At 40.0% G+C, this 101,630-nt stretch overlaps 2 protein-coding genes across 5 annotated transcripts; one reads left to right on the forward strand and one right to left on the reverse strand.

Moving 5' to 3' along the window:
* The first annotated feature begins 20,494 nt into the window (after nucleotides 1-20,494).
* On the forward strand, nucleotides 20,495-30,554 carry FGF16 (fibroblast growth factor 16). Its single transcript, XM_015860699.2, has 3 exons — nucleotides 20,495-21,059; nucleotides 26,336-26,439; nucleotides 29,522-30,554. Exons 1-3 carry the CDS (start codon nucleotides 20,786-20,788, stop codon nucleotides 29,765-29,767), a joined length of 624 nt encoding a protein of 207 aa, XP_015716185.1. The 5' UTR covers nucleotides 20,495-20,785; the 3' UTR covers nucleotides 29,768-30,554.
* A 3,546-nt stretch (nucleotides 30,555-34,100) lies between these two features.
* ATRX (ATRX chromatin remodeler) lies at nucleotides 34,101-101,338 on the reverse strand. 4 transcript variants are annotated; one of them, XM_015860437.2, is made up of 35 exons: nucleotides 101,115-101,337; nucleotides 94,583-94,695; nucleotides 91,006-91,061; nucleotides 90,230-90,282; nucleotides 88,474-88,598; nucleotides 87,083-87,202; nucleotides 83,656-83,765; nucleotides 81,472-81,539; nucleotides 77,718-80,608; nucleotides 75,738-75,816; nucleotides 69,119-69,249; nucleotides 68,434-68,616; nucleotides 66,882-66,975; nucleotides 66,407-66,515; nucleotides 65,655-65,834; nucleotides 65,335-65,476; nucleotides 64,383-64,492; nucleotides 59,512-59,658; nucleotides 59,128-59,305; nucleotides 54,668-54,805; nucleotides 53,787-53,962; nucleotides 52,135-52,252; nucleotides 49,850-49,980; nucleotides 49,466-49,554; nucleotides 49,124-49,296; nucleotides 48,062-48,215; nucleotides 47,703-47,806; nucleotides 46,394-46,502; nucleotides 45,957-46,134; nucleotides 44,462-44,656; nucleotides 39,873-40,022; nucleotides 39,115-39,240; nucleotides 38,457-38,552; nucleotides 37,769-37,897; nucleotides 34,101-36,974 (listed from the first exon to the last, which is right to left on the reverse strand). In XM_015860437.2, the coding sequence occupies exons 1-35, from the start codon at nucleotides 101,132-101,134 to the stop codon at nucleotides 36,696-36,698; spliced, it is 7,254 nt and encodes a 2,417-aa protein (XP_015715923.1). In that variant the 5' UTR covers nucleotides 101,135-101,337; the 3' UTR covers nucleotides 34,101-36,695. The 4 variants fall into 4 exon arrangements, with proteins under 4 accessions (XP_015715923.1, XP_015715924.1, XP_015715925.1 ...); XM_015860438.1 differs by lacking the exon at nucleotides 101,115-101,337 and adding an exon at nucleotides 95,228-95,259; XM_015860439.1 differs by lacking the exon at nucleotides 101,115-101,337 and adding an exon at nucleotides 92,284-92,419.
* Nucleotides 101,339-101,630: the final 292 nt, after the last annotated feature.

Below are 101,630 nucleotides of genomic sequence, written 5' to 3' on the forward strand. Positions count from 1 at the left end.
ATGCACTGGAGAGATTGTACTTCCAAATCTCCTTCTTTAAGTGTTATGATATTTATGCTTGCTGACTTCTTTCTTGAAAACTCAAGTAGTTCTGACTGCCAGTCTCTTTATTCACAATTCTATTCCATTCTAACAATCTGTGAGCACATTTAAAACCTGTTTTATTTCTGTCAAATCTACACAGGAGATAGTAGCACAAAGCAGCAGGCCTCCTGGCTGACTTCCCAAGAATGATGTGGATCCTCTGTTCTGGCACACCCAGCACCTGTTGAAGGATACAAACCTCACAGGGTCAGGGGTGACAGCCCAGCTCCTCCTGGCACTCCAGGAGACTGCCTATATACAGATCTGAAAGTCCTAGCAAGTCCAACGTTATTTCAACTTCCTCACAGAAACCTAGTACTTAAAAAAAAAAAAAAATTGGACAAGGAATGACAGTGTTCAGGTAACAACTGAGTTTGGTGATGGAAGTTAGAGCATATAGTAGTTTACTCTTTGTAGCAAAGCATCATCTCTGCCAGCTTTGCTGCATGCAAGATGAGATAACCATATATTAAACCAACATGCATGAGGGCTCTATTCTGCCTATATCCTTGATCAAGAATAACTGGCATGTATGAAAGAGCTGAGTATGTTTTGACTGTACAGCAGAAGACACACTATAGTCCTTTCTTGTCTAGTATTATGCCCTAAACCCAAAGTGAGCTCTGGGGGTGAATGCTTCCCAGAGTGGTCTGAAAGGAGTGGGACCCATAACACTGGTCCTTTCAGACTCAATTCTGACCCCAACTCTGTTGAGCTAAAAAGCATTGCCCTGGAGAAACTGAGCTCAGCATCCCCATCCTTCAAGTCCTCCCCTCCCCAATAAGAATGCCAATAAATGGGCTTACTGCAGTGGTACCTATAAGCTACAAAATAAATATTGCTCAAGAAACCCCTCTGAATCATCTCCTAGAAAACAGAGGCTCATCATTTCTTCTCAGCTTAGTCATTATAACGCATTGTTGTTGTTTTTGTTGTTTTTTCTTTTTAAACCAAGAGTTGGGATATAGGTTCACATGGGTGAAGACTCACTTTTACTAGATATTTCAAACTCCGGAGTGAATAAGGCCTTTTTCCTTTTGAATTTCTCTACAATGTATATGAGCTTTGACTCTCATACCACTAAAAGTGTAACTCAGTTTTATAGGAACCTATTTAAAATGAGAGATGAATGCACCAGAAATTCTACTCTGCTGTTGAAAGGCACATTGACCTTGAGGCTTGCAATAATGTCCAGAATTAGCTTGTCAGCAGCCTAAAGATCCAATCTCTGTTTTCATGGAACCGTTCCCAGAGCAGGTAGATAATGCCCAGTCTTCAAAGTAACTATGTCTCAAGTTTATCAAACAAGCAGGAAAAAAAAAAATAAAAATGACACACCAAAGGGCCTATTCACTAAACAGTGGCTTACATGGATCGGCCAAGCATGTGAAGATCTATTTTTCTTCCTTGGGTGACAGAAACATTGCACTACAAAGGGCATGAATACAACTTGTAGGTAGGTTAGCTGGGTTCAGCAGGGACAGAATGAATTATTTCAGCCTGATCACAAATCCACTTTGAACACCAGAATTCAGAATTTGAGTCTAGTATTTAAGTTCAATTTGATTAGCAGAGATCAAGGAAAAAAACAAACTTTAAAAAGCTAGTAAAAAAATGTAGACAATCTCAGCAGCTCAAAACAAAAGCATTCTCTTAAGCTGATTTAACACTTGCTGGAATTTCTATCTCAAAAATGTTTGAGATGCATTTAAACAAAACTCAAACTTTCTTGAAGAAAGAGAACGAAACTACAGTAAAGGCTTGAACTACAAAAAACAGGCTTAAAACCTGACAAAAATATGGTATAAAAAAAAAAACACAATCAAAAAACCAACCAAGCAACAACAACAACCCTAAACGCTCTTCTATGCAAAGAAAACTTTGTCTTTACTTCTGCTCGAGTGTGGATGAATTTGGAGCATAGAATAAATAACAGCCATGATCTTGACCAGGATGACTAAGACAGTGTTAGCATATAATTAGTGTCTGTATTCCTGAAGCAAGAAATGAGGACAAATCCCAATTCCTACCAACATACCAACAGAGGTGAGTCTAAGCCTCAATCCTCATTGCTCTTGCTACGTACATTTTATTCTCTGCTGCCTCTGTACATCACCACACAGGCAGATACACCTAGAAGTAAACATGGTTTTCAATTAATTTACTGCTTCTGAAGTCTTCGTGATGGATACTCTACTCCTCGCATTATTTTCCTCATCCCAAGGCATCAGTCAAGATGGGACTTCCAGCCCCAGAACCACTCCTAGACTACATTTACCCATCTGCCAGTCCTGGAATCTCACAGAATGGCCTGGATTAGAAGGGACCTCAAGGATCATGAATCTCCAGCCTCCCCTGCCACAGGTAGGGCCACCAACCTTCACACTTAATATTAGACCAGGCTGCCCAGAGCCCCATCCAACCTGGCCTTGAACACCTCGAGGGCATCCACAAGCTCTCTGCACATCTTGTTCCAGCACCTCACCACTCTGATAGAAAAGAGCTTCCTCCTGACATCAAACCTAATCCTTCCCTCCTTCAACTTAAAACCCTTTACCTTTGTCCTGCTGTTATCTGCTCTAAGAGTTGACTTCCCTCCTGTTTATAGATTCCCTTTAGGTGCTGAAAGGCTGCAATTATGTCACTCCACAGCCTTCTTTTCTCCTGGCTAAACAAGCCCATCTCCCTCAGCCCTCTGATAATCTCTGTGGCCCTCCTCTGGACCATCTCCAATAGCTCTCTATCTTTCTTGTATTGGGGGCTCCAGACACAGTAATCCAGATGGGGCCTCACAAGGGCAGAGAGGGACAATTACCTCCCTGACCCTGCTGGCCACCCTTCTTCTGACAGAGCCTAGAATACCACTTAATTTCCAAGCTGCAAGAGTGCACTGCTGGCTCATGTTAAGTTTTTCATCCACCAGGACCCCCCAGGTCCTGTCTTCTTCCTCTTCTCTTCCTGTTCTTAGCTACTCAGCACAAACAGCATCTCAGAGAAGACGACTGTCTTTCCCAGGGCTGAGTCAGCGGTAGCTGGCTTTTGCTTTGAAGTATCTTCATACCTGCAATCCCTCTTCAGATCACAAAAAGTGCACAGCAACACTAGCAATACCAGAACACAGAGTTATCAAAATTCTTGGGCACATTTATGTTTAGGGATAATATACTATTACTATGAAGGCATTACACTTTCTATCAGGGATAAGGGAGGGCAGCTGTACTGAGAGATGAAGCTTTGATTACATCAACAAGCAACACTCAAGTAATTGCCACAGCCCCTGCACCTGATACTAAATTGGCCAAAGCAATCCACTGAAATAAATTAAATAACATGAGTTTAAACTAAAATAAACAAAAGGTAAGATCCAGAGATCCTTCAGCCTTACTTCAGAGATTTGCCAGAAATATAGTGAGATTTCTAATACAATGTCTTCTTTTCAAATCTAACTTTATTTTGGTGCTAGGATAAAATAATCTGTCTAATAAAGCAAGAAAGTTGCAAGCACAATATCATAACATTAACTGAGATGGGGGAAGCTAGAGGGTACACAAAGTCTCTGGTGCTCAAAGCCAGAGGCTGAAGCCTTTCTGGAGGAGTCAGTCTGAAGTTTAAGTGGTGGGAGACATATTCTGAAGAAGTCCGTTCTTCTCATTCTTTCTCAAATGTTCTGAAATCTGATTGCTTCAAACAGCCTCACTACACACAAACACTTCACCTTACAAAGGGACTAAAAGCTCTGTTAAGCTGAGAGCAACCCAAAATGGCTCCATTAATCTTGAGCGATGGAGCAGCTGACCAAAAGTAGACAACCCATTTAAGACCCAAAATCTTGTTGCTGAGCATACCTCTGTTACAAATAAAATAAGGTTCTATTTCAGTTCCAAACTTTAAAAAGCCCAAGATTCAATCCAGATCTGGACAATCCGACCTTATGAAGAGGAAATACTTTTTCCTAAGAGTATATCAATACCCAGATAAAAGTTACCACATGCAAAGTAAATAAAGTGCTATATTATATGCAATAGGTTGATAACGATGATAATGTGAAAACAAAGACAGAGAAGATGCACATGGAGGACAAGGTGAAGAGACTAACATTATTTTAACTTCCCATATGTATGGGTACAATTATAATGTTGATGGATAAACAGAGGTTATGGAATAGAGAGAATAAATGATAAATGCTCACCAGTGTTGAGGCTCACTGCAAAACTCCACACAGGAACAACCTCCAGAAAAAGATTCTGCCTTAGTGGTGGTCAGCCCTTAAATGAAATCTAGGAGAAGTGGAGTCAAGCTCCACGCCTTCCAGGAGCACAGCTGAATTACCTTCACCTGTGCTCCCACAGCTGACTCATCACTTGCCTCAGATGGTTAATCAGAGGTTCAGGCTGTCATCAACAGTTTCCCATACACCATAGCTTACTAACTCATAGTGTGGCTGAAGATATGAATTCAAAGGGAGTGATTAGTATAAAAAACGAGTGGGAGAACAACAGCTGATAATACAGAAGCCAACTGGGAGAAGAAAGTAGAGGACATCTGACAAAAGGTAGCACAGGAAGTAAAATCAAGAGCTTAATGCATGTTACCCACACAAAATGTAATTTGTGCTTGGTCTCTCAAAGACCAATTTTTCTTTCTAAATCTTAACAGATTTTACATTCTAAAGGAAACAACACAAGGAAATAAATAATATGTATTATGTGTTTCTGTCTAATCTAAACTCTCAAAGATTACAATTCAATGAACAATACAGTGGAGATGAACAAATGAACTTGTGGTTTCATTAACATCAGAATATTCAGGGAAATTTTCTTACAACTTCAAAACTTAGAAACCTGACTTGCTTGAAGAGTTGGGGTCATGCTATTTCCTGTTGTTCTATGTTGGCACAATCACAAATACTGTTCCTGAGAGAAAAATATAAAAAGTACACAATCATGCTTGTACATACCAATGCAGAAAAGCAAAAAAACCAGACTGGGTCAAAACTGCAGCCTGAATGTATTTGTTTCTATCCATAATAATGATTAATATTATGGCAACACCCTGTATTGAGGATATAAAAACAAAATCCTCTCCCAAGAAATGACTCAATGTCCTCACTCTCAACTATCTGTGAGATTCCTTGGAAAGAATATGAAGTTCTTAATGCACAAGTCTTTCTCATCCAAAATAATAATAATAATACTGTCGGGCTATGCACAGCTGCATGGCAGTGAATGCATCATCACAGTCACACCTGTCTCTCTACCTCTTCATAGCTACTGCAGATTTGGAGCAGAGGAAACATTTTGCAGTTTGATACAAGGCTTCCAGTACATATAAACATTCCTTACTGAGAATGAAATAGAAATTTTATAACGTTTTAAAAGACAAATCAAATGAACCGTGATTATGAGCCAACGCCCACTGCAGACTATTGGAAAGCACTGCATTAACTTTCTTTTTTTTCATAGTTCAACTTTTCTCCACTCTTTTCCAGGATTATCTCACAAAACAGAGGAATAGGACTAAGTTCTACCATTTTTTCATCTTTTTTTTTTTTTTTTTTTTTTTTCCTTAAATAACTTCAGTTATGTTAACCAGAGCTTCCCATTTACACACGTTTTACAATAGAGGGTAGTATAGAAAAGGATACATGCCTTTCTTGTAACTCAATGAACTGCCTATAAAATTGAAAAACTATGACATATTCATTTCTTTCTTTGCAGCTAAGGTAGTCTAATGTCTTCCCAGTTTAGTTTTCAGACACCCTCTTAAATCAGATCTGCTGCTGGGTTTTCTGATAAAGAATTAGAGAGAAAACACATCAGAACCTGACTTTTCCTATGCTAAGGCCAAAAACCACTCTCTGCTAAATGTTTTCAAAAGCCTGAAAGAACTGCAAAGAATGCCCTGAAATCTACTGAAACAGTTGCCCAGAATAGGACCTATGTTCCAAATGTAGGGGTCATTTGAATAGTAAGTTCTTGGAATCTCTAGAAATAAGTTTTTCTTAATCTTGGCAGCACCTACAAAAGTTATATTTGCACAGACGTGAGGATCAAAGCATTGCTCCAATTGTGCTCAAACAGCCTCCATCAGTTGACCTTTACTTCATTTAGTTCATGGCACCTACTGCCCCACTGAAGAAATCTCACTGTAAATAGCATAAGAAAAAAGTCTGGCTCTCAATTTATGCTTAAAGTTCCGGAGCAAAATGAATTACACTGCATGTGCACAAAGCAAGTAGACTGAAAGTTTCACATGAGGTGGGTAGTTCAAAGTATACATTCATAGCAGCTGATGAACCTGCACTAGGTTGCAGGTCCAAGCTATGGCAGAAATCTAAAAGAAGACAGAAAAGAAGACAGCATTTGCAAAAGCATTCCACTTCTGAGGGCTTTTCTTTTTTCCCTTTCTTTTTCCTGAGCACAGCAGAAAATGCAGCAGGAGCATGAACTACATAGACTATGCTTGCGCATCAAAGAATGGAGAGGATATTGATACACTGAATGAGAAAGTAGGTAAGAAGAAAGTAACTGGATTTAGGGCAAACATAACATGAGTATTCAGGACTTCCTGTACAGTCTATTTCCTTATGAGTGGAGGGTCATCAGTGTCATTTTCCAAATGACATGGAGGGAATCAGTGCATTAGAACAGTTTAGACATTGTTGTTTGAATATCTCTTCCATTATTCCTTTTGGCCCAAAGCATTTGCATGGCTTTTGAATTTAACCTCAGGAAAAAAAACAAACAAACATATAATAAGCATGCCAGGCATCCACATGATTAGATCTGAGTAGATAAATACTTATATTTTTCCTTATTTTAGGGAGTACTTGGATGTTGACCTAAAACAAAAAGAATATTAATAAATCTACTGATTTTTTTCAGACACATCAGATTGGTCAGCTGTTTACACAGATGAGATCTATGCTCCAATAGAATCTTATCTGCCAGACTGATCATTTCAGTACACAGAGGAGCCAGCAGCGTATTGAGTAAATAATTAATCTAAGGTTTAATTCCAAGGTAGCAAGGTGAGTTCATTTTTTGAAAGAAACTGCTTTCAACGCAGAAGTGCACTTGGATACAAATTCAAAGCAAAATGAATTCCTTCAAAACACCCAGGAATAAAGAGCACCTAATATTCATTTGCCTAAGAAAAATGCCATCTGACTTCCAGATTTCAGAGTAAACATACCGCTGAACATACAAGAACTGCATCCTGGGTGCTTTACAAATAGCATTCCCATATCCCTCTAATGAAAGTACCCCAAACATCTGTCTCTCAGAACAGTCTTATGAACTTGGTTTATTCAAAAATACAATACCTTGAAGGTAGACAGTAATTTATATTATAGACTACATTGACTGCAGTGACTTTTCCTCTTACAGGTATCTATTTTCCCAGGTTCTGATATACATAAATTGTAAGTACTATGAAGTTGTGTTCAAGATTGCTAGCTCTTGAAATTCTTAGAATAAAATTCAGAAAGTCAAGGAGAAAACATCAGACAGAGTCATGCTTTTATCCATCCCCCAATTTTTTTATTTTTATTTTTATTTTTACTTAAATTCATACATAGGCCAAATTTTGTAAAGCATCTTTATAGCCAGTTCTTCAAATTACAGAGCCCTGTGTCAGTTGCAACAATTAAAAAACATAACCAAGAAAATAGCTACTTTAAGGCTGGACAAGTTGATATTTCACATTCTCTGTCAGAGTGATGAGATCATATTCAACTACCAATCTAATACTATAAACAAAATAAGTCCTTGTTTTAGAAGGGCCGTGACAGACACATTCCTTCCTCCTGCCTTCAAGGAACACTTCTACAGCAATCAAGTGTCTGATGTTTCAGATTTTGTCAGATATTTCAGAATCACATCTTCAGAGCCTAGAAAAAGAACATCCCCTTTACCACTATTTATTACAACAATAAATAGAAAAACAAGCTTATTTAATGACTGTAGTACTCCTTAGATCCCAGCTCAGATTTTAACTTGTGTATATTTAGCTGATTTCCACAGTGGCTCACACACAGCACTGCACACAGAAATGCCTCAATGTATGGAACAGGTTTTCTGAGTGCAGGCTACCTCACAGCCTTCCAGATGAAGCTCTTCAAAGGCAACCTCTGTAGAAATTGCTCTACAGGTCTTCATGCCTTCTTTTTGGATGCTCTGGCTAGATTCACTCAAGCATATTTAGTTTTCAATCTACAGAAAGGCAGACATGTTTGTAATTAACTGTTTTTTGTGGTTTTCTTTTTCTTTTTTTCTTTTTTTTTTCTTTTTTTTTAACTTTTCTGTATGTAAATCAGGAAAAGGGAAAGATACTGTTAAATGAAGACAGCTATCAAAGGAGCTATTTTGTTTCCAATTAGGTTCATAAGAAAAAAAGCCTTTTGAATGACTGGTTTCCGTTGTGTCTAACTAGATGCTCTCATTTGTTTTCCAGGGGCCGAAAGATTAGCCTTTCATTAGGGCAAAGTTTAGTGAAATGGCTAATTTAAAACTCATTCCCCTGCTCTCTAGATTTTTGTCTTCCTTTTAACTAAGATGATTTGCTAGTACGTCATTTATCTTCTCTGACAGGTGCTGCTGTTTAGCTTCTGATCACTTTGTAAAGCACATACACACTCAATAAATAAATAAACAGATTTCAAGGATATTTTATGACACGGAAACAAGATTAAGAAAAAGACAGTTTCAAAATGGTGTTGATTTTTCTAATGCACTTTACTACCTCAGCTGTTAGCTAGCTACGTTTTGTTTGATACAAACTTCTCTCTTTTTTTCCTGTTTCATACTTCAGACATAGGTCAGATCAAACAGCATAGTCAATATTTGATATGGAAGACAGACTTTCTGAAAGCTCTTAAGAAACTCCATGAAAACTCACACATGTTGACTTCACATATAACAAATTTTCCCTTCCAAAAGTATGTAAAAAAAACAACATTGCTAAAAGTATCCTTTTCAAGGACAAATACAAAACATAACTTTCACAGTTTCTTGCCCTTATTATAAACCTGTCTTACTTGGGAGAATATCTTCTGTGCAAACCATGTATCAAAAGGCTTCAACAAAGAAGAAAAAGCAACTACTTCCACGTTCATACATGAGAGAAGAGAAATGCTGCTCTGCCCAAATTGAATTGCACGGGAAGAATTACCACCCCTTCAGACCTGCCCCATTTCATTGGGGTTTCTAATTCACTTCCTAGCTTGAATAGCTAAAATCTAGGTGCATGGTAAAACATACATTAAATCTATAGAGGCAGTAGCAATACACAGGCAGTTACTATAAAGATCTTTCTTCAGGCTGTAAAGTTTGAAATTGTCATTCTAAGTAAATCACACCGTTACTCATGAGTACAGCCAGAATTACTCACTCATATCTACACAATGTAGCTCTCAACAGCATATAATCACATATTACTCCTCTTCTCTGAACTACCATACCAAGAGACTCCTTCACCCAAAGGAAAGCTGAGTAGAAACACACTGACGCTGTTTTGCAGCTCTATGCTATTTGATTAAATCCCCAATTGTTGTGTTCTTTCGCCACTCCTTTTCTCAAGGCTGTATCTATCACACAGCTGTTGCACATTGGGTTGGGGAATTCATTTGGAAACTCAGGAAAGCAATAGCTTGGCAATTGCAGTGCTGCAAAAGCAAAGCTGAAATGCCTTTATGTAGCACCTGCTGAGGAGACCCTTTACTGCTTTCATAATATGGAACAGGAGTTTGGCCCCAAGGGGAGGATCTCACTATACACATGCAAAACCCCAGGTTTTGCCTCATTATAGTTATTGGCCTACCAATTAACTTGGTTCCTGTGAGAGCTGAGAGGAAGGTATTTCGTTCATAGAGATATTCAGGCCTTACAGTTTGTGAAGTGGTTTACTTAAAGGACTGTGTATGTCCCTAATTAGCATTTATCACAAATCACTCAAAATAATTTTCCTGGGCCAGATACAATACAAAGCCTCACACCCCACTCTTTTACTAATGGGTAAACTGAGGCACAGGACATCTCACCACACTAATGCAAACACATTCACAGAACAGCTCAGTTCTCAAGACTCAAGGCACTGTGTGCAATCTGCCCCCACACAGCTTTTGTTTGCCCAGGTATCAAATAACTATTTGTGCATGGTTCTGAACAGGAGTGTCAAAAATAGTTTTTCCTGGAAATGTTCTGTTTGAGAATATTTCTGGGATACCCAGTCCTTTGTGAGTTTACTTCAGGTCATTTTAAAATGTTTTTCTGGTACATCATTCAGAATCATCCATTGGCAGTACCATCTGCAACAATAAGATATTCCATTTGTAATAAGAGTGGAAAAAATGCTAATAAATGTCCAAAATAAAAATTCTCTGCTGAATTAGCTGTGTAATGCTTGAAGACTAATATAAGCAGCATCTATGACACAGTACGGGCCTACACAGTGTTTAACTTTGCTATCATAGTAAAACTGTCAGTCTTATTTAAAAGCTGACTAACTGTGGGCTTCACTTTTGTTCACTGTTGTTATTAGTACGTCCCACATGGCTGTTCAAACTGGCCAGTGCTTCACTTTGCTTATATGCTATTTGGTCCCTGCTCCTGATATATCAGCCACAGACATAAACTTTGGGCTTACACTTTCTGAAAAACCAGGATTTATTCTTGAAGAGTCTCTCATGCAGTCAGATAAAAATAATCAGTCTCAAAAAATCCATATTAATGCCATAAACACATATCAGCATTGCAAGCAAGATGATGACGATTCATTGTGATAAAAGATGCAAATCACACCAGCGTGGCACTTGATATTAGCAGAGCCAACATTGCATGAGATATAGTTTCCAAGCCCACTTGTTCCTTCCTTGCCCATCACTTCTCTACAAGCTTTCTGAGCTCTGCCTGTGGCCCTATTCCATTCTTCACATCTGCAACTCCTATCTGAGCTGAAGTCCGGCCTATATTCAAAACAAGCGCCACTGAAAACAGGAATACTATCTAGTGAATCTCTGAACTGAAGTTTAATGCCTTCACAAGCATGACCAAAAGAATATTTACGAAATCTCTGTGTTTCTATTAACAGTTAACATGTATGAAGTACTATAGGCTAGATTCTGAGTTCATGGCCAGTAGTGGAAATGGAGAGTAAAATACTTTAATGGAATTACTCCAGAGTTTTTCTCCTCAAAAGCACTACAATAATTCTAAAGCTTAAGGGAAGCTTTTAACAAGGGCTATTTTAAACTAAAGTATGCTTGAAGATACACACAGGCTAGATTATCTTTGATGTGAACCTATAGCTGAGATTTATATTGCTTACCAGATTCATTTGTCTAACCAAAATTTTTAAAACCATTTTGCTTGCATCTAAGAAACGGAAAGATAAAAAGTTAATTTTCTATGAATGGGCCATTACTAACTGAAATTGCTCGTTGTTATCTACAGAGAAGTTCTTTGTGGTCTAGCAGTATTTGTTCTGCATAACGAACAGAATGCCAGTGGTTTCCATCCACATACAGTTCTTCACTCAGAGCACTTTACAGGTATAACTGACTACCTTTACTTGTTAAAAATTGAGTAACAAGAGGCAAAAAAAGCTTTAGTGGTCAAAACCACTTCTGTGGTATAGTCAGAAATAGAACTTAGAGCTTCTAAACAATTCCCAAAGGCTGTTTTAACCACTACATAGCATTGTGCTAGCAGAGTGCAACCACAGGTTGTTCTGCTCCAAAGTAAGAAACTGTTGTGCATACATGTGAGCTGTTGAGCATGTGCACATGCACATTTCCCTCCCAATCCCTCAAATCCCTATGCTTTTTCCCCCCCCCCCTCTCTCTTTTTTTTTAATGTGTCACAAGAAAATAAATGCCTGAGACATTATCTGCCCGTTCCAAGACTTCAGAGAATGTGTATGACATCATGGGCATGACTCTCCCACTAATCACATTATATGATATTTAACTTAGCAGTGCTAAGCTTTGTCTGATAACACTGTAAATATCTTTTTATTGTAAATTAGATTACACAAACCTTTTTGTTGTTGAAGTCAGTTCTTGTGTGAGGTCCTTATTTCCCCTTCTCTCTTACTCCAAACAGAATCTTTTTAGTCTCTCAGCTGGAGTATTTCTACAGGAGGAAACACAAGAAGAAATGAAGGCTAAGCCATTATAGCCATTATTGCAGTCTACAGTGCTGACTTATCTAAGTGGACAGAAGAATCTGTACATCTGTTCTTTTTCGCTTTCATTCCTCAGAATAAAATCAATAGCTTTTGTTTTTCCCTTGGAGCTGGCTGGATTTCATTACAATCTTCCTGTGAGGTAGCACATATTTGAGATCCATCATTTCCTTCTATCAAGCCTAAGCTGAATTATTCCAGTTGGAAGCCACCATATTCTTATCCAGGCTGGCCTTTACATATCTGATATGTTTGCAAAAGAAAGCTGTAGAAATGTTATTTGATTTTTATTTCTGCAGTTGATTCTGTCTTCTCTAATAAAAGAAGCAGATTCTAACCATGTTAAACCATAGCCTTCCCATCAGCAAGATCTTCAAAGTGATTACTACAATGATGCTTCCTTGTTTCTAAGAAGTATATTATTTAATTATATTAATTTTCACATTTTGACATTTTAAAAATTTTTTTAAATTTTTTTTTTTCTAAAAGAGATATGAAAAGCTTTTAGTCTTTTAGAAAATCCCAGCTATGGGATATCTCCAAATTTTTACACTAGTGCATGAGAAGATGCTCCTCAGCTGCCTTTCTGAACTTTGTCAAGGCCATAAATATCCTAAGCTACTAAAGTAGATGTCAAAGAACCCAGATTTCTGAGATCTATGTTTACCTGTATTCAGTTCTGTGTTTCTGTCCTCGCTAAGGTCAAGACTATCTCTTGGTGTGAACTTGACTTCTGCTTCCCATCCAAGCAAAACATGAGGCTCATCATGCTTCAGACAGAGCTATACCACACAGAAACGGAACCACCAGCTCCCAACACTGAAATAAGACCATGATTTTGGCTCATGTTAGAGCCTCCTGTAATAAAGGATTCAGACTAAGCCTTTGTGCCTTCATCACTTCCCATACTTGAGAAAAATAAATCTTATAAGTGCCACTTGAGAAAGAAGCCATAAGTGAGGCTTATCCTTTCTCAGCTCAAAAATAACATACGATGCAGGTGTATTTCATTTCCAGGATCCCTAGATCAATAAATGCTCCACAGCCAGGTCACTGCACTTGTTGGATATAAGCTGCATTAAGCCAGATGGGCTGGCCATGCATGCCCAGAAACTGCATTGCTCATGCAGTGCTTGCTGCTCAGGGCCCTACACAGACCTAGGACTTATGGTGCCAGAAGCTCTGAAAAAGAATGCATGCCAATCCAAGTGACTACTTGGACTAAGACAAAGCAATCTTAAGTGCGAGTAAGTCACCAGTTAACTAAAGCACTAAAGATGGACTCACTTCCATGCTTCAGCATCATCACAAAAGCTAAAACTGTGATCAATTAGCATATTTAGAGGGGAAAAAAATGTTATCTTTTCCCCTTTTCTGTCTCTCTGTTCACTTTTGACTGTCCCATATAAACTCTATTCACCCGCTTCTAGAATAATGCCCAGAACAGACTGCCCACCTTCACCTCACATACAAATACATTCCAGTTTTAGTTCTCCAGAGGGAGAACAAGCATCACTATCCTGAAAGACAGAGAAGTTCAGCTACTGCACCAAAGATCCCAAAGCAACCTGATCACAGACAAATACAAAACTCTGCTCCAACTGTAAATCTGCACTGCAGGCATGGCATGAAGTTCACAGGACCAAGAGTAGACTGAAATATCTAAAAAACTATCTAGGTGATAAGGCAATTGCAAGAAAGCTCAGTGAATTCTTGTACCTATATTTAATACAGAAAGCTACAGCCCTTTTACAAGGATAATGAACTCGAGGCACTAGCACAGATAAAAATAACAACCTGATATGAGGCATTAACTGATAAACCCTACAGTACCATATGGGAAATTGCCAGACTATTAGCTATAGTATGAAATCTATCTCACAAACAAACCTTGCTGGAAAGAAAAAAAAAAAAAAAAAAAGGCAGAAAGAAAGACAGACAGGCAGAAAAAGTGACATCATGACTGGTGAGAAGATCATAGCCAAGAGAAATAGATGTTCAATATCACTGATGTAGGGAGCTCCCCACTGGACTCCAAATAGGGTCTATCAGGTGACTGCTACTGCTTTATAGTCCATAAACCAATCGATCAATCAATCAATCAATAAACAAAAGTATGAGGAAAGAGCCACCCTCGCTGTTCTTTAAGTCAGCCATTTGTACTCCTCAGAACATCCAGAAGTGGATAATTCTCTGAAAACATCAGCTATGGAGTCAGAAGGTATGAGAAAGACATCCCAAATGTTATTCTTCTTCTCTTCATATCCATAGTATTCTCCTCTCTTCGATCCTAAGCACACTTTCGGACACTGTGGAAATATACAGCTATAGTGAGAGCAAGAACAATGGCATACCAAAGATGCAAGTGATGTTGGAAAGCCTCAGCATAGAGAAACCTTAAACAAGCCATAGCCTTCCAGCTTGGAAAACAAGTACAATAACAACAAAGTTCTAGACAAGCTGTTACATAATGAAAAAGCTAAACAACAATGGTTATCTAAAAGCAGTCTTAACAGAAAATGTAAGGCACCAACTCAAACTGGCAGGCAGCAAGCAGGTTCATAAGCAAACAAAAGGAAGTTCTTTTTCACACAATACCTAATGATGTTGTTGAACTTATTGCCACGGGATGTCACGTCAGCCAAGAACAAAAGTGGATTTCAAAAAAACAATTAGATAATTTTGTGGAAAAAAAAAAAGGCCCATCAAGGAGTATCAAAAACAATGATACAGCTTCAGCCTCCAGCTCAGAAAGGTCCCTAAACCAGAAAGCACTAGAAACTGGGATGTCTTGCCAAAGGAAGCATCACTCTTTTCTTGTCCTGTTTTCCAAATTCTTCCCATGCACAAGTTATTAGCCATTATCAAGAGGCAGGATATGGGTCTAGACAGACTTCTGTTGCAATTCTTTTCTATTTAACCAGTAGTAACAGATACAGATATAAACATCCATGCATCCATGCTCATGGATAATTCTGTAAAACCCTGGTATAGTTGAGGTTATGTGCTTTTAAGTGTAACATAATAAATGACTTTTTTTTTTTTTAATTTGAATAGGACTGGAACTGGCTGCCTGAACCTTAATATGGTGCTTCACTAGTTATGTTCTAAAAGTCTACATTTTCCAGAGATGAGTTATGATATTATTCTCCTTTTTATTACCCAACTACTGCTTCACTGGCTTCATATTTCAGCTGTAAGACACACATCTCACTCCGGTGAGTGAGAGCTTCTCCGCTTAAAATTCTCTAGAGAAGTACTGAAGTAAATGCCTGTCAAGCCTGTTGATCATGGCCATGCTGTGCAGGTGCAGGTGCTTCAAAACACTTCAATTCAACGTATTCAATTCAACAATTCAAAATAACTTTAAGTCATACTGTAGGTCTAGGGTATAACTTGAAGCCATGGTAAGCCTTCAGCATGAGGGAGTGAAATAGCCCCTAAAGATCTTGCTCCTCACAGACTCCAGCATCCTGAACATGCTTTGCAACTGGAATGGCCCTCTTATCTTCTCCTTTACCAGCAGTGAAAACAGAAAAGGAAATGACTCACTGCAAACTCAGCAACCCTCTCTCCTTAGCAGCTATGATCCTATGAATCAGATGAGAAGCCTGCTATAAGAGATTACTTATCACCCTCTTCTTAATTGTTTCTAAAACCATGTTTTTTAAAAAATAAGTAGATGACTATGAAAGAATTTTACAAAGATACCCTTCTTCTAACTTCTGTAACTTCTACCACTAACCCTAAGAAAAAGTGTTCCAAAGAAGATCCAAACAAGAGCAACAAGGCTTGTGAAAGGCTTGGAGAATATGCCCTGGCTAAAGGACCGGGGGCTGTTCAGTCTGGGGAAGAAGAGGCTGAGGGGAGACCTTATTGCTCTCTTCAAATACCTGAAAGGTGACTGCAGTGAGAGTGGGGTTGGTCTCTTCTCACTGGTGACAGGACGAGGGGAAATGGCCTCAAGTTGTGCCAGAATAAGTTTAGGTTGGATATCAGGAAAAAATTCTTTACAGAAAGGGTTGTTAAGCACTGGAATAGGCTCCCCAGGGAGGTGGTTGAGTCACCATACCTGGATGTGTTTAAAATCCTTTTGGATGTGGTGCTCAGGGACATGATTTAGTGGTGGGTTGTTAGAGTTGGGGTAGTATGGTTAGGTCATGGTTGGACTCAAAGGTCTTTAAAGTCTTTTCCAACCTGAGCTATTCTATAATTCCATGACTCTAAATGGAAACTATTGCAATTTGCACCACTCTTCCCCAATAAAGATTCTTCCTCCTATTCAGCATCTAGTACTTGGAAAGGTATGAATGTAAATAATTCAAGTTAGGAATCAATCCCAAGCTTAGCCATATGAAGGAAAGGGATACTTTTCAAAGTGAATAAGCACCTTCAGTTTTCAAATGGATAACAGGTAAAGCTGCGTACTTGAGGATCAGTGAAGTTCCGATGTTCATTTAGACCTGCCTGTATGCGATTTGTTCCCATAAGCACTACAGAAAGCCATCTTAGAAGCAAGAATTGTCTGCTAATTAAGTTCATGTGAGTCAGAACAATTCTGCTTACCACTCGTTAATTCATGTTGGGATTGCTACAAGCAGCAGACCCATGTCTGATACTGAAATAAACAACTGCAGTGGATGGGACTTCCCCTTTTGAAAATCACATTATTCATTCAGGCACCTGATCCTAAGATCCAGGCAGGCAAGTCTAGAGCTTTATCCTTAGACCCTTACTTTAATTCTGCCACCGCATCTAAACTCACCACAAAAATACATACATACTTTTATATATTGATTGATCAATATTGATTCATTCATGTTGCCTTCCACTAGAAATCCTTTCACAAGAGAGGGCAGCAATATTTGTAACACACTTCCTAATGCAGTGTCTGCCACAGACAGGGCCTGTGCTTGGTTTAAGACCTGGAAGTGGTACTAGGAAAGATAATAATAACACTAGCCTAAGTAAAAACAACCAAAGATAAAATACAATAAACCATCCTCTACCCCTCTTAAGAAAATTTGTTTATTCACCCCCTCACAAAGGGGGCTGCCCTGTTTATCTGCCAGGAAACCTCAGACATTCCTTACATGTGCAGCACAGATGGTCGCCACACAACAAAAGGCAGAAGGGCTCCCTGCACATGCAGAGTGGACGTGTCTGGTTTCTGGGTATACAGATGCTTGGTCAGAGCTACTGCTCCAGCAGAGCTGCTGCACATTCAATATCCCAAACAAATGCAGAAAGACATCAATATCCTCCGAACATCTCTTAGTGGAAAAAGAGTCTGTCTGGGAAAGAACAAATGCACAGTGATCTCGGTTGTGAGTCTTAATGCATTAGTGTACACAGATTGTTTTGAGATCCAGAGGTGGGAGGTGCTAGGGAAGCGAGAATATTATTTATTGAAGTACAAGGCTCTGCTGTTTCTTTTTCTTCAGATATCCCTCATGTCCCATTCTTGATTTACAGTCATTGCTACTTCACTTGGTTTTTTTTAGCTATCCCAACCTTCTCATTGCCAAATGGAATTGCCTCAGACAAAGGATATACAAGGATCTAGGTTTACTGATACTGCATTTGCTTGATTATTTTCTAATTAATTCACTGCTTTGATCCCAGTCCTGCTCTATTTTTGATTTTATAGCACGATGCCAAATGCAGTTGCTCTTTGCAAATAGCAATTATGTTGCAAATAAATGTTTTTGTTTGTTTGTTTGCTTTACTACCTCGCTAAGCACACACTTCTATAGCATATACAAGGGGTGTGCAGGTTTCATTTTGGCCAGAGTATAAACATTGCTGGTTATTCTTCTGTAAATCAAAAGGCAGAACATTTCAGTAGTAGCCTTTTCAGTTATCAAGGTAGACAATACAACCTTTAACTATAGAATAAATCTGGGCCACTGCGTTAGCTAGAACATGTACATGGTGCAAATGGTTTACAAGTGTCTGTCTTCATTCAAGTAATTGCTGAGTGCATAACTGTATTCTATCTTACACAGGAGAAAACTGCTACATATGTTTCTTCTTTCAAGGGAGTTATTGTAGCTTTGAGTATCAAAATACGTACCTTGTCTCTTCAAACAATGCAGGATACAACTCTCTGCTTTTTCCTCAGCTTAGTAAAAATGTAAACAAACCAGGAAATTAAAGACAAAAAAGAAATGAGAAAACCACCTTTTCAGCATCCTGTTATGCTTAAATAGGACATGTTGTACCAGCCGGTACAACTTCTCAATAAAATATATTGAGGACACTTCAAAAGCTGACCATAATCATGGAGAGTTAAGTGAGGAATGTCAGCTTGGATGAGGGATTTCTCTGCTTTTGTTAAGCATTTGTTAAGCATGGAGGTTTGTGGGTTTTACTTTGTCTTGGATTTTACTGTAACGTAACTGAAATCGTTTACCTTGTCAGTTTCCTAAGGATTCCGCTAAGTGATGTATGGATTTAGGTTTAAGGATATTGTAACAGACCCAGAGCCTACTGAAGTCGGGGATAGAAGCCTCTGTTGAGTTTGCCCAGTCCTTTGATGAAAAAAACTGTTTTTTCCTCTCTATTCAGAATACCCCTTAGGATCTACCTCCAGACATGTTCAGAAACAAGGTGAAATCCTGGTCATTAGTCATTCCAGAGGCAAAACACACACTAACTTCAACAAAACCATGTTTTACAGAAGAGCGTATTTGATTGTATCACGATCACTCATATTACATGAATTTCATGCGTTACATTCCCAGTGTTTACAGGATTATATCCTTAGGATATATATCCTTAGGATTATATCCTTATATCCTTATTCAGAATTTGGGATTTTTGCTTCTCTCGGTTGCATCAGGCACAGTTTATTTCTCTCAGTCACTCAACCACACCTGAGTCTTCACACAGAAAATGCAGAAACAAAAACACAAGCTTTGCTGTGGGGTGCTTGAATGCTGCAGCCAGTGTCATGCAACCATACATGACAAATAACCAACACACTTCTGCAGATTTTACTACCTCGGGAACAGGCTGTGTTTTAAAAACACCCATGGCTTTAGGCTTCATGTGTCAAGTTCTGCATCAAATACACCCCTTTTATAGCCACAGCTCTGACAGGTATAAACGCTCCCACCTCCAATTAAAAAACCAGATCCCTCACCCTCTGCAGATGCACGTGTGGATATTCCATGTGGTAATATCACAATTTCCTTCAGGTCTTCACAACAGAGAACTTCCCAGACCTGTGGGAAAAGGGGACTGTATGTCATGGCCACTGCTCTGGGGCAGGTGTGGGGAGGACAGACCCTCTAAGGGGGAAGAGTTCCCTTGAAGTGAGACCCGTGAGGGGACAGAGTGCTGAGGGGAACAGCATCTCTTCTGATGAAGACCTGATGCGGAGGAGGCTGCGGACAGAGGCTCTCTGACGTGCTGCGGACAGTCTCGCTGAGGTGTGAGTAGCTCTGGCTGCTTTGAAGAGCCACCGAGGCTGCGGCACGGGGGGACCCAAGCAGCAGAGCTGGTGTGCTCGCGGGTTCTGTGTGGAAACTGCCTGTGATTCCGGCCCATCGCGGGGCACCGTGGAACCAAGGCCGAGTGCCGAGCAGCAGCGCCGCCTGGCGGGCAGGGCGGAGCGGGTCTGAGGCGGGGGGCTGAGGCGCGGGGCTGAGGCGCGGGGCTGAGGCGCGGCCCCCGGGCTCGGTGCTGTCCCTCCCCTGTCGGCCCACACGTCTCTCGTGCCTGACTCCGTCTGTCTGCGGCGGCAGCTGCTGCCACGGATACGGTGTCGGAGGTCCGTGGAGGGCGCGGAAACACCTGTTTCCAACATGAGGAAGGTGGGGAGCGGGCCCGCTGCCGTCCTGGGGAGCGCTCGGCCCGGCCCCTCAGCGCCCGGCCGCTTGTAAAACCCGCCCGTAAAACCCGAGGGATCGCTTTTCAGTTAGATCGCTTTTCAGTTCGTACGCTGAGAAACGCTCCCCGAGCCCCACGGTATCTCCACGGTGCCCTTACAGCGGGGTGGGGGGCACGGCCGGGCCCGGGGGGGGGGTCAGCAGGGGACGGAGCGGGGCGGCCGGGGGGAGCCGCTCCACAGCGCCGGGTGCTGTCCCAAACGCTGCGCCTCTCTGCGATGTGGAGCTGGGAAGGTTTTTCCTGCCCTTTTATTTTATTTTTTTCTTTTTTTTAATAACAATAAAAGAGGGAGTGAAGCTTGAAAAAAAAAAAAAAAAAAGCCAACCACAAATGGATTGAGAAGAAAAAAAAAAAAAAAAGAAAACCACAGCCCATAGCCAAAGGGGATGCCAGTGAGGTGTGGCTTGCATTTAAATATCCAATATGTCAATGTAAGGGGAGTGTGTACGTATATAAGTGCGGTTTACATCGCAGCGCGGGACACATCCAGCGATGGGAGTAGCGGGCAGCGCTGTGCAGGGCCGGGGCCGGCAGCGCGGGGCCGGGCGGCAGCAGCCCGCGCCCTGAGGGGCCGCTCGGCGCTCGGAGGCCGCTCCGCGGGGCCGGCCCTGGCCGCGGCCCCATGGCCGAGGTGGGCGGCTTCCTGGGCTCTCTGGACCCCGACCTGCACGGCTTCCCCCCGGCGCTGGGCGGGCTGCCCCTCGCCGACTCTCCCGGTTTCCTCAACGAGCGCCTGGGGCAGATCGAGGGGCGGCTGCAGCGGGGCTCCCCCACCGACTTCGCGCACCTCAAGGGCATCCTGCGGAGACGGCAGCTCTACTGCCGCACCGGCTTCCACCTGGAGATCTTCCCCAACGGCACGGTGCACGGCACCCGGCAGGACCACAGCCGCTTCGGTAAGGGCGCGGTGCGGCGGCAGGTGCCGGCCCGGCAGGTGCCCGAGGTGGGGGATCGAGCCTCCCGATGCAGAGCTCGTTCCCTGGCGATAAGGGCGCTGTTATCTGCCGTCCTCCCGGCTCTCAGCCCTTCCGCAGGTGCACGGAAACGTGTCCTAAGAAAGAGGGGGGAAAAAAGCCGGAGGGGGGACGTGGGGTGTGCAGCCGAGCTCTGGCTGTGCCGCTGGAGGTAACAGCAAAAGAAAGGAGGGAGCACGTTGGGAAATGCAGTTCCTGGCTTTTTCTTTCTTTCTTTCACCTTTGTTTTGGCCACCGCAGGTATCTATGAGCTAATATGATTTCCTTGCATGAATCTCACTAGAAGCGTCTCCCCCAAAGCAGGCAGGGATGGGCTGGCTGGATTGGTGTCAGAGCTCGGTTCTGGGAAGCTGTTGGAAAGGAGAGGGGAAGTCGAAGGGGGATAAATGCTTAGGGGACTTCCAAAAGGAGAAGATGGAACGACAGGCAAAGCACTGTGGATTTACCTTGCTGTCTGGGATAAAGCTGGAAGACTTGAGAGCCCGTATCGGTGTCACACAAGAGTAGGGATCTTTAATGAGAGCATATGTAATCTTCCAAAAATGCATCCCAAGCCACAAGCGAAGGAGTACAGTAAGTTTGAGCACAGCTAAGAAAAATTCCCGCTATTTCAGCATCTAGTGCAGGTGTCTGGGTAAGCTATCAACGAGTCCCACGCCGGTGATCTCAGCTTTGTTGTCAACAGGTTGCAAGAAGCGTTTGGGAGACTTGTTAAAGTTTTCAAGCCATTTAACTCCTTGCTGAAGGGAATTCTTTTTCGACCTTAATTGTTTGCACCCGGTCCTTTCTGATTCTTCAGGAACGCTGCTGCTGATGCTGCAGTTGTTGTTAGGTTAAGGCAGGTTTTTGGAACAATTGGGAAAGCTTATCTGCCAACTGTGCTTTTCCATAAACACCAGGTGTGTGCGTAGCGTGTCCCTGCCTAAATCAACAAGAAAGTCATAACCTGCAGGTCAGAGTAAGGTACTAATAGGCTCATGGGGCAAGTGTTCTTTAATTACCCCCGAAAGACACATATCCTTAACCTTTTAAAAGAAACTGAAAGCAAACCCACGGCATCTGTTTGCTTTTTAGTTTAATCTGCCACGTAGCCTTTATATCAGTTCTTTTTACCTATCTTTCTACAGTAAACTGTTTCAGATGGCGCTGCTTCTCTCAGTTCCATTTCTTTAAAAGCTGAATGCATTTCCAAACAAACTTTGGGGAAAAAAAATGCATTAAACGGGCTAAAAGTTTTCATGAATTTTGCGCACTTCAGCTTAAGTCACACAGTGTGTTCAATAAATCGAAACGCTGGCATTCCCTAAGTGTTTTAGCAGTCAGCATCCAGCTACGTAAACTAGACCAGACTTCAGATATAAAATATTATAGTTTTCTGCTTCAGGGTTTTCCCAAAGGCAGTGTAAAATAAATAGTTATTTGTTGTAATTGCATGACAAAGCCCCAAAGGATTAGACTGGAATCCTCCTGTTCAGATAAAGTTGGACTGAACCTCGCTTCAGCAGAGACTCAAAGCAATAACGTATTGGCACACAGTATTCACCATCTGCGTTCAGTAGCCATGAATATTTAAATTCCAATGTTACTGGTATGGTTCATATTAGGATGTCATGTATCGATGCATTCCTAAATTTTGCATGCAGCAGTCAGAAAGCAGTAACTTATTGCAGAAATAGGCAGCCTGTACGATTCTGGGGGACTACAGAACTATAGGCTGAGAGGTTTTCAGTTTAAAGGTGCCTGAAATCTAGGGGCACCTGGGGAAATAGAAATCCAGTACGATGGTTTGCTGGATCTAGCACACGTGGCTGGAAGCTGCTCCCCGCTCACATCAGTGTATTATTCATCCATGCTTGCTCCACAGATGGCTCCTCGGGATGCCACCACAAAGGCACGTATCCAGCTGCAGATGGGACGTAGGTGGAAACTGGACTTTGTATCCCCATCTCTAAGTGCTGGAAAGCATTCAGGAAAAAAGGCAGACAGTATCTGCACCCTCCCATGCACAGTCAGCCCTCAAGTTACCAGACTTACAGAGAAATCTTCCAGAAAGGAAAAGAATGAGCCAAAGCCTCGATGGTACAGAATAGAGTATGAAGCAAGGGTGAAGGGAGAGTCATTTGTACCACAGATTTCAAGGCATACGCTCATGGGACGCTGGAAAAGTTGCAGCAGCATCTACCCGCAGAGCTTGAGCAATCACAGTAACCTCTCATCTGTTGATTGGAGCTTTCTGAAGTCACACCTGTCTTCTGGAATGTGACATTTTATACTTGTATATACAGTACATACAAGAATGTGTATATACAGATTCATACAAGAACAACAGCATGCAGCTTATTTTTCCTAGAAGAAGCTTAGTGCAGGGTGAAGCCCTCCAGGACCGCTGGAAGAAAGCTCTTTTAGACTAAATGAGCGCCCAAATGAGTTCTCTGAACTGGCAGCTCCATCTAAGCCATTCCAGAATAAAAATGGAAGCATCTTAAAAATCATGTCTGTTCTTACTGTGTCTGCTAGTGACCTTCCTGCATAAAGAAATAAAGGATGGTCAAAGGCTGGAGAGGGTTTGGACTGACATTGAGAAGAACCCTGAGAAGAAAAGTGAGATAAGTTTCCCAGGGAAATCTCTACCAGCAGCAAACACTCATTTTCTGCCTTGTGTCTGTTTCACACCAGCTTTCAACAGGTGACTCCAAGGGTGCTACTCTTCACTGCAAGTAAATGGAAATGGTCTTGGGTTTGTACTGGAGCCTGATAAAGGGAGGAAAGCAAAGCTCTTCTTGGGTACAAGTCTGGTAGTGAACCTGTAACAGAGTCTCTTAGAGAAGCCAGTGAAACCTCCAGAGAAGGTTTTGCAATAGATTTTGACATTCAAACTCTGGTGCACCTGTTACTGAACAGTTGTTGAGTTTTTTTAGCCAAAGCTTTGAGTTTGTAGACATTAATACAACATCTGAGGTTGTTTCTGTAGCCCCACTCATCAATATAGTTGTGTGTGAAGAGACAGGTGCAAGGAGCTGAATTGTTCTTTGAGGGATAGTTTATAGTAATGCGAGAGCGCATGGGTCTGGCTGCAGCAGAGCTCAGGAGATTACAGGGTGCTTTGGTGTTAAATGAATCCAGTTGGAGTCTTAATCAAATCTCTCCAAATATCATCTAGAGAGACTCAAAGAACAAACAGAATGAATAATGGAAGCATGAAAAATGAGGCGAGTCACTGGGGAAGGGAAAAAGAGAAGGGGAGAAAGAAGTTTTAAAAAGGGAGGTCTACCATGAAAACACACTGCTACAACTTGAGAGAAAAGTCTCCATCTGGCCCCAGTGGCTGCTCCAGATCATGTGTAATAAGCTGTGATTTTGTCTAGTAATTGGAGTGAGTTAAGGACAGGGTGCGGATCTGCCCACATTTTTTCAGCCTTCACTCTGTCTCCTGACTTTGGTGGGTTTAGGTTACGTTCTTACTGCTATTTCATCATAGTTATCATCATTGTACATCTTTCCGTGCCACTCGGAGATGAGAAAAAGGGAGTATTACAAGTGATGTAGTCAGAAGGGATCATCACAGACCCACCTTGAAGAAGTTGTTTCCAAAAAAGGAGAGAGTCAGCTCTCCAGAAAGTCAATGATTCTGGATCCTGCTGGAGAACCCTGAAGAAAATGGAGGACATTTGTAAAGACTATGCTTGCTTCCTTCTTCAGAGGATCAAAAAGGCAATGCATTGATCACCACAAGCCCAAAGAAGGACAGGTGATCCTGCTCTGAGTGCGGCTGAGCAAGCATTTCAGCTGGGAAAATTTCTGCACCGTCCTAAAAAAGCGTTTTCTGTTTGTTTCCCTGCTTGTTTCAAGGAATTCCAGTTCTGAAGTCCATATTTTGTCTCCACTGTGCAGCACCTTCTGGCTCCAGGGAGTTCTGAATTGGACGTGCAAGCTGTAGAGTATGCAAGGCAAAAGGAGGACAGAAGGCCTGACGTGAGGCAGAAAGAGGAATTCCTGCCCCTAGCACGGCTGCCAGAATCTGCCTGACAATCTGCACTGAGCAAAGGTGTCCATCACCACGTATCTGCCCTATATTTAGGTGGTGACACGGTTACCCTCTGAAAGTCACCACATCCACACCTGACCAAGCAGAAGATACATTTCCAGAGCTGAGAGCTGACTGCCGCTGAAGTCAGCCGGCTCAGGTGGCCGTGTGTCATGCGGTGATTTTAGTCCAAGGCATACATTTAAGAGGATCAGGAGGTAACCTGATCGGAGCAGTAAGGGGCAATTGCTCAGGACTGGACATTTTGGGAGCTATATTAAGACACCTGGAGCCGAGCTAAAGGTTAGAGCAACTTTGTCCTCTTCAATAGAGGAGACATCTTTCCTATTCATTAGACATACCTGGGATGGTGATAATCCTCTGCTGCTACCTAAGCACTGAACCTCTAGACCAGCAGCACGCGATACATTCCGAGTCAAACACAGTCCATCTACAGCACCTCTAGAACGTTTGTCTGTGAAGTCTGAATAGAGCAGACATGGGACTGGGGCAGGATCACAGGGCAGGAGGGCATTTCTGGCCAAAACGATGCCTGGGAAGAAGAACAGCAGCTCCCCAGCACTGATAGCCATGAGGAAGGTGCACTTTAACCTGTGTGTATCTGAAGTTTGGCTTTATCCAGGACGTCTGTATACATGTGGAGATAGCAACTACCTCACTGGAGCTGCAGGAACAGGGAAGCCCTCACAGACACCTCTTTAGTGCCTTTTCCCTTATTACTATCGTAATGATTACTTGAAAGTGTGTGGGACTGTCTTCTCATACCAGAAGCCCAATGGGGACGAAGGTCACTTTGCTTTTGGTGGAGAAACCCAGTGTGGTGATAGGCTTCAAAAACTGCTAATTGAGCGAGCACAAATGTCTGTATTTGTCTTTTCTGTGTGTGACAAAAACAACAGCTGAGCAGTTCTTTTCTCATGAGGAAAGGTAATTCTTCTTGGACAAACCAAGTTCACGATGCTGGGTAGAAATGGATTAAAAACTTACATGGCTGCATGCATACAGGAGTACAGATTTAAGATCTGTGCAGTTATAAATAAAGAAAGCAGGGTCTGTAAGAAGCTCTATAGCTGGAAAAGCTGTTTCGTGTTTGTCACTTGGGCCTGGTGTCAGCTTTATCACCTGTGTGATTTGCTTTGCCTTTCTGTTGCAGGGATTCTGGAGTTCATCAGCCTGGCGGTGGGGCTGGTTAGTATCCGTGGGGTGGATTCGGGACTCTACCTCGGCATGAATGAGAGAGGGGAGCTGTATGGGTCGGTAAGTTTAAGATCTTGTAGTGATTGCAACTCTATGTAAGAGATGCAGCAATATGGGCTGCGAGGCTTCACTGGTGTCACAAGCTATTCCTGTCACAGGCCTCTGAAGCCCTTGTGATGCCACACGCTTCCATCTCACCCACTGCTTTTACTGTGTAAATGACAGCTGTGATGTATGGGGTGACAGAGAGGGGAACACATGCTGTGATGGCCTGTGTCAGGGTGCAGCCCCTGAAGCACTGTGCACAGGAACCATTTGTGGCAGTGCCTGGAATGCTGTGGGGTTTGTTGTGGTTCTGCCTTTCAAAAACAGAACAGAAATGGTCAATTAAAGGTGGGGGGTTGGAAATTTTGCATAAAACTGGGTGCTAATGGTGTGGTTTCATGATTAGCATCAGCTTTATTGTCCACATGATAGGGATCTGCGTGTATCTGCAGATCTGACGTTTATATTACAGCTCTCTAATGGAAGCTGAAAGTGTGGTCTCAGTGCTGTTTTTGTTATAACAATCTGTACAACCCCTTCTGGGAGTTTGGGGAGTTTCTCACAACTATCTGGAAGTGCCCTTTTCAGACCTGAGCTTTCTGTGTTTAGCCAAAAGCCACATGTAAACTTCTTGCTAGGTTCTCTCAGCACAAGCTCCGTGATACGTATAAAATCCTCCCTAGCATCACCTATAGGATATCCTGCCTCAGCACTGCTGTAGGATACACAAAGCAGAAACACCCTGTTTCCAACCCAGGCTCAGGTTTAGAGGGAAAGTTTGTCATTTTCTCCCTTGATTTGGGATGTGCCTTAGAGCTGTGGTTCCCTGCTCTCAAGGCAAGCAGCTCATACTGCAATAGAACCAGCAGAAATACACTTTGCTGCTTTTCTGCCCAATGTTATGGAGCTTGTAATGCCCTTTATCCACTCTAAGCTAGCCCCAAAAAGAGCGCATCTGTTGGCACTCTGATGGGTGAAACAGCTGCATGCAAAGCAAGCACTGTGCAAAGGTGGGCCAGGGCTGCAGAAAAGGGTAGATCACAGCAAATTGGGAGTGAAATAAAATAGCCCAGTTTTAAAGCAAAGTGGAAGGCACACACTTCCTCTAACCAAGTCCAATTGACCTCATAGTGCAGAAATTGAAATGTGTGTACTGTGCATATAGAGAAGCCTTCACATAAACTCTGCATAGAGAACAGTAACAATGAGCCATGAGTTACTGTCATCTTTTCTTATCCCATTCCCATCTATTGAGACTGCAGCATGGAGTCCTCTGCTCTTTTTGAGATACAGATGCTGAATCAAAGACCAGCATGGATCGTTAACCCTTCTTTCTCCACTTCACTACTTTAGTAGCATCTACCCTAAATAAAACTTAAGTGCAAGACTGATAAAAAGCCACCAGGATTCCATAAATCAGCCCAGATATTTTAAACCACACTTCAGAAACAACCACACAGCAGCACCACTGTTCAGGTGTGCTGTCACACCATGAGGCTGTTCAGCAGCTCCTGGAATTGTGGCTTTTACTCATGCCTGCTGAAAATGAGGGCACAAACTTGCTTATATCCTTTGCTTTCAAGCCCTGCAGCTCTGATCATGAATCAACAAACAGAGTTAATTAAATTCTAGGGCCTGTCTTAATGCTATGTCACAGAAATAACAAAAATACAATTTTATAGCACTGGAATCCTGGAAACAGAATTGGCCTAAAGATGCAATGATGGGAGCTCTGTCATTGCATCTTGTGCATGAAACACACCAGGCAGCAGCATTAGAATGACAAGGCAGCAGCTTCCTGTGTGTGCTGAGTAGGTGCCATCCTGGGAGATGGGGGTAAGCCACATTCACTGATAGGTCTGGGAAGAGAAACCTGCAGTTCCCCAGGTCTCAGGTGATGAGAGCTGTGGCGTTGGCTCTTGGAGGACTCACACGTTACCCCAGGGTTGAGTTAATTGGCAGCAAAACATTCAAAACAGGTTCTGAGTGCAGGTGAGCTCCTGTATCTTATTACAAAACATCTACTGCAGGCAATAACATTTACTTAGCACTTAGTACAGCACAGATAAGACACATTCCCTACCCAAATAGTTTACTGTGTGGGTACAGTGTTTGTAATATTACAACATCCTACGTCTGCAGACTGCCTTTCATCTGGAAGCCTCCAGAGCCCCTCCTGGGCCATCCCCGTAGGGGACACCAGGTCCTCAGTGGAGCACAGCGCCAGAGCTGGCAGGGGGAGATGGAGGGAGCGAGAGGAGCCCACATGGTGTCTGTGTGATGGGCACAGCCTGAAAGCTGTCATGTGCTGCTGTTCCCTGGGTGAGGGTCAGAGCGGCTGCAGCTGTGCAACACCAGCAGCATCCATCCACCAAGCCCAGCATGGGATGCCTCAGCCACGCGCTGGCCCTGTGCCGCTGCTGGCACGCGCTCGTCGCATCACCTATCGCCGCCGTAAATCTTCCCAGGTTAGGCATCCAGACCTCCCCGAGTCTTGTTATGGCCTCACATCACAGCTATCTGCTGCTTCAGAAGATGAAAGGCCTGAGGAATGCTTTCATTCACGTTACAGTGTATATTATTATGTGCCTTGAACTTTCAAAGAGGCACTCACTGCTGTTCAAACTGTTCCAACGCGGCGCTCGCTGCTCCTGCCGGGAGCTGCCCCTTGCACGGAGCACACTTGCTGTGTGCATGTGGCTGCAGCCCTGCGTGGGCACCCCGTGCACAGCACACAGACACCAGCACCACCACTGGTCCCACAGCAGTCTCCACATTCACACCTCAATGGCAGACCCCTGGCTGCCGGGCTCAGAGTTTTGCAGCAGCCTTATGTTGTTTCTAACAGCAAACCTTTGCAAAATGCACACCCACCTTCTCCTTCCTCCACCTCCTTTGAATCCAGGCACGTGCCAGTTTCCAGCTCTCACCCACAGGGATGATCACAGTCTCCATCCTCAGGGCAGACAGCAGCAGTTTGCTAAGAAAAAAAAAAAAACCAACATAGAATAACAAAGTGGAGGAAATAGCAAGATTTCCTTATTTCTTTTTCTTTTGACACGTATCTTTCTCTTCTCCCACCTCTGCCCCAATGCAGAAGAAGCTCACGAGGGAGTGTGTTTTCCGAGAGCAGTTTGAAGAGAACTGGTACAACACGTACGCCTCAACACTCTACAAGCACCCGGACTCGGAGAGGCATTACTACGTGGCTCTGAACAAGGACGGCTCCCCCCGCGAGGGGTACAGGACTAAGAGACATCAGAAATTCACTCACTTTTTACCAAGGCCCGTGGACCCTGCCAAAATACCTGCAATGTACAGAGACCTCTTCCACTACAGGTGATGTTTCCTGCGGCTGCCCCGTCAATGTACATACTTGGGCTCCCAAGCTTTTTCCCAGAGCACTCTATTAATAGTCATTCCATCATTCCTGTAAATGTAGATGACATAGGAAAGCACTTACGTTGAATCCAGACACTGCTGTTCCTCCTTGTTTCAAGCGTATATCGAACCTGGGTTATTTATGGGGGTGGGGGTAGGGGAAGGGAGGGAACCCTACATATAATCTTTCATTTTCGTTCACTTTCTTTACTTGGTGGCTGTAAGAGAAGCCAAATAGTCAGTGTTATGGTTGCTTAAAAGAACAAGCAGGCAAGGAAACTTGTTAATGATGGGGGGTGGGAAAAAAAGGAACAACTAGAATTGAAGAGAAGGAAGGAGAACAAAAGACCACAGAACTGCTCCAGACGCTTCTGATGAGCTCGGGATGGTTTCTGGCTAAGAAGCAGCCTTTCAGATGGCACCCTGCTGCAGCGGCCCAGCGGTTTGCTACAGGGATGATGCTATGTGGACTGGTCCTGGCGTTGGGGGTTTTTCCTGCTGTTGGGGTGGGAATGGGGCGAGGAACATTATTCAGATGTAAGCATGGATACTGTGCATAGGGACAAAACTATTTATAAAATGTATATGATATTTATTTTATATATTTATTTATTTCAAAATAATTTTATTTTTAATGAAAGATGATATGACCGGATTTTCATCAGGAAGAATAAGGTCCTACTGAAACAGGAAAAAAAAAATAATGAGTTTTAAGAGCTTATTGGCAATAAAATTGTCTTTATATTGTAGATTTCTTGCTAGCCCTTTTTTTTTGGCACCCTGTAATGATGAACCCAGTATTTTCTGATCGATACAACACCTTCTATAATAAGGCTTTGGATGGTAGAGATAAATGTTATGAACATGTACAAGGGCAACATCAAATGTATAGCTGGAATCGACCTGAAAAGCGTGAGCCCATTGACGTGAGCGGCTGGACATCCAACATACGCTAGAACTGCAGATCCAGTCCTCCGCCCTGTGGCAGCAGGGACAAAAGAGGCGCTCAGGCCAAGCACCAGCACAGCCCTGGAGCACACATGTGGGACTGCCCAGGAGCACTGCACTGAAAGGAACCTCGCTGGCACAGGCAGCGCCCTCACGTCCTCGCTGGGGTTGTCCTTACCACAGCTGCACTTCTCCCAGTTAAAGTTTCTCAGCCTCTACTTTACAAAGCCGTTTGGGTGCAACTTCAGCCTCTTCAGCTTTACTCCCTGAATCTCCAGAAGGAACAATCCAGCTTCTTCATGCCCCACGTGCTGCTAAGTGAGGTGGCTGCTTTGGGGCCCGCTGCTCCCAACCACCTTCTGTCCTCTCTGCCACCTCCCATGTCCCCGCTGCAGCATTTGCTACCCAACGTCACAGCCGGGGCCGCAGCTGTCACAGACAACAGTCTGCAGATCGCAATGAAAAGATTAAAGGAGCTTTACCTTGAATGATCTAGACACGGAGGAATTTAATCCCGTCTTTGAAATAAAAAATGTTTATTTACCTTTTTCCTCTGAGTCATTGCTGAAACATCTAATCCACAGCAGCCATGTCAGGAGCACCAGCCTTCATGGAAAGTGTCCTAAAATGTACTTTTGACCTTAGCAAAGGGAAAACTCAGCTCTCCAGCTTCACTCTGCTGCCTTTCCGCCGCCAACCTGGCAGCACTGTCTGCGTCCCGCTGGTGCTCACAGCTGTCTGGGGAGGCAAATCCCAGAGGGGCCACTGCAGGAAGGGGTCATTGACCCTCATTGCTGGTCCTTGAACGTCAGGATCCAGGATCGGACTTGGAAGGAGGCTCCTGCTGCTAAGGGACATGTGGGCACAAGAGCGATGGCACAGAACTCCTGTTCAGGATCTGGGTTCAAAAAGCAGCATTTGTAAACAGCAAAATGTGCAGAAAATTCACCGAGCACCACTTTGTAGAGGTTGGTACCATTTCTCATGCGGGACATTCTTTAAAGGGGAAATTCAGCATTGTTTAATCCCACTGTAATGGTAACTTCCAGCAGGAATTTACTGAGTTAGGTTCTGGTTCAGCAAAATACTTAAACGTATGAGTAATGTGACTGAACTGGGACCTTAGCGGCAGCGGAATCGATGACCACAGACTTTGCCTGTGCTCTGAGTTGCAGTGGGTACGGCCAGCGATGCACAGCATGCACAGTACTTCTCTTCCCCTTTGTGTGTGCATGCAGACACACTCACCCCTTGTGCGCTGAGGAAGAGCTGACCACCATCACCTTCAGCCATTGCACACAGCCGCCTGTCCTGCCAGCACCCAACCCTGCGGTTTGGGGCCACCCAGTGCCTCTGCAGGAGAGAAGCAGAGGGGACCTGCCTCCCCTATAATGGAGAGCCCAAAGCCCTGCAAGAAGTTGAGAAAGTCTGTGCTGAAAGGCGAGGAAGGTGCCCTGCTGGCTGCGTGCTGCCTCACTGAGCAGGAAGAGGTGTGCAATGGCTGCCAGCAGCAGCCAAGCCATTTCTGAAAGGACATCTGGCAACAGCACACCCCCAAAGGAGAAGGGACAGAGCTCTTGTCGGTAGCGAGGCACAGACACCTGCATCCCTCGGGCAGTGCTGGTGGGAGAAGCCTGGAACCTGATCTGAAGGGCGACGTGCTCTCCCCCATCCCAGCAGCTGGAGCTGACTCCCAGACTTGAGGGTTTGTTGAAGTATTGTCCATCTGGAAGGCAGGAGCAGTCTGCAGTGCCTGTCCATCAGTCCAGAGCGCTTCACGTACACAAAGGCACTGTGAGGAAATAAAGCCAGGTTACTGAGCGCTCCCCATGAGCCCCAGGACACAGAGCACACTAAGGGTAGTAAATGCGTTACCTGCTATCTCTGTGCCATTTATCTGCTCGTAGATGTGGGTCAATCACTCCTCCGCTGCTTGCCAAGACCTGGCTGGAAAAGCACTGGGTCAGAAGACACACAGTGGTGACGTGTGCTGGAAATAACTCACTACTTCCAGGGCAAACACACAGCACAGGTTGCTGCACTTCTCCAATTGCTGCCAGCATGGGGGACAGCCATCCATCCCATAGAGCCCTCCCAAGGGCAGGGCAGCACATGGGGATGGAGGGCAGTGCAGCTTCCTGTGGGAAACACTCTGCAATTGAGGATGTACAGACACAGGCCCCGATCCTGGTGTTAAGGTAAAGGCACAAACATCTGCAGTCAGGTGGGGAAAGCAAACAGCACCAGTCAGCACAACAGCTGCAATCCGTGTGTCACCAGCAGCCAAAATGCTGCCCTGCTTGGGAATGAGAACATAAAGTCATAGAGCAGGACTTAAACCAAGCACGCTGCACAAGACTTTGTATTCCTCTCCAAGCAAGGAACTGCTCTGGAGCTGGGAACTCTCACAAAGCACGTAGTTCTGTACCTGTGCTGGGTACTTCGCTGGAAAAGACCTGTGAGACCAGATCCACTGAGGCATCCTGTGCTCTTTCTATCCATAGTTCACTGTTACCAGTGTCACATACCCAAGTGCTGCTGATGATGCTGAGGCACAGGAAGCACAGACTTCTTTCTGTGCTGCTTCCAGTGGGTGTCAGCAAGGATCCACAAACACACACGTTTGTGCAGTTCCAATATACAAACAGGCACTGCACTGCAGTTAAGCTCTGAGTGAAGCCCAGGTACCACACACATTTCACACTCAGCATCTCCAGCAGCTACCAATCACATGCAACACCACTGAATACAGATCCGGAGGGGCATCTGCAGGTTGGGCTTTGATGCACTGAGCAAAATGGGGACATCCTTTCCTCCTTCCCTCCCTCCTTCTCTCCCCCTGCGCTCCCCCCCAGCCCATCTCACCCTGCCCTGAGCCCCTCTGCCCTTCTCCAGTGCAGTGTCCCCATTTTCAGCCTCAGCTCTTTGCCAAAACCCTCCCACACCCTTTCTGCTGTTGCAGGCGGGCAGGTGAGATTCAATAGCTAAGAAAGTTAACTATGAAATACAATTAAGGGCTGAAAGACCGAAGTTCCTCATTCAAACTAGACAAAGCAGAACTTCCCCTTGCTCTTACTGGTTTGCCACTGCTGGGTGCCACCTCGCTGCTCATAGTTTCTAACAGACCAGCTGCAGAGGGCTCTGCTGATGCACACGAGCTGCAAACCTGTCCCCACAGCTGCCCTACATATAAATTAACCTCCACGTGCCATAGCAGGAACCTCACTGCGGCAAAACACGAGAGCTTGACTCGCAGCACAGCACCAGCCTGCAATGCTCAACTGCTGAGTTCCTGGGCCACGTCCCTGCGGAGACGATGTGGAACTGCAAAGGTAGCACAAGGCACATAGGTGTATTTTGGTCACTTTATTAAATGAGATATTAAATAGTTTAAGATTCAACTACTAAACAGCACTTTGAATGGTGAAAACACAGATACTTGATTCATACTTGAATGCTTCTTGTCCTTTAAAAACACATCTCCAGTCCTTATATATATTACAAAACAGCCTTATAGGAAGAGGTGACAACTTTTCTATAGTACTTAAGATATTTAATACAGAACTGAAAAGCCATCTAATAGAAACAAAGGCAAGTCTTCACAGCTGTATGATTTCAGCAGCCAAAGCTGGTTGATGGACTGAAACATTACTATACAACTGGGACAAAACATGTACAATATCACAATACTAAGCAAAAACGCTTTACATCCAAAGGAATAAACAGGTTACAAAATGTGGAGAATTTAGCAGGCAAAATTGTATTACAAGCAACATTTTTATTCGCCGTCTTCAGCCATCTCATCTAGTTAAAACATCTAAAACAAATATAAAAATGAGCTTCTTGTTATCCTACCGATGTACTTCTGTCTTTAGATATCTGTTAAAGCTGGATGTTATACTCAAAGCACGTCGTTATGCAGCTAGAATGTCACGTGAGAAACATGTATGCAAAGTGGTCCAAGTTTTATTTCAGCGCCTATCTGAGCTTTCTTCTTATGCATTAATCTTCTGTTTTGTCCAGAATGAAAAAAATGTGCCGTCAAATGTTGCCTAAAACTTCCACATTTCAGTCTTTTGAGTTACTGTAAAACTCCGTTGAACATTCCCAGGTTTGGTAGAAGATACTTCTCTTATTCAAGATGCTCAGGAGCATCAGCGAGAGTTGCCCAGAGTACATTTGCCTTCAAATGTTTGTCTCAAAGACTCACATTCTCGTATCTCCTCATGTGAATACGCCTCTTTTTGCTCCCTTCCCCCCAGGTTAAACCTAATGTATAGCTGACAAAGCTCCAGAACACAGGAGAGGTTCATTTGTGGCATCTCGTAACACAGAGTCCACAATGGCATCGTCAGCCTTTGCAACAGATCAGAGAAACTGTCCAGTCACAAAGCAAGTTTTGATCACAACATGAAATATCACATAAGATTTGCATGTTTAGATGCAAGAAAACACCCATCTGTCCACCCAGGTCAATCAAGTTCCAGAAGCCAAACCAGTTTCAGTTCATGCCAGCAAGTCAGAAGAGTCCCGCAACACCTACAGCAGATGCTCCCATCCGTCCTCCAGAGTTCTCTATCGGCTCCCCATACTCAATACACTGTTGCCCCAAATGCTTCCTTCCTTTCCTTTACTCCCAGATGACAAACACTTGTTCTCTCGGGGGAAGAGCCAACCAAGTCATATTCAAAAACAGAGCCCAGTTTGGGTTTAGTCAGATCTCCATGAGCACAAAAACTGCAGCTAAAGAGACTGTGAATGATGTCTAATAAACCAGGAGCTCATCTGCGGGCTGTGTAAAAACAAATAAAAAACCTGAGCTCTCTGTGTACTAAGGGATGTCTTCACACAAAAGGGAGAGGAGAGCATAACCAAAACTCTGGTCTAGTGGAGGAAAAGTTACTCCTCCACCCTGGTACGTTGGGAAGCCATGAGAGACCCTTCCAGTAACAAATCAGCAATGGTTGTGCCATTTAAAAGTCGATAATGTAGCAGGGTTTGACACTGCCCACCATCACTATCCACCCCCCAAAATACCAGCAATTTTGTTTTCTTGGCCGGTCTCCCACTGTCGGCAATGGGAAGAGCGAGCAGCACCAGCATGAAGGAGTGAACAGAAATGTGCTTAGCGCTGGACTCCGCAGAGAGCGAAGGAAACACATCTCCAGACCACCAGCTGCTATTCCATCACGTACAACTGAAAATACAAAATGGCAGAAGACTGAGGAAGAACACACTTCTTCCCCAAGTCGTTATTTAAGGCTGTATACACAGTTCCTACATAACTGTGTGACTTACAAGTTTCAGAGCAGTAGTACTTAAGAATATTGCACTCGTTTCTGTGTCAGAGTGTTTTCAGTTTCTATGCTTCAGCCAGCATAGATGGTACAGTATTGAGTCCAGACCTCAGTCAAAAGGAAACTGAATGATTTCTGTTCCAATATTCCCACTAACTTCAAGAAACGGGTAAGCAGAAAAGTATTCCATAATTTGAGGAATCAACTCTAATCAAGAACTCAGCTGCGCACAACTCACATATGGTAATACTGAAACGTACAGACCTGCAGTCCTTCCTAAGCTTCTCAAATCTGATGATAGCTTCACAGCTACTGAAAGCAAGCATAGGAGTTTAGACAGGAAACCTGTGGAGATACTACTCTTACGGGAGAACTTGTTTTCATTGAAAACAACTCGGTATCTCCTGTACTCAACACATGTAAGAAGATTCTAGGCAACATCACTGACAACAAGGGAAAACAGCATGTCCTACTTAAACAAAGCTGAAGCACTAATATGGAACATGGCATTTAAGGGGACCGACCAATCTTTTTTTTTGTTACTGTTTTCTTTTTTTACAGTTGAGTTCTGTTAAGCCATTGATTCCTAAAAAAATAAAAGTTCTTTCTCTGACTTTAACAATCCTTTAGGCTTCTAGTGCAAAATCACATCGATTTCCCTTGGGAAGGCCCTGCATTTTTGCCTCTCATTGGGGGTGGTGCTCGCTGTAAAGGCGGCGGCTGCATACCACCAGACACTGACTGATACATTCCTCTTATATCTATCTGTTGGTAGTTGGAAGGATTCATGATTAGATTTGGAGGCTTTGGCATCATGAGATGACTCATTGCTGTCTGCTGGTAAGACATGTGCTGTTGTTGCTGCTGATTGTACTGCTGCTGTAGTCTTCTGTTCATAAGTATCCTCTGAACACAACTGATCAACTGTGAAGGGAAAGCAGAGCTGTTAGAAGTGCACGACCCGTCTCAATGCTGCAAGTATCAAATTCGGAGTTAAAATCAATTTGTTCAGGATAGCACGGTTGAATGAAAAAGCACTATTGCTATCACCATCACTAATGTGATGGTATTCACCAGCTGATCGCTGCAGAAACCATTTAGTAACACCGTTTAGGGCTAAGTTCTCTTCATGATTTGCCTATTGTATTTCATGCCACATTTGGGTAAGTTCCTACTTGCACTAATGACTCCCCAGTACAAATTACAGCTTTTTGGGGCAGGTGTTCTTTATCAGCCCCTTGGAAGTCCTGCATGTGGATCATCGCTGCACATTTGCCTAAGATAAACTCTTCCAATTGACATCAACTAGGCAACTTTCAGATTCTGCAAAACCTACGCTAAAAAATGTTACCGATACTTTCTGTGAGTCAACCTTAGCTCTGGGAATTTCGATTTCTCTTGAAGCTTCACTACTTTCAGGCAATCTATTTCAACAGAAGAATCTGGTGAGGATTGTTTTGAAATGATCTGCTCATGGAGTCTCCCTCGATGAGGCTGAGTAACCCAGTCCAGCACACTGCACAAGTCAACAATTCCCAGTGTTAGATCACACACACCATCACACAATGCCAGCAAATACCTGACTCGTGGAAACACATCATCTGTGAGCAAGTATTTATGTATCTAAACACAGACTTCTACTCTGTACACACACATGCAAAGTTCACATTCAATGCCTCAGTTCAAACAGTCGATCAAATAATTATTAGATATTTTACCATCTGTTGTTTAGTAAGGACGTCGTTATAGATGGCTTCTCGTCGCTTAACATCAAGCTCTTGGCTTGCCTGTCTATTTAGGGCCAGGGCCTGCACTTGGCTCTCTGTAAGCGTTACATTCTCTTTCCACTGAAAAGGAAAAAGATGGTCTCAGCGTTAGTCATTTTGACAGGAGCGTAATGGTGACTGAGGTCCTGCATGATGGTCAGAGCTGCATCAGAACTTAAAGCACAGCCCAGTTCCCAGAAAATGCAGAATTATCCTTCCCCAGAGTTAGAACTAAGAGTTAGCAGCTCTAGAAACTACCAGTTGCAGTAACACGTCTCTAGATTACCAGAAACAAGTGAGAAAGGCGTGAATCCAAGACAGATATCAAAGGACAAGGAACAGGAAATGCTTCTTAGTGCTGTACAATTATTACACTTGTTGTAGAAAGCTGAGATTTTCAGTGCAAAGCCAATAATAACAGTTGAGTGTTAGCCTTGTGAGGCTCTGTGATATCCAGATGCCATGAAGGGTTACCGCACACTGCAGCGATACAGGTTAGCACAAACTGGAAATCACTGTCATTAGTAACACAACAATACAGCTGAAGCATCACATACAACAGTCATTTCTTTACACGATAACATTCTACTCCACACCTTCTCATCTCCCAGTCTAGACGCACAATGTCTGTTGTACTCACTATAGTTGAAATGATGTCCTCAAGGGGCTGAATTCTTGCTGCAGTTACGCTGTTGGTTGCTTCCACCACCTTCTCTCTTCCTTGATTAATGAGGTCCTGAGAAAACATCAGTAAATTAACTATAAGGAAAGCATTTATTTGTCATCTTGTTTATGTTTTCCCCATCCCTGTGTGTGTACCTAGACTTCAATTACATTTTTCTTCTCATCTGCACAAGCCAGTGGGTGAGTAACAAATAGCTGCTAACATTCACACAAATGCAGTTCAGTACACAGTAACTGAACTACGTACATCAATCCAGCAACTTGTACAGGACACTGTATTTATATGAAAAAAATATTCTGGTACCCAAATGTTTTCAGACCATCACAAGAGTGATGCTTTTCTTCATGGGCAAATCTTCTGCAGTACTGAGCTGGATGATGTTGCAGTCTCAACTCATTCTGTGAGCTCAAAATGCCATGACATATTTTAGCACAATACTGGCTCGTACTGCCTATTATTATTAAACTACAGCAAAAAAGGTAATTAATAAATATAGGAGACAATTATATAATAGAAGGATATTTAAGAATGACCTTCACCACCCGTGTGCAACAGAATAACACATGCATTCTTACAGCAACGCAGATGTTACGTTACTTGGATCACTGCTCACCTCCAGCTGCTGATTGCTCATTGCTGACAGAGTGCCCAAATTGAAAGGAATATACGGTGTTTGAGAGTTGAAATTAGTGGGAAGCACGTTGGTCCCTGTTGGCATGTTGAAGCGCATGGTCAAGCCCTAAAACACAAAATGTACTTCTGTTTGTCCAAGCAACTGGAATATATCCCATTCTTCTGTCATTACACATGAATCAGCACACACAGGTAAGTCACCCCATCACACTGAAGAGCTCTTACAAAACCCAAGTCAAAAAGACACGATACCATCATCATCAGTATCATCAGGTAAGAAGATCTGAACTAAGCCTGACTTAGTTCATTTCAATTATTATCATTTTTGTACACTAAACTCCAGTTATATCACGTTATCAAACTGCTTTTACCATACAGTCTTAAACTGTTACAGTTAAACACACACACACACACACACACTCCCTGGTGCTCTTGCCAATTCATTCTTTTCTTTATCCTACCACTCCCTGAAGTATCCAGTAAACAAGACATAGGGAATAAGGGGGGGGGGGGAAGGCAAACCCTTTGTTGCAGATGCATGTATGTTTATGGGCTTTTGGCAAGCAGTTCTGAAATCATAAACCTTTAATGGCGCTACAAATATTCCTTAAATTGCAGGAGTGAGATATTACACACGGCTCCAACTGATCCTTATCATGAAATTAAAAAATGGATGTAAAGGGAAAAGTAATTTTTAAAGGAAAGCAGTAAAGAAGATAGACACAAAGATAATTTTACCTTCTTTTCTGCTTCATATTCTGCCCAGGCCGCCTTTCTTTCCTCTTCAGTGAGCTCCTCTTCCTCCTTATGGTCCAGGAGTGAATCGTGCTCGTGATACCCTACTATATACTCCTTATTGATCTGAAGCAATTCTGCCAGGATTGTATCCTGTTCAAATGAAGAGATGATAAAACACAAAGTCATTCAGCAGCTCCACTGTGTTTACTTCTGCTGCACACCCCACTGCTTCGACCCGATTTTCACTAACAGCAGCTCTAAGCTCATCAGAGAAACAAAATTTAAAAGGAATTTAGAAGCACAACTTTACTCCGAGGGAGGGTAATGGATTAACAATCTGCTGCAGAGATGACAGTCAAATCACTTAATGAACCACAGGAATGTACTCAGATTCCACAACAATAAATGCAGTTGAAGAAACCAAAAGGAATGGAATGTGCTAAATGATTTTCCTTTGCTCAGGCTGGGTACCTGAGACGGCCTACCAACCACCTGCATCCACAGGCCATAAAGAGCACCTCCGCTGGCTGAGAAACGCTAAGCAGCACTTGGGCCCACCAGCTGCCAGCCAGCGCTGTGCAGAGAAGGCTGCTTTCTTAAAGCTGTCATGATGTACATTCAGACAAATGGTCCCTCATCCACTGAGAGGTCACATTGCTGCTCTGAACTGGGTTTCTTCAGCAGGCGGCCATTTCACTTTCTATACTCTGCAATACCTGTAATGCTTAACTGCTTTTAAGGTTAACTGAAATGTTTACAGCGTTCTTTATAACTGCAAACTATTGTAGTTTTGTTTACAGATATGCTATGATTTATATTAAAGTGTGTACTGAAATAAAAAAACCCTACTCCTGTTTTCCAAAGGGAAAGTTGCTGGCGAGCTGAGCATTTCCTGGAATTGAGAAGCTGCTCACCCAACTATCCAGCTGCACTACAGGTGACACACACTGATAGGCCACTGTCTCAATTAAGAGATGAAATAAAAACAGAAAATGAATGGGAAGAGCTGGTGTTTTAAGGTAATTAAGTTCACGATGGTTCAGCAGTCCCCACTTGCACTGATCCCGTCTCCACAGCTTTTTTTTCAGAGATCAGCGTGCCTGAGAAAGCTGCAGCGCTCCTCAGCATTCAGCCTCGGGCTAATAAAACATAGACATCAATCCTGCAAACTTCCTGAACCAGTTCTGGAATGAATTACAGTAAGTATGCTGAAGGGACTGTCCTTCTGCAGCACAATTACACAAATACCTACAGACCAAACCAACGCAGGCCTTTGTGCAAAGAGGAATGCAAGCCATCCTCCTGGCACTTGGGAACATGGCACCACTCTCTCCTAAACCACCACAGTGTCTGCAAGTGGATCACACAGCACGGAGACACAACAGCTACAGAAAGCTGTTCATTTCAGCTGCATGTTTAAAACACAACTGTAGTAACCATAAGCTACTAACGTCAAGTAACTGAGGTATGTACGCCAGTCTGTAAGCTGTGTCTGTTTCATCCCTCTATCACCTGCCTTCCTAAATCAGAACCAAAGCTTTCTGCTCTGGCTCCTTGTGGAAATATTCAACGCAATATCTCATGACTCATGGGCACAGGCAGCAAATAATGGGATTTTGGGATGGTGGGAGACAAGAGCATCAGAGAGAAAAGGGATGATAATGGGAAATCCAGACAGCAGCTGGGAGAAGTGGGTGAAGAAGTCATGGAGCTATTACCGAAGTAAGGGAACACAATTAAGGCACTCCCGGCATACTGGAGCTGTACATCAATGTGAGGAGGCTCTCTGGACATGCATATGCATTAATTTCCATGGTAACACAATTACTGAAAACAATACTGGAATATAATCCATGCTCACTTGGCCAACAGTCTTCAAAATGTGGTTTAAATTACAACCAACTGCATGTTTGATTTTCTTTGTCCAAATTCCACTTTGCATCAAATGTGATGGAGCCTGGAAATTGGTATAAGGAAGGTACTGCCATTGAATTAACTGTCCAATGAAGAAAACTCCTATTTACCTTATGCACCGAGCATTCAATAGATCCACATTCCTTTTCATTTGTTTAGCTTGTCGATGAGACAATGATTCTAAGTTGGTTAACTTTTAAGAGGAAATCTTAGCAATGCATGAAAAACTGATGAGATCTTTTAATCATTATGATTTTTAGGTTTCACTCGCCCTTTTAAAATCCAGTCAGAAATTAAATGCTATGGACAGAGAAATGAAAGGAAATCTTCCAGAGAAGAACTTCAGTTATACTGTAGTTCAAAAATTTCCCTTCCCCTCAAACGATTTAACCAAGGTTAAACAATAAATGTATTAGTAAAACAAAAATGTCCAGTTCTTCTGGTTCTGACAGTAAAAGCTCTCCCAAAATTCACAATACTTCCCCTTAGTACAGTAATACAGTAAGAAACATGCCCTGGTTGGGTCCCAAGGTAGCATAAAATAATGATTACATTACATCCAACTGAACTATTGTTTTAATCTGCTTTTCCAATCTGCACTACACGACCCAGCTGAGCCAAGTTCTCCTTTACCACAGCCTGTGTCTGGGTCTGTGTCCCACTGACCAGGCTGCTGAGTGAGTGTACCACAGGAACACAGTGCCCCCTGAGCTCGTTTAGTCTTCGTCCAGTTCCTACCTCACATCTGCTGCTCCAAACTATATACTGTACTGACCCGAGTGCAAACACCTGTGGCACTGATCAGGGTCCAGTTATCAGTGCTGATGTTGAAAAGCACAGTGTTAGCTTTGTATCAGCTAAAGATTCCCCAGCATACAGTCCTGTGGGAGCTGAGCGTAAGTGTCTGAGATCTACTGAAGAACGGCCTAAGTCAAACCACACTACCTTTAAAGATGACTTGCAAACCATCACTAAATACACAGCAAAGTAAAATGAAACACCTGAAGTACAGTCATCATACACTAAGGGGAATTTTCTTGCTTTACGCTTTTACTGTTTGTGCACAGTGGTACTTTGAAGAAGCACCTTATGCCTCTAGTTTTTAGGACACTCCAGTTCTTCCTCATTATCACAAAACCACACCTAATTGTGGGACACAAGGGAAGGAAGGGAAGGATAACTGGGGGGTATGAGCCACCTTCCCACATCTTGTGAGGCCACCAGGAATGCAAATCACTGCTTTCGACAAATAAGTGCACAAAGTGCTAAGATAAGATGAACCCACCTGATGACTCCTAGCCCTTTCAACCACCCAATCCAAAACAAAACAGGTAAGAAATGCACACAAAGATGGACAAATTTAAAAAATAAAATTAAATTTGTTTAATGCCATTTGCTAAACCAAGGGCAAAAGAAAAACAACATAAATCAGAGAACTCCTGTACACAGATCTGTTTTATTCCTCAATTAAAAGCTTGCATTCAACTTAATTGATGTGAACCTTACGCTGATGGCTGAACTGAACTAGCGCAGAACTTCATTTCCAATTAAACATTGAACTACTTCTGGAGTTTACAGACTTCCACACATTTATGAATTGATCTATTATTGTAAATAAAAACAAGTAACTTCCAATATATAATCGCTGCACTGATCATTTACTCATTGCACTGATTGTTTACTCATTGCAATGATTAAGAAGTTAAAAAAAAAAAAAGAAAAATATCTCTTATCTTCAACTTACTGCTTACACTGTGATACATCATAACGAAAGGAGCTTGGATACAGTCATTAAAGTCTGTTTTCAAGGGTTCTGAAACAAACACGTGGCAGCAACTAACATTTATGGGGCTCCCACTTCCTAAATCCCTCTGGCAGAAGCACAGATGCTGTAGGTGGTGTGACAGACTCGATTTCAGAGAATGGCCTCAATAATAAGAATGTCAATGCAAAGCTTAGCCACCATGTATTATCAGGGTCTGCAGAAAGTCTGGAATGGAGAGCATGCAATTTTTCTTTGGAAACTAATAGATTTCTGAACTAGAAAACTTCCATCCCCACACCAAGACCTAAACATAACTCAGAGATGTAATCAGTAATCAGGTAACCAAGTGTGGGCCACACATTTAAACGTTACTCCTCACTGCTAAGCTCTTCACTGAGTAATAAGCAACAGACAACTGCACAACTTATAAATCAATTAGCCCCCAGCAGACCACAGTAGATTAGCGTATGTGGATGATATCTAACACAATGAACTTAAATCAGACACAGAACAAAACCAAAGCTGAACCTCATATAGAAACAAACTTGGAAAAAGCAGAGAAAAATAAATGCTCAGTCACTCTTTCTCCTGAACTTCACAGTGAGACCAGAATAAAAGTTTATTCATCATCTAGTTGGAAAAAGGTCTGACATGGTCAACTCCTTTTATCTCAGAGTACGGAGTATCAACACTCTGACCATGTAACAAACATAGTTTGGACTTGATGATCCTTATGGGTCCCCTTTAATTCAGGGTGTTCTATGATTCATTGTCAACAATTGTATTCACCTTATTTCTAAGTGAAAAAATTCCACTCTGAAGTGACAACACAGCACTCTTTCTCCCTCCAAGACTGAATACCCCACATTCTACAACCGATATAAATTCCCAGCGATGTGTGCAGACTTACTTTTGGCAACATTGGTGTATCCCTCTTCTTCTTCTTTTCTGAATTAGGGTCATCCAGCAAATCTGGCTCAAAAGTGTACAGCTCTGTAAGCTCATTCATGGTAAAATGACGTTCCACTTGCTGCTGGTCAACAACCCGGAAAGACAGTGACTGCTTTGTTACCTGCCGGTCGTAGATTTTATCTTCCATTGTACCCTAAAAAACACAGGTACTTGTTTTTATATGAATACCAAACCACCTGTTACATGCAATAATACTAAGAGAGATACAAAAGCAAGAACAAATCACTGCTCTATTTTCCTTGTTTCTTTGATCCTTACCTGCAAAGCTACCTGAAAACTCTAATGAAAAGAAGATGCTGCTACTGACTGGCAGGAGAGATTTGCTTTTTAATAAGGAGTGCCTTGAAGAAAACAGTTTTACTCCAATTTCCCAAAGTACAGTTATGCCAAAAACATCAATTTTCACAGGATCTACCTTATTTTGTTGTTTTGAGCAGCCCCCAAAGAGGAAAACAGATACAGAATCACTGGGTAGGAAGGGCAGGGGAAGAGAAGCAGTCAAATCTAATCTATCACAGCTCTGTAAGAACAAACTACATCTTCGATGGAAAAGGACATTTTTTTATCTTAAAGACGATGACTACAGAAAGTCTGAGTACAGCACACCCTGTTCTAAACATTTTAAAAGGATACCAACAGTTCAAAAGTGCACAGAGAAAATTAGACTGATGCCTAAAGGAAAAACAGGCATATATGAATAAAACATGTTACAAAAAGTAATGTATTTAAGTTGGCAAGTGAATAGTGACTTGATCATGAGTTAAGTACTGTTAATGGGAAAAGGCCTTCAGTGTATTCTAGAAAAACTCTGGAATTGGGAGGTGAAGCAAGAAACTACCTATCAGAAATAATGGCATTACCGCTTAAAACCAGCACAGATCAGTGATCACCAGAATTAGGAAAGACCTTTCTGATCTTTAGGCTGCAGTGCAAGCTCTCCAATCATGACTGCATGCTATCTTATATATTAAAAGCAAACCTTTAGTTCATTCCATTTGGATCTCTAGCAGCCTGGAGACCAGTCTGTAGAAGTCAGTTACATTCAGATCTACTGCCAAATGGCAACTATGCTCTGTGCAGTCATTCCAAATAAGAAATTTTCAGTAGTGTACAAGTTAAAACAGTAAAAGTGTTATCCTGACTCTGAACATGTGAATCACTGCTAGAATCCCACTGCTGAGATTGGTGTTACGCAGACTGCCAGACGAGACGGGCTGTACAGGAAATAAATTCAGTTCCTTTTTTAATTCACTGCCATTTCCTTCAAGAGTTTTTTTCAGCGGTTTCGGGTCAAATACAGCTACCAGATTAGGGCTGGAAGACGGCTGGATCAGTGTGAATCACCACTAACTTCAACAGACATCCAAATAGTTACAGATCACAAGTCAGACTGCAGGACCAGAGTATCACAAAATCATCATTAAGAAACGTACCTGGGCCAAAAACCTGTACACAAACACAGGTTTGCTCTGGCCAAAGCGGTAAACCCTGAAAATGCTCTGGATGTCATATGATGGGTTCCAAGAAGCATCAAAGATGATCACTCTATTAGCAGCCACAAGATTAATTCCGAGGGAGCCTGCCTTTGTGGATATAATAAACAAGCGGCCTCTGGAACAAAGAAAAGTTGCAGATCTTTAATATTCTGGAAAACAATTACTGTTCCTGTGTTGTTGTGTTATAGTGAAGAGTGGGGACAGTCAACAGTTACTTGTTTAAAACAATGGCATGAAGCAGTCTGCACCTGGTAGCATTGTGAAACTTCATAGGCACAGTGTTAAAGGTCAATAAAGTAACACAAATAGTAAAGAATATGGAACAAATGAAAAAGAAGGGGAGAATCAAAAATGTCTGTCTGAAGAGGCCTCACCTCACATTAGTTTCATCGTTAAATTCTTCAGCCCATTTCTTTCTTGACTGAGCTGTAGTCGAACCATCTAAGCGATAGTAATCAATGTTTCGGAACCATTTTCCTTCACCTATAATTGTAAGAGTCACGATTACAACACTGGCCATGTAAGTAATCAGACTGGTAATGCTGGAGATGTTCAACACCCAAAAAAGTGCAAGAGCAAACATAGAGCATATGATATAATTTAAAGCAATTGGAGAAGGCTATAGGTAATTCAAGACAAATAATCCATCATGGAAAACATATTTTTGAGAATTCAGGTGTTTCCCAAAACATCCCTGAAAATTACTTAGTGAGGCTTGCATAACAAAATATAAAACATAATATGACAGAAAATAATGGCAATTGCATTTTGTGAGGACAATAATCCACATAGCAAAAAGCAATAGCTCCTACTGAAGGCACAAACACTAAAAGTAAGAAAAAAGGACAGCAACTAATAACATGTGAAGATAACATTCAGAAGCTACGGAAGCAGCAGGTCGGAACAACAAATCTGTGAGAGATACTGGACATCTTCATCTACGGCACTGATTCCAATAGAGCCACATTTCCCTTACTCAATTGTTTAAATATGCTTCGACTTAGAAAGAAAATATTTTAAAGAAATGACAGATTCAGATAAATTCTTCAATCTGCACATATTGTGAATTGAAGCTGCACAAAAACAAACTGCATCATCAAGAACTTGGGGACGATCACATAGAGGAAACAAAAAAAATCCTGCACAGAATACACATCTGGTTAGTGAGAAATTCCTCACCATTCAAGCATCACTAGGATAGTAATTAATTCAAGACACTGCTCCCTTACAGAATCCATAACAAAATTTACTGCAGCACATATAAAGCCCAAATTCACATTCTGCATTCAACATCCAGACACACCATTTGAAAGTATCGTCATTTTCCTTCATTATCTCTTTCTCAGTAGGAAGCACCACAATCTGCCATGCATGAGCATACAACATCGCTTTTATATAGAATTTAATAAAATGCCGTTTCTCCTTTTGGATGATGAACATTTAATCTGCCTAGGCAATATTAAGCACAGATGACACAGAATGAAATCAGAAGCAAGAATCCATAATAGGGTAGCAGAGACCACCTGCAGAGGAGAACAGCAGGTCTGCCAACTTCAGGAATGATACAGAATGATAGAACGTTTCTCATCAAAGCAATTATTTCAACTCCATTCCCACTGAAATGAAGACAGACTTGCAAAAGAATAATTAGCTTTGTAATTGTTCGAGCAAGCTGACACTCACCTTTATAAATAGGAGGCTTGTCTTTGTCAGTTTTCTCCCTGTTAGCCAGCTCCAGAAAATCTTCTATCAAATCCAATGATATTAGGGACTGGCTAAAGACTAGGCTGGAGACAGAAACACAGAATTCAGCTCTGAGGTTAATTACTGCAACAAGCTGCTCACTCTGATACAACTTTTTAAACAATCTTTCTAGACACAGTGAAAAACTTTGGGGGAGTACACGTATGTATGGAAAAACTCACTGATGGAAATAGCATGCATGCTTGCTTCAGAAACCTGAGCATCCAATCTCCAGACTGAATTAAAAACAGACTAACATATTTACAGGATTGATTAAAACACTTCTAAAACTGACTTACACTTTGTCCCCAAGCTCCTCTGCCATTCGAAGAATTTCAAAGAGAAGAACCATCTTCCCAGAATGTTCCAACACCTCAGCATCCGCATCAGTGACAAAATCTTTGTACCAGTCTGGAGCTGGGCTGCCAGGATTGGATGAGGAAGTAGCTTTACCTATGAAAACACACATAAAAAATTCAGAGATAAAGGCATGATCTCCATTCAAATGCTTTGAGATGTCATTTTTTAATGATGCAGAATACTGAGACAAAGAATTCTATTATCTGCAACTTTTCCCCAGGAGTATAATTCGATAGCTTTGTTTCCAACAAGCACTCATCTTTGAAAATCCATTCAAGTTACAGCAATCAAAAAGCAGCTACTCATAAAGTGATTTGAAATCTGAACACTTAAAATTCTTGAAACAATCTTTTGGATTACACCAAGACCATCTATCAAGATGATCTCACAGACAAAAGCTCTCAAATGCTCCAATAATACCAGCTGTACAACAAGACTGTGCGTCTCCTCTCACTTTTGCGACAGTCAGAATCTCCATTCATTTCCAAAGCTAATATAAAAGACATTAGTATACAGAGTAGTATATGGAAGTGAAAAAGACATTATTTATCCCCTTTTATATTAATTTGTTATAAAAGGAAAAAGCAAATTCCACCATCCTCATCTTTCCTTTTGCAAAGTTCTACAGATGGGTTTCTTGCCTGCTCACCTGCTAACACACCACTACAATAATAACATCTGTAGAACACTTTACATCTTCTGGGTGTAACAAAGGACAAACACATTTGTTAATGTTTTCAATGTTCTTTCATTAGCACAATAAAAAAGGGGGAAAGCAGCACAGTTTTCTCTTAACTTTGCATCTTTGTGTACTTATATATTCAAAAAGTTATCAGTTGGAGTGCATTATTAGAAATAGAAGGAACTGTAAGTATAGAAGGACTACCTGGCAAATACCTTAATTCCATTTTGCACAAAGCAGAACTCCCGACAGTCCTCTCAAATTTTGTTCTCCAAAATGAAGCCGCATGGTATTTGATTTACCTGTGTATGATACTCACCTTCTTCTGATTTCACAACTGATGAAGGGTTGTTTCCAAGTTCTTCTACATTTCCTTCTCCACCTCCACGAGATCTTGAATTCCAGACTTTAATGACTTCAACATCGTTATCGCTGCCACTTCCACTTGAGCTACATTCTTTCTTCCCTTTTTTCCCCTTTGATTTTTTTTTCCTAAAAAGATAGCGTTATATACCTATGTATTTATTTATTTATTTGATATTCTTAGAGGACGTACATGTAAAAATACATTTACTTCTACAGAGATCATTTACTTTTAAAGACATCCCCTTCTATTAGGGAGATAAATCCAATAACAAACAATAAATAAAAACTTAATTACTTTGCATAATCATCAGAACTTAAACTCATCGAAGTTTCGTCAGAATCTGAAGCGATGAAGTCATCCATACTGTCTTCATCAAAGTAGCCCTTAAAAGAGAAAGAACAAAAATTTTACTGAGTACGTTCACCCAGAAGCTTTTATTAAATCTTCAGCCATCTGCTTATTCTTCATTAAAACAATGGTAAGCTGCACAAAAAGATAGACTTTCAAAATGTTTTAAGAATGACAACATGTGCTGAAACTAAAAATATGTCAGAAACAGCAGTAAAATTACCCCACAGCAACAAAGATTTCCATTAATTTAATGAAACTTTACCTAACATTTGGCATAGCTTATTTGGAAAGTTCTCAGTAGAGAGTATTTTGATACATCTAATTTACCTTATTTTCTTTGCTAATATAGTCCAGCTGCAAACACCAGGGATGAGTCCAGATTCTGCTCAACATCTGGAAATCCTGGAATAGTTTAGCTCCAGCTTTGCCTCGTCCACCTTCATTGCCACCACCGACACCTGACAATAAAGTTCAGGTTTGAGAATGAAACCTTGAAGTACATTAGCCACATACTGCGCCTCCCTTGAACAACCTGTTGGGATAGTACTGAGTGTTCTTTCCAGATGCATATATCATAACATCTCTTGTAGAAGAGGTCAAATTAATCAGCCACAGGAGTTCTCCTCCTATTTAAAGTTGTCAAAATTAGTTCTTCCCTTTTTCTCAACACTGAGAAATACGACAACATTCTTACATAAATATACGTTTCTCCCTAATATAAGGATGAATCCAAATCCTCTTCAAAAGGCTATCATGTCTATTTAGATTGTAAAATCAGCTCTCATAAAGCAGCCCAAGCTGGACAACAAAATAAAACTTGCTCTTTATTTTCATTTTTGTTTTCCCTCATTAACTGGTATCACTGCATTAATCTGTCACAATGAAGAATTTTAAAACGGCCACTATACTTGCACTGTCCAAGCACAAATGAGCACAACTTAACAGAATGTTCACAGCTGGACATTTGTTGTCAAGTACTCATTAAGCAGCATTATAACTCTTGATTCTTGAAACAGATTAGGTTTTATATTTACTGTATCAAAAATATAAGCCATGTATGCCTACAAGGAAACAGTATTTGCTGCATCAAAATTATCGCATGCCTGTGGCACAGCAGGCACAAAGCTCACCCAGAGCATCTGCTCAAAAGACAAAGTAATCCCATTAAACGTACAGAAAATAATTCAACAAACAACAAATTTCAACTTCTTGCTTTGTTTTAATCATAAAACAACCTTAAGAAATTTCCCATTTACACCTCCCTATAATGCTGAGAAAGACATTCTTAAGTTCAGCTCTGCTAAACTTACCATGACAGAGAAACTTACAAACAAAAAATTAACACCTCCTACAGACTTGTTCAGAAGTGAAAGTAAAACAATATAATATGCTCATTAAATGAAGGAAAAACTGAACATCTTAAAAATTTGCATCTAAAATGTGATTTTAGTTACATGTCTCTATTGTGAGGCACAGGAAAACAGTTTTAAACATTTGCAGATGAGAAGCAGCCATTCTTCTGTGTTCTCTTTTTTATTTAATGAAACTCAGAGAGCATGTCCTTTTCTGGAAGAACTCTTTAAATACATAAGTAATCCAGAGCACTAACACGGGCCTCTGTAACCATTACAGAGATGTCCTATGAGGACCTGAGCCATAGCTAGATCACGCAGCTCTCTTCTCTTTAGAGGCAGTTCCTCCTTCCTTTCTCCCAATTCTCTCTTTCCCATGTCATCTCTGACACTGACTGCTCTATGAGCTGACTGAGCTCACCAGACAGGCAGGGCACTACCCAAGATCCGGAGAGAGAAAGTAAATTAAGCTGCTAATTCAGGGGGCTGAATCAGCTCACCAAGGGCTGCTAAGTCATGAAACAGTACCACCCATTCTGACAACTGCAGACTTAGGTTCAAATAATTCTGTCAATCCCTCCAAAGTCTAAACAGATTAATTAAACTATTAGGGAGTGCATTTTCTTATAGTTAGTTGCACACAAGATCTATTAATAAATAGACTGTTCCAACAATGGAGCAAATTTGAAGCTCACTGTAACAGGCTTTTTGACAGAATAAATCTTCCCCTTAGCTTTAACAAACACTGGATTAAGGCCTACCTCCTCTTAGCTGCTGCCTGCCCTACTGAAAAAGGAGGAATTGAAAGCCAGCATCTGTAAAGATTTCTGTACAGAGTAAAATAGTTGTAAGCATACAGCACTAATCTTTATGGTCATCAATGATCCATAAAGGCTTTACTTTTCCATCTAAAAGCATGGCAGACCAACAAAGTCAGGCTTGGAAAGGCCTTCCACCAAGTGGATGAGTGGTGAACCTCCCTTGGAAGAACAAAACATGAAATAAAATACATTTTGTGTTTAGAAAACAAAGGAAGATGAATAACAACCTGAAAGCAGACTAGCACTGAAATGCATGCATTACAATTCCCCCCCATAATATTTATGTGCAACCAGATATTTTGCTGCAATTCAAATTTCAGAGTTAAGGTAAGACATAGAGGAAGCAGAAAAATTCATCTGTAGGGCATAAAATATATACTAAAAAAACTCAAACCAATGACCATCAATCTTGTTACCTGAAAGAACAATAGACACATACCTGTCAAATGATCCAAGTAATATTGGTAGAGCTTGCACTGAATAGGTGTCATTCTAACTTCTAGAACATACTCATATTTTGGTGGGAGGAACTTTGTTAATGCTGTGTAATCTTTCCTCTGTAATTTTATAAGTGAGATATTAGTCATTATAAACATGAAAAGTGACTACTGAGAGAGCTTAAGAACTTTAGGCTACTCCATCAACAAGGTATTAATCATGCATAAGTCACAATGACTTAGATGCTCACCTACCACAAAGGGGAAAAAAATAACCCACTATATCATTGTATTTACAGGCAGTGTCTATAGAAGCCCAACTTATGTAATAAATGTAGATGTCCAACTAAAAAGCAGACGGATCCATCAACCCCATGGCTCAGCTCCAAACCCCTAGGAAGCTGACTGCAGCTTCAGTAACCGCCTTGGTGCTTTTATGTTTTACTTTTTAAAACTAAAACCATTCCTGGAAAAGCATGGCTAAGTCAAGCAGCTTATACCAATGTTTTTATTGCAGGTGAACGCGCACTCACAGTAACTATCTTCTGGTTTAGAGTATGTCATTTGTGAATACCTCTTTGAGGCAAAGCAGAATTTATTTTGTTTTTTTCTATTTCACTAGATTCTGAATCTCTTGCTTTCTGCCTCTCCATCCCAACAGTACCTGGTTTACTGATCCTGACCAAGACACTATTCAGGGGTGGGTGACCCCAGCAGCCCTGGGAGGTGTTGGTCTGTGCTCTGCACACAGCACAGCTTTCAGGCTTCAGCTGCACAGCACAAATTCCTTGGCTGCAGGATGATCTCAGCCAGCTCACTGTCAGAGAGGAGCCTGTGGGCAACTCCCACTTGGTGATAAACCACCTGCAAGGCCTTGCCTTTATCTGAGAGGGCAGCATCCCTTGGGAACAGTTTTCTTGTAGAGAAATTGCACAACAGACCCAACAAGAGCTTCCCTCCACAGACAGGAACTGCTCTGTGCAGTGTGTCATAGGAAAATTCTCCCAGGCTCCATGAGTGCAGGGCACCCAGTATCTGAAGGGACTCAGGATTTGCTCAGTCTTTGTTCTCTCCAGCCCAGAATAGACAGTAAGGGCTTTGGCTAATAAGACTGATTTTGCAGCAGGATCACTTTCTCTGTAACAGGTCCTAAGTCCTGTTACAGAAAGCGTTTTAGGGAATTAAATGTTTCATTTTATTTACAATTGGAGTATCCTTTCTACTTGTCTCTTCTGTAATATAAGCACATTGTAACGAGGACTGTTTTGTGCTTCTGTGCTGCTGCACAGATGCATAGAACTGTGTGTGCTGATTTCCTGCTACTATTTGTACTTCCAATATCATCAACCTCCTGTAGGAAGCCCTTCACCACTCTTAGACACTGCCATAAACCTTTGTATTTCTTTGGAGGTGAGCTAACTGCACATGCCACCATCCCACTGTGACCACTTCACCCAGCTCTCTAGGAGTGTTTAATCAACTATTAGTGACTACAGCTACACAGAACATGCTGCAAAACAAACAAATCTGTTCATGAAATACTCAAATAGCACATGTACAGACCTTTGAGTGCTTCTATCAGAACAAGATGGAATAACTCTTCCCTCCCCCCACTGCTATTTCAACTAATGAGTTATGGTACAGCTGTTCTTACCTGAACGCATCCAGCTAACATCTCATAGAGTATATGTGCCCGCTTCTTCATTACTCTGACATCTACCAGAGTGGAGTCTGCGCACTGACCGTTCTGAATTGGATTTATAAATCGATTTCGGAATTCTTTAATTGAACCAAGCAAATTCTCCTTAATAAAGTTAACCATGCAGTGATCTAGAACAAAGAGATCAAGTTCCGATTGTTCAAATGTGCAAGTACAACATTGCAATAAATTCAAAAACATATTAATTAATAAGAAAAAAATTATAACAGCACGCTATCAGACAGAAATATTAAATATCATTAGCTAACATAGAATGTTGCTGAGGCAGCAAACAGAAAGTACAAATTTACTAAGAACATTGCTCTGCAATAGTTAAAAGCAATTCAAACTGATGCTCCTGCAAGACCTGGTCTTCTCATTTCCTTCCCTACTCATACTCCCTCCCTTTTTCTTTGGACACAATGAGACTCATCTAATCCTCTGGTGAGCAACATCAAGGAACTGAACTGTCAGAAAGCTATTTTATTTCGTAGCATTAATTTTCTGATAGTCCTCATAGCGGTTCCCTGAGGAATCAGATGTATGCGAGGCCATGCCAAGAGAAGGGATGGAGGAAAGTTCAGATGCTTAACAGCTTCAGCTTAACTTTGCTTGAACTACCATGGACGCACATCCTCAGGCAATAATTACATATGAAAAAGCAGAAAGACCTCACTGGACTTTTTTTTTTCCCCCCTCCATAAACACAGCAAACATCTTCATCATGTCAAATTCTTTTCTTCTGTTTAAACAAAATCTATCTGTAATTACATACTGCTGAAAGGTACGAGTACATCCAAAGAAATAAACGCATCTTAAACAAGAGAACTACTCACACTCTATGAGATTATTTTGCAGTGGTGTTCCTGTCAGAATTATTCTTCTCCTAGAACGAATTGAATTCATTGCCTTAGAAACAGCAGATGCTTCATTTTTCAATATGTGCCCTTCGTCACAAACAACGAAGTCAGGGCCTAGGAAGAAACAAGAACATTAGATCTTTGCCATCTTTTATAACCTCAAAGAAACCATCAGCCATAAAGAAGCTGCTATTTTTTTCTATTAATGTTCATTATTCCTTTTTTTACTTTTTTTTATTTTTTTTTTAAAGCATCAATTAGTTCCCTTTTTTATCCTTTACACAGGCATTCCCAGAAGCCATTCTGGTAAATTGCAGACTGTTACTCGTAAAATCTTCAGGGAAGGATTAAACACAGCTTTCTAACACAATCCTTTAGAAACTGTCTATCCATGCAGCCAGTGCATGCCTGTGTTTTCATTCAGTCTATCCTAACTCCCGACAGCTGTTCCTTAAATTCAGCTTATGCTGCCATCTACTGGCGCTCAGTCAATGATAACACAAAAATAAGGTAGACAATTTTTCAGTAAGAATTAATACAGACCAATATCAATAATAACGGTAAGCAGGGCAATGGAAAGTCTTATCTAGGATATAAAAACACAATTAAATCTGATTTGAATTACAGACAAGTGAATTTGCAAAGATGTGAAGCATCTCCCCCACCAGACTTGACAGCTTACACGTTAAGATAACATTCAGATATTGACTTGGTCTGGTCTATTTCCTTTACAATCAGACTCAAAGTACATTAGCAAGAAAGGAAAATAAAATATTAATGATGCAAGTAAAATGTTGCCAGTACTCAACAAATCGGTTTTCAGTAAAGATTGTGATTTTAACTCGAACAAAGAAGTTAATTTACAACAAAACAAAACCCCCTATTGCTTAGACAAAGTAAATGATAGTAAAAATATGAAAAAATCATCTTAGTGTATTTTGTCTTGGTGTATTTGGCAGTCATGTAGCATTGCTATCTTAAACTAACATCTTGGCTACAGTTCAGTGACAGATTGTCATACATTTGTGGATTTTTCTTGCTCTTAAAAAAAAAAGGATTTCATGACAGGCAATGCATTTCTGAAATTATCCAAAGGGAATGTGAAATGTAGAGAGCTCAAGGGATCATTTAGCCCATTTTCTTCATCTGAGATAATAGTTATGAGAATGGGATGTACCCTCCCTGTAAGAAGTGAAACTCGGTGACCTCTAATACACTTCTGATACTCAATGTAAATGAACTCCGATGCCAATGAAGATAGAATTTATCTTCTTTCTCCAGCTCATGCAAATGCAACACATCACTGTTGTAAACAGCTTTTACATGATGGAAAATTTGTCATTTTAGTCATCATTTTCCAGGCTGGGAACCTTCCAATCTTTCTTCAGACCACAGTCCTCTCTTCCCTAACCTTGCTGTACTTGCACACATTTACGCACTGATATAAATAAAACACTCAGTGATAGATATACAGGTATACAGATATACACACAATTCTCCTTTTACTTCAAAGTCTACAAGAATTTAAGCCTGGTTTATACAAATGTCAATTAAAGATCTCTTTCCAAGTTAAACAGTAATGGAAGCAGTAGCAAGAGAAGCCCACAGAATTACTGAAACACTGCAAGCACAGCACTACAGTTAGCAATAAACCAAACAGAATTTTATCAGCTGCAGTATGGGAAATGATTTACTGCTTTGCGTGAGTTCATAATCCTTCTATTATTTTACATGGCAGAGTGAGTTAACTAACAAAATCATTTCTTACACTATTTCCCCACCCATAAACTTTGGCTAAAACTTCCCCCTCTGGTTCTCTACTGCAGCATACAGTGCAATATAAGCTTCCACTACAGAACACGTTTACCCAAGCAATATTAATTTTAACCAGACACAAATCATTACATGATTACTCAAATATCAAGTTTGCAACTCTTAAAATTAAAAATGCTACCAGAGGAAAAAGTTTCCCTATTTGCCTTGGCAGCAGCAAGCCAGCACAGCCAGCACACAGCTTCACGTTGTGGTTTGGTCATTTCTGTTGTTGGTATTCCACATCAGAACATCACACAGAACAGTGGCAGTTAAAGAGTTCATGTTCTGGTTCCATGTTACTGCCTTTTGGGGCATTTTGGGTTCCTGGAGGGAACAGCATCCCTGGAGGACTTGGCACAAAGAGGAAGCAGGGTGGGACTCCGGACTGGACCCCAGCCGCTCACTGCAGAGAAAAGCAGGTGCTGCCCTCACACCGTCATGGTCCGACTCGTACTTTGGTTACTCTCGTCTCTCTTGCTTTGTTTGATTTGGTTACACTCAATAAATTCCCATTCCTCCTCAGATCATTGCCGTTGTGTTTTCCCTTTGTTAAGCTGTCTGCTCACTCTCTGCCCTTCCCCCTCTCCTTTTTTTTATTCCTTGCTCTCTTGCCTCTTTTTTCTTTTCCCTGGGCCTGTGCCCCCCTGTCACGGGCTGATACCCAGGGATAACCCTGTGACACTTCATAACTCTTCTACTGGCAGGCTGCTCTCTCGCCAGCACTGTGAATCACAGATAGCAAGAAACAAATAATGGTTGGTGCGAGATACTTCTCATCAATTTTGACAATCCAAACATGACTAAAAAGTAATGACTAATAACAGAAGAAGATTTTTGTCTCTTAGCAATTAGTATTTCAACATTGGTGCTCCTAATGCTCTGGATTAGAACAGACCAGTGCCCACAGGCAGAGTGCAGGAAGCAAAAAAGATTCATAACAATGGCACTGGAAACATCACACAAGTCATTATGTCTCTTCCCTAAAATTGCACAGCCAGCAAGCCACCTCACTTCACAGTCTGATGAAGGAAGGGACATTATAATGCCATGCATTATATATTATAAAGACTATTATAAAGACATGTACTGTTCAACCCTTATACCATGGTTCCCTTGTATTTTCCAGAAGAAAAGTAACATACAAAAATCAGTAATTCTGGAAGTATCTCAACTGCTCTATTCTTTGCTGCAATCAACAGAAATTTAGCGAACTTCCCAGTAAGATTCTCAACTCCTGAGCAAAGCAGATACAGAATCAGAAGACTGACACACAGAGTTGCTTTTTTCCAAGCTTGATTTTAATAATTGTAGCACTAACAGAAGAACCCAAAAAACCTCCAGGCAAAACTGTATTTTCTTCACTGCTTAAATAATGCCCCTAACTTCAGCATGATCACAAAAACAGCTCATCAGCTATCATACAGGAGCTATCCTAAGTCAAATTAGCAGAAAAATAATATTTTCCCTTCTCAAACTGGCTTTCTACAGAGCTGGACATGTCAGTTCTGCTCAGAAGGCAGGGAGTGAAGCACATGAAGAGTACTGGTAGAAAAAAGAATCAACTCCTTTACAGCTCAGCACAGCTGTTAGATCATTTTAGCTGCAGTATCAAAACACACCTCCTGTAGACTCAACACAAATGCAACCAGCAGAGATTTCCAGCTCTGAAGAACATCACAAAAACCAGGCTCACCAAGAACAATTAGAAGCCAAACCACTGCTACGAGAACAAATATCTAAAAATAACTATCTGCCACACTGTAAAAGTCAAGAAACCTCAAGTCCAGTCAGGTAACTAAAATCTAGCAAAATCTGCTTCTAGAATCAAATAAGTTATTTCCCCTACTACCATATCAACCTAATCAATTTTAACAGCAATATCAAACTTAAGGCAAAGGTGTTTTTCAAATAGAGTATTTAAAATAATACTGTTGTGTGTATATTTTGTTGTTGTGAATAACTTTGCTTAGCTCAGTATCTGTTCCCAGGTCATTACATGAAAGAAAATTTTTGCCATTTTGGTGAAATTTTCTAATCCTGAGTTTTCAGTTCTTTTTTTTTGGTGATCACCAAGAACGGTTTTCAGCAACATCAATTATTTTCAAGTGTTTACATACAAATCTTACAAAAGCCTGTTGAGGTCAGCTGAGCTTAAAACCAAACATCCTTTCCATAGGCTGAAAAAAAGTGGGGAAAAAAATGCATTATCTGCAATTAATTAGCACTTTAATACTTCCTTGTTCATACTTCTGTTGTATATTTTTAACTATTCTTCATGTGTAGATACTCCTGTAACTGTGGAATGCTAGTGTGGATAAAGTCATTTTATGGTTGTAACAGATTTGCAGATTAAAATAACCAACAGTTGACACTTTCAGTATATTCCCGTGGTTGCTTCCGTATTGGACCTAATAGAAAGACCACTACAGTCTATTTACAAAGGACATGGGGTATTTTTTCAACAGCCACTTCCATAACTCACTAAAGGGCAACGAGAGATAACCAAACTATTGTGATCTTAAGTCTTAGTAATATCATGTGTATAATGCACATTTAGCTCATATATTCCAGTTTGAAAACACAGTAGATAAAATGCACATTTGCATTAATTTTCCACTTACCTGGATCTACTAAAGCCTTATTAAATATTTCTTTCAGTTTTCTACTCTTCACGTTCCTGCCTTGTGCAAGATTACGATACATCTCATAGCCTATTATCATCACACCTCCATCATCTTGCCAACGCTGCAGCATATAGCTTCTCTCTTGAGGGCGTTTCACAGTTGCTAATTCACAGACCTTTCAGAGTAGGAAAAATATGCTTGAGTTTCTCTTAAAATTCCAAAGCAGTGCTGTAACTTAAATACCTAACGTATTCATGCAAGTAGATTTTTCACATAGTTAAAGTACATTCCTTAGCCTGCATTTTGCATGCTGGAGCTTCCCAATTATATAAAACATTCAGCTATTTCAATTCTAAGAACTCTTTTTAAGCCTTATAATACCTCTAATTTCTCATCGTCTTCTAAACCTTCCTGCCATTTCTCAAACTCATTCAGCCAGTTCAAGGCAGTGTTCAGGGGACACACTACAAGAGCCGTCCGGAAATCCAGCTTGTCACACAGCAGGACTGTGTGCAGAAAGCTTACTACCTGCGAGAGGAACAACAAATAAAATAATGAATGAAACGGGGAGCATTGAAGGACGGGAAACATAAATGCAAATATATACATATTCAAGTTTTTATATGTGAAACAAACAAATTCAAACACACATTTTCTGTCTGTTAAACAACTTGCTGCTTAAAATACAATACGCATGTATTCCAAACTCATATACTTACTACTTTGGTGTTACACGGCTGCTTAAGTCCATTTTACACTGGTAGAATTTTCAACTTGTATTACTGAATTATTTGTAGAAACAGACTATTTCACAAGAATCCCTTCCCCCATCATTTTCATAAATTATAGTGCTCTATTAGGCAATTTATAGGCATTCTCCCAATACTCACCCCAATCCTTAAATAAATTTACTTCTTTGGACTTCATAACTGTATTAAGTTTCTTTAAAGTGATCTTCAGTCTTACGTTTTTAGCAGTTTTTTCAACACAGTGCAAATTCTGCACTGCATTTGTCAGGTTTTCCAGGATTTAAACTCTGGTAGCAGTCTCAGGAATGAAATCTAAAGCAGGTTACTGAAATACTTTCCAAATATTCACCCCATACAAAGCCTATGTGACAAACGACAATACTTTCTTAAGGCTTGGAAAAAAAACCTAACTCTTTTGATTCCAATCCAAAAGACTTCTTTTGGGCTGCCCATTTTTAGGGAGTAGCAAACAAAGATAAGACTGGGGTTGCATGTAAAAAGCCAGGCGCAAAACAGAAAGTGATCCCAAAACAGCTAAGAGCTAAGATCACCCTTTTAATGATGACAGCTGCCCTGTAACCCAACAGCTGTAGAACATCCTCTAAAGTTCTCACAGGATCAAAACTTGGTATCTTATAACTCTCAAATCAAACTGCATGACTTGTTGATACACTGCACACTTAACTGTTTTTAGATGCTCCAATGTCAAAAGAGTTATCAATGGTTTTACTACTAATACAAAAGCATCTTATGTTCAGATGCAGAAACTTCCCACACAGACGTATCACAAAAGTCCTACATCCCTCAGAACCAGCGAGCCAGCAAGTTCCCGACTGCTTCATTTCCCTAATCATTTATTGACCATCTTCTCTGCAGTTTACAAGATCTGCTTAAAACATATTTTTGATTGAGTTCTTAAAAGCGAAATGATAAATACCATTCTTGAGTACAGCACTACTGGAAAACAATCACGTAAGAAATTATTACTGAAGGTACAAAAAGGAACCACAAAAATACTTGATAAATCATTTATAGCTGTTACTTCTTTTTCAGTTATCAAGAAGTTACAGCCAAAAAGACTGTCATGATCACATGTAAAAGTAACTCCTACCATGAAACATTTCAAACTATTTACTGAAGAATACCGTAAATAAAGTCTAAATGCACAAATCAATCTAGATTGGGTTGCTACTCAGAAGGTTCTTCTACTCTGCATTATTTTGAAAATCTCCAGTATAAAGTATAACCTAACTCCTAAATAACTACAATGTGTAAATCAGCATCGAGAATGCAAAAACACGCCCTCCAAAGGAGTGTATAAAAATCCACTTCTACAGGCCCCCAGATTGTCAACAGTTGAGGTCCATTGCCTCAGTACTTATTAAAAGAGCAAAGCAAAACACAGTGCAGCTGGAGTTCTTAAAATATGCACTACCCAGACGTTGTGCACCACAGACAATCAAGACTGCTGCTTGTTAGAGCTAAGTGGTACATACATGGAATGACTGCAGATTCTCTGTTCGCCTATAACTTCCTATTACTCAAATAAATAAATAGCTAAAAATAATATTAAAACTAGTAACACTGATGCCAACCCTCCTTTGATTGCCTTTTTTATGGAAGAATCCAAGGAATCTGAAGAATCTCAGGGAGCTACCCTAAGTGCTCTGTAACTATATCCTGTAATGCTCAGGTCACGAAAAAAGGTTTTTCAGGATCAACAAGCCTTAAATAAAATTTGTATCCATTAGAGTATGGCAGAAACAGGTATCTCCTATTTAACTCCATTTGTTGAAGAATCCTAAAAGAATCCACTGCTGACACAGGATGGAAGAATCCGTCTTGAGTAACGGATTAGAGGGAAGACACAAGAATTAGGAAAACACCTGACCCATCAAGACATAGCTAACTCTAGAAAAGATTAACAGAGTCTGCCTGCTAGATTCTCTCTGAAGATTTTGTCTTGGAGCACATCTCAGTCTCACTTAAAACTAATGGAGGACATCAAGTCTAGCCAAGACAAGCCTGTTGTCCAGCAGTGTTTTCATGTGCTGATTATGCCAAATAACAACTACTAAGGCAAAGAGCAACTACAGACCTCACACCAAACTGGTGAGTTACTAACAAGGTTGTGTTACTGACTGCTGCCACCTGTGGATTATGAAACCAGCTATGGCACAAAAAATCTTTCATACAGCCTGGAATTCTGGTACATTGATATACTGACCTCTCTATGAATGAACAGATCTTGAGCCTTCAGGTCAGGTGATAGGGCTATAGGGCTTCCCAACCCAATGGGGGAAGCTTTCACCACAACAGATCAAGATGGAAGAGGATGGTGAAATGGCATTTCCTCACAGACGCTTTGAGGATCCCATCCTCACTGCAGGAAGAAAATAACCTCTTTAAGAACCATCATCAGCACGCTAACGAGACTGCACTCCAGAGAATGACTGAAGTGCATCCATACTTGGCACATTTGAAGAGGGAATTTAGAATGAGACGTTGTACAAGTGCTGCCTGCTACATCAACTAGACTTGCCACTCTCAAACTCACCAGAGCATTTGGCATATCTCCTGTCAAATGAAGTTACAGAATAAGAAATGCTCCTGGCAAAGAAAGGCCCTGACTGAATTCAAGTTGAAATCAATTCTGATCAACTCCTATGTCTTCAGAAGTGGCAAATTAGTTTTCTAGTGATTCAAAATGGTTCACAGTAACTCATTTCAGAAGCCAGATATCCTGATAAGGGTCTATCTCCCATCTCCAGAAGTGAGGAAGCATCGTATCAGTGAAGGCAAATGAGAGGAAGTCCAAAGTAGCTCTACTTTTTAATCAGCAGTGATAATAGTCTAATGGCAAATGGCAGATTTTTCTGGCAAGAAATACTAATGGCTGCCTTCTAGTAGGTCAAGAGACACAAAGATGATTTTTTTCTGAAAGCAAATGATGACAACAGTTAAAGGCACAATCTTTTGCACCTATGAGTATAAGGATTGAGCCTCTCTAAGCATAGATAAGACTATTAATGCTTCTTTCTTCTTCAGAGTTCTCAAAAACTTTCACTTCTCCAGAATAAAAGGAAGATCTTCTGTCAACTGAGTTTTGCTAAAGAAATTCTTGGGCACAAATTGGCAGTGGAGCACCAAGAAAAACTACTCACCAATCTTCTGCTCACACTTGTAACGATGCTAAATGCAAACTCATAATTTTCATTATGAAGATAGATACACGGAAGCAGGCAAACAGAAACGTAAGTAAGCACTCCTTATTCTTCTAAAAGGGTACTGAGATGCAGGGAATTCAAGAAAACTGCTATTGATCTCTTTCAAAGGTCAAAGTAACCTGATATCTGCAGTGGCTAAAAGAGACACAAGAAAAAGAGCCTATAAGCACTGTTTTAGAGCAACTGTTATCAGCTTCGGAAGAAATATTTAAGATCAGGATTGAGGTTCTGGTTTTACAGACTTAGTAGAAATGGGAATCTGTTCACCATGTGACTTTTTAACATGGCAGAAAAGCCAATTGTATCAGACGTGGAAATCTTTAAAATGAAAAAACCAAACAACTGAAAAGCTGCAGTAGCCTATTAGAAAGACTTTTAAAAAGCAATCCTCAGCTGAATAGAAGGGATACGTGCTGAAATGACAATGTGGGCTTGAAATGGAAGACCTCAGAAAGCCAAGAACTCTGAAGCCAAAGAAAAGAAATTAAGAAGTGATAAAAAGGATTGAAAATATACTGTATGGTTTACTGCCAAGGCAGTGAAAATCTGTGGTCTTGTATCATTTGTGATGCAAAACAATCCAAAAATGCAAATGTACATTAATGAAATAAAAAAAACCCAACACTCCCCTTCTCCAATCCAGAATACTATAGATTGTAACGAAGTATTGTTTATATTAAATCACAAAGAATCTGAATACACACATTAAATGGGTAGCATTAAACAATAATAAAAACAAAACAAAGATAGACCTCCTACTTTATCAATGAAGCAAATAAGTCCAATGAACAATGAAGAAAAAATACAATTTGAAGAGTAACACATGAGTGGGAAAGACCATAAAGAACAAAACCTGTTTAAGGTTATTAAACTGGCTTAGAAACATAGTTCTCCAATACCTTTCTCCTATTAGCTTTATTTTGACATACAGAGCTGCAAGTAAGCTTCACATCACTTACAAATACACATGAACTTCTTGAGTGAACCTCAACTATTATTTAATTTCAGGGTATTTTTTAAAGCAGAAGAAGAACAAGTGTTATTAAGAACTTGCACAACTACATACTACCAAACTATATAACAATATATATATATATATATAACTATATAATGATAACTGCTTTCTGAAAACCTTTTAACAAAACATTTTTCCTCCAACAGCCCTCATCAAGTCACTGCCAAGGAAATAAGTTTTCAGTGAAAGTCATTAAAATTGCCTTTTGACGGATCAGCTTTTAAAGGCTATAAACCAGAAAATAAGACTTTTGCTTCTTACCTGTAATGTCTTCCCCAGACCCATACAGTGAGCAAGAATGCATCCAGAACCAGGAGACGTCTTTGTCTTTTTAACAGATTCACAACAGCAATCCCACATGAACTGAACACCTGAATAAAATTTTTGAAAATTTTCTCATTAAACATTCACTTTATTAAAGTTCACTTGGTAAGAGTGATCACTGCAAGACCATCTCTCCCACAAGTGCAGTTCTGGGGGTAATTATTGATCCATTTCTGTCAAATGGATAGTGTTTGAAATGTGTTTTGCCTTGAAATCAATTACACTCATAGCTCCTGCTGATGATACAACTGGATTAAAAAACACTGTTGTGAAGACTGCTGATGACTTCAACCTTGGGGACAGGGAGAGGAAATAGAACAGCACTGGCAAGGGCATCGCAGAAAGACTAACATGATCTTGGTAATCAGCAAGAAGGAATTTAAATCAAGGCAGATCACATGTACAGCTCTATGCTTAAAAAGGGAAGATTGAAGAAAGAACAATGACCACTGATAAAGGATAGAAAATATAATCCTAAATTAAAAAAAAGAGTCTGCTGGGTGATTTTTCTGTTCTTTGCTGCTTATATATTGGGGAGCTGCATTCTTCTATGCTATACACAGCACAGATGAATCTTCAACTACTGTGTCTGATTCAGAGCACCTCCCTTTAAGAGCCAAACTAAGTACAAAAAGCTCTTTATGAAATAGAAATTGTGGATATTACAAAACCAGAGGAAGATTTAAATGAACAGAATTGGGTGATTGATAAAATCACGACTGGTCATTCTCCTTTTCTTCATTAAATAGCAAAAACAAACAAAAACAAACAGAAAATGCAGTCAAGATATAACAGGTATTAGGCTCATTTAATTTTGTGTAGGACACTCAGTACAGTACAAATACAACTAAAGAAGAATTTTACAAGTGTTTTAAATATTTTTTCTTACCATCTACTTGGTGTGGTTTCAGTTTGGTAACTATACTCCTGTGAACCTGCACTAATGGTTCTTTTGTTTCTTCATCTTCATCTAAAACCAGCTTAGTTGTAATGGGACATTTCAGAGGTGAAGCATCTTCTATCTCTATCACCTATAATAAGAAAAAGTGCATCACAGGAATACTTCACATGTGAATAATGCCAAGCATTTAACAGTCACTAGCTTTGGCAAAAATGGAAGTCACAAATTAAATTGAACTAGGAATATGACATCTTGAACATCATCATCAATTCAACCTCTTACCATTTTATAATAAAAAGAGAACTTACCTCTCTCAGCTTCTCTCTCTCCCGTTCTCTTTCTGCTATACGTTTTCTTCTTTCTTCTTCCTCTTTAAGTGCATTCTGTGTCTCTGTTCTAAGCTTATCATCTTTAATAATCTTCCTAATTTTCTTTCTGCCTTTTCCAGGAGATTTTGAATCATCATTTTCCTCGTTTTCGGAATTACTCTATTAGAAATTAAATAAAGTCTTAACAATACAGTTATGACAGACTATCAAATCCTTGATTTTCAATTAAGCCCTCAGAATATTTTTTTTAAATCAGGTAGTCTGCATGAAAAAAAAAAGTACCAATTTAACTATAATGGATTCTGAGATATTAAAGATAAGCCCAGTTGTGCAAAAAAAGGACTGAAGATACTGTTATCATATAATATTAAATAATGACTTACTAAATAACCGTTTTGCTGCTCTAGAGGTGCTAAATCAGTTCAGCAGAGCCTGCACTTCTGCCATCTTCTATATTTCATGTTACAAATTCTGTTTACTCAAAATATATTGTCCATTTAAAACATATGTTTTAATCAACATCTAAACGGGAAATGGGTTCAGTTAGCCATAATGGTTTTTTCTGCCCACAGAAGTGCCATTATACAAATTTTAACTTACCACTGAGAGAAGTTACAATTTTTTACTGTTCTTTACACAAAGAAATTTGAGATACCCAAGTCCCTAAATCAGTTGACATGAGAAACAGAAACTCATTTTCCCAATTATTAATTCAAAACACAATATACTACCTTATTGTTGTTTTCACTTGAAGAATCATCCGGAACTTTTATACGTCTTCGTTTCTTTTTCTGTTTGTAACTGCGCTGATTTTCTTCTGCCTCAGCTTTCTTGGCAGATCTATAAAAAGCAGGAAGAAGCTTACTGACACATAATGCTAACTGACTGCCTCAGTGATAGACAACAACATAAAATTACAGGAACTACGCTGCTATGTAAGAATATAGACTCCTTCTGTGCAGTTTTTCTTCCAAATGCCCTCCCCCTTACCTCACTGGACACACAGTAACAGTCTTTTCCAGACAACCCTGAAGAACTTTGCTTGCTGCAAAGTTAATTAGCAGATACCAAAGATGTATCGAAGCTTTTAAAAACTGATCCAAAATCACCTAAGACACCAGAAGCCTTCACAGTTTACAATCTCACTGCCTAGATGGCACTAGTGAAAAACACAGACCAAAACACGAGGATAACATAAGAGCATACCTTGTTCTTGGACGCTGGTCATCTTCAGACTCACTGACTTCTTCACTAACTGCAGATTCATGAAACTCTGAGTCATTTGAATCATCGCTGCTCACTTTAAAAGTGAAGTAGGATTTCATGTTGAGTAATATTGCAAAGTAAGCAAGCAACATTACTTATTTTCTAATTATACAAGAAGTGTTCAAGATCAACAAGCAATATAAAAGTAATAGTCCTGATGGGTGGCATGTTTTGCCAGCAAGACTTAATTCATTTTTACTTTAACACACCTAAGCATAGTTTACGAGCATATGACGGATAGCATTATATTAGAAAGTTTCACATTCCAAAGACAATGAGTAATGGGGAACAGAAGTTGAAAGAACAAAAGATGATCTTTAGTTAAATAAAAGCTTTTCTTTCCAATGTTTCAGATACTGTTGTATAATCACACTCCACAATTCAGGCAAAAAGAACTATTTACTAACAACACACACTATTATATGTTTATATGTTTATGGGTTAAAGATCTTCTGGTATGAAAAGGACTCAAAAGACAATTATGGATATATCTAAAACAGCAGCATGAGGCAATATCTCCATAACTACTTTAGGAGTTAGTATTGGCATTTATAAGTAATTAAAATCAGCATGTTATTTAGCAACTTTTAAAATGTGGCTAACTTTGAACACAGTAGAAAGCTAAACTTTTATGAGCCACAAGATTTAAAAGAGATTGTTTCTACATATTTAGTGAAACAAAAGTTTAGTAATACAGGGCTAGAGGTGGAAGAACTCGAACTGTTCTACTTGGGACTAATTCACAAGACTTATGCAATAGAATGCTGAGAATTAGTTTGACCACATCTTATTTGCATACTGCTGCTGTATTTTCAACTTCATTTTTTGGAGTAGAAAGAAATGTCTCTGGTAGAGCAACATTAGGAATTGAAAAGTACATCTTCAATATGCAACCATAATTCCACTGCCACGAACCACTGTCAACATTTATAATGACCAGTGTGACAGCAAGCATTTATTTTTACCATTCCTCAGCTCCTCAAAATTGCTCAAAACAATTAAGTGCTAGGGGTTGATATCCTTTGTTCTCACATGCAACAAAGGAAAGAAGAAAGTTAAGACAGGCATAATTTCATAGTGCCATCTACTGTTCAGCTAATGCTTGCAACATTTAAACTCTACCATGGAGAAAATGTTGATGACAAATGGGTGTCAAAGTCCAAGCAAAAACAGAAATTATATGTAGGGAAAGACTAGGTTTTCACAAATTAGAGTCACTAGGCTTCACTCTGGTATTTGAAATTAACATTCTAAGACTCAACAAGATCAATCCAACTCAGAGGATACAGTAGTGAAGGTAGATGTAACCTGCTGCAGTCATTTATTTAAACAGAACTATTTACCAAACACAGAAAAGAGAATTCTAGGCTTAATACACAAGGAAGCTTACACTGAGGTTTTAAAATCACAGGTTCAGGTCCACATTTTGACATGCCTTGGGCTTATATTATAGAACTAAGTACTCAGTGACAAAAACATTTGGATTATATACCTTTCCTTCTATTTCTGCGCTTCCCTTCTTTTGTTTCCTTAGGTTTCCCTTTCTTTTCTTCACCAGATTCTCCATCACTCACTGTCAGTTTGTGCCTCAGCAGTCTGTGTCTGTACCTGGGCTTCTTTGAGTCTTCTTCTTCCTCTGAATTTGATTCAGAATTATCTTCCTTTTCATTCTCTTCTGTCAGTGATAAAAAAAAACCAAAAAGTTAGTACAACATTCACACTGGTCCTTTTTTTCCTAAATTTGGAAAGAATTAAAATCAGAACTTCGGCTTATTTCTGCACTACTTCAAAAGGGTATCTGACAACATAGTTGTTCCCTCAAACATTAAATATTTTACGCTGCCTGTACACTTGCACCATCTCTTGCAATGACTAAAGCTGTTAGTTGAATTATGCCTTATTGCTCTTCATAGATTATTCCTCATAAAATCCTAAGACTTCCGACCTGGCTACAAAATGAGAATTTTTAAAAAAAACAGAAATCAAAACCCAGCACTGTCAGAAGAGATGACAGTCACGATCACGTCCTCTGTCCCTTTACTACCTAGAAACATCCACTTTGTTATTGTTGAAATCTGAGGAAATCGTAATAATCATATTTTTTCTTAAGAGTCCTTTGAAATTATGACAGGCACTACTGCACCACTTTTTTTTTTGCAGATGCATTTGGTGCTTACCATCCTCTCCTGTGTTTTCTGTTTGCTTTCCAGTTTTCTTCTTTCCTTCATCCGACTCTTCATCAGAAGATGCCTCCTCATCAGAGGAAAGATTGGCTTTGATTTCTTCTAAAAGCATTTTCTTGGCAATTCTTTGAAGTAAAACAGAAAAAACTATGTATTCCATTGTTCAAACATATCTATGAACGATAATTGTAATCCTATACCATTCAGAACTTCAAAAAAGGATTGAAAGCTGAACAAAAAAAAGGCATGATGAATAGTTGTGGTAAGACAGGATATAAAAGCAAAATCTTAAGTTAAATACATCGTGTTAACTTGCTTTTAGGAAGCAAATCTCTATCATGCTTCTTAAAAGTTTCACACCTTACAGTAAAGACTGCAAATAGTTATAAAGCGTACACGCAAATATTTTGTTTCATTCATTATTCATTCTTATTTCTTCTCATCTCTCCCAGGATAGGCACATACATAAGGTCTAATTGTAACAAAGATACTGAAGACAAAAATCTTAGTTCTCAAATCACCTCCTCTCCCAAAATTTAGCATTAAAAGTGCCTTAATTTCCTGAGGCACTGAATCTACACAGATAGCATTTACATAAACAGCAACAGTTTTAAAAGCAATGTATCACTAAATGCATGTTTTAATCACAGAGAAAAGGGAATGCTGTAATATGCATTAATTCACATGTTTAAAAGAAACCCTGTATCTACACAGTTTGCCTTCAACTGTGTTAGCACTCCAAGTGCCCGGGCCCACCCTACAGCAAAAGAGATGCTGCATTAATTGCTGTAACACAGTAAGTCTCAAGAACTGTCAAAGTGCCTGGAGGGAAAAAGAACATGCTGAATCTCTCATACAACTACAAGCCTTTAACAACTACACAGAAGATAACACACATAAATATGTGTGTGTGTGTGTCTATACAGAGATTTATTAAAGATTAAATAATCTTTGATGAAAAAGACTTATCAAACATTATAGGACTTGATCTTCAAAACAAAATTACCACCTTATTTCCACAAACCGCTCAGCTTCCCACTTTCACCTCAGCACAATCATATTTTCAGCTAATGTGCTGTAAACCGTAGGGTTTACAGGCTCATTTGGCCCAGTTCCGTGACTAGTGGGGTGGAGGGATTTCGCAAAAAACCATGACATGTGCAAAAAGCTACTATGGAAAAACAGTTTCTTTACATGCTCTTGCAACATAAAAAAAGTAAAAAACAACCACCTTGCATGAATATATACATCCATGGGAAAGTATGAAATGACGTGTCAAACAGACAGGAAAATATTGGACTTATCTGAGAACTCCTACTTCCAGGGGAAAAAAAAGTCCTGAAAGAATGAAATCCTCCTCATATAAGTATTAGAATTATTATACTTCCCATTACATGATTATCAATATCAAATGTAAAGCTTTTTCTTTTCCTAGGTCAGATCTGGTCTGTCCTGCGTTTTGGGAGACTTAATGTATACTGCATGCACAAGTTCAGAATGGTAAAGTCTTGATAAGTCAGAACAACCATTCAAAAACCACAATCTAGGCTTTACTTGGAACCAGCAGACGAATGACGATCTCTTAAAATACAGCTGCTTATGTATTAGAAAATTAAACTTGTTACATTCAGGTAGTACTATAAAAATTGTTTTAAAGAACATTTTGTTTTGTAGCACAATAGCACATCTCTAAAACAAAACAACTTTCCAAAAGGAAATTTCCCAAGTCATCTTCTCCATACATTTCATACCGTTACCTTCTAGTTTTACAACAGTGTTTTCCATGAAGTTTTTAAAGCTAACATAAATTGTTATTAAAAGATGGAAGTAAAATGGTTTGGTAAACAGCATGAAGCCACTTAATGAAGCTCAATGAGTCACAAACCAACCACCATCCTAAACACCTCTCCATGCCTCCCTCCCCCCTTTTTTTTGTAGGAATGGCTTGCAAAGAAAAAGTTAATTATAACCATAAAATGCAATGCTATTGGTGAGCTTTTAATTCTATCTATGTCAACAGATCACACTGTGAACCCAAAGAAAATGCACTGAATTCCAAAGATTAGCAATGTTCTCTTCTGAAAGTGTTTGCATTACAAAAAGAATCTGGAAAAGTGACTTTTTTTCCCCCTTCTCCAAATAATTATCACATCATGCACAGCATCAGGGATAAATAATGCACATACGAAATTAAGATTATGTTTCTTCCATCTTTTAAAGATTCAAAGGACTTTCTATAGAAACTGCTCAGAATACCACTGGTGGTTGGCTTCCCTTTATTTTCTTAAAGCTTTCCATGTAAACTAATGCTGAAATGCAGACAGCATCAGTTTAGTCACTTCTCTCATTTAAAAAACAACAATATCACCAACGTTTCATTTTGGAAGAGAAAAATGAGGTAACACCAAAAAGAACTGCAAATGTCTCAAATTCAGTCCTGGAAGTACTGCCTTGTAACACTGCCTTTGGCCTTGTGTCGTACTCAATTGTGTCAGCCAATAACAAAACTTCAGTGTGGATAATGATACTTACCTTTCTCAAGAGACACCTTTAAGAACGTATTGATTTATTTTTAAACAAGACTGACAGGTTTTTAACAAGAAAAGAGAGGCATTTTTATTTGTTCTTTACTTCTATGAAATAGTTAAGAAAAACAAGAACAGCGAACACATCATTCACAGAGAGAAAAGGCCACACACAAAGTCTAGTACCTATAAACAAAAGGTACAGCTATTTCCCTACTGACCATCATCATAATTACCAATTAACTACACCTTTTCAGACTGGGTAAGCTTATTAGTTTCCAATCACCTAGTATAACATCAATTAATTAGTTGCCATGTTTATATGTATTTTTAGCTAGGATAAAGATTCAACTACTTTTAATCAAAAGGAAATGGAAGTATCTGTTGAGTGACAACACCTATATTCTCTTTCATGCTTTGTACTGGAATGGCATTCAGCAAAAAAAAGTAAGGCATTGCTCAGACATGTACAGAATTTATGATTCCTACTTTAATGTAACCTCACATCCAATCAGAATTAAAGTGTAAGCAACATTAGAACCAGACAGATTAACTCTTGTTAATGTATCTGACAAGTGACTGATGTAATGAACAGCTTACATCAGTTAAATTCAGTACTGAACTCTTGGAATTTGTTTTGAAGTTAAAATATGCCACTCCAAGTAAGTGAGCGCATTTCTATTACAAGATGTAAAAACCATCTAAAGTGACCAGACTTCTAAGAGATGAAAACTGAATGCCCTTCATATAATATTTTCACATTTGTACCAACATCAAACTGTAAGCACCGAGAAAAACAAGTCACAATGGTGTGGAAATGCCTCCACTGCCATTCTCCCAGAGCAATCCACATAGAGCAGAAAGTACAACGTACCTATATACTATCAAAAGGTAACATGTACTTGCATCAAGGATATAAAACGCATTATTTTGCCAACTAGATTTTATACTGAACACTGCAAAACGAATACCTGCATTTCACTCATTTCTGCCATGCAGATACTGTGACCTTGAGCACGTCATGTTGCCTAGCCCCACTGTATCTTGTCTGTACACACTGTAACATTTGTAATAGGGACATCTTTCTAATTTTATACTGTTGAAGATCGGGGCTGTAGTCTCAACCAGGACATAAAAATGAACTCTTATATAAAATTATACACGCATACTTTTATTCTAATCGGGATTTAAACACCCTACACTGTTGTAAGAACAACATTGAAAATACACATTAATAAATGAACTGGTTATTATGTATTTTTCAACTCCTGTAAAGGAAAGAATGTTTTCAAAAGGAGGCAAATGGGAAGTTACCTAGCAGCTGCTTATCAACAGCACAAGAATCCCTTAAGCAATCCTTCAGACATTGCAGCAAAAATGGAATACAAGGTGTAGCCTCTCCTGATGTGGGAATAAATCCACACGATAACTGGCACCATTCTTGCTCATGAATGTTGAAGTGCCAATACGATGGACTCATTCAGAGCTTGTCAGAAATCTGGACAAGATAATGCTAACACTCTAATTTTCTTCTTAAATCATAACTTTAGATATTACTTAGATTAATTATTTAGCATTGTGATGTACTACTACCAATTAGATTACATGAACTGACACATAGTGTTCATAAATACCTATTAGGAATACGTAGAAATAAAGTTGCCCAAAACAAGCCTATGTGGACAAAAAGATAAGACACTACGTGGCTAATAAAAGCCACCTTTCTTCCAGCAACGTTCTAACATTACTGTGTTAAATGGGCTGCTGATGCACTACTGAACATTTAGACCCATTTAAAACATATTTTGAGAGATTAATGCTTGGATGGAATACCAGATACGTCTTAAAAACGTCAGAACTGCCAAAGTTCTTCTAAACACTATACTGTGCTGAAACAGTCTCATTTTCAAGCTGTCAGAGTTGTATTAAATTAAATGCTTGGACAAGAAAAATGTTTTACAAAAATTTATTGCATCCATCAAATACTTAAAGGCATTCTGCATTAAATACACTATTTACTTCTTAATAAACAAAACTACCGCAAACATATTAAACAGTATCATTTAAAAGATCAGAAGGACCAATAATAGATCATTACACAATATAAGATGAAAGCATACAGCACTGTCTGTCATATTATGATCCACTTGGATATTGCATTTTGGCAAAAATTATTTCAAGACTAGTAATATTCATGTCATGCACATCCAAAGGTATCCAAATAACAGAACATCTAAACTAGAAACTTGCAAACATGAAAGCTCCCACACTACAAATACCCAGTAGTTACTACATCCCCTCTTTGGCCTGGCAGAAAATAGTCAACTATCTGAATAGCAGGTGAACTATTTAAACACTCTGTGTTGAGTAAACAGAAAAACAAGCTATTTACTTCTCAGATTTGTTCCATCTTTTAACATTTTGTCTGATTTTGGTGCTACGTGCAACACATGCTGAACGTAAAATCAGACTGCAGTTACCATTTAACTCGTCTGAAGGTTGACAGGACTGTTTATTGACACAACACCTCCCCATTTCATAAAGTATATATTCAGAATATTCCCTAAATAAAAACTTCAACAAAGATTCAGCTTTCAAAGAAATTACAGAAACTGATTTTTAAAACCTAAATTGATATTTCTGATTTGTTCGATATCAATTCAGTTAACTCTTAAACTAACAGCGAAGATCGCTCAATAACATTTGTACTGTGAGCACTGAACTTTGACAATGTAGGCTTAATTGTCCACCAAAAACATTTAAGAAACAAGCAAAAAAGAAAAAAAAAAATCAAAACAGGACAGAAATTAATGTGTCTTTTTTAAAAATAAGAAAACACACTTGTATTACCAGTGCTTACATGTTCTGCTTATGACCCTGTGCTGTCAAGACCCTAAAAAGCATTGTTCTTTAAAATTAAATTTGATGACTGAAAACAGGCAAGAACTATGTGATTAGCAACATTTTGAGGTGCGTAAAGGATATAAAACAGTGTTTTCAAAATTTACTTCAGTCACACACCAAAACATACAACTCTGTGAAACAAGGATCCCATATTCTAAACTAGTAAGGCTCAGAAGCAGAAAAAGACTCCATCAGAAATTGTGCAAAGCTACAAAGCTGGTCCCACACATTCTAAATGGCAAAAAAAATCAGTTTCTGAAATACTGTATAAAAATTAGTTGAGCAAATCTTTAGTCTAACTACAATAACTTCAAAAAGGAAACTCCAGCTCACACTTGAGCAATGCTTTATGTTATGCATTAACGTGTTAGGAAATGAAGCTTTTACATTTTCTAGCCAGGTTAATTTTGGTAACTACAACAGTATTGGTAAAATATGTCTTAATAAACTAACTGTATCTTACATTAATTTGCTTTTATTGAACTTGAGACTGAAGCAATATATACGCCACAAATCCAAAAATACTTATGCGAGACTTAAAATGCATAATTAAGATGTCTCTGCCCCTATGCAGAGTCTTTGTAGAATAATCAGGGCTTAGCTAACACTTTAGTGTGTTCAGTTATTCGATAGTGGATTAGAACTCAGCTTAAAGAAAAGCTTGAAATATCTGCAATGGTGCCTTCTATACATTTCTTCTCTTTATTGAGGAAACGTGTTTCAAATAAAAAATGCAAATTATGCAACATTAAAACCCAAACTCAATATGTGAGGATTTCAGCACTGCATACTGCACAGATAGAAATTTTTTCCTTCCTTTCATATTACAACTAACTGAAATTCACATTTCTCAGAAGTAGCTTTTACCTGCCTGAATGAAACACTTCTCACAATCCCCACATTTTCAATGTGAACATAAAATGGACAGTGGTGCAGTGCATTTATAACACACCCTATGCAAGGTGTGTTAGTTAATACTTCTAAATACTTTCTTTGCATTTCTGGATTTTGGCCTCTGTTCTCTGGCCCCTTGTTCACACTTGCTGGAAGCCTGTGAGCGAGTCTTTACAAGGCAGGTAGTCCTGGTTTTTACAACCTGCTTGCTCTTCCGTTGCGCCGGTTTGCGCCCACGCCTAGGGTGTGTTATATAAACCTTTTTTAAGTCCTTATGGATGCAATCATACCTATTCTCAGGATCGTCATCATCATCATCTTCCTCCTCCTCCACTGGAACAATCCTTGATTTAGTCTCTCCCTCATCTCCTGTGTAAGGAAGAGGAAATAAAAACACTTAATAAATGTAAAACCTGCAATAAATAACACAGTGCATGCCTGTTTCTAGCACACTTCCAAACCCTCCCCCCTTTCTCTTCCTCAACTCGTATCTTAAGTCGAATTTAGTCAGAAATATCAAGCTTTGGAAAAAGAACATTCTAATGAACTGATATCCCCTCGTTCATCATTTCCATATTTTCTGCAGATCAAAATCAGTCTGCAGGAGTCTTGCTCCCAGTTGTTTTTACATACTCCTGTCCTGGAACTCATATTAACCAGATGTTTGACAAAACCGTGTAAGAGATATTAAAGAAGTCCTTCAATCTCAAACCTGGATAAAAAGAAGTATCTTGCTGGTTAAAGTCGATTCTAAGCCTCACTTTACAACCTGAGCTTGTTCAAACACAGGAGAGACTCCTTTATTTACTTGCCTATCCAATCACAATAAACTGAAAGGAAGAGGAAGTTTGCCTCCTCTTAAAATCATATAACAGAGTCGCATGCTCATAGAAACATACAACACAAAAGACTGCTAGAGACCACTGAATATTATCTACTCCAACTTCTCCTCAAAGGAGAGCTAACTGCACAGTGAGATCAGTCTTCATCTGGCCTTCCATTCACCCATCCTCTCATTGTGCACTTGTCTCAGCCTTCTCTATACTCAGGTATAGAGTAGGCTGAGAAGGTAGTTAAGAAGACAGCAATTAAGATTCCCCAGCTTCATCATTCTCTCTTCAGACCAAATCAACCCAGTTCTCTCTCACATTGTTAATTATCCCACCTCACTATCTTATTCTCTCCATTTGTACACTGTTATCCCCCTACATGATGCTCCAGTGAAGCCAAGAACTGTTAAGTATGTGTTATTGTCAGAGTACAATCCATTATTTATTGGTTTCATAAAGAACTCTATGCATAACCCCCTCACCAATTACATCACTGGAGAAGCATGATTTTAGCCGTCAAGGAAAAAAACCTGCAAATCCCAGTATTTCAAATGTAGTGACTTAACAAAACCCACTCCATTGCAGGATCTTAAAAACAAACTTAGTTCAAGGCTGTATGAAATGCAAAGTAAGAAACTTAATTTCCAACTTATTTCTGCAATTATGTAGAATATCATTAATCTAACTTGGCTTTCCTACAGGTCTATAAATCCAAAGTTGCAAAGGAGCTGCAATAATTAACTTCACACAACTAAACTGCAGGAAAAGCCCGTGAAAAGATGGGTGGGCATCAATTTGGTAGGAAAAAGAAAGAATAAGATGTTTTATGTACTTCTTTTCCGCTCTCCCTAGAAATTACTGTCCTCACAAAAATTATCTCATTTTGCACTCAGCAGTAACATTTAGAAGGTTCTACCTACAATAGGTTTCTGCAAAAGCCAAAATGCCACCATCCCTTCTGCTGCCTTCACAAATACATCACCACAAATCCAAGAGTTGGATTGTGTCTGCATGACTTTTTAAATGTGTATTATAGTGCCACAAGCTTTAAAGGCCTCTCAACTGCATAACCACGTTGTAAATCTATCTGAATTCTCTAGGTATCTACCTACTTAAAACTAGTTTCTGCTATCAGTGCCAGAGCAGCCAAAAAGAATACATGTGCTTTTGAAAGCCACGCTGCAAGGAAACACCTGCTGGAATTACAGCCTGTAACTGCAGCTTCTTAAGCCTCTCCACCCTTTACTCCTGAAATGATGAGCTATACAATAAAGTGACATGGCCACTTTTCTATTGGAATTCAAAACCTTAACTGGCTGCAAACTTTCACACGTATGATTATCTCCTTACAGATATTTTCACTTGTGGATTATTAAAACGTTACTCAAATCTTACAATGTATAGGTTAATAAAAGGTGTAAGTAAAAACATTTTGCACACCTGATGACTGACAAAATCCTGCACCAGCAGACAGCATTAAATTCTCAGTCACTGGCATAATCTTCTGCTCATCACTGCTTCCATCACCTGTTGAATTCTGCTCATCGTTTTCTTCCTTATCAGATGAGGACGAGGAAGAGAGAATAACCTTTTTTGATATTTTCTTTTTCTCTGTTAAGTTACTCCTTTTATTTTCTTTCACAGATCCTTTTTTCATCTTTTTCTTATTGTCTTCGTAAGACTCCTCATCTGAAGAGGACGAATCATTCTGCTCTTTCTTGGGAATTTTCTTTTTGTGACTTATTTTTTTCTTTTCCTTCGCTTCAGGTCGTTTTTTACTTCGCACAGCATCTTCAGAAGAACTCTCCTCTTTCAGGGGAGATTTATCAGCATCGGAAGATAAATCAGTCTGTATTCTTTTAGGTACTCTCTCTCTTAAATTCCTCCTCTTCCTTTCTTTACCCACTGTTTCACTTTTAGTCTTGTTGTTTTCAGAAGAGTTACAGCTTCCTTTCTCTGGGGACGACTTTTCAACATCAGAAGAGGAATCTTCTTGTTCTTTCTTGAAACTTTTCTGTTTCAAATTTTCTGATTTCTTCTCTTTGTTTTCTGATCTTCTTTTAGTTTTGAATTTCTCCTTTGGAGAATCAAAACTGAGTTCCTTCCTTGCGTGTTTCTCAGTACTCTCTGAAGAAGAATCTTCTTGTGCCTTTTTCTTCATAGAATCCTTGTTTTTCTTACCTTCAGCTACCTTCGTGCCTTTAGGACTACTCTCCTCTTTCTCAGCATCAGAAGACTCATCATGCTTACCTTTTAAAGCTTCTTTTTTTAAGTTTTTCTTTAGTTTTTCCTTCGCATTTGACCCCACACTAACTTTTTTATCTTCAGATGAGTGATTCATCTCGTTCTCTGGAGATGACTTTTCAGCAGCATCATCTTCAGAAGATTTACCTCTCTGCTTTTTCACATTTACCTTTCTCTTACTAACTCTCCTCTTCTGCTCTTCTTCAGAAGAATCGTAACTATCTTCTTTTCGCGAGTATTTTTTCTTAGCTTTTTTTGCAGACTCAATTTTACTCAAATGTTTAATTTCTTTTTCTAACTCAGAATCATAGTTTGAAGAATCTGAATAGTTCTGACGTTTCTTTTTAGCCACAGCAGAATTTTTAGCTGATTTGCCCCTTTTGGCATCTAAGTCTGAACCAGAACTGGAGCTTTTTCTTTTCCGTTTTCCATTTTCATCCATTACTGGTTGATCCTTCACAACACTTGAAGCCTTCTGATCTCTTGCTGGTAGTTCGCTATTGCTGTCAATATCTGAAGAACTGCGACTCATCATTGCTACTTCTTTAAGAACAGCTGGCATCTCATCAGAATCGGAACTATTATCTAATACAGCAGGCTTTTTTGATTTACAAAGTTTATTAGGCCTAGGACCATCAACTGTACTGTCGGATGAGTTTCTTTTATCTTTTTTCCTTCTTGATTGTTTTGATGATCTTCTCTTACGTTTTTCATTACTTGTGTCATTGCTATCTTCTTCTGAATTTGATGTTGAAGGATTAACATCTGTTGGGCGCCTCAGCGGTGTGGTCTTTACACGGGGTGATCTCCTGAGATCAGAGTCCTCTGCAAGCGAGACAGCTTCATTCTCTGTGGAACGTTCACTATCGGCATTACTATTTTCCTTTACAGAATCACATTTTTCTGTTCTTTCATCCTTGCTTCCCTTTTCTACACTGCTGTCTTGATCTTCAGATTTAACTGGAGACTCCGAAAGTGATACAGGAGTCAATTTCACAATCAACTCCTTGGTTCCTTTAGCTGATGCTTTCAGCTTAGATCCTTTGGTATCTTTCAAAGGAGTGGTCAATTTTATATTTGGATTCTCATGATCAGCTCTGGCATTTCCATTCCCCTGCTCGTCTCCTGCAGTCTGAACTTCCATAGCAGATTCTAGAGTCTCAAAAATATCTTCAGGAACAGATGAGGGAACAGACACTATATCCATGTCTAAAGCCTCTGTACTATTAGGTTCATACTGAGGTTCCTCATTTGTGCCAGACTTTTTATCTTCACCACTTGTACGTTTGCTGTCTTTTTTTTCTACTGTTGAAACATCTTGATCCATTGGCTCATTGTCAGGCTGTTCTGATACAACTTTTTTGTGCTTCTTTACAGTGTCATCCCCTTTTAGTGCCACATGTTCCTTTCCTTCATCTTTCTTCACCTCATTTTTTTCTGATTTAACATCAGTTTTTTTCTCTTTGGTATTTTTCTCTTTGATTTTAACATCCAAAGCTTGAATCTCCAGGTTCAGACCTTCTTCTAGTGCCAGATGAGCTTTTTTGATGTCGCTCAGCACAGATCTAAAAGCTTTTAGCTGACGAAGTTGCACGGCTGGGCTTACTTCTGAATTTTCTGCAGCCTTTTTCAAAAAGCTCACAAAGCTGGAATTCATATTTGCTGTTGTCTCAACCAGTTTTTTTGTTTTCTTAAGCATGTCTTTTGGCACCATTAGTGCTTTATAAGAATACGTTAGTGAACCTGAATATGAATCATCCAGTTTTTTTTCTTCACCATTACAGTTTGAATTATTTCTCTTTGGAGAAAGTTTGACTGTATTGTCGTATATTTTACTTTTTTCACTTTCAACTTTGGTCTTTTTTTTGTTTTGTTGCAGTAACTGTTCTAAATTTTCAAAAACGCTGTCACACGCAGTGACCAAGTCCAATAGAGGCTCTGGTTGACAGCTATAGCAATGCCACTGGTTATTTTCATCCAGTATAGTCGATAGCTCCTTTCTACCCAGGTTGCGCAAAATGCACTTTTTACAGAAGGCGTTATGGCAAAAGTCACAGCAAATCAGATTTCCACCTTCAGCACACCACCTGAAACGAGACATAAGAAATATAAAAGTCTTATCTCCCTACAATCAAGGTGATGTGTGAGAAGTTTCTGTATTTTTCAATGACAATGAATCTACTTTTTAAAAATTCAGATGATAAACATCATGAAAAGCATGACTGAAAAGCAGTCAATTGAATTACTAAGTCGAAACACTAAGGTGTTTGATTAACAGTTCAAAAAGCTGAAAGGGCCAGTAACAGCCAAACAATTTCAGCAACAATCTTAAACAAAGTAATTAAACTTGGTTTTCCATGTTCTGCCTGAGACTTATTTTTTTAGTTGATTTTCAAGCAAAATAATCAGCTTAAGTCTTTCTAGTTTTAATTGGCGTACTACTAGTGCATGAAAGAAGGAAAAAAAAATCACCTATACTTAGCTTCCAAGGTCTTTGATGAAGACCTGAAAACTGACTTCGTAAGCAAGTGCACAGGCAGCATAAACTACAGAATTTTGACTGGGTTACATGTTTGAATATTTGACAGCTGGACAGAGAAGAACCTCAGTATTTCAGAAGTGGGCAATACATCTGGAAAAGTAAGCTACTGTGACTCACGAGGTTTACAATGTCAGGTTCTACCGCATTGATTCAATTGAAATATTTGCATGGTAGCACATAATTTAAAATCTTGATGCCTTCCAAGTGTTTACTACAAGATTTCTTTACAAAATGTTTTCCTGTTAATTATTTTAATTAACAAAATACTTAGAAAAAAAAGCCACTGACTGAGCAATCCTTCACAAAAAGTGATTATTGATTGAGCTCTTTTGTAGCAGTCAACTTCATTAATGGAAAAAAGAGAAATCAGAAGACCTGTGGATGTTTTTAAAGTTTCAATACACTTACCTACACTGTTCATCCATTCCATCTGAATCACGGCTAATGTCATCACTCATGTAATACTTGTAGCATGTCTGTTAATAAAAGAGACAGAATAAGCAATTTTTTACTATGCCTCAAATGGATTTCAGTAACTCATGTAATTTCAACATGTACTAGAAGCATTAAAAGCATCATTGCAAAGGTACTCAATATTCTAATCTTTTAAAGTTCATTAACCCAAACAACATTTTTCTTAGATACAACAGGTCTTAAATCGTGACTTCTTATTTATTTTAATATTATGTAATATATTTGATGGCCACATATTCACAGATTCTAGAACGTCAACTGAAAGCCTTCAATCCAAAAAAGTTTTCTGCCAATTTTCTAGGAACATCAATACCACAGTAAGAACAAAAATTACATCTCCCCAGCACAATCCTACATAGTTTTTAGCTCCCTGTTCTTTATGTTTGATACTGATACCATAAAATTTTAAATAGAAATGTCTTCAGTTTTCATCCTGGTGTTAACATCCAACTATTTGATTTCCAGGAGCAGGCTACGCATTTTCATTGAAAAGCTGTTAACTGTAGGAAAGTAATATGCACATCTAGCAGTAACAGTGGCTTCAGCTGCTGAAGTCCTTGAACTAAATTTTGATGTTTTTTTCCAGTCACCAGTAAAGAAAACTCTCTCCTAAACATGAAGCTCTGCTTTGCATATGCATTAATACAAGCTATCAGCTAACTTTTGCTCTTACATCCGTGAACCAGTGAACTCAAAATTCATAAGAGATGTCAGCAACTGAATTTCTGAACTTAAAGTGATTATGTCTCTTTACATGGAATGCTAAACATCCACTCAATCAAATTAAAAAAAAAAGAAACAAAAAACAACCCACAATAAAAGCTGATGTTTCAAATCTTGACAGAATATTTGGAGTCAAAGGAAAACAGTTTCTTAAGAAAGACTGAAAAGTATAGAGATTTTTATCACAGCAGCAAGAAAAAAGATATGGAAGACAAAGAACATGCAGGTAAGGGACTTCCATTACTCTCTCACATTAACAAATAGTCATGTTCAGTTAATAAAAATATACAAAAATGGTGGGAAACAGCGTGTGATAGATATAATTAACTTGCAGACTTAACAGCCAGGAGCTGTTATGGAACCCAACACCTTAAACAAATTTCAAAAATAAACTGGATACTTGTATGTATCACATGAATGTGTTCTGTTACAGATTAAGGATGTTCAAATCTTGGAACAAGAGTTAGGATTATAATGGAGACTGAAAATAGTCATTCAGTAAGCTATTTTTTCTATGTTTTATAGAAAGAGATAAGACAGAATGAGTAGAAGAAATGAGCCAGAACATTAGACTACATAGACATGTCTGGGATAGCATGTCAGCTGAATATGTAACACCAACTAGGATGCGCAGAAGAAACAAAAGAGGGAAACAAAGGGGAATGCTAAATGTGCACTGTAAGTCAAATCTGTATCTCTGTATGTTCGAGATTATCTATAAATACAGAATCTCTAAAGACAGAGATCATATCTCTACACTTCATTGAAAATTTAAGAGTTTTCCACAACAGGAGGTAGAGATTTCCTTCCTCTCCTGTTCCTTGCTTCTTCCATTACTGGAATCTTAACACCTAACTGAAGCCACTACAAACTGTCTAACCACAGAACCACATGCTGGTTTAGGGCTGTAGAGTAGACCATTAGTACATAGGCTGCCATAAATTATCAGTCCTGGATCTGTCCAAAATTGAAAATGAAGATGGATTAAAACTATCTTTCCACATCTTACTCTAACACTGTTCTACATACAGTGCCTTATGAGGAGATCCAGAATTGAAATCTATTCTTACAATAACATTACAGGTAGGTGTAAGTTTTATACAGACTGTTTAACATCAAGAATTCACTGATAAACACTGTAAAAATGTATTACACAATAAGTTCAACTGGACTATACAAAAAACAGGAATATTAATTTCTAAGCAGTATTTACTTTTTCATTTTCTACTTCTAGTTTCCTTAAATGTAGCAATTAATGACTGAAAAGTTTTTAAGCTAAAGGTTTATAAACTAAAAAACATGAACTAATCCCACAAAAACCCCACCCAGGTCCACTAATCATGACATTTCAAACAAAAACAAACAACACAAACCGTAGAACTGTTCACCACATACCTTACAAATAAGAACTTTCAATGTAGGATGTCTATAGATTGAATCCTTTTGAAAATGGTTCACCTGTTGCCCACAAGCTGTACAGCTTACAATTCCATGCAGTCCTTCCTCTACAGAGAGGATTATAAACCACACGTTATTTTTTTTTTCATTTTGATGTCTTCTTAAAACAAAATCTGTATATACCTGTTTCATTTTCTTACAGTATTTTAGTCTGTTAGCTTCTTTAACACCTACCATTAGAGAGATCTTTCTGTGTCATTCACCATTTAAAGACGGAAATAATTTTCCTCTAGATTTTATATTCCTAACACTTGGCACCAAAATACGTTTTTTCATTTGGGAGATTTAATAGAGACTAACTGGTCAGTTACTGAGATTATGCTTAAATATGCAAGTCATTAAAACACTTTCAAATGAACTCCGCTTGTTCAATCTTAGTTCATAAAGTAACATTTTAATTCATGTTCTTATGTTCACGTATTGTTTTATTTTCTCAACACAAACTATGGAAAACCATTACATAAATGAAATGCTTATAAATACTGTCTGAAATATACTTCACTTTTTGTTCCCTTTCTGATTTTTTGCTTGTCAGTTTTCCTATCATACATATGTTCTCAGCACGTTGCCGACTCCTCCAACAGTTTGTGTACTACTCTGATGCTGTACCTACATTTATTTAAGAAACATCTCTTAGTGTTAATCCCCCAATTCATTTTCAAAGGTGGTGAATTCAGGACAGGAAGGCTTGCTACCTGCCAATCTTCTAAACCAATTAACTAGTATACTACTGAGACACTTTTCAACAGGAGCGATGCTTTCAGGGAAAAGGAAAAACATTTCATACAGTCCATACACTAAATCTATACGCTACCAAAAACTTACTTTGGGATCAAATGGGCAGAATTTTGACACAGGCTTGCTTAACTGTAACTTGCTCTTTGCTGTTTCATACAGTAAGTAACACAAGGAAATTATCTAAAATAGTTAACTTAATGGTTGTAGCCTCAGTAAAGACCATACATTAAAAAACAACTAGCCCTGAATTAGTACCCATACCACAATATTAAGGAACTGAGTGAAAATAGGCAAATGCAACAAGCTACTAACTAGGCGCTACTGAAATATGATTTCAAATCAGCTAAAGTCCAGTATGAGCTAATACACTGTTACAATGCAGTGACAATACCAGGTCTGAAACTGCAAATTCAGAGTCTGTTGTTTTCACATGCAGTCATGCATGTACTGCAGAGCTCACAGATCTGCATAGCATCCCTTACAACCTCAAAAGCTTAAGTGCCTCTGTTCCAAATGCTGCTGGTAAACCTCAAATACTTACATATCATACTGTACTACTCAGAAAAGAATACCACCTTATTTTATACCAAGCAGCATAGAAGACTACTCAGACTTTTTAAAATACGGCAGTCCTTAAATGGATACAAGAAACTGCGGGGGAACAAGCCATTTGCTATCAACTCTCAAGCCATTCCCACCTTCTCTACAATTTTGAGGGGAAATACTACTGCCTCCTTACTAAAATCTACAAGTTGGCACTAGAAAAAAGAATCTATTCATGAGGTCAACCTTTGCAAATCGCATCAGGTCTGAAGAAATTAAGTAACAACTAATTAATCAGTACTGAGAAAATACTTTAGAAACACCCTTAACTGTGAGTTTGTTTGTAAAGACACAATCATTATCATTTTGTAGACAGGACACCTGAAAGTAAGGACTGGCACAATGCCTTACGCTGGATAAGGCCATCTGGGTGCTAGAAATGCAGGACAGTTCCATTACTACTAATGTTTCTAATAAAACTACTACACCTATAAGTCCTAATGAAAATAAAAAGACACAGCCTGCAAAGAAGATGTACTGGCTTCTTAAAAAATAAACTTTATGTGTATTGTGCACAGAACTTTGGATATCAAGTAACTGGGACTGCATGCTTACCTACTTAAATCAGTAACACTTAACCTTGTATGAGCACAGGCCAAGCATCTCATTCTAGCAGCAGGAGAAAGGTAGAGGGCCACTTCATGTAACTCGCATGTAGTACGTGTAGAATAAATGTATCTGCGCTATCTTTTCTGAGAGAGCCAAAACTGTTCAGATACATTCCTAACCCAGCTGCTCTTGAGGCAGACTTCAGTCAAGACCCTTTCCTGGCTACCCTTTTCTATTCTGGAAATGGGGACAACACATTAGCAGGCAGCACCTACCCCGTTTTCTTGAAAGTAGACAGGAGCTTAACAGTCAGACAAAGACTTACCAGTAGGGACACAAATACAGCTAAGCCTGACCTCAGTAAAGGCATGGTCTAAGCAAACCCTTGATATTCTTTCCAAAACAAATACCTCCTGCAAGGCACTAGCACAATCAGCTAGTCCAGATACACAATGGAATGCCCTGGAATTCTCTAGGGATGGAAAAACAAAAGCTGGGAGTGCAGGTCATATGAATTGTCCTGAGGATGCACACACAGACCACAAAGCTCAAGCAATCTGGTCCTATGCAATATTATAGCCTGAAGATTTTAGTTGGATCTCTTGCCAAACTGCTGTCAACACAAATGTAAAAAAATAATCCTCTACGCTGAATATGATCTTTTCTTTACTTATAACTGAACTAACTTTCAAAGATCAATAATTTAGAGATAAGGTCAATGTTCAAAATGCTATTAAACATATGCGCATTTCCTCACAGCTCTTTTACTTCTCTTCATCCACAGAGAAATAGCACTTACAAAATTATTACAAATATAAAAGAGACTAGGTATCTCAAATGACACAACGGGAAATATATGAGAGAGAGAGGAATTGCTACTAATCACTACCTACATAACATCTCAGTTTTAGCAGAGGCTACACAAAACCAAGCTGTTCAAAGATAATCCTTATAAGGGCACTACTAGTTGGGAATTTCCCACAAGCTTTGAAAAATTTGGAAACACCTTTGAATTCCATCAGAGGTTTGAGCTTTCTTGTTAGATAGTTACTCTCTTTATATGTCCTGGCTCAAACATGATAATTTCCTTGGAGAGTGAGTGTTCCCTTACCAGTAGTATTCCAGTGTAATTCCTTAAAAAAAAAAGGAATACTTGTAACATCTGCTTCCAAGAAAGCAACTGTTCTGAATACAAAGCAAGAAGGTTCCATATGGAGAACCTAATGATGCATCCTATAGCTACTGAAAATAAGAGATTTAATGAGAACTAATCTTAGCTTTCACTGCTGCATTGCAGGGGCAGCAGTGGAGGCTAATATCAGCCAGCTATTATCCTTTACTGAACAAAAAGCCAGAAGAGTGGAGGTATTTTGAGGATAATTTATTAGAAATATGAGCAATTTTTAGATGCACCAAATGTGGTCAAAAGCAGCAATTTAAACCCGCTTCAGTAAATGTTTTAAACTGTATTTACCTCCACGCTTTTTGGGGACTTCAGGTTTCATTTTAACGGTATTTCTGCTTCTAAATTCAGGCCCTTTAAAATCATCTTTGTCTTCATTCAGCACTGGCTCAGGCTGTACAACCACTGTACCTAGAATAATTTCATTTAGAAATTGGAAATCATTACACATCTAAATTAAGTGCAAAAGTCCTCTTTAAATAAATGTCAACATAGTATCTTGAAATTAAAAAAAAGTGCAGTTTGTTGACTAATACTCCAAAGTTTTGAATGTACAGGTGTTCACAGCACAAAAAAATGAAATAATAAATCATTAAATAGATAAATAAAACAAAACACACTTCAAGCTGCGTCCATTTTGCAGTTGCAGAACAAAAATCAAAGACTGAACAGGCTATGAGAAGTAAACACTGCACTGTTGACCCTGCTGTGATATGAGCAGGAGAGAATTATCACACTGCTGGGAACGCATTTCTAGCACAATGCTGCAGCTAAGGGATTTCAGTTAGGTCACTGAAATATATTAGAAGCCTTAAAGTAATTACTCTTCTCTCTCTATTTCCCCTTCTATCCAGTTTCCCTCATCTTATTTCAGTATGAAATAAATGAGAAAGCAAGAGAATCTTTTTTTCCTTAGTAAAATTCAGAAAAATCTACTTTTATGTAAATGAAGTACAACACTAACTAAAATTATACTTATTAAAAAAACAACTTTCCTACTTTGAGCTCAGTTTTAACATTTTCGTTACAAAGACACTGGAAATAATTTAACATCCTGAATAAAAGTACTTTAACGACTGCTTCTCATGGAGTAAATGGCAGCAGTCTCTCCAAGGTTTTCTTTAACTTTCAGAGGTAAGAAACAGATGAGATTAATCAAAATCCCACTACAGTTAAAGAGAATAGAATGTAGGTTTACAGTAATGTCTATTTTAAAGGGTGCTTAAAAATAACATCTTCCCCCCCACACACATTTAGACTCACTTTTGTTTAACTATTTCTCAGTAAACCCAAAGGAGGAAGAGTAAAATAAATGAAAACAAACACCATTTGCAAATTACAGAGTTTGAGATTTCTAAGAATAGAAATATTTTCTCTGTTACACGATGGTTTTACACAAAGGTCCATAAGCATTAGAAACTGAGACATCAGCACATCCTGGTATATGACATTTTTAAGTACAATGGGTTCAAACTTAAAAGTGCTTGGAAACAGGATTTCCTCTTACAAGTGTTTGCAAGGGGAGGGGGGCACACATTAACATTTATATATATTTATATATAAAGTCAACAGGATCTAGGAGAGGTACTTTACTAATACATGTGCATTCTAGTTAATTACTTATGCTGCATCATAATCTTTTCTATTTGTTGAATTCAGAAAGAAAGAAGGACGTAAACTACCTTTAGGCAAGCTTTTCATATCAACATCATTTTCTGAGTTTTCATTTGAATTATCTTCATTTACAGTCTCATCTAAGATTTGTTCATCATCTGATCCAACATACTTTGTTACAACTGTAGGTTTCCTGCACAGACAGAAAAAAATCCATACTGTGACAAATATTACATATTGTGGTACAGGTAAGCCTGGTACTTTGCAAGCAGAACACCATGCCAGTTGGGGAAACCAACTGAAGCATAAAGCAGAATGAGTTATTATAATAAATAAGCTGCACAGCAATTTTCTTGGTATTAGGATGTGGAACTCTGCCCTCTTAAGTGAATTAAGTAGACAGATGAATAAAGGGTTAATTTTTTTCACATGTCTACTATGTGGTTTGGGGTTCTTTGGGGTCAGATAAAGGTTTGATGTGTTTTTAAAAGGTTATTTAGGAAGTCATGCTTTTATTTGAAATAAAACAACCAGAACAAAACCCAATTGGATGTATGCTCAGAAATCTTAAGACACTGTTCCAATTTTAACAGGCAGCCCGAAGAGAACACACAGATATTAGCAAACGACAGCTCAGCCGAAAAGACACTTGCAAGGAAATATAGGAAGTGCAGAAAGAAAATAAAAAGCCGACTGTTTAATATGAAAACTGGTAGCCAAAATCTCACATAAAAATAATTCAGAACCGAACCCCTTAATATGAATGAATATGCTATGGCATGGCAGGAAAAAAAATAATCTGTAGAGCATCACTTTCTGTGTGAATGTAATGTATAAGCTACTGAAGTCAATGCAGGATGCTGTTTTTCTCAGTATCAGACAAAGCGTAGTAAGTGCATGAGCGACAATACCTTTAATGACAGACAGGGAGTGAAAAAATAGGACTACTGAAATGCTCTAAATAAAAAAGGCCAGCAGGTGACTGAATTCAGAAGGAAGAAATAAAAGCCAAACACAAAAGCAAACTTGCAAATACAGAATCAAGCCAAACAGCAGAGAATGAAGAATGTCATTTAATTCCAACAGGCATGGTACAATAAGCAAACTTGGTTAACTGTAAGACTGAAAAGAGACACAGAACGCTTTGTGAAGAACTCAAAGAAGGAAGCTGCTCAAGCCCAGCACTTAGATGAGCTCACCTATCTACACAGTATACTAGGATAATAAATAAATTAAAAAAGAAAAAGAAAAAGCACAAAGGACTTAAGCAGAACGAGCAAGAATTTTACTAGAACAAGCTTGATGCTATTTAGGCCACATATCATTTTTCTTCTGTAGTTTCAAATTGGTAAACAGTTAAAACCATAATTTTAATTTATTTTTTAAATCAAGGGAAAAAGAAGAACTGAAGCAGAGGTACATTTTCTGCACAGGACACATTTTAGCACATTTTGGTTCTCCACCAACGAGGTACACAAAACTTTTCTCTGTATGCCCCAACTTATATTACTGAAAGAATCCCATGTGTTGAAAGAGCAGGAGGAAAAGTAATAGTTGTTTCAGCATCTGTCCTGAACAGTCAGAAAGTGGAGGATAGTCCCACTGTACTGTTACATATGAAAATTAAGCTTTATGATCTCCACTTCTGACAATGAAAAATCATTTGCATTTTAAATACGGTGTAATGCCTTTGTTTTACTAAAACTCTGCTAACTTAGTGGACTTCAAACAGTGTATATTACCAGCATCTGGCACCGCACAGAGACTTTTCCATACTTTCAGATGATAAAAAGTAATTTCTTTCTTTTTGTTTTCTACACCAACCTTTTTGAACGTGACGATCCTAAGAATGTGGCTCTTTCTGAAGAACTTCCACCCTGAAAAACAAGAAAAAGAAAGTCACATTTGTGATCAAGTCACCTCTCAACAAACCTAACTTCTTATTACATTTACTTTAGTACAAGTTACTGGGATTCCTCACAGCACTTAAGTGTGGCAGTAGCTTACACAGCTCTATGATTTAAGTATCTACTGCTGTCTGAGTAACAGAGGCTAAGTGTAAAATAAGAGAGATCAACTATTTTAAGCCAAAAAACTAAACTAAAATAAAAGAACCCATTAACAAACACATCAAACAGTGGAATTAAGGATAAAAGAACATTAACTGCATTTATTTAAAAAGAAAAACTTGCTTCAGAATATACTCAGTCTGAATAAATTAACATTCTTAGCAAAAATGCAGTTGTGCACTTGAAGTAAATAGAACCCAACTCTCTGAAGCGTGTTAAGAAACATCTTACACAGCAATTATTGTACATCAGAGTAACAAGTAAACTTCAGTATTTCAATAATTTAAAGAAGGAGATGAAGGAAAAATAAGATAATTTGCACAGCCATATCAAAGTTTCATTCTGAATTTTAAATTTATTTTTAAATGTGTATTTTACAGCTGAAGTTTCTATTCAGCAGACAGGACTTTTATTGCATAATATTTCCGCCAATATTCTTGAAGCACTTGCTGCAAACAGCAATGTTTCCTATATTTTAGCCATTCTTGGACTAGTCACACAACTACAATTCAAAAGCATTTTTATTCTTACCTCTTCTTTGTTGTTCTCCATTGAGGCTGGACTTCTTTCAGGTTCCCTACTTTTACCTATGGAAAGAAAGGGAAAGAATCCACTGAACCTGAGGAAATATTATCAGTTCTTCACATGCTATCTCATAGCATTATTTATGCTTCATCAGCATCAATAAAGATAGCTGTGCAACTTTCAAAGATCAACTTTTGTATAACAGAGAAATAAAACTGATTTCATGGATTAAATTTTACAGAAATAATTTTGAAATTACTTTCAGCTTTGTACAATAGGCTGAAAGGGAGCCGATCATTAAATCAACTTCAAGACATGAGAACACAACTGTATATGCAGGGATAATAGAGTGCTTTTTTTCTTAATCTGTAAGTAGTTGTTTAAAGATTTCTCTTACACATTTTAACATTAAAAACAATGTTAAATCTGGGATTATGGAGCTATACACAAAAAACAGGAGGTGACAGAGAATTCTCATTTCTTGATGGTAGTAGCCATGGAATGTAACAGCTAAAGGCAGGTATCTTCTGACTATCTGCTTCATCCACCCATCAAGGTGATGGAAGGGAATGTTTTAGTTCAGTGGTTTAATGATATTTGCACAAAGTTGCTCAAAAGGTATAGAAATAGTAGTATTTTAATAGATGTACTACTAGGAAACATGCAAGTGAAGTGAGAGTATAATTAAAGAATAAACATCATCATCATTTGCAATTATATCATGAGACTGTTAGCATCCTAACTTTTAACTAACAGCATACTCCACTTGAGGAAAAAGCTAAACAACTGAAAAACTTAAATTACTAGTAAATGTCATGCTGGGTATTTGACTTAAGGCTGAATTGTATGGATATATTCTAGCAAAAATTATCCAGCCATTTTCTGCATGCCAAGCTTCTGTCCCCTTTATAGAAGGGAAATTTCCTCTCTGGAATATTACAGACATTCCATCATACCAAGGAGAGAACCCAAAATGTGGTAGAACAGTTCCATTTCCTTCGGGATCAGGACCCAGTCCACCTTCTACTTGTGCCTCATTTTTGATCAACTACTAAATCTATGGAAAATACCACAGTCTGTACATGCTCAGTATGGATTGATTTGATTCTGGTAGATTAAGCCTGTGCAGATTCTGCCTTCAGACTGCACATGCGCTGTTCCCAAAAGCAACTGAATGAACATGCTACTCCATCTCACAGCTTCTCTATGTGACTGGACTGTTCATGCGCCATCCCCATTGAATGACCAAGCATGCTGAATCCCCTCACAGCTCCTAGTGCTGACCAAACTGTACATGCTCCATCCACTCCAGGGCTACGAGAGCGCAGGATTTCCCCTGTGACTGCTGCTCCCGGGCAGAGGCTGGTCACTTGATACAAGAGCAGGAATCAGTCTCTCCTACGCTCTCTCAATGATCCTCCTGCTGGCACCCACGCAATGTAGAGGAGAGAGACATCCAATATGAATGCAGAGGATAAAGAAACAACACAAGGCTGTAAAATCAAGCACTCAAAAATTAAGAAAAGCCAGAATTAAGGTTATCAGCGCAAGTTCACTTTACTTATCACTGCTACCACATAAGCATCACAGTACAATAAACTCCACATAATCAAGTACTCAACAAGCAACTGCCACATATCTCAATTGATCTGTGTGTGTGTCATGGACATGTCCCAAATCCTCTGAGCCACATAATCATCTTCATCATCATCTCTCCTCTTACAACACCAAATAATTAATTTATCCTCCAAATTCTGGAAAAAAACGAGATCCACTACTATGTAAACCTGATTCAGCCCCAATTATGTCTATCATTTATACACCGAAAGAGCAGTCAGCGGAGAAAAAAAAAGCATGAATAGAGTACTTCCTAGAGACATCATCAAAATGCACAAAGAGCTAGGAAGTAAGTTTGCAAAGTTAATTCTGGCATTTCCCAATATTTAAGTGTTTAATTCTTCATGTTTCAACTCTAATATGTTTTTTTTTTAAAAAACATCTAAAGCAATAATGAAGCATGTCTTCTATTTAGTCAGTATAGAATTACAGCATCATAAAATGGCTTGGGTTGGAAAGGACCCCAAAGATCACCAAGCTCCAACCCCCCCTGCCACAGGCAGGGCAACCAACCTCTAGATCTGGTACCAGCCCAGGCTGCCCAGGGCCCCATCCAATCTGGCCTTCAACATCTCCAGGGATGGAGCATCCACAGCCCCTCTGGGCAGCCTGTTCCAGCACCTCACCACTCTCATAGTAAAGAATGTCCCCCTGATATCCAATGTAAACCTTCCCTCATTGAGCGTAAAACAATTCCCCCTTGTGCTGCTCACTATCTACTCAAGTAAAAAGTTGATTCCCCTCCTTTTTATAATCTTTTAAATACTGGCAGGCTGCAGTGAGGTCTCCCCACAGTGTTCTCTTCCTCAGTCTGAACGACTCCAGCTCCCTCAGCCTGTCTTCATAAGGGAAGTGCCTCAGAACTCCAAGCATCTACATGACCGTTCTCTGGACTCTCACCAGCAGCTCCAAAACCTGTGTACCTCTGTTACACAGTATGTTTGAATTTTGAGACAAGCAGCCAAATTCTACTTCATGTCCACACAGGATAAAGGGGGAAAAAATAATTCAAAAAAAAGTATGTTATGTAGCAAAATCTCACTTTAAATGCATGCATCTACAGCAGTTCGGTTTCTTATTCTGTTTAACAAATTATTTGTGTGCTACCCTCTGTGTTAACAGTTCAGTCGGATGCTGACACAGGGCAGATGGGGCCACATGGCAGTACATTCTCAAGATAAACATCAAAAGAAAAACTGCACACCAGCAAACACACCGGTTTATTACTTACAACAAGAGTTTAAAAATAAAAGCCCAGACCACAGCCAACACACTCCCATCCTCCTGCGCTCTATCATTTCAGTACAATTTTTAGCTCATGTAACAGCAGAGCCAGGAAGGTTGTGTACCTGTACCCAGTCAAATTTGGAAACAAATTGTATATGGTACTGTTACCAAAAAATTCTGCTTCTTATGAATGTAAACAAACTGTTCAAAATGTGTTACTTATTTTTAACTTGTAAGTAAAAATGTCTAATGCTTTATTTGATCCAGTCCAGCATGTTTTTTTCAGTTATCTCGTTTCTGGATGTTTCCTAATTAAATATAGACATCTTTCTCAGATAATTATGAAAGCACAATCTCGACGCCTTCTGCCCCAACCACAAGGACCACAAAAACTTTACCTCAGTAGAAGAAATAAGATACTGCCCTTACACATTCAGGAGAGATGAAAAAGGAAGTCCCACCACAGGCAAATGCATGCATGTGTGCCATCTCATGTTCCAGAGAAGGTAAATTACCAGCAGAATTAGCTTTATTCACATTTAAAAGCATAATTTTAACTCAAAGGAATGTTGTGTCGAAGGCTACATATATTTATCAAAATATAACCACTTAGTTAAAGCACACTGGCAGTTTGCATAATTGACCTGGTGAAGCGTGACACAATGAAATCACAACACAATGATACGTGACTTCAGAATCATATGTACGATTAAACTTCAAACATACAACGCCATTTTACCTGTGCTTTTGGTTTTAGATGATGCTGGAGGAGAATTTGTGTCCTCAGATTCCTCTGATGAGTGAGCCAAGAAGTCATGGAGTTTCTGCACCAATGTATTCAACTTGCTCTCACTGCCAAAACAAAAGTAAAACATGAAGTTACTATAGGTCTCATGCTAATTTAGCATGCCTGAAAGAAGTAATGCTCAATCTCAATTAACATACGTCTACAGGGGAAAGTTACTCATGACTGAACACTTCATACTGCAAAGCAAATTAAGAATGTACTATTTTATTAAACCTTACACTAAAGGCAAACAACAAACATAACAAAAAATACCCTTTTTGATATACACACAATTTTCATATATATAATGCACTCTGCATTTATTTTGTTGCATGCAACCAAGCACAATCAGATCATTTCATGACCTCTTTATACCTCTATACATGTATTTGTCTTTATACCTCTATACATGTATTTGTCTTTATACCTCTATATACTGTATTTATAAGTAGCTTATAAAAAGTATCACACTGGGAATTTTCACCAGGCAGTTTTAGACACCCAGAATAATCGGTCTTGTTTCCTCCCTCATTACAGTTAAACCAATTTTGCCCCATGCTTTTGTTACTAAGGCATGCTTCTTCATGATTCACACACATTCTATTCCCTTGCATTATATGTTGCCTGTTTCACACTCATTATTTCCACCTGTAGAGACCACAATTTCCTGAGACAAACACCTCCTCCTGGCTGCAGTTACCCTAAGTAAGACCAAGGGCAGCCGTGCCCTCAGAGCCCGTTATCACAAGCTGCCACTCTCAGCTGTTGGTTGCTGCTTCCCTCCCAGACACTATCAGCTCCCAAAAATCTGCCAACTGATACGCCTGAGTCATCATACCTTATCTGCTATGAGATATGGTTTCTCAAACTGCTGAGCTACATTATCCTCTTCATAAGCTAGCCCAATTAAAGGCTATAGATGTCTCTCCTTTTCACTTTTTTCCAGTCTCCCTGTTATTTTCAAAATTGTTCTTTGATAGCAACAGGGAATAATGTTTCCCTGCCCTGTTCTACAGTTTGCAGTATCCTTTGATATTGATAAATACCTTTGAGTATTCCTCAGAAGCTCAATCCCTGTGCTGTCACCACCTCCGCTGCTTTCTGAACACATCAATAAATATTAGCTCCCAACTTTCAATTTAACTATTATTTATAAATAACTTGTCTATCTTTTTTGGTTTATTGTCTAAAATGCTGTTACTGAAACATGTTATAATGCCCTTGTTGTCCAAATCAAACACTCAGAACATCATGCACGTGTCTGTGACTAACAGCTTAGAACACAATCACTACCAATTATTGCCTCTTATCCTAACTAGCCTAGAATCACCATTTCCAGAACAAAAACATTCATGCTGGCACACTAAAAGAACCTACCAACTAACACTAAAGTCCCTCCTCAGCTTGTTTTTTCTCTGCATTATTCAGCACTTTGTAGCATCAGCCTGTATTAAGGAGTAACAGATTAAACTTAACTCAGGGTTACTACACCTCAACCCAAAGGAATTGGGATTTACAGCAATGCTTTGCCTGCTTTTGTATAAAACCTTCTACAGCAAAATCCCAATTCTTTCTAATATATTGTCACAAGCTGATACAGTAAATAGATCACAGCATTTAAAATGTGCATTAAAAAAATGCACCGGAGTTTAAAACTTAAAAACATCTTAGAGTTAACAAGCAAAGCAGCCTCCCTCTGTCATGAATCAACCATCTCTATGCTATTTCCCAGCCCTTTCAGGCTTGCACATACAAAGGAAACGGCTTCACCATCAGTCTAGTACTATTTCAACACAGTTTAGCCTAATTGGAACAAGAACGAAAGAAGAGATGCCCTGCTATTATTGGTTTGGCCATGAACTTGATTTGTGACCTTGAGAAACTATCACCCAAGAACACAATTTCTCACCTAAACTGAGAACAAGTTCTGTAACGTTAACCAGTAACAGCCTGGGATACCATTTACCCCAGTGAATCCTGAGATACATTCTGTATCATGTGAAATGCAAAGAGAAATAACACAACACAGAAGAATGAAGCTGCCTTCTAGGTTTTAGACAAATTCATTTTTAAACCATCTTTACAGTTTCTCCAAGTTAAATTATTTTTCCCAAGAAATACCGCAGAATAACAACTATTAAGCAGACAAAAACCAAACAATACTTTGAAAAATAAAGAAAATTAAAACCAAATGTTCTTTCAAACCATCAGACTGTAGAAAAACATCTTCAATTTCAAACAGTGCCCCTATGTGATCGACAGATACAACACAGCACAAGTTTGAGTATTTTAATTAAGCCAATGGGGAGAGGAAAATAGAGGAAGAGATTCTGTCTCCATCAGAACACAAGACTCGCTGCTGCTGCCCACTACCCACACTGCGTGCATCTATATAACTCACACAGTTGCAGCCCGGGCCTGCAGACTGCTCAGGCATTAAGAGCTGGAGCACACCAGGACTGCTGAGCGCATCTTCCAGCTCAGTTCTACCCAGAAGAAATCTGTCTGTGCACTCCAAGGCCCCCTGTGTTATCAAACAAACGGACTCTTCAGAAATGAACTCATTTTAAATGCTAGTATAGCTCTGATGGAAACAAGAACATGACTTTTGAAAGCCTTCCTAATTCTAACGCATTACTAACAAGAACATACTTAAAAATAACTGTTTTATTGTAAATAAAGCCAAAGCTGATGCCATTTAATTCAACATACAGTTCCAGAACTGTTAGCAGGTATCCTTCCTTCCCCTCCGGCACATAATTTGCCTTCACATTGCTTAAGTCTTGATATAATCAGGCCAGTGTTCTGTCACCTGCAAACCTTCATAGACGTTTTCCATGATCATAAGGAAAACTGTTAGCCTGACATAGGGATATACTGTGTTTGAACACACACAAATGAAATGGCTCAAGACTTGTCAAAGAGCAAAGGATGATAAAATCTAGGAAAGAATTTGTTCCCAAATCAGAAGTTTCCCTTCAGAGAAAATATATAACCAGAAAATAAAAGCAGGCTATCATTACGCCTATGCCACACTCACAGCATAAGCAATTGGTTTAATCTAAGCACAGAAACCAATCCTGATTACAAGTTGCCATTTCTTCAGCTGAATCTAGACCTGCTGTCTATTCTAACCCACTGCTCCTTTGTACAAACCCTTCTGCAAGCACAGGTGACAGTGGGTATTAATCACAGTCTCAGCTGGGGAGGTTTATAAACTTCAGCAGTAGCAATTTAGAGCAGGTCAGGTAAGTGGTGCTAAGAAGCAGGGAAGCACTGAGGCTGGAAGGGAGATCCCTTGTAGCTCTGCAGATCCCCAGCGAGACCTCGGAGCACAAGCAGGGTCAGCTACAGCAGCTGCCAGAAACAGCCAGCAGGAGCCCAGCACCTCCACTGCTGCAGCCTGCACAGCTCCTCTGCACAACCTGTTCCAGCGCTTGGCCATTCGCAGTGTAAAACAAATTGTCCATGCTCAGATGACATTGTATTACAATGAACTTAATAGATACAGCCAGAGAACACCTGAATAATGAAGCTCAGACTGAAAGGAGAGGTAGACCTCTAGCACTGCACTGAACATGCAGGCACAGCGGTTAAGGCCTCATTAACACGGACTCACTCTTCGTGTTGGTTAGAACTGTCCTAGGTCCATAGGGCTCAATCAAGTAATACCTAATAGAGTTCCAAGACATTTGATGATAAGGATTAAGCACCTTTGGAGTATAAGCACAGCACGAGAGGTTCAGACAGGTAAACAGAATTAGTTCTTTCCAGACACACAGGGGGAATGGTTCCAAATCACTAAGAGACCCTTTATTACATTCAAGGAAGATTACGCTGTTTTGTTTTCTTGCGATGGCATCCAAACAAGTGTAACACGATTTGGCTGAGAGTTACCATGTTTTGCTGGAAAGTGAAGGGCTTTTATTGTTTGCTTCTTGGTTTGGGTTTTTTCACAACTTCATTTTTAGTAGGCTTGAATGATAGATGGGAGTCTGTAATTTCAATGGTCAAACAGCCTGTAAACTTAAAAACACTGAAGTCAACCATCTGAAAAGCTAAATGCAGTATTTCCACCTGAGACAAAAATCATGGCACACTGTGTATTTTAATATGTTAATTCAGGAAAGGAAGCTGAAACATCCATCAATCCCTCACCTGTCTTGCATGAAAACAGTTTGTGGCTAGAAATGACAAAAAGCTTCTGGCAGCTTAGTACTGTCCTTTAGTCAATTAGAGAACTTTACCTACTATCTTTTCAAGTCAATACTAAGTTTCCCATTATATTTATCAGTGAATTTTGTCAGTTCTGTCTTTTCCCTCCTGACTCACCACCAGAACTTGCAGCACTGACCAACTCCTTCCAAAACACCTGCAGGCACAAACTGCACTGATATGAACTGGGATTTCATGAGGGTCAGCAGTACCCGCAGGCCTCCCTGTTTCTAACAGGCCCATCTAGTGATCCCATCTAAAAACATCAGCTGTCACAAGCATTCCTTCTCATGGTGAATACAGCACATCAGTATTATTTCACCAGCTTAAAACAACAGGTAACATTGGAACACCACCTCCTGGATGGTTCAAGATTCTACATGTGTTTTCTTTTTCTATTGTGCTTATTCACTTCAATGCAGGAAACGACTGGTAGGAACAGACCAAGCCATTACAACAACGATTCCTCCATTTTACAAAGAAAACTAAAGCAAGTTCTATGTGAAACTTCTGTCCAACAACACTGATACAGAAACAAGCAGGGAGATGGTGCAGGGTGTCAGGCCAGTAGGGCTCACTGGGAATGAGAGCAAAGAAATGTGCGTGTATGTGTGTGCAAACAAGCAGACTGAGAGCACCTCTGCCTCTGTTCCGATGCATTAATACATCAATAACATATTCATGGTGCTTTTCTCTTCCTTCTCGTTCTCTCTCGTATTAGCAGAACCTGAACTGAACTGATAAATCAGGAGAAAAGCCCTTGCAATCAAGGTGTTCATCAGCTCATATCCCTGAAACCACAGCACCGAACAATGTCATGTTTGGTTCCTAGCACAGAACTTTTCCCGTACGATTAAAACACTTGAGACGAGCTCTGTGTGGAACAAGGAGCATCAAAAACACCTGCACTGACTGAGAACTGAGTTAATAAACAGCATCAAAGTTTGGAGCACCAAAAAAATACCATGTGCACCTACCTATGACAAGCAGCTTTTAGGGCCCACCTACTGAATGGACGTTCAACCCAGACATTACATGCAGTCCCAAATCTACCTTGTCCATACTTTCTCAACTTCAAGCGTACAAGTGAAACTCTTCAAGTAATCCAATTTACTTTTCCACCTGCAGGTCAAGGTCTGACCTTCTGTACCATCTACATTCCACTTCAGCATACACTAAAGCAGCCATTTCTCACCAATTCCCTATTCTTACAACATGGGGCATCCAGAAGAAACTGGTGGCTGATGGGAAGTCATGCAGCAAATAACGTGTGTTTATAGTGCTTATGCATGTAACAATTAGACTTATTTTCTTGCTAGAATCCACACACATACATCGTTTCCTCTGAAATTTTAATCAGCAGAACAAAAGAGCAAAAACAAAACCTTGCCAGCCACTTCTGGCCGAAACTCAGTGGTAACCATTGAACTACTCAAGGGAAGCCTGAAAGCAGGGATGAAGATACAACCCCAGAAGCAAGTTGGAGGCTCAGTCCATCAGCCGGCGTGGTACTCACTCCTCTTTCTTAATATCTGTTTGATCCTGCAGTCAGACGCCGCATTTTTGAGGGTTCACAAACAACGCATTATTGTTTACGAGCCGCCGCAGGCATGCGGAATATTTGTGAGTGACAGCGCCCATCGGAGCCTTCAGCGTTAACTACCAACCGAAAACACCCGAGCCCAACTCTGAATTAACGCTCTAACATGGCGCCTGGCGGCTCGGTTGATAGGGCTCATTGAGTTCACACAGCCCAACACGGGCGGTTCTTCCCCATCGCTCCGTCGGGAGCCGCCCCTCAACGACAGCGGGAAGCGCGCGAAGGGCCCCGCAGCGCGGGAAGCGGCGGGCAGAGCGCGGCTAAGGAGCACGTGTGGCGGGGCTGACAGCCGCACGGCACCGGCCGGGCACGGGGCGATGCGGGGCGATGCCTGGGGGACACGGGCAGCACGGGCCGGCCCCGCTCCTCGCACCGCGTGCTCCGGTTACGAGCCGCCCGCCCGCCGCCGTCCCCTCCCCCTGCGCTCCCCGCTCGGCTTCCCGCCGCCATCCCCTCCCCCAGCCCGGTCCCGCCGCCTCGGGCCCAGCGCGGCCCCGCCCCAGCCGCACCGCGGGCCGAGCCGGGCCGGGCGGTGGCGCTTCGAGCTCGGCCGACGGCAACGGCCCCGCACGAGGCGAGAGCGGTACGAGCCACCGGCCGCCTCCTCCCCTCAGCGGGGCCGTGGGGGCCGCCGCCCGACACGCCGTAGTTAGAGGGCTCGGCTCGTACCTCATGGGCTCCGCGGTCATGTCTCCGCTGCCGCTCGCTCGGCGCGGCCGGGTCGGGCCGGGCCCGCACTCAGGCGCTGAAAGGAGACAAAGCCGTTATTGCCGCCATCGCCAGCGCCGCCGCCATCTTGTCGGAGAGAGGATGAGGGAGACCTGCCTCCTGCCGCCTTCCTCTTTCGCCGACTCCCATTGGCTCCTCGCCGCCCCCAGCGATTTTCTAATTGGGCCGCTCCGACGGGAGCTGTTGCTAGGGTCGTTTACGTCACGGTCCCGGCCTCCCCCGCTCTGATTGGCTGGGGGGAGGGTTACATCAGCGGGGGGGGAGGGGTGAGGTGCTGACGTCACGCCCCATGTCCCATGACGTCATTTCCAAACAAAGTGCACTGACGGCTGCGACCGACAGGGGGCGCCACCAGCGCCGCCAAGGAGCCACGTGCCCACGCGGGACGAACGTCGTGACAAGGCATGTCCACAGAGCACAGGCCTCACCCAGCCCCTGCTCCTTCACACCATGGCT

The sequence above is a fragment of the Coturnix japonica genome, chromosome 4 (assembly GCF_001577835.2).
Source record: "Coturnix japonica isolate 7356 chromosome 4, Coturnix japonica 2.1, whole genome shotgun sequence".
NCBI classification, from domain to species: domain Eukaryota; kingdom Metazoa; phylum Chordata; class Aves; order Galliformes; family Phasianidae; genus Coturnix; species Coturnix japonica.

Coding starts and splice junctions, on each gene's coding strand:
- FGF16 (XM_015860699.2), top strand. CDS start 20,786: ATGGCCGAGGTGGGCGGCTTCCTGGGCTCTCTGGACCCCGACCTGCAC. Junction 21,060..26,335: donor GCAGGACCACAGCCGCTTCG/GTAAGGGCGCGG, acceptor TTTCTGTTGCAG/GGATTCTGGAGTTCATCAGC. Junction 26,440..29,521: donor GAGGGGAGCTGTATGGGTCG/GTAAGTTTAAGA, acceptor GCCCCAATGCAG/AAGAAGCTCACGAGGGAGTG.
- ATRX (XM_015860437.2), bottom strand. CDS start 101,134: ATGACCGCGGAGCCCATGAG. Junction 65,477..65,654: donor AGAGAGAGAAGCTGAGAGAG/GTAAGTTCTCTT, acceptor TTCTTATTATAG/GTGATAGAGATAGAAGATGC. Junction 40,023..44,461: donor ATACACCAATGTTGCCAAAA/GTAAGTCTGCAC, acceptor TCATTTGAACAG/GATACAATCCTGGCAGAATT.